The sequence below is a fragment of the Leguminivora glycinivorella genome, chromosome Z, assembly GCF_023078275.1.
Source record: "Leguminivora glycinivorella isolate SPB_JAAS2020 chromosome Z, LegGlyc_1.1, whole genome shotgun sequence".
NCBI classification, from domain to species: domain Eukaryota; kingdom Metazoa; phylum Arthropoda; class Insecta; order Lepidoptera; family Tortricidae; genus Leguminivora; species Leguminivora glycinivorella.
In genome coordinates, this window is record NC_062998.1 from 50904407 (window position 1) to 51033022 (window position 128616).

A 128616-nucleotide genomic window follows, 5' to 3' on the forward strand; every position below is an offset into this window, starting at 1 on the left:
TTGGACACATACGATACATCTTTAATTCTTTATTATACTGTGCTTAGCAGGTGAATTTTGAAAAATCCTTTCTTAGTGCTCCTAAAGGAACCTACGTGCCAAATTTTGAATCTCTAGGACCAGCGGTGTCGGCTGTATGTTATTGATATGTCAGTCAGTCAGTCAGTTTTTACAAGCTTTTTTTTAACTTGCCTTTTTAGTATGTTAGCACATCTCGGACACTGGTGATCAAATATATGACAGAGGCGCGTTCCTAGCGCACAGTCTAAGCTCGTATAGGTGAACGCGTTCTATGTTTGTATGAGTGACATATGACAGGTCGACTGTTCGCGTTTTTAACAGGCGGTAACTGCGAGGTAACCGAGAGGGGGTGGGCGGCACTTTAGCGGGGAGCGGGAGTGGCCATACTGTACGATAGTACTCTTTATTATACTGTGATGTTAGTGTAAGTCAAAACGTAGAAGCTAAATTTGACCCACTTCCCAGTTTCAGATTGACGTTTCAGTTTCACGTGACAATGCAATATTACGGTATCATGCAGCTGATATGATGATGGAGCAGAAAGGCGATCATAGGAACCCTGTTGTGAAACGTATCCTCATCGAGTAAGGGGTTTTAGAAACGTCTCGGAGACCAGTAGATGCCTGTTGAAAGAAGGGTATAGTCGGCGATAAAAGCTTGTGCCAAAAATGAAATTTTTGCAAAACAACTTATTTTTTTAAATATAATTATGATAGTTAAAGATAGTATAGACGGTCAACCGAATATTGGCACTAATAACCTAACCAGAAAATTTAATTTTTGAAAAAACACCCGACCGCGACATAGTAGACCGATTTTCATGAAACATGGCTAAGAACACTGCCGACTAACTCAGCTTTCAGACAAAAAAAACTAAATCTCAATCGGTTCATCCGTTCGGGAGCTACGATGCCACAGACAGACACACGACAGACACAGACAAACAGACAGACAGACAGACAGACAAACAAACAGACAGACACGTCAAACTTATAATACCCCTTCGTTTTTGCGTCGAGGGTTAAAAACAGGCGGATAATTTGAAAAAATTTGAGCTCAGCGGCCATTTGTTCATAAATCGCGTGCCTTCCTAACGCCGTGTCTTGCGTGGGCGACGCTCGCGCGACACTCCGTCGCGCCTCATCGCATCGTCTACTTCCATATCGATAAGGTTTGATTTCGAATGTGTCGCATCGTCGCATAACGACAACATAAAATAATGACATTCAGTTTATTCCGTCAGTTACGCCGTGTCTTGCGTGGGCGACGGTCGCGCGACACGCCGTCGCGTCTCATTGCATCGTCTACTTCCATATCGATAAGGTTTGATTTCGTATGTGTCGCATCGCCGTCGCGCGACCGTCGCCCACGCAAGCCAAGCCTTGACGATCAAATACAATTAACTTTTTTCTAAAAATTTGAATTTTCCATTTTTTGGTGTCAAGATTTGTGTCTTACCTCTTACTTTTCTAAAAACTAGGTTATCGAGTTATTAAAAAAATAAAGATAATTACTGAACACGTGTGTGTCGCCTTTGCCAATTCCTAATGTTATTTGTTTTCCCATATGCCGTCAATCAGTTGACACTAACTTGAATGTTATTCTTAAGTGTCTCTCATACTAATAAAGTCATTTATTATGTGTGAAAATGATGAAAACATTTTTTTTTTTGCGAATTTAGCTAAAACGATATACGGAATATTTATACCTAATATAAATATTATTAAATTTTATTTTCTGGCGAACTGATAAACGGATGTTTGTGCTATTTAAATAAAATAATATTTTTTGCCACACATTAATAGTTATATTAAATAAGGTTTAATTTTAGATTTCCATTAAGGTGTGGTTAAGAAAATGTACTTTCAGAAGTAATTTTATACAAACTAGAAATAAAACAGGTTCCTGATAATGAACGAACGACGTGTCGAATTTAACGGAAAACAAAAAAAACACAGTGTATATCTAATACTCATTTTCGTATCGTCAAGTTTTCCCGATTCGCTACCAATATCAGAAAAAAATGTATAGGCCTGTTATTATGGAATACGTAATTCACAACTCGTGGTTAACCGCCACCGCAGCGTAAGGAAAAATGCCTTTCGTAATGCCTTAGCCATGTATTAGAAATGATTTTAATAGTAGGCACTGTAGGCAGCCACGGCTCCGCGGTATGAGAAGAACAACGTAAGACACCATGCTTTTTTGCATATATAGTAGAGATGCAACGAATAGTTGTTTGGCCGGATACCGGATACCGAATATTCGGCCTAACCATCGGCCGAATATTCGGTATCCGGCCACCGAATATTCGGACAGCAAAATTTTACCTACAATACCTACAATTTAAGCAGGGAGCGGGCGCGTCGTGCAGGTTTTGACTTGTTTCGTAGTGAACTTCGCGCGGAGTCCGTTTTTGTTTAAATGTTTATTTTTTTTTAATAATAAAGGGCTATGATTATAAGTATTATAACCGTAACTGGTTTTTTTACATATAATTTGTTTACTCCAAAATCATTCAATCAAAAATAGCACATCCGGTATCCGGCCGGATAGTACGTCACTATCCGGTATCCGGCCGAATATTAAAATAAAGGCCGAATAGGCCGGATACCGAATAGTAACCGAATATTCGGTGCATCTCTAATATATAGCATAGAGGAATAAGTAAGGGAAGAGTTGTAACTCCATACATCACTATAAGCGAGTTATTTGTATAGGCATAGTTAAGTGACATCTAGCGACAATCACGCGTCAACTAGCGTAAATTATCAGCACTGCTACTTGTCAATAGATGTCGCGACGAACGAAGAGTCTAATGCTCACGGATTTTTAGCTAAATATTATAATAGTATTAATCAATATTCTGTTTTCAATTCCTTCTGCTTGTAATATAAGTTGTAAACTGTTCTAATATTATTTTTTTGGCAGACGAGACACAGTTGCCACTTAGTATCGGCTAGTGGTACTGATAATTCACGCTATTTGACGCGTGATTGTCGCTAGATGTCACTTAACTATGCCTATACAAATAACCTGCATTTACTGATGTATAGAGTTACAACTCCCTTACTTATTCCTCTATGATATATAGGTAGTACACATTAGGTACGTGATAAAAATGACGATTTTTGGACACTAAAATCTAAATAACCGTTTGAGATGTGTTCAACACATTTAGAGCACATATTTATTTCGCAAATCTCAATATATTATGTGCCTATAAATAAAATAAATATAAATATTGGGGACACCTTACACAAATCAACTTAGCCCCAAAATTGAGCAAAGCTTGTACTATGGGTCCTAAGCAACGATACATATACTTAAATAGATAAAATACATACTTATATACAGAAAACATCCATGACTCAAGAACAAATATCTGTGCTCATCACACAAATAAATGCCCTTACCGGGATTCGAACCCAGGACCGCGGCTTAGCAGGCAGGGTCACTACCGACTAAGCCAGACCGGTCGTCAACTCTTTGGCATTCACGTCAAGTCTTTGACATTCTTATGTGAAATATTTTTTGAGTTGTGAAGTCAAATTAAGTGGCTCCAAACTGTGCTGCAAGCCAGTTCTGTTACTTGAACTTGGCTTGACACACTGACCGCGTGTCTAGATAATATTTGTGATATTATTTATAAAAATGCCTGTCGTAATGCCTTTGCCATTTATAGATACAGGCAGCCACGGCTCCGAAGCATGAGAGGAAATAACGTTAGACGCCATACTTTATTACAACGAATACAATTCGTCATCCTCCTAGTGTTATCCTGGCATTTGCCACGGTTCGTGAGAGCCAAGGGTCTGCTTTGACAACTAATCCCAAGTTTTGGCGTATCTAAACACTAGTTTAACGAAGCGACTGCCATTCTGACCTTCCAACCCAAAGGGTAACTAGGCCCTAATTGTTATTAGTCTGGTTTCCTCACGATGTTTTCTTTTACCGAAAAGCGACTGGCAAATATCAAACGACATTCGCGCTTATAAGTTCCGATAAACTCATTGGTACGAGCCGGGGTTCGAACCTGCGACTTCCGGAAAGTCACACGCTCTTACCGTTAGGCCACCAGCGCTTTAGGCTTATAGTGCGTAAGCCTCATACAGGCGATAAATTAAAGTAGACATAATAAAAAATAAATAAAGAGCGCACACCCATCTTAAAGGCCGGCAACGCACCTCCAACACTTTTGGTGTTTTGGGCGTCCATGGGCAGCAGTGATCTCTTACCATCAGGCGACCTGTCTGCTTGTTTGCCTCCTATCCCATTAAAACGAAACGAAAAAGTCATTAATGCGAGCCGGGGTTCGATCTTCGAACCCATGATGCTCGGGTTGAAAGTCGCACGCTCTTACCGCTAAGCGCTTTTGCCATGAATCCAAATATACCGTTATAAATTACTATTTTTTCCCGCGGCTTTGCTCGCGTTAAATTAGATAATTGCGGAATGCTCCATACATATTTCCACCCCCCATTTTAGGGAAGTGTGGGGTTATAAAGAGACAAAAAATAGCCTATAAATAAATAATAAATAAAACAATTTTATTTCGGATAAAAATCCATAGCTGTTAGTAACATGCCTATGTCACTCCCCATCCCTTCAACTGTCTGCACTTAAAAACTCACGTCCAGTCACTCATGGCTCCGTTTTGCCGTGAAAGACGAACAAACAAACAGACACACACACTTTCCCATTTATAATTATTATATATAATATATAATATATAAGTAATAAGTGTAAGTATGGATTATATCACAGATGTCATATATACCATAGATCAAGCAAACGTATCTACTTAGCGTGTCAAATGAACTCAGTGAAATCCACTGAGTTGTCCGTCTTTACTCGCAGCTTGTTTCCAATTTTTGTCAACCAAAACATAAAAAACCGGCCAAGAGCGTGTCGGGCCACGCTCACCGTAGTTTTCCGTATTTTTCTCAAAAACTACTGAACCTATCAAATTCAAAACAATTTTCCTAGAAAGTTTTTATAAAGATCTACTATTGTGATTTTTTTCATATTTTTTGCTTGCACTTTTTTTCCTTTAGAAGCTTATTTCGAAAATATTAATATTATCAAAAAACGATCTTAGTAAACTTTTTAATTTTTTAATGCCTATCCAACAATATATCACACGTTGGGGTTGGAATGAAAAAAAATATCCGCCCCCACTTTACATGTTTTTTTTCCATTTTTTATTTTTGAACTTTGTTGGCGTGAAGTCAGCTTTCTAGTGCTTACGGTTACTGAGATTATCCGCGGACGGAAACGGACGGACACGGACGGACGGACGGACGGACAGACAGACATAAAAAAGGGTTCCTAGTTGACCTCGTTACGTGATATTCAATTGCAACAACACAAAAATTATGAACAATCAAGAGCCTGAGACATATTTAAAATTACAGGCAAGAATCAACTTCAGTACAAAATTTGACACGCTCGGCCCCTATACAAATATATGAATTTGTTTCTTCTATCTAAATTAAGTTCTGTGGATTACATGATAATTATTTTTGAATTGTGGCACAAACTTCCCTTCCCTTCCACTATCTCCATTTAAAAAATCACGTCAATTCATCACTCCGTTTTGCCGTGAAAGACGGACAAACAAACAGACACACACACTTTCCCATTTATAATATAGATATTTGTAAGTAAAGTAAATATGGATATGGATGGGATAATAATGGATGATCGCACATATAACATAATAGTAAAAGTAAAAAACAAAACAGTGAATGACCATGAAATCTATTTTCGTCGGACATTTTTTTCCACTATGCAATACTTGTTTTGCTTTTTAATTATTTAATTGGCTAGAAAGATTTCACAAGTAACCGTGTTTGGGGAAACGTATTGCAATTATAGCTAATTGCTATGTATCAAGATGAGCTGGGTGCACATTTATTATATGTACGTTATGTAATGGGTGGCCATGGTTTTGTGATTTTGCTGGATATTACCATATTTCACAAAATGTTGTAGGTAGAAAAGTGGCTACACACCTCAACATGGAAAAACGGAACCCTTAATAGGATGACTCGTGCGTCTGTCTGTCTGTCTGTCACAGCCAATTTTCTCCAAAACAACTATTTGATTTGATAGGAAAAGTCTACAGGATGGCGGTAAGACCAGCCTTACTCTACGGATCGGAATGTTGGCCGGTGAACGTAGATAACGTGCAAAAACTTCACACGACGACGATGAATATGCTTAGATGGTCGGGAGGAGTCACGTGGCTAGACAGAGTCCGAAACGAGTACGTTCGTTCGTGGCAGCTTTAAGGTGGCCCCAATACCCGAAAAGCTTACAGAAAACCGTCTAAGGTGGTTTGGGCACGTGATGCGGAGGGATGATGAGTATGTCGTCAAAAGAGCTCTCGACCTGCCGGAGAAAAAGAGAGGAGCACCCTACCCCCCTTTTAACCCCCGACGCAAAAACGACGGGGTGTTATAAGTTTGACGTGTCTGTCTGTGTGTGTGTCTGTCTGTCTGTCTGTCTGTCTGTCTGTCTGTTTGTCTGTCTGTCTGTGTGTGTGCTTGTCTGTGGCATCGTAGCTCCCGAACGGATGAACCGATTTGGATTTAGTTTTTTTTTTGTCTAAAAGCTGAGTAAGTCGGGAGTGTTCTTAGCCATGTTTCATGAAAATCGGTCTACTATGTCACGGTCGGGGGTTTTTTCAAAATTTTAATTTTGTGGTTAGGTTAGTTTAATAACTCGATAACCGTATGAGTTAAGACACTAGTTTCTTAGAGAAATTTATTGTATTCGATCTACAGAACCATCCCTTAAAGTTAACGGAATTCAATAAAAACAGGTTGAAGAAGACAGTGTCAAATATGTATAGTTGTATATATTAAGTATGTTTATACATACATACATACATATAATCACGCCTGTATTCCATAAAGGGATAAACAGAGCACATGAACTACTAAGTTTCAGTGCCACTCTTGGCAAAAAGGGGTTGAAAGAAATCCAAATTGTGTAATAGTGTAAGTATGTTTATAATGTAGCGAATTTAGTTTGCATAAATAAACAAATCAATTTTTGTTTGTTAAATACTAGCTTTTGACCGCGGCTTCGCTCGCGTTAGAAAGAGACAAAAAGTAGCCTATGTCACTCTCCATCCCTTCAACTACCTCCACTTAAAAAAATCACGTCAATTCGTCGCTCCGTTTTGCCGTGAAAGACGGACAAATAGACTCATACACTTTCCCATTTATAATATTAGTATGGATTGTGACATATTCGTGTTAGTAATGACTGTAGGTAGGTACTAATTTCTTCAACTCAGTCATACTACTATAGAAAAAACATACATTTATATTATTTATAATAGGTAATTAAAGCTGTTGCGACTTAGGTTTCTTTTTCAAAATTACGTGTTCCAGGTTTTCCCAATTTCCCTATTATACACAATTCCGTATCTGATGAATATTTGTTTCAAGTCCATGTGCGGTGATCGCTTACCATCAAATAACTCGTTTGCTCGTTAGCCACATATCTAGTAAAAAAAGTTTGTCTCCATAAAATTCCACCAAGAGCTGGTCACCCTGCGTACACCTTTAGTGCACGTGAGTCCCATAATGACCATTGCTTATTCCTCTTGTGACAAAAAAGTAAATAATTATTTAAAGTATAGTAGGTACAGTCAACCCATTGGAACCCTAGGCCACTGTAGAACTATGTCATAGTGACGTTATAAATAAGATAGTAAGAAATCTCTTACTGCTTGTCATTTTGACATGGTTGTAAAGTGGCCTAGTGTTCCAATTGGTTGGTACAGTATTTCACGGCTGTAGTGGAAATGTGATGTGGTAGTCCCCAGAACAGAACTCGCAATAAAAAATAAATTGCTTACACCTTTCGTCTGTATTTGAGACGAATCCTGACATAAGTTTTAAAACATTGATAAGGTACAGCGGGGCAAATTTCGACTGGGGGCAACTGTAACTAATCCATTTTTCTGGACATTCTATTTAATAATGCAAACATTGTAAAAGATGGCAAAAATGGACCAGTTACGTTTGCTCCCCCCCCTCCCGCCGTGACGCGTTGACGCGTGATTGTCGCTAGATGTCACTTAACTATGCCTATACACGCATTTACTGATGTCTTACAACTATAACACAGTATAATAACGAGTACTATCGTACAGTATAGCCACTCCCGCTCCCCGCTGAAAGTGCTGCCCACCCCGTCTCGGTTACCTCACAGTTACCGCCTGTCAAAAACGCAAACAGTCGACCTGTCATATTTCACTCATACAAGCATAGTACGCGTTCACTTACACGAGCTTAGATTGTGTGCTAGGAACGCGCTTCTTTCATATATTTGATCGCCAGTGTCCGAGGTCTGTCTATGACGTCTGTCTATGTTCTCAAGAGCCAAGTGGAATAAACCTCTAACTTGCCTTTCACCTCTCTACGCCAACAACCGACAACTCTTCTAAAACAAGTAGTCAATATAATTTACACTTTATTCCCTACGAGTTTAGATACAAGAACTGTTAGAACAATTGTAAAAAACCGTCAGACGCAGACAAATTTAAACGCGACACTTCACAAGCGACAAGTCGTTTAAAAACGACTTTAACACGTGTGAGTTAAGATAAAAGAGTTCTAAGATTGACTGTAATGTTAAGTTGGTGGTTTAAAAGTGAGTTATATCATTCTAAAACTTAACTGTCTGCGAGTACAAAGCGACGGGTTATGTTAACTAATTACAGGACTTGGAATTATTCCACGCGTATAGGCTACTAGACTCGATATCTAATTTAGCACAATAAATGGTTATCTTCTGTAATATTTGACATAAGAAACCAATATTTAATGATTTTTGATATTAAATGTGTACGATGTCTACCACAGAACTTAATTTAGATAGAAGAAACAAATTCATATATTTGTATAGGGGCCGAGCGTGTCAAATTTTGTACTGAAGTTGATTCTTGCCTGTAATTTTAAATATGTCTCAGGCTCTTGATTGTTCATAATTTTTGTGTTGTTGCAATTGAATATCACGTAACGAGGCATTTTTTAGGTTTTGGTTGACTTCAACTTACAAAATTGACGCCCGAAAGCTGCAAGCTGCGAGTAAAGACGGACAACTCAGTAGATTTCACTGAGTTCATTTGACACGCTAAGTAGATACGTTTGCTTGATCTATGGTACATATGACATCTGTGATGTCTACGTATTTTTAATTTAAAAATGTAAGTTTTTTTTTTTGGTCACCGAAAACGCTGTCGGCCGTGTAGTGACGTCATAGAACTCATGTCAAGTCTTGCCTAGTTAGGCTTCATACTTATAAGTAGTGTCAGAAAGTGTTGTTTTGGCACTGAATGACTTCATTCACAGAAAATCTATAGATGACATGGCTGAGGTTGTCTTTGCCTGATTACGTAAAAGTATTCCTTAAAAATATTTTTCTCAAAAATGCAATGAAATATTGTCTTTACGTTCCTTAAAATGGGCTGGGAAGTATCGCTTTTTGGGCGCAACAACTCGAGAGGACTGTAAAGGGATTTCATATTATTTTTCAGGCCTAGGCCTGCAAAGTAACTTTTTTTTTATAAAATATTGTCCTTTAGAGCATTTTTTTTTTATTTCATTGTATGTTTAAGAAAAGCACTATACATGCCTCGGCGTGAAAACGGATTCCCGGCCTCGTATCCCTATCCTATATAATGTACTATTTTGCGGTTTATGTCATAATAAAATATAGTAATTTTTTTTTCGGTTAATTGGACAGTAAGTAATAATATAAGACAAATATTAAAAACTGTCCGAGAGCGTGTCGGGCCACGCTCAGTGTAGGGTTCCGTAGTTTTCCGTATTTTTCTCAAAAACTACTGAACCTATCAAGTTCAAAACAATTTTCCTAGAAAGTCTTTATAAAGTTTTACTTTTGTGATTTTTTTCATATTTTTTAAACATATGGTTCAAAAGTTAGAGGGGGGGGGGGGACGCACTTTTTTTCCTTTAGGAGCGATTATTTCCGAAAATATTGATATTATCAAAAAACGATCTTAGTAAACCCTTATTCATTTTTGAATACCTATCCAACAATATATCACACATTGGGATTGGAATGAAAAAAAAAATCAGCTCCACTTTACATGTAGGGGGGATACCCTAATAAAACATTTTTTTTAATTTTTTATTTTTGCACTTTGTTGGCGTGATTGATATACATATTGGTACCAAATTTCAGCTTTCTAGTGCTTACGGTTACTGAGATTATCCGCGGACGGACGGACGGACGGACGGACGGACGGACGGACGGACAGACAGACATGGCGAAACTATAAGGGTTCCTAGTTGACTACGGAACCCTAAAAAAGGGTCAAGACGTAGCCTATTGGACTTGGAATTATTCCATGCGAATTGTCAATGAAGGATTTGAAATCTGTTTTCCGATACGCAAACAGCAAAGCGATGTACGCTGAGCGGCTACCTAGTAGGTGTAGTACTTAGTTAATCTCTTGTTGTTGATTTCATGTATAGTCGGGCCATTTTTAACCGCCTTCCAAATCTCAAAGGAAGGGGTTCTCATTTTTCTCAGAACCCAGTTTTGATGATGGGATCCTGGAGACATCGAGGGAACTCCTCAATCTGAAAGGCATACATATGGTGATTTTTGTGTTTTTAAAGGAACAGCATGCATTTACGTACGGAACAGTGACATTTGGTGCAGTGGAACTCCTGATGATAGTCAGAATGGAACTCCTCAAATCTGAACGGCACACTTATAGTGACTTTGGTATTTTAAGAAGAACAACATGCACTTACGGCCAGAACAGTGACATTTGGTGCAGTGGAACTGCTGATGATGGTCAGAACGGAACTCCTCAAATCTGAACGGCACACTTATAGTGACTTTGGTATTTTTATAAGAACAGCATGCACTTACGTCCAGAACAGTGACATTTGGTGCAGTGGAACTGCTGATGAAGAGTAAGCCGCCCCTGGTTAGAGTTCCGTTCTGATAATCATTCTCATCTGTAAGTACTTCAGAATCATCCAAATTTCAAAATTTGTTCAGAAATGACGGAGATGTCGAATAACAAACATTAAAAAATATACAGACGAATAGATAACATAATCCAACATTTGAAAGTATTTATCACCAGAACCCCAAAGGAAGGCGGTTTTTTTTTCTTAAAAATTATTTCCATAGTTGTCCACCCCACTTTTTTTGTAACATGGGTAGTTTTAAAGTCATACTGTAAGTGAGTTCGCGATTTTCTATGGTAAAAGCTTAAGATTCCACTTTTTTGAACCACTCGCTACACTCGCGGTTCAATATTGGTATGGCTGGTGGAAAATTTATCATTTGCATACTACTACCACATCTCGGACACTGGCGACCAAATATATGAAAGAGGCGCGTTCCTAGCACACATTCTAAGCTCGTGTAGGTGAACACGTACTATGCTCTGAGTGAGATATGACTGGTCGCCTATTCGCGTTTTTGACAGGCGGTAACTGTGAGGTAACCGAGTGAGGTTGGCGCACTTTCAGCGTGGAGCGGGAGTGGCCATACTGTACGATAGTACTATTTATGCTACTACCAATAAAACGTTGAGATAGGTCGAATGATCGATAAAACTTTTGATTGGTTAAAGTTATGCATGTAAAACTTGCGCGGTATTAATTAACAGGAAATATACATACTGGCTTCACCTTTAACACTCTGATGTAAGTTATTTTTGGAATAAATATTTATTATCAGAGTTTTATCAAACTTACCTTGTTAAGTGCGAGACGATTCGAAGATGAATGAGATAGGGAAGTGGATAACACCACCTCCCGCTGAATCTTCATACATACATACGATACATACAATCACGCCTGTATCCCATAAAGGGGTAGGCAGAGCACATGAACTACTCAAGTTTCAGTGCCACTCTTGGCAAAAAGGGGTTGAAATCAAACGAAATTGTGACATTGCAGTGACAGGTTGCCAGCCTCTCGCCTACGCCACAATTTAACCCATATCCCACAGTCGACTTCTACGACACCCACGGGAAGAAAGGGGGTGGTGAAATTCTTAACCCGTCACCACACGGGCAGAATCTTCATATGATATGGCAATACCGTGTGACGTTGAGCTTTATTACACTCCGTACTTCTAGGTGTTTAAAGGAAGCGCTGATACCCTAGCGGTAAGTATGTGCGACTTTGGTTCCAGAGGTCGCGGGTTCAAATCCCGGCTCGCACCAATTAGTTTTTCCGAATTTATGTGCGAAATATCGTTTGATATTTACCAGTCGCTTTTCGGTGAAGGAAAACATCGTGAGGAAACCGGGCTAATTCCAATAAGGTAGATAGCTTACCCTTCGGCTTGGAAGGTCAGATGGCAGTCGCTTTCGTAAAAACTAGTGCCTACGCCAAATCTTGGGATTAATTGTCAAAGCGGACCACAGGCTCCCATGAGCCGTGGCAAATGCCGGGATAACGCAAGGAGGATGAGTAGTTATTTAGTTATCCACAGTTTGTTGTAGTAGTTCGTTGACCACAGAATAAAAATGGATCGCATGCATAAAAGAGCCTCTACGTGTTGATCTTGATGCAAGCCGGATGTATCGGAGGTCTCGCTATGCAACAATGGTATCGGTCTATCTTAGCTCTCGATTCTTGACGCTGGGAGTCGATTCTGTTTTTTAAATCGAATTGATTCGATTGGAGAATCGTGTTTTCTCTTTCACATTTCTGCCTGCTGTAGTCTTAAGTTTTAATCCTGGTAAAGGCATTTTATTAGTGTGATGAACACAGTTATTTGTTCCTGAGATGGATGTATTTATCTATATAAATATGTTTAAAATCTATACGAGTTACGAATTGTTTCGTAAAATAATACTTGTGGTTTAAGTTTAATGCTGCTCATTCTGCACCAGGCATGTAATTCAAAATTGTTTTTCAAAATTTTAATTTTTAGATATCTATGTTCGAGTCTCATCGTAGTTTTATACCTTGTACCTACACAACTTAAACATACTATTTTTTTTTGTTCCAACTCGCCCCATAATACGGCAAAGAATTCATTGCTCAGACTGCACCAGCTAAGATATCTTATCTCTATGGTCCGAAGGCTGGTATACATTTACGACTTCCTTCTATTGTCTGTGAACGTTCGTTCACACCGAGGGAATGTGGCGAGTAATTTGACCTAGCTATATTATAATTATGATTCAACAATGTTGGTTAATATACAATAATATACATCAATAACCTAACCACAATTTTTTTTTTTTTTAAAACCCCCGATAAAATTTTGAAAAAAACTACGACTGCGACATACTGGACCGATTTTCATGAAACATGGCTAAGAACCTGTTTGAGTTGCAGGCGTCCATAGGTTACGGTGACCGCTTTACATCAGGCGGGCCGTATACTCCACGACTAACTCAGCTTTCAAACAAAAAAAACTAAATCTAAATCGGTTCATCCATTCGGGAGCTACGATGCCACAGACAGACACACACAAACAGACAGATAGACAAACAGACAGACACGACAAACGTATAATAATCGTTTTTTGCGTCGGGGGTTAAAAATTGACGACCGGTCTGGCCTAGCGCGTAGTGACCTTGCCTGCTGAGCCGCGGTCCTGGGTTCGAATCCTGGGTCCTGGTAAGGGCATTAATTTGCGTGATAGCACAGATATATGTTCCTGGGTCACGGATGTTTTCTAAATATGTATATAAATATTTGTATATTATATAATATATATCGTTGTCGGGTACTCAGTCAACAACACAAGCCTTTTTGAGCTTACCGTGGGACTTTGTCAATCTGTGTAAGAATGTCCTGTAATGTTTATTTATTATTCACTAGCTTTTGCCCGCGGCTTATTGCGCATCTCATTCCAACCCCCCCCCCCCACTTCCGTAAAATAGGGGGTGGACGTGTGGACGTTTGTATGGAGTGTTCCGCAACTTTCGAATTTAACGCGAGCGAAGCCGCGGGCAAAAGCTAGTAAACGATATATCTAAATACATATAATAAGATTTATTCGTGGTAAACATTACAAATAGGTATTACAATACATTTACACATTTTTTCTACTCCCGTGTTGTTATTCGTCATTTACCGTGTCGTGCATAGATCGTTACAATCCTACATAAAAGATGCCCGCCCCCGGCCGGCGCCCCGCGCACCCACACATACGATATAGCTCTTACAGCATTGTTAGGATGCCTTTAAGGGATACAGCGGGCCGCGGGACGCCGGCCGGGGGCGGGCGGCGGCGCGGGGGAGTGCGAGCGACAGGGTGAGTGCAGAAACATTGCAGAGGACAAGTCAAAATACTTATAGGAAACAGTGCGAATTTCACGAAAGTTATTCTAGAAAACTATTCAAAAGTAAGTGCATGGTCGTAGAAAAAGTATTGTATGCAACGGTGTTTAACTGAGTCAAAAAATACTCGTGGCGTCTTAATAACAATTTTCGGCTTCGCCTCAAATTGTTACCCACGCCACTCGTCTTTTTTGACCTCCTTTAAACGCCTGTTGCATAAAATACTATAATTCAATTCACAATTTATAATACTAACTCATTTTAATATACAAAATTACACAATAATACAAAATACAATTAACAATAATTAATACTTAAGAGCTAAGAAACACAATATCCAAAAACTAAACCATATACATCTCCCTATTACTCTATTATATCTGAATTGATTCCGGCTTTTCGAATTCAAGCGCTCAATTTCATCTCTGTTATTGCTGTGGGAAATAACCAAATGTTTTATTTTGAAATACCTGACAAGCTTTTGAAGCTTTTGAAATTGTTAACCTAGTTTTACCTTTTTAACTTGTTGGTTTTCGGATTACAATAATTTAAATTCAATATTGGACACATGTTTCATTTCAAAAATATCATCGACTATTGATAGCTCACCGCTGGGCGAGTAGCTATAAACATCGCCATGTCTCTTTTATTTACACGGGAAGATTATGTTTTGTTTGTTTTTATAGCCGATAGCTCATAGTTTACTAGCTCGCGGTGGGACCAGTGCCTAAACGGATTTAATACATGCCATGCCTACAAATACTCTTGTAATTATGACAGAATTCGGAAATTTCTCTAACCATGATTCAGTGTTGAAATTGTATCTAAGTGCAAAGAAAACAAAAAAAATACAAACTTAAACATGCGGTCCATGGAAAGGACCTTGCGGGGAAAGTGCGTGATAATTGCACAATGTGCTAAGCGTAAATGATATTTTGTTAAAAAATCGCAAGTCATGATGATGAGTGATATAAAAAATCGCATAGAGTATCGAATACCTACACATGTTTCATCAATTCAATTATATCGGGATTAATTCAACTGTGCAGTTTTGGGGCTGGTATATTGATTTTTTTATTTGGTTAGCGTAGTTTCAAAGAGTAGAGTTTTAAATTATTTGATCATTTAGATTATAACAATAACTTTGGCTGACAAAAACCTACTTAAGTCGCCGTCAATGGAACTTCCAAATAATGTAAACAAACCGCCATTTTGAAATTGTCTCTGAATGATGAATTTCTTAGTGATGCGAAAATACTCTGTCAAATAATGTCCAAATGTCAAGTAAGCGCTCTCCACACTCGCGCGATATTCGATACGCAGAAAGTGTCCACACTCGTGTTCGCGGCATCGGCATGCGTACATGCCAATAAAAGCCATTAACGAGTAAAATAATATTGAAACCGTCAGTACCGACATTTTTTTATTCTTTTACCTACCTAAACAATGATAGTTGGTACAAAGAGTATTGAATCACTACGTGGTTGGTATAGAGCGTTAGTTGGGTAGTGTGTAGCTGGCTTTACAATATCGGCAACTTTAGTCCCAGCCCTATCCATCATAGACAATTGTAGAACTTAAAAGAAACAAAAACGTCATTTTGATTCGTCATAATAACCTAACTTTTAAACCATTTCAAGTTTTTATTGAAATCTCTAGATTAACTTATTAATATAAGGTTTTGCATGTTACGATAATAGCAGCGTTTTACCTTACAATAAAACGCATATTAAGCGAAGTACCTTATTTGAAGCCTATTTTATTATATTTGAGACGCTTAAATTTTTATGACCTGATATTTTCCGTGCATATCCCAGTATTATTACTATGCAGGCTATGGCGTGTAACAGTGATTGCTTTCAAAATTTTGATAGTCTCGCAAGAAGCTAAGATGCAATTCATTAACGATTAAGTAGATAAAACCTAGGACACGTTTAAAACCTTGTTGTATCAACTTGTAAAGGTTCTAGTGTCATATTGGATTCCCTATTGGGGTCCGGTCTATTATGTTATTTTCTTCATTCTTAATTAAAGAGTGCCTACTATTGATGCATCGTTCTAAGTGTAACGTCTCAAATATAATAAAATAGGCTTCAAATAACGGTAGGAAGCTTAATAGGATCGTTTCAGTAATGTATGGTTTCAGTGGTGTTTGATGAGGTAGCGTGAAAATTCAAGGAGAAACAGTAACAAAACAATGTGATGCCGTTTGTTTACATTGTTTAGAAGTTCCATTGACGGCGACTTTACTACTTATTTCCAGTTATATATTTTCGAGTAAGAGGGTAGGTACGTAGCCGAATGGCATAAACGCTCACGAAACGAAACGCTCGTAGATATTTATCTCTATCGCTCTTGCGTATTGGCGCGACAGAGAGGCTACCTTTCGCGGCGTTTCGTTTTCGTTTTGCGTCGGAGAAATGCCATTCGGCTACGGCACCAGAGATTTTCATAAAAATTGCTTCTAAAACTCGGCAATTAAGGTATCCTGTTTACGAGAAATTGGGAACATATTCTTTATTCAAATAGGCTTACAATAAGCACTTTTAAATCGTCAATAATGTACAATTATCATCTTATTCTAAACAATTTATTGATGCAATGAACAATAATTTAAATTGTTTTAAAACTACATTGAATTAATAAAATTATGGTTGTTCGGCGACTGAGAAAAGTTTACAAGTTGTGCCTTCTAGGCGGATTCTTGGTTGTCCAGTGTTAAATAACCAGGCGACCTTCAAATCAAGGGTGAACAGGGGGGTTACCATGACGTACTAAAGACGTTCAGTTTAGGTTGAGGGAAAGGGACACAGCTATAGCAGTTACATAGCTCCGTCCCTCTCTCTCAACCTAAACTGAACAGGCTTTAGCACGTCATGGTAACCCCCCTGGCATCTTCTGGGCGAGCGGCGAGCTCACTCCATCGTAGGCCACGTCTTTGCCTTTGGCTAGTCTGTGTCAAGAGTAAGCCCATTTTTTTTTTAAGTACAAGTATGCCTCTGTAGGTAACCTATTCTGTACACTCTTTACTAGTACCCACGAGTTGCTATTTACAATAACGTGTGTGAACGAATGTATCTGTCCAATCACCCATCGTGTTGCATTTTTAGGGTTCCGTAGTCAACTAGGAACCCTTATAGTTTCGCCATGTCTGTCTGTCCGTCCGTCCGTCCGTCCGTCCGTCCGTCCGTCCGTCCGTCCGTCCGTCCGCGGATAATCTCAGTAACCGTTAGCACTAGAAAGCTGAAATTTGGTACCAATATGTATATCAATCACGCCAACAAAGTGCAAAAATAAAAAATGGGAAAAAATGTTTTATTAGGGTACCCCGCCTACATGCAAAGTGGGGGCTGATATTTTCTTTTCATTCCAACCCCAACGTGTAATATATTGTTGGATAGGTATTTAAAAATGAATAAGGGTTTACTAAAATCATTTTTTGATAATGTTAATAGTTTCGGAAATAATCGCTCTTAAAGGAAAAAAAAAAAAAACTTTTGAACCATATGTGCGTCCCCCATGCAATGAAATATTGTCTTTACGTTCCTTAAAATGGGCTGGGAACTTTTGAACCATATGTTTAAAAAATATGAAAAAATCATCAAAGTAGAACTTTGTAAAGACTTTCTAGGAAAATTGTTTTGAACTTGATAGGTTCAGTAGTTTTTGAGAAAAATACGAAAAACTACGGAACCCTACACTGAGCGTGGCCCGACACGCTCTTGGCCGGTTTTTTTTGATGCTGTTGATGTTACTTTAATATATGCTAATGTTGAGTTCAAGGTTATATTCTTGGAACAATGTTATTATTCGTGTCGATGTCAATGCAACCTTTCGCGGGGCAAGTTCACGATGGCCGCGGACAGTCGCCGCGAGATAGACTTGTCCTTATGTCATTAATACAATTAGACAAAGATGTCATTTCTCGCGGCGACATACTCCCGCGGCCATCCTGTGCTAGGCCTACTGCCCACAGGCGTTTTTGTTTCTTCTAATATTTTTAACCCCCGACGCAAAAATGACCGGGTGTTATAAGTTGTACGTGCCTGTGGGCCATTTTTGCCAAAGTTGTCCCCCCACTTTTTTTTTGGATTTGAAAATTTTTATGTGGTTTCTACTCAGAATCGCGAGCTCTTTCAATCCTGGGTGGCTAGCCGAATGGCACAATCGCTCACGAAATGCTCACGAAACGAAGCGCTAGTAGATATCTATCTCTATCGCGCTTGCGTATTGGCGCGACAGAGCCAGCGGCGTATCGCTTTCGTTTGGCGTCGGAGAAATGCCATTCGGCTACGGGGCCTGATAAGAAAAAAAAGTGTCTTTTATACAGTTTTTCCTATCAGGATCGAAAGAGCTCGCAATTCTAAGAATCGGGTAAAAATTACCCATGTTACAAAAAAGTGGGGTGGACAACTTTGAAAAAAATGGCCCCTGTCTGTCTATTATGTGAGTGAGACATTATAAGTTTGACGTGTCTGTCTGTCTGTCTGTCCGTCCGTCCACCGCCCGCCCGCCCGTCCGCCCGAGTTAGCCTTCGCCGCGCTATTTGATCGGACGGCTGAATTGATGGAATCTCAATGGTTCGCAATGTAATTTAAATTCGTATACACTCGCATGCTTTCTAAATCAACCCTCAAATATCCTAAAAAAACACGAACAAAATACTAGGTACTGTAAAACATATACTGAACCAAACTCATAAATTAATATATATTTTTCTCAAACATGGTATGAAATATTGATGTTATGTGCCTTATAATTGGCAGCGAAGTATGACGTTGCAGGTGCGGCTAGGACGATTGATAGATAATGCAATTTCATACAAACCTTGCAGGCCAAGGCCGGCAAAGTCCTCTTTTTTAATTTCCAAACACAGATAATTGTGACATAACACCCAGGTATTTAGCCAATAAAAAAAAAAACTATAAGGGGCTTTATAGACGTGCCGACTGCAACTGGTACGGGCCCTAGACAATATTTGATTTTGGGTGCGTTTTCATACAAAAAAAAAAAAATTTCGTTTTTCTTTGAATTTTTTTTTTACTTTTTGTTTTTTTATAAGCGTATACGGGACATCAAAGGGGAACGAAAATTCGATTATTTTTGCGCTACGTCGCACCGTTTAGGAGATACAGCCATCCAAAGTTACTATTTTCAGTAGACTTTATTTATGTCATACCATGTTTGAGAAAAGCACTATACATACCTCGGCGGGAAATGGGGTTGCCGGCCGAAGACATATAGACGGCCGAGCTAAGCGAGGCCGTATATGTCTTCGGCCGTTGTCCCGGCCTCTGTAGTAATGTACTATTATTATCCAAAATCAGATCATTTGTATAGAGAATAAGGTTAGGTTAGGTTAAGAAATGTACACATATGTATTTATGGACTCAACTGTACGAGTACCAAAATTGGTCAGCCCTGCTTGTGGTGTGATTTTTTTAAATAAAGTAAAAATAAACTACAACCTCCCGTGAGACTCAAACATAAGTATTTAAAAATGGGTTACTCACGTGTTAAGTCGATATAACGTTCGACATGTTTCGATCCATTACCATTTCTCGACATGTAAAGGCGGGGTCGGAGATGGATCGAAACATGTCGAACGTTATATTAACTTAACACGTGAGTAACTCGCTTAAAATATTTTTAAAGTAAAAAATAATTTATAATAATTTATTTATTACTTAATTATATTGAAATAATACAACGCTATATCAACTACTGGCGCCAACAAAGAGACAGCTTAATATGTCTCGATACCAGAGACCAGTATTTTTTAAAAACTTCTTTAAAATATTAAATATAGTCATTAACCCCCGACGCAAAAACGACGGGGTGTTATAAGTTTGACGTGTCTGTCTGTCTGTCTGTTTGTCTATTTGTCTGTGTGTGTGTCTGTGGCATCGTAGCTCCCGAACGGATGAACCGATTTAGATTTAGTTTTTTTTTTGTCTGAAAGCTGAGTTAGTCGGGAGTGTTCTTAGCCATGTTTCATGAAAATCGGCCCACTATGTCGCGGTCGGGGGTTTTTTCAAAATATTCATTTTGTTTTTTCTATGTAAATAGATAGTGAGCGCTATACTATTTTTCACCTTAGATGCGTTCGGTGACACTTCCAGAAATTCTGAATTACGCATACTATGTTCGCTAAATATTCTTGCGAAGTAAATTATGTTTTCGCGTAAAATAAAGAAAAATATTAAAAAAACTGGACTTTTTTTATATAATATTATCATTATCAAGGTCTATTAACTAAATTACGTCAAAAATGAGAGAAAATAATATTATTTTTAAATAACGCAATGCATGAAACGGAAAATACTAATAGGGGCGGATGTTCCGTTTCATACATTGTTTATTTAAAAGTAACATTATTATTCTCTCGAATTTGATGGAATCTATTTATTAAGCACTGATCATGCAACAATATATTCAAAAATTATAGTTTTTAAGACGCTACAGGAGCGAAAATGCTAAAATGGAAAGCAGCCCCCTTTCAATTTGGGAATTTTAGTTAAATATACTAGTGTTATTAACTCGATTTATCGAGAAACAATTGTCCATTCAAGGCAACTCAGTTAAAAGATATTGCGAATAAATCTTTAAAATCGAGGTTCCGCTGTTTCTTCCTTCAAAACTTAATCAATCATAACAAAATTTGAGAATCTGATTAACAGTAAAATTATCTGTGTCGGACCGTTTCGTTTTTTGGCTAATTGTTAACAATTTTAAATACAACACCTTTTTTCGCCATAATCAATAAAGTTGTTTTTGGAAATTTTTGATGAGCTCTAGCGTCTTCAAAAATAAGAATATAAAAAAAAATTGTGTTCGACACAAATAAAAAAAAATGTCTGTGTTCAAAAAATCAGCTCTATCTTCAAAAACCAGGGAGGAAATAGTCGAGAGCGTTTGTATGGAGAATTGGCCCCTGTATGGTCTTAATATAATATAATATTTTTTATTATTTTTTGTCAAAGTATAATTAAATTATTTTTCAAAAATATTTTGCTAACATAGTATTTTTTGGTGGTATCATCGAACTCATCTGAGGCGACAGTACTCTTTATTATACTGTGTCTTAGGCATAGAGGAAATAAGTAAGGGAAGAGTTGTAACTCCATACATCAGTAAATGCGAGTTATTTGTAGTGACATCTATCGTCATTCACTCGTCAATCACGCGCCAACTAGCGTAAATTATCAGTACTGCTACTCGACACTAGGTGCCGACAGTGTTGCGTTTGCCAAAAATGTAATATTAAAACAGTTTACACCTTATATTATAAGCTGAAGTAATTGAAAGCAAAGTACTGATTAATACTATTGTAATATTAGCTAAAAATTGTTGAGCAATAGACTTTTTGTTCGTCGTGACGTCTATTGACAAGTAGCAGTACTGATAATTTACGCTAGTTGGCGCGTGATTGACGAGTGAATGACGATAGATGTCACTACAAATAACTCGCATTTACTGATGTATGGAGTTACAACTCTTCCCTTACTTATTTCCTCTATGGTCTTAGGTGAAAAATGGTATAGTTTTACGAAAACAACTATCATCTGACTTGTCAACCCGACTATGCCTATTGGGATTAGGCCGGTTTCCTCACGATGCTTTCCTTCACCGAAAAGCGACAGTCTTTATTTTGAGCACATCTCTTACTCAACCCAAATATTATTATTCATACACGATAATTTACATAAAACATCGATACTTAGTATAATATTTACACAATAGAAGATGTCGAACAACACAATTTGTGGTTTTTCGGTTAAAAATAGGATATAGATTGTAAGTGGGCATTTTCAGAAATTGGGACCCAACATTAGTGACAGTTGTTAACAAAAATTGACTCGATGTCATTTTCGTGACGACAATTAAGAACAAAATTCGTCTAAAAACCAACCTTTTACATGTTCTAAATGTAGATTATTGCTTTAACACAAAAGCAATATTTGAGCAATTCCCGTTAAGTTTGTACATTGTTTTCCGATTGGATAAAAATTGGTAGGCTGATAAGAGTCCATGATGCTGAGCAAGATCCACCAGGTTTCCCAAAATGTCCTAGGTTGATTGTTACCGAAAATGTATAGAAATCTGGTGGTGGAAAGACGTGATCCAAATGTACAAGCTTAACGGGAATTGATATTTTTTATTGAAATTTCATGTTTCTGTTTATTTTGGAATAGTTATGACATAAAATTACAATTGGTATTCATATTCATATTGATATTTATTGATATTGTACATATACATCAGGTACACGTCAGAAACATAAACATTCATTAAACTAAGTAATTCCTATTACTCTAAGAATTAACTTATAAAATTTATAAATGTGTTCTATATAATTTAAATACATTATCGCGCTAAATATTACATTTCAAGGAGTTCATTAATGTCATAGAAGGCATAGACTAACATAGGTATAGACTAACATTTAAAAAAATCTAAATATATCCTTCGATTTAGAAAGCACAAGCCTAATTTAGCAACCACATTCCGATGAGCAATTCTCACAAACAAGTTTCTCAAGATTCGCGGATCTTCGGACGCATCGGACGCGGTGGCGCAACGCGCGAAAATCATTTAAGATCGGCTATCAATCACTAAACTCTTCTTCTTTTTCAACTTAGCGTTTTCCCGACCTAGCGCCAGGGTCCGCTTTCCTGCTCAGCCTTCTCCACTTTGCCCGGTCTTCGGCATCCTGAGGTGAGAGATTGTTCTCTTCCATGTCCGCTGTCACGAAGTCCAGCCAGCGCCTACTAAACTAAAATAAAATATGAATATAAAACCTCCATGACTCAGAAACAAATATCTGTATTCATCAGTCATCACACTAATAACCGAGATTCGAACCCAGGACAGCGGCTTAGCAGGCAGATTCTACCGACGTATTACCGACTAGGCCATACCAGCGTGCGGCGTGCGTAACCGCATGCACAAACAAACGCTCACGAAACGAAACGATCGTAGATCAGCAGTTCTCAAAAAGTTTATACAAAAATTAAGGAAAAAGTTAAATTTGTTTTTTGTTTATTCCTATTAAGGTTCTCTAGTATCTATATTTTCTTATGATTTTATTATGACAGTTATCCTGTATATATCTTACGAAAGTCGATTTATATTACTAAATGTTGGTAACAAAATAGGATCAATTATAATTTTCTGACGTGGCTATGTACAAATTTTTTGAGAACTGCTGAGATATCTATCTCTATCGCTCTTGCGTATTGGCGCGACAGAGCCAGACTAAATCGCGGCGTTTCGTTTCCGTTTCGCGTCGTAGAGTACATGAGTATTTTTTAAAATAAAAGTCCCAAATATCCATATATTTTTTAGACCTTCCATTCTGTTACCGCCATACAAAATGTATGAAAAAATGGTAACGGAATAGGAAAAAAACCTTGGGACACTTTTTTTCTCCTATTAGGATTGAAAGAGCTCGCGATTCTGAGTGAAAGCCTCATAAAAAATTCAACTTTTTTTTTGGGTCATTTGGGTCAACTTTAAAAAAAAGGCCCAGAAATTCTATTCGGCCACGGGGCCAGTCGTCTTTTTTTTTTTCAGACAGGTCGCCTGATGGTAAGCGATCACTGCGGTACTGGGTGTTTTTGTACGGAATCCTACAATAGGCATGGCCTGACACGCTCTTGACTAATTTAACCAATATGAAACTCCAACACTCACTATAATCAAACAAAATTCGGTGGCAAGAACATACAATCAAATATTGATTGCAAACAATACCATATCCAAAGAGAACTCGACATTTTCACCATAAAATTATGGTTGATTTTCGTTGAGGTACGATCCTAGACATGTTTGTCTCTTTCCTTGGCATATATCTTTCTTCATTGTTGATTTAATTCTTTTTTTTTATGAAATATGCAGCAAACGAGCAGACGAGCCGCCTGATGGGAAGCAGTCTTCGCCGCCCATGGACATAAGCAACATCAGAGGGGAGTCACCTATGCGTTGCCGACCTTTAAGAAGCCTAAATTTCGCAGTTTAAGAGTTTGGCTATCAATATAAATATGTGCAGGGGGTCTATATTAATTCGCATAACTGAATACTCCTAATATGAATTGGCATACCGTTTATTACGCATAACGTTTAATACGCATATCATTATTTCGCATAACAGATTTCGTATAATGCTAATGCGCATAATGTAAATTGTTATAACGATGAATTGGTATAAGTATAATAAGCATAACTTTGTTTCGTAGAATGTTTAAATGGCATACAAGAAAATTATATTTTCACCACACTAACGGGTAACGGCTTACTTTTCTGTTCGAAAACAGATGGCAAAATTGCATTTTATCCACAAGAGTGCAAAGTAATTTCATACAAATTTTAACTTGATGTCTAAGCTAGCTGGTAGAATTTTACCTATAAATGATGATTTTGAATCATAAATATTGAAGAAATCGATGGATTTGATTTAGTTTGATGTTTTATAGTCAGTATTTTGTTCGTGTTGGGGTGGTGAAAAATTTTGTGTTTCAAACTCGGTGGCAATGTTTAACGTGCCGTACGAAGGTTAATGTGCCTTGAAACCCTCGCAACGCTCAAGATTACACTTTTTGAACCACTCGCTACGCTTGCGGTTCAATATTGGAATCTTCCGCTTGCTCGGGTATCAGTATTGGCACGTGCAATCTGCGAAAATCTGAACTATAAAATAATATTATTTAAATACTATCCATTTTCAATTTCTTTAGTAACGTACAGCGGGGAAAATCTAGACTAAAAGGCAATTGTAACTAATCCATTTTTTCCATGATTACACTATTTCTCCATTATTCCATTATTACATGTACCCACTGAACACGCCTACTACATAACTGGTAGACACTCTATTTTCTGAAAAACACTTATGAAAAACGAAAAAAACTTAATAAGTAATGTATAAATAAAATAAAGACTCCTTAACTCAAATAATCTTTTTAATTTAAGATTAGCAGTTAAGTTCATAAATGCATGTATGTTTCTTAAAAATAAACAGTTTTTTTAATAATGCAAACATGGAAGAAATTGAGATTTGCCCCGCTGTACCTTACTTACCCCTATTTTTTTCATGCTTAATAAGTGAGACAGTATAAATTAAACACTCAAAATCGAGCGCTCGAAATTGGAAAATCAGCTCCTGATTGATCCAATCGCTTGCTCCATACAGTTAGTAAGTATGGCAATTCATTTTAGGATAATTAAAGTTATACGAAATAATAGTATGCACATTTCAATTATGCAGATTCATTGTTATGCGAAATAAGAATTATGCATTTTTAATATTATGCTTATTCAATGTTAAGAACAATTATGTTATGCCAAATCTGTTATGCGAATTCAAATTATGCGAATTCATGATAGGCGAAATAGAGGGCACCCATGTGCAGGGCACCTAGCCAACGTCATATACACGGTGTAACATGAGAAAACCGAATAATGTTAATAGGGCATTCCCATCATATTAGAAGAGTAAAATGTCATATAAACTTTTCTGGATTTCGCCTACTTTCAGAGTTATAAGCATTAAAAAAATAACAATTACTTATTATTCTTTAGAACAATACGCTATTTTGATGGCGGTGATGCCGTTATCGGACATAATATAACTATCCTCGTTGAAAGATGTCAAAAAATAACTAGTAACTTATTGCAAATAGGTATTTTTTTAAGGGCCAGTTTTAGAAAAAAAAATAGATAGATAGATAGAATATTCTTTATTGGCACACCTCAGCATTTTAAAATAGGGCAGACAACAGGCGGTCCAGTTTTTTGGGTAGCAAATACAACCAAAAAAAAAGGTAAAAAAAATCAAATACATACTTTGAATAAACATACCTAAAAATTTTTTTGGCGAAATTTTCTTGACATTTGATAAAATGTTATATGACCTGCCATAATTATCGCGTGTCTGTATCTGTGTCTTGGAAACTATTAAAAAAAACTTTTCGGATTTTAATTTTCAATTCAATCACCCGTGCACATGTATATCGTACTTCAAAGTAAAAACTATAGAAAACACTATAAAGAATTATCCCTGAAAAACCAACATACTATACAGATCGCGCAAATTAGCAAATTCACCGAGAGATGGGGCTATTAAATACTTATACTACTTCTAGTCAAGTCTTTAAAGTTATGTTAAGAAACATAAGATTCGATATAAGACGACCGGTCTGGCGCAGTCAGTAGTGACCCTGCCTGCTGCGCCGCGGTCCCGGGTTCGAATCCCGGTAAGGGCATTTATTTGTGTGATGAGCACAGGTATTTGTTCCCGAGTCATGGATGTTTTCTATGTATATAAGTATTTATATATTATATATATCGTTGTCTGAAACCCACAACACAAGCCTTCTTGAGCTTACCGTGGGCCTCAGTCAACCTGTGTAAGAATGTCCTATAATATTTATTTATTTATTTATAAGATTATTTTAACTATTGAAAGTTGGTTCGGATACGGAACCTCGGTGGGCAAGTCCGACTCGCACTTGGCCGGTTTTTTTAAAACTTTTTAGTCAAATGTTTCAAACAATGTCGGGCTCATTATTTTGTCAGTGAGTACCCGCCTTAACACATACAAGTCTATAGCTCCAAAGAAAAATATTGACATTTTTGTGTTTGTGTGTCTTTAACACATTAGCGCGTAACGGTTGCAAACAAGCAAACAAGATATTTATGCTTGTTATGACCTTCGGAGCTTAAGTGTGTTTAGAGACTTTACTTGTCAAAGACAAATGTTTATTTATTGAGTTCCAAAAATAATAGATACGCTCACGCTTATACCATACTTCGGACAATAGGCCGGTTTCCTACTAGTCAAATCAGCTTCTTTTTAACCCCCGACGCGTCTTGTCTGTGTGTATGTCTGTGTGTATGTCTGTCTGTCTGTCTGTCTGTCTGTTTGTCTGTCTCTCTGTGTGTGTGTCTGTCTGTGGCATCGTAGCTCTCGAACGGATGAACCGATTTTGACTTAGTTTTTTTTATCTGAAAGCTGAGTTAGTCGGGAGTGTTCTTAGCCATGTTTCATGAAAATCGGTCCACAAGGTCGCGGTCGGGGGTATTTTAAAAATTTTAATTTTGTGGTTAGGTTATTAAGAACTGTCAAAACGATTTGCTAATATGGAATTACTATGAAATACTGAGGAGTGACGTCACGTTCAACTCATTTACTTTATATCTTTCTTTTTGACTTATTAAATATAAATTATGTTCAAATTATGGAGCATCGTCGGAAGGTTGCCAGTTTATCGGTCTTTTACAGGATACATTTCGGAGAGTACGCTGAGAAACTGTACAACCTTGTTCCTCCGTCCCCGTTTCACCATAGGACCACCAGACAATCGGCAATGATGCGGCATCGCTTCACGGTTAATATTCCGAAAATACGCACTAAGCGTTTCGCTTCAACGTTTCTTTTGCGAACCGCCAAAGAGTGGAATGCCCTACCTGAGTCTGTGTTTCCGCATGAGTACAATCCAGGTCTCTTTAAAGCAAGAGTGAATAGGTATCTCTTAGGTAAGCGTGCTCCACCTTAGACCGCATCATCACTTACCATCAGGTGTGATCGTGGTCAAACGTCTACCTATTCAAACTTAAAAAAAAAAAACATAACTAGTATCCATATATGGTGCTTTATTTCGTGCACTGCATAAAATATTTTATTTTAAGTATAGGAAACTAGCCTATGGCGATTAAATTTAAAGTAATATACATATGAAAGAAGCGCGTTCCTACGCACACAGTCTTAAGCTTGTGTAGGTGAACGCGGACCATGCTTGTATGAGTGAGATATGACAGGTCGACTGGTCGCGTTTGTGACAGGTGGTAACTGTGAGGCAACCGAGATGGGGTGGGCGGCACATTCAGCGGGGAACGGGAGTGGCGATACTGTAAAGTATTGCCCGTGGCATATGTTACGCCGTCTTGCGTGGGCGACGGTCGCCGTCGCGTCTGATCGCATCGTCTACTTCTATATCGATAAGGTTTGATTTCGTATGCGTCGCATCGCCGTCGCCCACGCAAGCCACGGCGTTAGTGGTTGCAAAGTAGGCGAAACCCAGAAAAGTTGATATCTTCAAATATATACCCTAACCAAATCGTAAAAAATCTTAACACCGCGATCTACAAATACTATGGGGCCTTGACAGCGACATCTAGCGGGTTTTTTGGTAACTAAACCGGTGTCGCCGCTCGGCGTTGGTCGGTGTAGTATTTGGTGCTGTTGTTTATTAAAAGTACGTCTCAGACGGCCATTAATTTCTAGCTTAGGGAAGAGAGAGAGAGAGAGCGAGCGCGACCCCTAAGAAGGAGATAGCATTAGTTGCGTTCACTAATACTAATAAGGATGCGTTCTCACAGTTTATATAACATTTTAGTCTTGAAATGTGATCGGGAATACGCTGTTAAAATTATTCGGTTACCTCGTACGCTTCACAGTTCGCATGCAACTAGCAATAGTGAGTGAATTTCACAAAATCTGCTGCAAAAAATGCTGTTTCTTCCCGGCTTGTGTTGTACATGTACATAACCTAACAACAAAATTAAAACTTTGAAAAAACCCCCGACCGCGACATAGTAGATCGATTTTCATGAAATATGACTAAGAACACTCCCGACTAACTCAGCTTTCAGACAAAAAAACTAAATCTAAATCGGTTCATCCGTTCGGGAGCTACGATGCCACAGACAGACACACACACAGGACAGACAAAATCTAACTTGTTTTTGAACCAAAGAGCACGTAGGCGCTATTTTAACCGAAAAAACTTGATGAACGAACATGAAAACTGGTTGTTTTTTCTCTCAGTGTAAGTTTGTCTCTGACGCTCTCCGTGACCTATAACCAAAATAACGAACTATTACACTTCGAAGATTGTACTACAAGTTGGGAGCGATCTTTTCAGTGAACGAGCAGACACAACGCTACCGTTTCTTCGTCCTCATAAATACAGAAAACCAAATCGGCTTACACAGTTTCAATTGCAGTTCTTCCTGCATTCAATAGTATCAAACATTATTGTTGGGTAATCGATCTCTGCCCCACTTAATATCGCGTCACGGTGGAAAATACGAGCATTATTTATTTATTTGTTTGCCCATTAGGGATGACGACAACATAAAATAATGGCATTCAGTTTATTCCGTCAGTTAGATCGTCCAAAAAGTTGCGCAACCTGCACCGAAAACTAAACGAAAAGCTTTAATAAAATATCGTATTAAAAAACGTCGTTCGTCACACTTCACTCGTCCCGAGTTTTGCCACTCGCGTGCCGATGTGTCTCGGGACTCGTGAAGTAATTACATTACATACTTCTCGCACTTATAAGGAAACTAGCTTTTGCCCGCGGCTTCACTCGCGTTAGAAAGAGACAAAAGTAGCCTATGTCACTCTCCATCCCTTCAACTATCTCCACTTAAAAAATCACGTCGATTCGTCGCTCCGTTTTGCCGTAAAAGACGGACAAACAAACAGACACACACACTTTCCCATTTATAACATAACGAGCTATTTTAACCCTTTAACGCGCAAATTTTTTTCCTTTTTTTTTCTGGTTTCAAGGACATAAATGAGTTCTTAGGGGTAATATGAACCACTAACTATGAAAAAAATATTTTGTATATTATGTTTTAGAAAACATAATATATTATGCTAAGAATACTTGACATTGCCCAACTTTCAGCAAATAACTGTTGATAACCAATGTTCAGTATCCTTGACATTGCGAAAGGATTAGAGAGTTCTTGCTTTCCTAGTCAAATCAGCTTCTTTTTAAGATCTGTCAAAACGAATCTAAACGACTGACTTATTATGGAATTTATATGAAATCGAATTGAGTGTCGTCACGGTCAACTCAGTTACTTTATATATTTCTACCTGACTTATTAAATAGAAATTGGATTTAAAAATAACTTCTGTCCATGTTTTTCTTATAATTATCTCATGCTTTATTTCGTGCATGATATATAACATATTTTATTTTAACTACAGTCAAGTTCCCTATTTGAACCCTAAGTGTTTGTTTTTCCTATTTCACAACCAACCAATCGCAGGTTTTGGCGTAGACACTATAGTTTCATGAAAGCGGATGCCTGTGCTTCCACCCAAGAGGGTAAACTAGGGCTAGTTGGGATTAGTCCGGTTTCCTGAAGATGTCTTTCTTGAAAGTCTTGGAACTACCGTTTGCCTTTCTGACAAATGCAATTGGTTAGGCTTAGCCCTGTGTTTTTAGAAGCTTTATTGCTAGTTGTAATATCGGTAAAGCCTAGCGGTAAGAGAATTTATTTCAATCTGGAAGTCGCGGAGACACAATCATTTGATATTAGCTGGTCGCTTTACGTTGAAGAAAAAACATTTTAAGGAAACCGAATTAATCCCAATAAAGTCTAGTCTGGTTTTGTAAAAGCTAGTGCTTATACCAATTATTGAGATTAGCTGATGCCATAAACCACGATAGTTCAAGGATGATTATGACTGTTAGTTATAATCTAAATTTATTCAGGGGCATGGTCTTTTCAGTAGCAGTAAAATTTCAGATACGCCAGCACGTACAAATACAAAAACTTTAAAAACCTCATTTCTTTGTTTAATTTTTGGGAAACATCTGATGTCTGCCTCGTATTCTGTCATTGAAAATGAGTGTCAGAAAAATCGCTTTGAGTGTTTATGTTCTTGGTCTTTGTCGGCAGAAAGTGTTCGTAGTGATAGAAAAATTGATAATTTAAACACTGGCAATGAGATTTAATCAGGGTATATAGTTCTCAAATTACAGGGTTAAAGTCGTTTTTTTTTCATCTGAGAAAACGAGAAGGTGCTTGGCTTCATCACCTGAACTACCTATTTAAATTTAGTCCCTTAAGGACATATGGTATAGTATCTTGGTTCCGATCTCGCAATTGAAATGTCAGATTGATTTGTATGCTCTTCTTCATTATCGCTACCAGATTAGGGGGTGTCCTCTCCCGGAGGGGGTGAACTCCAGAAGTTCATCAATTCAACCCATTTTATTTTGCTCTCAGGTCAAAAACCAGACAAAAACACATGCATCATTCAAAAAACACCCACGCACAATGTCAATATATAAAACACATTACAAATATATAGATTACTAGCTTTTGCCCGCGGCTTCGCTCGAGTTAGAAAGAGACAAAAAGTAGCCTATGTCACTCTCCATCCCTTCTATTATCTCCACTTAAAAAATCACGTCAATTCGTCGCTCCGTTTTGCCGTGAAAGGCGGACAAACAAACAGACACACACACTTTCCCATTTATAATATTAGTATAGATTAGTATGGATATCGAAGCAAACATAAAAATGTATATAGAGGTATGGTATGATGCGTCTTCACTCATGGTAACTTTATCTTCGCAATGTTAAAATTACTTAACAGCCTAACAATAATCTACTTTGTTCATAGCGGCGCAATGCTAACTATACTTAACATGCGTACCAATATAGTACATTTCTAAGAATCTCGCAAAGCTAAGCATACTTAACACATATTTGTAGCTCAGTCTTGTGTTCATTAGGCGTCTATATTGTTAGAAATATATAATAACACAAAGAAAATATACTTAAGAACACATTGTAATGATGTGTAAATAAATATCTTTATTATAAATATTTGTTTGGAAATTTATAATTTTCTAGTGTCCCAAGGATGATTGCTGTCATTTCGTGATCCTGACAATTACTTTCAAAATGTTTGCGCCTGGCAATTATTTCACTTGTCGAAGATACCTTAAGGTTTACACTATTATTTTATTCATTAAAATACTGAATTAAAGTGAAATTACGTTACAATATTTTTTTGAATCTCATGGTAAGTATACTTGACACTGCGAATTAGAGGGTTAATTGACAACAAAAACCATGTACGCCTGAATTGACAAAAATGATTTAAAACAAAAAGTGACCATTTCGAGATATACGCCTGTAGAGGGTACAAAATATATAAACTTTTATGTAATTTTTTTCTGTATTTTTTGACTAAAAAAATCGTTGAAAGATTTAAAACAGTTATTAGGGGGGGGGACATACTTTTTACGAAGAGCTGACGTCACATAGCTGATTCAGAGCTGCCATATACCCCATAACCAAAAAAAATTTTCATCCGTTACATGTATGGGATGTCACTTCATACAACACATATTCCCATCAAATTTGTAGTACTTATAGTTTCCGAGTGACAGACGGACAGACGGACAGACGGACAGACGGACAGACGGACATGACGAAACTATAAGGGTTCCGTTTTTGCCATTTTGGCTACGGAACCCTAAAAACCGGTTGGGATGTCACTTGAGTTTGACTGTGACACAAACTTATTGACTGACTGACTGTTAAAACTTTTTTTTTAGGAATGACTTGATCGTATTCTTAGGTGTATGGAACAAAACAACACAATGTGACGTCATTTAGTTGATTCTTGGCGTTTTTAACTTACGCTCTTTCTGCTCGAAGTAGTAATAGTAGTTTCTCATCCTCCTTGCTTTATCCCGGCATTTGCCTCGGCTTATGGGAGCCTGGGGTCCGCTTTGACAACTAATCCCAAAATTTGGCATAGGCACTAGTTTTACGAAAGCGACTGCCATCTGACCTTCCAGCCCGAAGGGTAACTAGACCTTATTGAAATTAGTCCGGTTTCCTCACGATGTTTTCCTTCACCGAAAAGCGACTGGCAAATATCAAATGACATTTCGCATATGAGTTCCGAAAAACTCATTGGTGGGAGCCGGGGTTTGAACCCGCGACCTCCGGAACGAAAGTCGCACGCACTTACCGCACGACTACCAGCGCTTTATTATTCCTCTATGAATTGTACGAGACAAGGTCAGTCGTGATTTCAGCCTCGTTTCTAAGCTTTAGACTTGGATTAGGACTATTTGGTTACTAAACTCTGTCTAGACTTTATGTAAAAGGCTTCGACAGGATTATTTAATATTCTATTGCCTCGCGCTGCAATGCGATAACATACAATCACGCCTGTTTCCCAGAGGGGTAGGCAGAGATCACGGATTTCCATTTACTACGATCCTGACAAACCACTTTCGCTTCACACTCATAACGTTTCATAAACACGCTCGTAATGGATGGATAGATGAGAGGAGATTTTAACGAAGAAAGTATATGAAAAAAGAGTGGAAGGGTCAGTTTGAAGTGGAAGACCTAGGCGAACTTTTCTTGATAAAATCGGTCAGAAGTAGTCTACAATACGATTAAATACAATAAAAATAACAATTGTGCTCTGCTGTCGCATTTTGTCGGATACTTTATTATAGGTCATACAGGCCAGTGTGCGTAGCCGGTATGCACAAACGCTCACGATAATATCTGTTTCGTAGCTATCTTTCTCTGTCGCTCTTGCGTATTGGCGCGACAGAGCCAGACCGCATTTTTGCCGGCGTCTGGCGTCGACGATTGCCATTCGGCTATACGCCGGCAGATCCGGTAAACTAAAATAATACGTCTTTTTGCCAAGAGTGGCAGTGAAACTTAGTATTCATGCTCTGCCTACCCCTTTATGGGATACAGGCGTGATTTATGTAATTAATCATATGGCTTTGTGATTTCTTAAAATATACCTTACTAGCTTTTGCCCACGGCTTCGCTCGCGTTAGAAAGAGACAAAAAGTAGCCTATGTCACTCTCCATCCCTTCAACTATCTCCTCTTAAAAAATAACTTTAATTCGTTGCTCCGTTTTGGCGTGAAAGCCGGATCAACGAACAGACACAACACTTTCCCATTTATAATATTAAGTATGGATCTATTATTTTAATCATTTATCAAAAATATAACGACCTTCGTTATCTACTACTTGGCTCCATCATTCTGGTAAAGAATGAATAGCATCGGCGAAGAAGTTCTTAGGTTTAGATTCAAAAAACTCAGCTATGTACTGTCGTAGATGGGCTTGATCATCGAACTTTTTTTCATTCAAGGCATTGCTTAGCGATCTGAACAATGCGTAATCCGTAGGTGCCAAGTCTGGAGAGTACGGTGGATGAGGTATCACTTTCCAACCTAGCTCCAATAGCTTTAGCAGAGTCACTTTTGCAATGTGTGGGCGAGCATTGTCGTGTAAGAAGAAAACTTTAGCATGCTGTGGACTATTCTGACAGATTTTTTGGTTTAAATTTTCAAGCTGATTACAGTATACTGATGCGGTAACAGTCATTCCACTTGGAAGGAGTTCCCAGTGAATAATACCATGAATATTCCACCAAACGGACAGCATAACTTTTTTCGGGTGAGGCTCTGTTTTTGGTGCCTCTATTCCTTTTTCGTTTGGAGCTAGCCACTGACGTTTGCGTGTGTGATTTATATATAAGACCCATTTTTCATCTCCAGTGATAAGATGGTCCAACCAGTTGAATGTGCGGCGAAAAGACAGAAGTTGTATGCAGATATCGGCACGGCGGTTTAGTTGATCTCTATCAAGTTCGTGCGGTATCCAAACACTGTATTTGTAGTTTTTTCCCAACTCGTGTAAATGTGTTTCTATGGTGACATGAGAGCAGCCTAACTCGGTAGCAAGAGTACGACTCGTTAGCCTCGGATCTCCTTCAATTAAGGTTTTTAATTTGGCTACATCAATCTTCACCGGTCGACCAGACTTAGGTTGATCTGATAATGAAAAGTCGCCACTACGAAACCGCTGGAACCATCATTTCGCCGTGGCCTCTGAATGCGGCGGCTGAATGGCCAGACTGAAATTCATATACACCGTGTCCAATAAGTCCGAATACTCACATTTTACCTCAGTTCTAAAGATATAGGGATCACAGGCCATCAAATTCTTATTTAAACTAAAGAGTATATTCCTCTTAATAAAATACAAGCACAAAGTACATGAAATTTCCGAAGTGTCTAAGAAAAACAAAGAGGTAAAGTGCCAACAAAATACTTGCTCGGCACGCAGGTGACGAGTTATTTTTTATAAGGAGAATCTGTATGTGATAAAACAGACGCCACGTGTCCAAAATAAACTATTATGGGTACCGAGGATAGATAACATTCCGGGCAACTAGAAAAATGTGCCTAGGTTCTAGAGCTCACCATCGGCCCAGGTGTGGGATGCAGTATGTAAGCGAGGTAAACTACCTTCAGTACTTACAGATAAAAGCGTTAAAATCAACGTTTTTTTTTCTTTAAAACCAAGGTTTTGGAGAAAAAAATGCCTTAACCCTTAATTTGGCAGAGACTCTGGTGACATAAATTTTCCGATTTTACTTAATATATTGAATAACAGGTGTTTTTAAAGCGTCCGAAAAATATTTAAAAAAATCTAGATTTATTAGTTTTGGAAAAAAAATATGTCCGCCACAGCGGACTCTGCCAAATATTGGGATAAATTAATATGTCCGCTGAGGCGGACACTGCCAAACATACGGTCATTTAAAATAAACAAGTATTTCTTAACATATATTTATTTTAAAAATTAACAAATATAATAATTTTGTATGAAAATTAAAGTAATCAAACTGACACATATTTATAGTCAAATATCATTATTTTAACTTTTTTCTGACTTTTTGGCCAGGTTGCACAGGCCGTGATCACGACAGACTGATGTGACAGTGATGTCCCAGCAAAATATCGTCGAAGATGTAAACAACACAAAACTACCCGAAATTAATTATAATCAATGTTCGGGGCAGACAAAGAAATTATAAATTTTGATCTACCCGGTTTTCTTTAATGTTTATTGCCCCTCGCGCGACATGTAACATTCACAATATCCGCGCACTACGTATACCTAAAAGTGCCAAAATTTTAACTGCTTGGTCCAGCACCACACGCTGTTGGATTAAATAAAAAATCTAAGCATAAAAGCAGGCCACCAAAACAAGAAAATCAAAATAATAAACAAAACAATATAATAATTTGTTACAACACGTGTCACCGCAACATTGGCATAGTCCGCCACGGCGGACAAATCGTATTTAGTATATATTTGGCACTGTCCGGTGCGGCGGACAACTTGTTTAGATGATGATTATGAGTATTAGAAATTGAGAAATAAATTGAAAACATAACCACTTGCAACTATTATGTAATATATTTTATTATTTATACAACAGAAATACCCTGTTCTTACAAAAACCAAAAGAAAAACGCATAAATATTTTGCTAAAAACAGTTGACTTCTGATGCGGTGCCATCTTGACGAGTAACTGTCAAACGAGTGTTGACAGTGGTCAAATAGTATTTTTATACAAAGCATGTATCATAAAAGAGTCTCTTGCCATATGTTAAATTAAATAAAATTCTACCTAAAAAGCGAAATATTTTTTTTTATCACCTGTCCGTCCCACCGGACTTTGCCAAATTAAGGGTTAAAGTTAAAAAGGATGCTTGGGAATGAGTATCATGTGTCCCAACAAGACGCACCTCCAGCACATTCGGCAAATGGTATTCTAGCGTAGTTTCAGACTAATTTGGCAGTTTTTTATCCGAAACATGAGTGGCCACCCAGGCCTCCAGGTTTAGGCGTATTAGAGACTATTTTATATGGTCATACATGCTTTGAAGACTAAATTTTTATAAAATCATAAACCGAGATCATTTCAAAAAGGTTATCGAGAGTATTTGGGATGAAATGTGAAGAAAACGGTGCGTGCCGCGTGTGATCCGTTTGAGAAGCGTTTGAGGCTGGTAAACAAGTTAATGCTGGAGTTATTCCAAAACATTTGTTGTGAATGTAGTAAATAAGAGTGCCATTCATAAAATATAATAATAATGTAGTAACTATTTGTTCATTTTGTTTTATTTATATAAGGTAATTCAGGATATTCTAGAGGTAGTAAACGTAACACAGTAGGTGTAATTTCGAAATGCCAATCATTTTAGTGCATCTGTAATTGTGAACGAGGAGGAAATGAGTAATTTAAAGTTGTCTTTCAAAAGGGCTGATTTAATGATTAATTGACTTGGAAAAAAGAGGGATTAAGGTATAATGGTTTTTCCTATCTTTGTAAATACATTAACACAGTTTTCACCTAAGTATTTTTAGTATCCGTGAAACGAAGGTAATTAAATAGTATCTAGTAACACTTATACGTTATTAAGCTGGTCCTGGGATCGAATCCTGGTAAGTCACATTTGTTCTTGAGTCATGGATGTTTTTTATGTATTAGTATACTAAGTATTTATGTTGAAGAACATAGTTGAGCTGAGAACATAACACAAGCCTTCTTAAGCTTACCGCGGGCTCAGTTTATCTATGTAAGAATGCCCTAAAATATTTATTTAAAAAATCATCAGTTCAAGGTCATCGCGTTCTGTCAGCCTCTTAAAGCCACACCCAAAACCAAATTAAGTATATTTTCTGAAGTCGTTACCCTGTCCATACTCGGCTATGTTCTGTAATTATGGTAAGTAAAGTGCAAGAGGCCGGTTTGACTTGACGTGACATTTCACAAGGACAAGGATGAAGGAAATGTTGATGACACGATCTGCTCATTTTGTAATCTCTTCCTACTTGGATTCGACAATTAAAAATTTGGGTTCCATAAGTATAGGCACTGGTCCCACCAGAAGCACACCTCGGACACTGGCGATCAAATATATGAAAGAGGCGCGTTCCTAGCACACAGTCTAAGCTCGTGTAGGTGAACGGGTACTATGCTTGTATGAGTGAAATATGACAGGTCGACTGTTCGCGTTTTTGACAGGTGGTAACTGTGAGGTAACCGAGAGGGGGTGGGCGGCACTTTCAGCGGAGAGCGGGAGTGGCCACTGTACTGTGCCAGAAGCGACTAAGCGATGATCTGCCGACGATATCATGAAACATGGCTAAGAACACTCCCGACTAACTCAGCTTTCAAACAAATAGAAACTAAATCGAAATCGGTTCATCCGTTTGGGAGCTACGATGCCACAGACAGACACACATAAAGACAGACAGACACGGGGGTTAAAAAGAGCCGTGACGATAGCGAGTCGCCGGGCGATGAACTAAAAATCGCTCGCTGTCTCTTTAAGCTGGACTTCCGAGCAAAGCGGCTCCGGCGTCACTAACGCAGCGACACTGACGCGGCGACAGAGCGATAGTACTATGCAGTATAAAGGACCAAAAGTTCATCATCCTAGATTAACTTCATGTCTATATGCCTGGACCTGAATTCTATGGAAAAACAATATCGACTGTCGCCAGAGTCGCGCCGCTCGGAAGCGAACCTGCGTCTGTTACCGCTGCGACACTGAAGCAGCGGCTCTGACGCTGCGGCCATTGCGATAGAGCCGCTTTGCTCGGAAGTCCACCTTTAGCTCGCTGTCGATTCAGAACCGTTCGGCTTAGCAGGCAGGGTGACTATCGGCTAGGCCAGACTGGCCGTCCGTCCTAAAATTAACATGTGAACGCACTATTTTACTAACTATCTAAAACTATTTTTAACCCCCGACGCAAAAACGAAGGGGTGTTATAAGTTTGACGTGTCTGTCTGTGTGTATGTCTGTCTGTCTGTCTGTCTGTCTGTCTGTCTGTCTGTCTGTGTGTGTGTCTGTCTGTGGCATCGTAGCTCTCGAACGGATGAACCGTTTTTGATTTAGTTTTTTTTTGTCTGAAAGCTGAGTTAGTCGGGAGTGTTCTTAGCCATGTTTCATGAAAATCGGTCCACTAGGTCGCGGTCGGGGTTTTATCAAAATTTTAATTTTGTGGTTAGGTTATTTATTAATAATGTTACTAGAATAACAAATTTATGTTCATTTAATTTTAGCTGCCACGTGACAGGCTTAGCCAAGTGTGGGGCCACCAAATTAAAATTTTGAAAAACCCCCGACCGCGACATAGTGGACCGATTTTCATGAAACATGGCTAAGAACACTCCCGACTAACTCAGCTTTCAGACAAGAAATACCAAATCAAAATCGGTTCATCCGTTCGAGAGCTACGATGCCACAGACAGACAGACAGACACGTCAAACTTATAACACCCCGTCGTTTTTGCGTCGGGGGTTAAATAGTGTCCACCGGTTATATATGGTAGGCGTGTTCAGTGGATACATGTAGAACTCAACATCATAGTGTAATAATATAAAAAGTGGATCAGTTACAATTGCCCCCCAGTCAAGATTTGCCCCGCTGTACCTTAAACGATTCTTACTTATTCTTCTTCTTATTCTTATACACACTTGTACACAGTTTTGACGCAAACAGTGCCTTGTGGTACTAGTAGGACCACGGAAAAATAGTATATTACCTTCGTTTCACCACAGAATATAAAATAGTACAAGTACAGAAGGTCCACTGCTTTGATGTTCACGAAATGCCGCCTCTTTAAATACCTACAAAATTCTTACAAAGAAACGAAACGAAACGAGCCGCACGTGCGTCCGGTGATAGGGTTTCAAACCAATGGATTCAAACGAATTAATACTCACATAAAATGTTATACTATTATATTCAAGTCTTGGGTACTTTCTAGGTACTTATATATACTGTATTTATATATTTTTGTTCAAGTTCCAACATCACAAGCCTTATTGAACTTTTCCGTGGGACTTAATCAGTAGTAGATCTGTGTAAGAATGTCCTGTGGTATTTAAGTTTTTCAATATGTCTAGTATTATTAGCTATTCCACACGCGGACATCCCTTAAAAAAACCTCGCGACGTAAAATAACAATAGAAAGTGCGAACGTGCATTCCGTGAGAACGCACGCCACCCCTGAGTAGGCCGCGAACCCGCGGCCGCTAGGATGTACTTGTAGCGCGGCGATAGAATCGCGGAGTGAGCCGCCCCTGGTTTCACGGATATTTACTAAAAATACTTAGGTGGAAACTGTGTTAATGTATTTACAAAGATGGGAAAAACCATTAGAGTCAGCCATTATTAATAATAATAATACAGATACCCATCTCGTTATGTTAACATTATGGGAAAAAAGTATATCAGTTGTAATGGTCTAATCTCAAGGGTGCATTTATTCGTCTTACCATAAAGTATATCTCTGACTACCGAAAACTACTCTCATTAGTAATCCGTATCCATACTAATATTATAAATGGGAAAGTGTGTGTGTCTGTTTGTTTGTCCGTCTTTCACGGCAAAACGAAGCGACGAATTGACGTAAGTTTTTAAGTGGAGATAGCTGAAGTGATGGAGAGTGACATAGGCTACTTTTTGTCTCTTTCTAACGCGAGTTTCTTTGATATTTAAATTACCTATTGTTTAAATGTATCTGATTGTATTATCATATTTTGAAAAGCGTTTAAAATAAAAAGTGAAAAATTATATATAGTTGAAATTGCCCCTCCAAGAGAAGGAAGAGTCAAATTCGATAATTGCGGAATGGGCCATATAAACTTCCACCCCCCGTTTTAGGGAAGTGGGGGGTTAGAGAGAAACAAAAAGTAGCCTATGTCACTCTCCATCCCTTCAACTATCTCCACTTAAAAAATCACGTCAATTCGTCGCTCCGTTTTGCCGTGCATGACGGACAAACAAACTGACTGACACTTTCCCATTTATAATATTAGTATGGATTTATTTATAGTCTTCCGCGCCATCTTCCTCAACTCAACGAAAACTTAACCTTCATTGTTCCCATTTTTGCTTTTTCCTTTTTATCTAACAGTTTAATCGCTAGTTAGTCCGACCCAATTGTCGGCGCGGTTTCTGCCATTGTTCGCTTTCTACGCCCGGTGGCACCGCCACTTTAGGATTAACTACAGTTTAGCGCGAAAGATCAACAGCCGGCCTACCCGAATGACGATCGTAGGTACGTAGCCAAATGCATAAACGCTCACGATCATCCTCCTTGCGTTATCCCGGCATTCGCCGCGGCTCATGGGAGCCTGGGGTCCGCTATGACAACTATCCCAAGATTTGGCATAGGCACTAGTTTTACGAAAGCGACTGCCATCTGAACTTCCAACCCGAAGGGTAACTAGGCCTTTTGGAATTAGTCCGGTTTCCTCACGATGTTTTCCTTCACCGAAAAGCGACTGGCAAATATTAAATGAACACTCACGATAATATCTCGTCACTACTTTTAAAAAATCTCACGCTGTTCCTCAAAGTTAAAACGCAGTAAGTCTATATGATTTCCATACATACTTACTACAATTTTCTTTTCATTGACAGACCAAGATACAAGTTTTTTTAAAAGTAGTGACGATCTGTTTTATGACATCTACAGATGTGGTGCGAAAAGGGTTTCTTTCGTATTTTTCCGGAAACGTTCGTATTTGTCATGCTAGTTCAGTCAATGTCAGTACATCTTGTACTGAGACTGACTGAAATAGCATGACACGTTCGTACGTTTCCGTAACAATGCGAAGGCAAATCTTTTCGCACTACATCTGTATCTCTATCGCTCTTGCGCAAAAGAGCCAGACTGCATTTCTGGGTGGCTAGCCGAATGGCACAATCGCTCACGAAACGCTCACGAAACGAAGCGCTAGTAGATATCTATCTCTATCGCGCTTGCGTATTGGCGCGACAGAGCCAGCGGCGTATCGCTTTCGTTTGGCGTCGGAGAAATGCCATTCGGCTACGGGGCCTGTTGGCGTCTGGCGTCGACGATTGCCATTCGGCAACGCCGGCTCATCGAAATCGGTCTGGCTCTGTCGCGCCATTACGGAAGCGATAGAGATTACTAAACGTTTTTGCATTTGGCCACGGACCATGTAGTTGAAAGCGCTGTTGTTTTAAGGGAGTGGATTGACGGGACGCTGCATGCGATTTGAGGATGTAAAAACCGGCCAAGATCGTGTCGGGCCACGCTCAGTGTAGGGTTCCGTAGTTTTCCGTATTTTTCTCAAAAACTACTGAACCTATCAAGTTCAAAATAATTTTCCTAGAAAGTCCTTATAAAGTTCTACTTTTTTGATTTTTTTCATATTTTTTAAACATATGGTTCAAAAGTTAGAGGGGGGGACGCACTTTTTTTCTCTTTAGGAGCGATAATTTTCGAAAATATTAATATTATCAAAAAACGATCTTAGTAAACCCTTATTCATTTTTAAATACCTATTCAACAAGTATATCACACGTTGGGGTTGGAATGAAAAACCCCCACTTTACATGTAGGGGGGGTACCCTAAAAAAACATTTTTATCCATTTTTTATTTTTGCACTTTATTGGCGTGATTAATATACATATTGGTACCAAATTTCAGCTTTCTAGTGCTAACGGTTACTGAGATTATCCGCGGACGGACGGACGGACAGACAGACATGGCGAAACTATAAGGGTTCCTAGTTGACTACGGAACCCTAAAAATGACAACGCGCTTACCTCAACGAGTCAGCGAGCATCGTCTAACAATTTGGGTCACACAGATTTAGGACACACGTCACCAGAGGTCAGCGAGGGTGAGGTGTTTTCATGTGACGTCAGACATGTCAAATTACGCCGTGGCTTGCATGGGCGACGGTCGCGCGATGGTCGCGCAATGGCGATGCGACGCATACGATATCAAACCTTATCGATATGGAAGTAGACGATGCGATGAGACGCGACGGCGACGGTCGCGCTACCGTCGCCCACGCAAGACACGGCATTAGTAGGAAAATAGCTCACCCCCACCTACCCCTGCACATATCTAGGTATAACCTAACCACAAAATTAAAATTTTGAAAAAACCCCCGACCGCGACATAGTTAGTGGACCGATTTTCATGAAACATGGCTGAGAACACTCCCGAGTAACTCAGCTTTCAAACAAAAAAAAACTAAATCGAAATCGGTTTATCCGTTCGGGAGCTACGATGCCACAGACAGACACACACACAGACAGACAGACAAACAGAGAGACAGACAGACAGAGAGACAGACAGACAGACACGTCAAACTTATAACACCCGCGTCGTTTTTGCGTCGGGGGACATTGAAAAAATAATAGTACCTACTGTATTAACAACACAACTACTCCACACGAGATGGCGCGCATTTCGCCACAAAAACTCAAATAGTGTATTTTCTATTCGTTTTAGCCTTGACCTGTGTCGCCATCTAGTGTTTGCAATAAATATTACTTACATCGACCGAAAGAATTCTGTCTTAACAGTACAACTACTGCACACGAGATGGCGCGCGAAGAAAAACGCATGAAAACTCGAAAATTCGCGTTTTCCGGGACCTAAGGATAAGTTAGACCGATTTTTCACCCCCAAAAACCCCCACATAACAAATTTCTGCGAAATCGTTAGAGCGGTTTCCGAGATCGTCAGTGTAAATAAATATATAAATAAATAAATAAATAAATAAATATACAAGAATCGCTCGTTTAAAAGTATAAGAATCTGGGCGACCGAGCTTCGCTCGGTTCTATTTTAATATATCACGTCTTTAGATAAAAAAAAAACTCTTATAAATACAAAAACAAAAAAAAGACAAAAAACAAAAACTTAATTTCAGACCGGGATTCGAAACCCTGACACCTACGATCTATCTGCGTACATTAGACCGACCTCGTGCGACTGAGCTAAGCGGAATCGATGCGCGCGCGGCGAAATTAAGGACCATATTTTACGTTTACAAATGCGAAAGAAAAACTCATGAAAACTCGAAAATTCGCGTTTTCCGGGATCTAAGGCTACGCTAGATCGATTTTTCACCCCCGAAAACCCCCACAAAACAAATTTCAGCGAAATCGTTAGAGCGGTTTCCAAGATCGTCGGTATATATAAATAAATAAATAAATAAATAAATAAATAAATATACAAGAATTGCTCGTTTAATAGTATAAGATTTGTTTTACAAGGTGGCAAAGTTGTTGTTTAACCGCACGTGCCAATATTGATACCCGAGCAAGCGAAAAATTCCAATATTGACCCGCGAGCGTAGCGAGTGGTTCAAAAAGTGGAATATTGTGCGTTGCAAGAGTTTCAAGGCACGAAGGTTAAACAGACTTTGCCACCGAGTGAAACACAAAATTTTTCGTCACACCAACACGAACAAAATACTGACTATACACCCTGTTTTTATTGAATTCCGTTAATTTTTTTGGCGAATTTAACTAAAAGTGATATACCTACAGGGTGGTTCCTGATAACGAACCTAACGACGTATCGAATTTAACGGAAAACAAAAAAACACGGTGTAGAATATCAAACTAAATCAAATCCATCAAATTAGGTATTCAAGTAAGCCAGATCCGAGTTAAACCATCAATTAAACTAATTACATACATGCATATATCTATAGATGTATTTTAATTGTATCACCTCGAGTACGAGTAAAGCGATAGATGTATTCAGTAACATTTTGCCAGAGTTTAACGTTGAACGTTACAAATTATTTATGCAGATAATATATACATACATACATATAATCACGCCTATATCCCATAAAGGAGTAGGCAGAGGGGTAGAGAGGACATTTACTACTAAGTTTCAGTGCCGCTCTTGGCAAAAAGGGTTTGAAAGAAATCCAAATTGTGACATTGCAGTGACATGTTGCCAGCCTCTCGCCTACGCCACAATTTAACCCATATTCCATAGTCGACTTCTACGGGGGGGTCCACGGGAAGAAAGAGGGGGGATAATATATCTCAACCTGTTACACTTTAATATAAAAATGTTGGCAGTCTACTAAGTAATATACAATACTAATGTACTTGTACTTATGTGAAATATGAAATAGTAGAAATAAAAAACACAAAAATATTCCATACTAATTTGTTATTGTTTATTTTACCAGAGTTTAACCGGCGGTGTCACCGGCCGTTAATCCGAGGAAGCAGTGGACTTCCTGATCTGCGTTCCCATCATTATCGGCAAAGACTACGTCTTATAATGGTATCAGAAGCGACACAATACAATACAAATACTCTTTATATAGCAAACAAAGGCACATCTCGAACACTGGCGATCAAGTAATGGACGCCTGCAGCTCAAGGAGTGTCACATGCGCGTTGCCGACCCATTAGAAACTTGTACACTCCTTTTTTGTTGAACCGCATATTGTAGTTCATAGGAAATATCTCGGCAGGGAGTTTATTCCTTGTCACAGTATAATAAAGAGTACTATCGTAAAATCCTGTAGCACTGTAGTAAAAATGCAATTTTGAGACGCTAACAGGAGCGAAAATGTTAATATGAAAAGGAGCTCCCCTTTTAATTTGGGTATTTTAGTTAAATATATTATACTAGTGTTATTAACTAGATTTATTGACAAAAAAAATGTCCATTCAAAATAACTCCGTTAAAATATTGCGAAAAAATATTTTAAATCGAGGTTCCGCTCTCGACTATTTCTGTCCTTCAAAACTTAATCAATCGTAACGAGAATTGAGAATCTGATTAACAATGAAATTATCTGTGTCGAACCGTTTAGTTTTTTGGCTAATTGTTGCCAATTTTGAATACCACACCGTTTTTTGCGCCATAATCATTTAGGCCGTTTTTGAAAATTTTTGATGGGCTCTAGCGTCTTTAAAAATAATAATATAAAAAAATGAAAGCGGTCCGAAACAGATAAAAATAATATTAATCTGTGTTAAAAAAATCATTGCTCTATATTCAAAAACCAGGGAGGAAATAGTATCGAGCGTTTGTATGGAGAATTGGCCCGTCCTGTATCGTTGGCCCCTAAAAAAAAGTTGGCCCACGACTGCGCAAAGCGTTTGCTTAACCTATGGTTTACCTATACAAAATCTGTGATTACAGCGTCTGTATCGACCCTAGGATTTTGAACTTCTGTTTAGTTATTCTTTGTACCTCACGGATTTGAACTTAGAACTCCAAGCATGTGAACCAACACGCCTTGATCTCATCTCTAAACGTCTTAACTGACAGCAACTATTCATTAAAATGTCAAGTATATTGCAGTAGCCACAGAGTTTATTTTATATTGAGTAACTTAGCAGTTGCGCCTTTTTAGTGTATTTAAATAAGATCGAAAGTGAATTGGTATCTCTAAATTCAACAAAAGAAACTATATTTAGATTAACCTACTATACAAAAAAAGAAAATAGTAATTCCGGTAGCACAGATTATTAATAAGAATAGGCTACTTGCCTCCGAGTCAAATCAGCTTCTTTTTAAGAACTGTCAAAACGAATTTGAACGTGTTGCTAATATGAAATTTATATGAAATTGAATTGAGTGACGTAACGGTCAACTCAGTTACTTTATATATTTCTACCTGACTTATTAAATAGAAATTAGATTTCAAAATTAACTTCTGTCCATGTTTATCTTATAATTATCTGATGTTTTATTTCGTGCATGGTATAAAATATTTTATTTTAACTACTAGCTCGGAAACACGTGTTTTGTCCTAATAATAAGCGGGTAAAAACGCATTTTATCCACTAGTCCTTAACTTGCCCGAAAAAGTCAAATTAACTACGCTTTAAAATTTAAAAGAGTAATCTAATAAAGATGATTTACCACCTTAACTACTGGAAGCATGATAAACGCATTTTTTGGTTGTACGTTTCCGTCGTGAGGGGAAACGACCGCGACACTCGCGACCAATGTATTTTACTTCACGGAAAAAACATCCAAGTTCAGATTCTATCGGACGTCCGTTCGCTCGTGGTTCAACTATAGAACCTCACTTGCTCGTTTTTCAATTCCACATAGTTAAAATACAACTTTGCCCCCTTGTATAACAAATAACTATTATTTTAACTACAGTCAAGTTCCCTATAATAAGTTACTAACGTAACAGATCCTTCACTTGCCCGCAAAACGACAAATACCTACGCTTTATTTAACTAGTACTAATAAGTTCTTAATTGTTGTAGAGTGGCTTAGGGTTCCAATTGGTTGACTGTACAAGAGATGCACACACTAAAGAAGTCAATATCCATAGATTTAGGATTATTAAACTAGATTGTGTAGTTAGGTCAAAAAGTGTGTCCACATGAGAGGTCATTGTTTGGGCTGGTGTCCCTCTCGCACTTACTGACAATGTCAACATTATTCAGTGACGTCATCACTGTCATACATTTGGGGATACCAGTCAATTTTCAAAGTTACTACCTAATCTACTAATACCCATTTGAACGTATTTTTTAATTATACAAATCTTTGATTTATTGGCATCAAAATAATTCATTATTTTCCAATTCTTTGAAATACATCGAAACCCTAGTTTGAATATAAAACTAAAATAATATAAGAAGTTATAAAGTCAGGTAATATATAGATAAAAATACTATGGTAACCTCATTAACACTGGCCACACGTGCGAGAGGGACACCAGCCCAAACAATGCCCTCTCATGTGGACCTTCGCTAGTCTGATACGATCACCTTTCTGTCTCAGTGATAAGGTTCAATTTAGTATGGAAAAAATGTGATTCCGCTGTCCCCTGTAAAGGTCTTTGTCAATATCAAACTCGCGGTAATGTTACTGATAAGTTACATAACCTCTGAAACCACAGATAACAACGACACCGTTATCAATGTTATTTATATACTTTCCGTCAAACATCTCAGTGGTCACAAACAAGTTGTACAAAATGCCGTGCCTTAGGATCTTAACTAATATTCCTAGTAGTAAAATCCCTACGGATTTCGTGAATAAAATCATGCCTGTGCTGGCAAAAGTTGTGAGGAAAGACGTTGAGGTATGTACTGTTTTTACTTCCTTCATAAATAAGTTTATGGCAATGATGTAATCTTTGCTAAGGTACGGCGGGACAAATCTCGACTGGGGGGCAATGGTAACTAATCCATTTTTTCCATTATTACACCATGATTTTGAGTTCTACATGTATCCACCGAACACGCCTACCATATATAATAACCGGCGGACACTCTATTTAATAATGCAAACATTGTAAAACATGGAAAAATGGACCAGTTACATTTTTGCCCCCTAGTTGAGATTTGCCCCGTTGTACCTTACATGTTTTTATTATTGTTGACTGTTACTGTGTTAGTTTTGAACGCCCCCCCCCCTAGTGCAGGTTCCAAGGAGATGTTTCGTTTGCAAAAATAGCGCACCTCATTCTGACTTCTGATATCCATACTAATATATATATATATATATATAAATATTATAAATGGGAAAGTGTGTGTGTCTGTTTGTTTGCCCGTCTTTCACGGCAAAACTGAGCGACGGATTGACTTGATTTTTTAAGTAGAGATAGGTGAAGGGATGGAGAGTGACATAGGCTACTTTTTGTCTCTTTCTAACTCCCTACTTTCCTAAAATGGGGGGTGGAAGTTTTTATGGAGCATTCCGCAATTTTCAAATTTAGTACGAGCGAAATCGCGGGCAAGAAAGCTAGTATATTGTATAGATCCCAGACATCCTATAAACACACAATTACGTTGCGTTGTTTCATCACAGAGTTTCTATACGTACCTATAGCTAATAAGTTCTTCTTCCATCATCAGATCAGCTCCATGTCATCATAATATTTTACTGTCATCCGTTTTCCATATCCAATTATCCATTCATTTACGGAAGGTAAAAACGACTGCTGGCTGTGCCTGTGTGGTGACGGGTTAAGAATTTCACCCCCCCTTTTCTTCCCGTGGGTGTCGTAGAAGGCGACTATGGGATATGGGTTAAATTGTGGCGTAGGCGAGAGGCTGGCAACCTGTCACTGCAATGCCACAGTTTTCGTTTTTTTTTTCAACCCCTTATTTGCCAAGAGTGGCACTGAAGCTTTAGTAGTTTCATGTGCTCTGCCTACCCCTTAATGGGATACAGGCGTGATTGTATGTATGTATGTAAAAACGAATACTTAGGCAATACCCTTAGAAATTAAGTGTTCGTAAATCTTGGAAGAATTTGAATCATTTTTGCGTAGGTTCGAATCCGAACAAGATGAATACTTATTTGAACCGGATGACAATATTATGAAAATATTTTATTATTTACTAGCTTTTGCCCGCGGCTTCGCTCGTGTTAGAAAGAGACAAAAAGTAGCCTATGTCACTCTCCATCCCTTCAACTATCTCCACTTAAAAAATCACGTCAATTCGTCGCTCCGTTTTGCCGTGAAAGACGGACAAACAAACAGACACACACAATTTCCCATTTATAATATTAATATTAGTATATTAGTAATTAGTATAGTATGGATTTAACACTTACATAATGGAAACCAAACTCACTCTATCCCCCAAAAAAAAAAAGAACATTTGTAAGGATAATTTTGAGAACTCAATTTACTTACCTACAATGGCTATTATAGATCTCATTACGTTTTAAATCGACACGAGTTACGAATTTCCTTTTCGCACGACATTTTTTTTTCCATTTCGAAGGTTCGACCTGAAAGAGGAATGAACTTCTTTGTGCACTAGTGCGGGCAAAAAGCACCATCTGTACCATAGAGCTATAAGTAAGGGATGAGTTGTAACTCTATACATCAGTAAATGCGGGTTATTTGTATAGGCATAGTTAAGTGACATCTAGCGACAATCACACGTCAATCACGCGTGGCGTCAACTGGCGTGAATTATCAGTACCACTACTCGATACTAGGTGGCAACTGTGTCTCGTCTGCCAGAAGCAGAAGGAATTGAAAACAGAGTACTGATTAATACTTTTTCCCCTCACTAGCTCGGAAACACGTGTTTTGTCCTTTAATACCAGCGGGTAAAAACGCATTTTATCCACTAGTGAATAAAGTAATTTGACCTTGAATAAAGTCACATTAACTGCTTTAAAATTGATAAAAGTAGGTGAATCTAGTAATAAAGATGATTTACCACCCGTGGAACTACTGGAAGCAGTGATAAACGCATTGTGTGCGTTGTAGTTTCCTCGCTATAGTGAGGGGAAAAGTTTTGTGTTACACTCGGGTGCAAATGTATTTTACTTCTCGTGTTGTAAAAAACTTGCATGTTCAGGATTCTATTCTTGATTATTCTGATAGGATTCTATTCTGATGACTATAGAATCCTTTCACTTGTTCGTTTTTCAATTCCACACTCGGCGTTAAAATACAACTTTGCCCCCTTGTATAACAAATAACTATTGTAATATTAGCTAAAAATTGGTGAGCGGTGAGAGGTGAATTAGACTTTTTGTTCGTCGCGACATCTATTGACAAGTAGCAGTACTGATAATTTACGCTAGTTTTATCATATTCCAGAAATTCTCCTGCGTGATAGTAGGAGATTGTCAACTGTCCTTCGCAGGGGATTCCTCGCAGCCGGGAGCGATATCCACGCTAGAGTCCATAGGGCATGTCGAACCGGAGGACAACCGGATGATCGGACAAGAGCTGTCAACATTCGTGCAGCAGGAACTTGGGATACATCCTAAAAGGTGAGAGGAGCTGTTGGTCCTTTAGAAATATTCAGAATAAGAGTTTTGAATAATTCACGGTTATTTTCATTAGACTTATATTGACCGGGATATAGACCGTGATTACCTTTTTGATTTCGACGCAGTTGCGTGCATAATGATCACAGAAAACTGACGAAGGCGGGTGGATCAAAGTTGCGTAGACTGCGCGCTATCTACCCTTTCGCGCGCGTCGGCGGCGTTCACTTTCATCGTTACCACTGGTCGAAATATCGGGAGCTCTATAAAAATCAAAAAGGTAATCACGGTCTATATCCCGATCAATATAAGTCTAATATTCAGAATCTTTTTTTCAAAGAACGCCATATTCTAACTTCTCATCAGCGACAGCCAGATATCTTTTATAGGAGACTACTCAAAATGTGTATATGTGGAACTTGGAATACATTCTAAAAGCTGACGAAATCCTGTTAGGTCTTTAGAAAATTATGCACCACTTTTTAGGGTTCCGTAGTCAACTAGGAACCCTTATAGTTTCGCCATGTCTGTCTGTCCGTCCGTCCGTCCCGTCCGTCCGTCCGTCCGTCCGCGGATAATCTCAGTAACCGTAAGCACTAGAAAGCTGAAATTTGGTACCAATATGTATATTAATCACGCCAACAAAGTGCAAAAATAAAAAATGGGAAAAAATGTTTTATTAGGGTACCCCCCCTACATGCAAAGTGGGGGCTGATATTTTTTTTCATTCCAACCCCAACGTGTGATATATTGTTGGATAGGTATTTAAAAATGAATAAGGGTTTACTAAAATCATTTTTTGATAATATTAATAGTTTCGGAAATAATCGCTCTTATAGGAAAAAAAAGTGCGTCCCCCCCCTCTAACTTTTGAACCATATGTTTAAAAAATATGAAAAAAATCACCAAAGTAGAACTTTGTAAAGACTTTCTAGGAAAATTGTTTTGAACTTGATAGGTTCAGTAGTTTTTGAGAAAAATACGAAAAACTACGGAACCCTACACTGAGCGTGGCCCGACACGCTCTTGGCCGGTTTTTTTTTAAACATACTGTGTCATCATTATCAGGGACTGTCAGTTATTCTTCATAGAAATTGTATATAAATGCTTGGAAATCTTGAAACATATCCTAAAAGGTGAAAAAACTGTAAGTACCCTCCTTTTTTTGAAGAACGCCTTTTTTAGTCCTTGTAAGCTGCAGGGCCGCCGGTGGTGAATAAAACGCGTAAAATATTTGACTGTACAGTATAATACAATTATGTACACATCACACACAAGGAAAACACAAGAATATATACACAAAAACTGGCTATTTACACAAATATTTACAAAATGTGCGAAATAGAACATTTGTCGCTCATTGACATGACAGAATTCTGAGAAAAAATCTGTAGAAAAACAAAAGACGCGCTGGCAGCGGCATCCGTACCGGCCAGGCTGCCAGCACGCGCGCAGCACGGGGGTTTGTAGTTCCGTCGCCTACAGTACTCATCATAAGCAACTACCAGAAAACTTTCATAAGGGATGCCTCTCAACCGGGAGCGATATTCCACGCTAGAGTCCATAGGGCACGTCGAACCGGAGGACAACCGGATGATCGGACGAGAGGCTGTCAACATTCGTGCAGCAGGAACTTGGGATACATCCTAAGGCCGTTTTCACATTATCCGATCCGATATCGGATGTCGGAAGGATTTCAATAGAAAAAATCCAAGATGGCGCCTGTAATGTATGGGATATCGGTCCGACATCCGATATCGGATCGGATAATGTGAAAACGCACTAAAAGGAGCTGTCGGTCCTTTAGTAACCTTCACAGTATTTCTTTTTTTTTCAAAGAGCGCCATATAATAACTGATCTGATGAGCAGGGACTGCTAGCAGCTAGCAGTCCCTGCTCATCAGATCAGAAGTCTCCTGTGAACGATAGCTGCTATCGTTCACAGGAGACTTCTCAAATTGTGTATATAAGGTCCTAATTTATTAGTTGCAGATATTTTAACACATGATACTTTACATTAAAATAATTAACTTTAAATATAAATTAAGAAATCTTTTCATGTAACTTTTTTGATTTCATTTTCCTAACAAAAAAATTAATTATAATTTCGTCTAAAAAAAAATCATCATGTGCATTATCACATGTCACAATAACACTGTCTGTCATATCAACAATTGTTTGTTGTAAATGTCGTAAAGGTTCGGCGGGAAAACTGCACATGTCATTGAAGTGGCCAGTTACAGTTAAGTGGTACGTTAAAGAGGTACTAGAATCTGTTCAATGAGTTCTCATTTAATAATCACATAAACAGGGTGTTTTTACGTAGCAAATTTGTTTTTCCGTTTTCTCCAAAAAAACATCGTAAAAGCTATAATGTTTCACGGTTTAATATACTCCAGAGACCGAGTACTATCAGCTGTAAAAATATCTGCATCTAATAAATTAGGACCTTATATATAGGTACACCTCGGACACTGGTGATCAAATATATGAAAACCATTTTTTTCAAAGTTGTCCACCCCTCAGAATCGCGAGCTTTTTCAATCCTAATAGGAGAAAAAAGTGACCCAAGGTTTTTTCCCATTCCGTTACCATATTTTCATACATTTTGTATAGCGGTAACGGAATGGAAGGTTTTAAAAATATATGGAAATCTTGGAACATTTTTTTTCTCCTATCAGGATCGAAAGAGCTCGCGATTCTGAGTATGAATCGCGTAAAAAATACCCATGTTACAAAAAACAAAATGGCCAGGATATCGCTCCCAGCTGGGAGGCATCCCTTACTAAAGTTATCTGGCAGTCGCCTGATGATGAGGACTAAATAAGGCGTTCTTTAAAAAATGGAGCATACAGGTTTCTAAAGAGCGAAAAGGGTTCTGACCTTTTAAGTTGTATTACAAGTTCAACCTATAGCACAGTATAATAAAGAGTACTATCGTACAGTATGGCCACTCCCGCTCCCCGCTGAAAGCGCCGCCCACCCCCTCTCGTTTACCTCACAGTTACCGCCTGTCCACAACGCGAACAGTCGACCTGTCAAATCTCACTCATACTTAGCATGGTACGCGTTCACCGACACGAGCTTCGACTGTGTGCGTAGGAACGCGCCTCTTTCATATATTTGATAGCCAATGTCCGAGTTGTGCCAATTGCGGTGGTCCACGTTTGTGTGGAAAAATAATCAAATTCTATGTTTTTCTTTGTTCTAGGTTTTTCATAAGTATCTACGATATCAAAGGCACGAACATAGTAAAAGGAGGCGACACACTTAATTAAGAGAATGTAATGTATATTGTTACCCTTTCAATATTACATTTCAGTTATTAAAAAGGTTTTTTTCTTTTCTACATTAATTTGACGCCTGGCGTTTTCATCATAGCACAGTTGTCTCCGAGGTAGAAAGAAATGAAATTATGTAGTAGAATTAAGGCGTAAAAGTTTGTTATTTTTTAGTCGAAATACCATTAGTTTTATATTATGACTTACCAGCTTAAAAATAAATAACATTATAGTAGGGCCGTATAGCTGTTGGCACCGATGTAGTATAAAATAAAAAATATATTTTATGTCGACCATTTCTTTATCGAACCAGTGTCCTCTGAAATCGTATCACAGCAGTTCTCAAAAAAATTGTACAAAAATTAAGGAAAAAGTTAAATCATTTGTTTATATTCGTATTTTGTTACCGAGATTTATTTGATGAATTGAAGTTTTTAACGTGACAACGTCTAATAACTCGTTACAACGGGCTGCACACACAAAAAAATTGACATAATTGTCCCGTTCCGCAAGCCAATAGGCGAGACGACTAAAAGAAACTAATTAGTCCTTCAGTTAGACACGTATATTTTTTTTCTCGTAAACGAAAAATGACGACGGTACAGTGCGTTGAAGTTTCGCGTGACGTCACGCCTAGGTACAACTTTTACTTAGTAGTGACGTCACAAGCCTCTCCGGAACTTTAATGCTCTGTCTTTGATCTCTCTCTTTGATCTTTGTACTTTTTCATGAATTAAAAAAGCGAAAAATATGTATTCAGTATTTTTGGACGATCTAACTGACGGACTAAACAGAATGCCTTTTTTTACGTAGTCGTCATCCCTATTGTCCCGTTCCGCAAATCTCATTGTTTAATCTATCAATACCTACTACTGTAATGTTTGACGTTGTGACGTCAAACTACCGTCTCGTCTGTAAACCGACTTTACCGACAACCAATTTTTGTAAGTTTTATTTCGTCATTAAGGTTCTCAGCCGGCGTATCATGCTGCCAATTTTATCACTTATCCACGTGGATAAAGCATCCGTCACGCTTTAGCAAGTATGTCAGTGTGAGAGTGACAGATGTCTTATCCACGTGGATAAGTGATAAAATTGGCAGCATGGTACGCCGGCTGGTATCTATATATTCTATAACAATTATCCTGTATATACCTTATGAAAGTCGACTTATATTAACTAAATGTTGGTAACAGAATAGGATCAATTAAAATTTGCCGACGTGGTTTTTAGGAACAAGGGGCCAATTTTTGAGTCTCACGCGTTCGAATTCAGAAAATTGTCACTGAAAATAATAAGCAATTCATCGTTTTCAACCGGTATTTTAGTGACAGTGAGACTCAAAAATCGGCCCCCAGCAGGGCGATTTTTGAATTTCGCATACGGGATTTTGTCACTAAAATACCGGTTGAAAACGGTGACTTGCTTATTATTTTCAGTGACAATTTTCTGAATTCGAACGCGTGAGACTCACAAATCGGCCCACTGCTCATCAGTCGGCGTATTATGCTTTCAATTTTATCACTTATCTGTGCCTACACAGGCGTTAAATAAATAAAAATAAATAATAAAACTACGAATTGACACTGAACACTTTATTGTAGAGCATTTCTAGGACATTTATGAACATTGATATAGTTAAACATGGTAAAGCTTATATAATTATAAGTATAATACGAATTATACTATGTATAATGTATATAATAGTAGTCTGAATATACAATAAATAGTGCGGAAAAGAAACTCATCACATCATATACAATAGGCTACTAGACTCATATCGAATTTGGCACAATAAATGATTGTCTTCTATAGTATTTGACATAAAAAAACACTATTTATAGATTTTGGGTATTAGAAATGTATGATATGACTACGTAAATATTTTTGATTTAAAATGTGTGTAACTATTTATTTATTTTGGCAACCGAAAACGCTGTCAGCGATGTAGTGACGTCATTGAATTCGAACCTTACTGCACGTCAAAACAATCACTGACATATTGAACTTTATGCCTTCATACTTAAAAAGTCAGAAAATGTTGTTTTCGAATAGAATGACCTGATGCATAGATAATCTATAGATTAACATGACTGTGTTGTTTTCGCCTGATTACGTAAAAGTAGACTTAAAATATTATTTTTGCTGTTTTTAAGTCATTATAAAATATGGTAATATTTTATTTCGGTTGATTGGACAGTACTTTATCATATAAGACAGACTTTAAAAAAGGGTCAAGTAGCCTAAGTATAGCAGAGCGGCTCACTCCGCCATTCTATAATTACAAGCTATAAGTACATGCCGGCTGCCGCGAGTTCGCGGCCCATTCAGTGGTGACTACCTTCGCGCAGCTAAATAGAATTCAATGTCTGCTGCTCGCGTGCGGTCCCTTTGTTAATGTAGGTAAGAATTTAGAATGGCGGCATTTTGTGAAAATCAAAGGAGTGAGCCTTCTGTACTTGTACTAAGTATTACAATATATTCTGTGACAATAGCAAAGTTTGGCAGCGATTCAGATTCGAAGCGTATTGTCTTTTGAATGTAGAACACTATCCCATTCGGCTATTTAGGGTTATCAAAAATTATATCTTATATAGAGTGCAATTTTTATAACTGGCAATATTTTCTGGATATGGGCCGGCTATGTAAAAAATAGTAGAAACATCAAATATGTAGGTACTATCGAACTAACTGAATCATTACCCACCAAGCTAATTTTGCCAAACCGTCTAAATGTAAGTACTTAGATCGAAATTCGCTTGAAGATGGGTATTTGGTGGCGAACTTGTTACCATTCTATTAGACACTGACATGTATAAAATTTAGTTCGTATTTGAAACGACGTAAGGGATAAACCTTATAAGTTTGAAAGTTTCAAATGAATTATCTGCCAAGTAGGTCATGATTCAGTCGGTTCGATAGTACATGTATGTACTTACGTATTGTGAATGGCACAAATAAATATGTCTTTTATCTTTAATATTTTACCTTTTACTCACTCAAAGATTACCCCTTTCATTTTGACTCAAGAAATCTCTAACGCTACTCGCGGGACGAGTTAATCGAGCGATTTTTCACTATATTGCATTGCCTTGTGCTTTGTGTCCATAATTTGTGAAAATTTACGAAAATGTCGATTCAAATTAAGGTATTTTTTTTTTATCCTTATTAGTTCAGTGTCCGCTGTATGATGTCCTTAAATATTGCCGGTTATAAACACGCTGTAATAGCGCACTTTATACGCCCTGTTTATGCTTTAAGCGCCGAAAATGGGACACTGACAGTCTGACAGTGTTAAATACTTTATGGTTTCCACAACCGGAACATATCTTTATTTTTATATTTATTTATTATCGTTATTTAATGTAATTGGCAGTTTAATTAGTTCAATTTAACTTGATGAAGTTAATTCTAAACGGCAGTGTTTTAGAGTTATGATATTTGCGATCCGAGTACAATGACTATACACCGTGTTTTTTTTAATTAAGTGAACACGTTTTTATAGTCTCCTTTTTAAAAGAGTCGAATATCGGATACACCAAAAATATACCGGAAAACATTTTTATTATTATTATAATATTATAATTACGGTTAGAATAGTGAAAACGGTCATAATATTTTGAAATTGGCAGTTTAATGAATTTATATAATTTTATTGATCTAATACTCTTAATTATAATCGGCAGTAAGTTCGGTGTTTAGTTTAGGGCCACTCTCACCACCCGCTTAACTCAAGTTTAGTGGGCTGTCAACTGTCAAATTCCATATATAATGGAGGGTTAACCTCGGGTTAACCCTCCATTTTCGGTGGTGCAAGTGACCCTTAATGATGTTTACAATCTAATAGGCTAGTTTCCTACATTTAAAATACGAAATAAAGCATCACATAATTAGTAGAAAACTATGGACAGTAGTTATGTTTAAACATAATTTCTATTTAAAAAGTCAAAGAGAAAGATATAAAGTAAATGAATTGACCGTGACGTCACTCCTCAGTATTTCATAGTAATTCCATATTAGCAAATCGTTTTGACAGTTCTTAAAAAGAAGCAGATTTGACTAGTAGGAAACTAGCCTATTACCATGACTAAAGTAATACGACGGGGTGTTGTAATAAGTTTTACATTGTCTGTCTATCCGTGTCTATCTGTCTATGTCTCTGTCTATGACATCATAACTTGCGATAGGATGAACCGATTTAGATTTAGTTTTTTTTTTTAAAGCTAAATTAGTCGGAAGTGTTCTTAGCCATGTTTGATGAATATCGGTCCAGTTTTTTGTTTTTAGTTTTAATTATGCATAGTGGTTAATTATTAATTCGACACGTTTTTATACAGACTGATATTTTATTCGATTTTATTGAGACAAATACTCACAAATTCTTGCTAACGGTGCAATTCTTGTATATTTATTTTATATTTATACCGGCGATCTCGGAAACCGCTCTAATGATTTCGCTAAAATTTCGATCTTGCTTAGTCTTAGGTCCCAGTAAACGCGGATTTTCGAGTTTTCAAACGCTGAGCAAAGCCATCATATCATGTCATATTTTTTAATTGGCAGTATTTTAATGAGTTTAATTGACCAAATGCTGTTAATTCTAATGGGCAGTGTTGAAATGCTCAACGTAATTTGCAATATAATTACCATGACTGACAGTATGGAAAACGTTCAGTCTTTTTTCTGTACTGCGCTAAAATGTCAAAAACGCAGGTTGAAAATTGCTAAAATATTAGCCGAAGTTGATGGAGCAACATTGTGGAACTATACTCTATCAAACAAGTCTGTCAGTAAATAAGAACAAAGAAAACTATATGCATCCTTTCCTTTAGGCTGCTAGAGAAAAGGATACCTATAGTTTTCTTTGTTCTTATTTACTGACAGACTTGTTTGACAGAGTTTAGTTTTACGTGAACTGAAATAGATACCATACACTAAAGAAGAAGCGATCAAGCGATAGTTTTACGTGATTTATGAAACATGTAGGTATTTCATAAAGTTATTAATACTATTATTATTTAGTTCTAAAGTTTATAAACTGCTGTTCAGTCGATCTCGGACGGTCTAGAACACGTAATGACCACTTTTTTATATATTACCACATTTATATTGTATTATGATCTCTTAAATTCAATTCAAAATTTAAAGTTTAATTATTATTCTAAATTTTAATATATGAACTGTAACTGTTGACGTGTAATGTATCTGTGCATTTACGAAATAAATGAATATGAATATGAATATGAATATATACCGAGGGCCTGAACAACCCGAAAGATTTTAACCACGCATTTTGATATAAAACAAACGAAAAATGTTTTATGATTTTTTTCATTTTTAGAAAAAAAAAATTTCTTAATTTTTTTTTTTACTATTTTTGAATGTATTTTCACATAAAAAGTAAACGTTATTCATAAAACTGACTTTTAACGTTTTTTGTTCTATAAACCTAATTTTTGAAACGTTTCACTTCTCACTTTTTGACATCTATATATCAATGAGGATAGTGAGACTAATTCTCCATAATGGCAACAACGCCTTTCAAAAGGTCTTTTGTACTGAGTTATCGATTTTTTTTGAATTGGTAAGAAGACTGAAACTAGGCGATATCCAGAAAAGTTTATATGACATTATAGTCTCTAAAGTGGTCAAAATCTTTCTGTTTATTCGGACCCACGGTGTATAATATATGTAGGGGTTCGTTAGTCTTCAAATGGCCGAAGGCTAATCTGCACAGAATAATAGGAGTCCCGCAGTAAACGAATAAATATATTCTAGGCATTTTGCGTTCTATACCGTCAGATAGCGGTATAGGTAGCAAAAGTATTACACTAGTCATTTTGCGTAGTATACCTTAATAATGTAGTAGACGTATAAATATTGTAACTAACTATTTTGGTTCAGTGATCCAAAGTGAATCTTGGCCTCCGAAACGAGAGATCGCCTGTCCCACCTGACCCGATCCTGCGCAGCCTCTTGCCAGTCACTGACTTGAAGCCGACGCAGATCCGCCACCACACTGTCCTCCCATCGATACCGAGACGTATAAATAAAATAAAAAAATATCATAGGACATTCTTACACATACACACATTGACTGAGTCCCACGGTAAGCTCAAGAAGGTTTGTGTTGCAGGAACTCTCACAACGATATATATAATACTAGCTGTTGCCCGCGGCTTCGCTCGCGTTAGAAAGAGACAAAAAGTAGCCTATGTCACTCTCCATCACTTCAAATATCTACACTTAAAATATCACGTCAATTTGTCGGTCCGTTTTGCCGTAAAATACGGACAAACAAACAGACACACACACTTTCCCATTTATAATATTAGTATGGATACAAATACTTAAATACCTACATAGAAAACATCCATGACTCAGGAACAAATATCTGTGTTCATCACACAAATAAATGCCTTTACCGGGATTCGAACCCAGAACCGCGGCGTAGCAGGCAGGGTCACTACGCGCTAGGCCAGACCGGTCGTATAATTGTATAAGCATACATATCAGTTGGAAGTTTTCTAAAATGAATTTATTATAGTACAGGTAGGCAATTATGGTCGCCGCGAGATAGATGACACGTCTTGTGTTCTAATTCATTAATGACATAAGGACTTACGGAACTAACTTGTTCCGTCTATTGTCCTTTGAGTCGTCGGCAACCCGAACCCTCCTTAGAACTTGTACATTCCTTTTTGCTGTGTACTTAACACAGCAAAAGGGATGTATTTCTAATAATGAATTTATTATAGCAGGTAGGTTACGGTGACCGCTTACCTCAGGCGGGCCGTCGCGACGTATAAACGATAAAATATCGGACCGTCCCTATTGCACTATATGTAAGTGCGATAGGGACGGTCTGATGTTTTATCATTTATCGCGCGACCATGATTCCTATCTGCTGAATTATCAACAGCACGGGAAGCATGGTCGCGCGATAGACGATAAAATAGCAGGCCGTCCCTATCGCACTATTTGTAAGTGCGATAGGGACGGCCTGATATTTTATCGTCTATCGCGCGACCATGCTTCCCGTGCTGCACGGGTAGCATGGTCGCGCGATAGACGATAAAATATCAGGCCGTCCCTATCGCACTATTATTAAGTGTGATAGAGACGGCCAGATGTTTTATCATTTATCGCGCGACCATAATTGCCTGCCAGGAAGCTATACAAAACCTGTAGTTTTGTAGATGCGATTTTTGAATGAATGAATAAGGATTAATTAGATAATCCATACTAATATTATAAATGGGAAAGTGTGTGTGTCTGTTTGTTTGTCCGTCTTTCACGGCAAAACGGAGCGACGAATTGACGTGATTTTTTAAGTGGAGATAGTTGAAGGGATGGAGAGTGACATCGGCTACTTTTTGTCTCTTTCCAACTCGAGCGAAGCCGCGAGCAAAAGCTAGTAGATAATATAATAGATACTGATGTACCTATCTAAAACAGTGAATAATTTTATTTGTTAATTAATTTATATAATTATGTAAATATTTAATGATTTTTTTAAACTTGATTAAATTTAAGACATATGTAGATAGTTTCTAATTGACCAGTTCTGAAGCTATTTATACAGCGTGTAAATTTAATGCAGGCATAAATAGGCCTAACAGACCTAATTTAATAAAATACCTAGCCTAATAAGAACACAATTAAATTAGAGGAATCATCATCATCATCATCCTCTTTGCGTTATCCCGGTATTTGCTACGGCTCATGGGAGCTTGGGGTCCTCTTTGACAACTAATCCCAAGATTTGGCGTAGGCACTAGTTTTTACGAAAGCGACTGCCATCTGACCTTCCAACCCGAAGGGTAACTAGACCTTATTGGAATTAGTCCGGTTTTCTCACGATGTTTTCTTTAATTAAATAAGAGGAATAATTTGTAAAAATTATCATCATCAGTAAAGGTTAGATGTATATTGTATACTTATATATACCTAATTATAAATTGACATTTGAGGTAAAAATAAGATACATATTCAAAAAATATGGATAAAAAAACACATATTTACGCATCTATTACATTCAAATATTTTAAATGCAACTATAATAATATAATTCAGAATATGTTTAGGTATATTATGCATACCTACGTTATAAACACCCATATATTTATGTAGAATAGAATAGTATAGAAATATTTTTATTCGTAAGCACTTAACAACGACGATAACAATATACTTACACAAAAATTACCGACACACAAACAAATAATCATACATCCACACAAAAGGCTAAGAGAGAAAAGTGCCACGAAATGGTCTCATCTCAGCATGTTGCTGGCGACTTCCAGCGCTGGTCTTTCGATGAGGCCATTCGGTGAAAACAATTATGAAAAGTAACAATTTAAGAATACAATAATAATAAAAAAATAGCAAAAAAGAAAGTACTTATACAAAAGACAACAAAGATTTATAACAGACATTACATTATTACACAGTATTTATCGGGCAAACGGGACTCAGACTCGTCACAGCTCGTCATGTGTACACAAGGTTTGGTTACTAAACAAACGAATCCAAGCTTTATGGTGGCGAAAGAACCGAGACAAAAATTTAGGAACCGGTGCTCCCGGTTCTTTTCATAATATCGGATTTATTCATTTTTTAAATTGTATCTGCATTTGGATTTGTGCGATGGCAGTTTTAATTTAATCTAAGATAAACATGATATTTACTATCGCAAATAGTGCAATTTGCAGCACTACACTGCTACAATTATACTACTGAACTTAATCCTGTAATATAACTATATTACTTAACTAGAGACGTATTATAATTATATCCCTAGACTAAGTTTAATCCAGTGATATAATTATATAACTGAACTAGTAACGTATTATAATTATATTCCTAGTAAGATGGTAAGGAATCGCTTTCGTTTAGCTATGTTACGGCATATAATTATATCCCTAGGGTTATAACTATACCTCCGCCGCACCGCCGCACTCCTGCCTACAATCATTTCACTAAACTGAATCATGTCATATAACTATATGACTAAACTAGTTTAGTATTATAGTTATATATATATTATTATTCAGTTTTTAATGAAATTTCACAGATACAAGTCCATTTTTTTAATACTAATTACTTTCTAAAATAAGCTCATTATACCAGTTTATACATATAACGATCAACACGTCAATGTATTATTTTTTTCATTTTTAATATTTTTTTCGTAATAGTAAATAGATTTTAAAAGTAAGACTATTGACTATAGCTTTTAACACTTTGCTACTTGATTGACTTAACCTTAAAATAAGTTGTGGCTAGAGAGCGGATCTCAGGTAGCGATTTTTAATATGGATATGACTAGTGCCTTTTTTAAATACATGTCATGTGGTTTATTTTATAATAAGGTCTTACAATCTATTATTACCTATTACATCACACACCGCAAAGTTCGCTGAATAATTCGATTAAATTAATATTATTTTTGCAACAGCTACAGAAAAACTAAAGAAAAGTATTTTATTCTAAATAAAGGAGTTTGTGTAAAGGAAGCGAATTATTTTCATTTTTCTATTTTTTGAGTCGTAATAGATGTGTGCAATTCTCAAACGAAATAATAAAGAAAAGGAACTAAACTATTAAAAAAATTAACAAACATTTTTTTTTATTTATTATCATCATAATCTTTGCCCAATATTCACAAAAGAACCAAAAAGGGTTTTATTTTTATGTTCCGATAGGTACTTACATTTTTTTGTGTAAAAAGAAAATATGCAAGTCATATCCATATTAATATTTAAATCGCTACTCGAAATCCGGTCTCTAGTTGTGGCTAACCTGAGTATGTTCTCACATATTAACCAACTTCTCAGTCCAAAGATAATCTGTCCTTTGCTTTGACCTACACACCTATAGGGTCCTATTGATCAACCCAAGAATGGTCTCACTTATTCACCATATTTTTAGGCCAAAGATAATTTACACTTTGCTGTGACACAGGTACTCACCTATAGGGTAGGGACTTATTGATCGGCCCAAGTATGTTCTCACTTAATGACCATCTTTTAGACCAAAGATACTTTATCTACACTTCAATTCACTACAAGGACTTAGTGATCGACCCAAGTACATGCTCACTTATTCACTATCTTTTCAGTCCAAAGATAATGTACAGTTTTTTTAATGGACTTGAGATGTTGCCCAAATCTACACTTTGTTTTAACTTGCACACCTACAGGGCCTTACTGATCGGCCCAAGTGTGTTCGCGCTCATTCACCATACTTTTAGTCTTTTTGTCTTTTATTTGACAGACCCTAGTACGTTCTCACGTATCCACTATCTTTTCAATCCATAGATAATCCACACTTTGCTTTGACTTACTCACCTACAGGTTCTTATTGAACGACCCAAGTATGTTTTCACTTATTCACCATCTTTTTAGTCCAAAGGTAATCCACACTTTACTTTGACCTTCAGGTTATTATTATTCGGCCGAAGTTATCACTTATGGTTCTTGTCAGTCCAAATATAATCCACACTTTGCTTGAACTTCCACATCTACAGTGTCTTATTGATCAACCCAAGTATGTTCTCACTAATTCAGCGTAGTTTTAGTACAAAAATACTTTATCTATACTTCACTTGGACCTACAGGATCCTATTGACCAACCAAAGTACGTTTTCACTTATTTGCCATCTTTTCAATCCAAAGAACACACTTCACTTTACTTTGACCTTCAGACCTTCAGGGTATTATTGATCAACCCAAGTACGTTCTCACTTATACACCAATGTTTCTTGCACATTCTACTTCACTCATTCCTCTTTGGTCTTCTCAATCTCTTTTGCCCTCGACTTCCATTGCTCCAGGTTAGCCGAGACCATGTCCACCATAGGTTTGGTGTTTGGGAACAGAGCTGCCAGTATCGTGTAACACGGCAGACATATTTGGCTTAAGAAGCCCACCTGAAACACAAACGGCACTTGAAATGTGTTCAAAGCATTTGATGATGAGCTGACAAAAAAATACGGGCCATTGTTAAATGTGACGTTATCTGGGTCAAGGGACCTTATTGTCGATGGCGCTTACGTCCCGCGGCGTCGTATTTGTACACGAACATCGTCCATAACGCCGTAAGCGCCATCGACAATGTCTCTTTACCCAGATAACGTCACAAAATTCTCTTTTGGTCTTGTCTTGACCTCTTTTATTATAAACATTAGCATAGGTACTTCTAAGAATGTGGTCATTTCAAAATAATAAAGCGAATTATTATTTGAAATGGTGACATCAGTGACTTTGCTCCCTTGTCAAACAAACTATTTTAATACACTTTTCAGTACAGACGGTGTTTTTTTTACGCATTAGTGCGAGAAGTTGTTCATTATATGTCAGGTCGAAGCTTCGGATGGCCATCTGTACTGAAAAACGTCGTACGATATACGTGAGAAAACTCCCTTTTTTACGCACTTGTATCGTAATGTACTATATCATTGGCCCACCCTGTATTGAAATCGTTCTAAAAAAAACTTTATTTTGTACTGCCGTCGTCGTTTCATTTTTAATTTTTATATTGCTTGTATTTCTTGTACACTGTACAGGGAATGGAAGCCACGAGAGGATAATAATTCCCACACAAACAAGTTTATTTAAGACGATACGGGAGTGAAAATGCTAAAATGGAAAGGAGTCTCCCTTTCAATTTGGGAATTTCAGTCAAATATACTAGTGTTATTAACTAGATTCATCGAAAAAAAATGTCCATTTAAGAACAACTCAGTTAAAAGATATTGCGAAAAAATCTTTAAAATCGAAGTACCTACCGCTCTCGACCGTTTCCTCCTTCAAAACTTATTTAAACGGAACGTAGAATCTGAATAACAATGAAATAATATGTGTCGGACCGTTTAGATTTTTTGACTAATTGTTACCGATCATGAGTCACACCTTTTTGAGCCATATTAAAAAGGCCGTTTTTAGAATTTTTTGATTGGCTCTAGCGTCTTTTAAAATAAAAATAGCAAAAAAACCAAAACGGTCCGACACAGATAAAAATAATAATAATCTGTCTTGAAAAAATCATTGCTCTATCTTCAAAAACCAGGGAGGAAATAGTCGAGAGATGGAGAATTGACCAGTATCGTATCGTCTTAAGAAATCCGCTGCAGTCGAATAAACAGAACATGCACACAGTCATAGGTCTTTTCATCGCCAGATAAAAGAAAAAGTCAGAAGAAGTACTACCAAGACACCAAATGGCAGAGATAGGTAAGTCTTTCCAGTAATGGAAAAGTGTCAAAAGCTACACTGTATTGACACTATTGACAGTAAAGTTGACACATATAATGGAGACCATACTGTAAGTTCATCATTTCAGGTTGTTGGTAAGGATGATGGACAACGATATTATAGCAGAAGATAGTTTAGTTTAGTATACATTATATATTCTAACACAACCAGACAGTCAATAGAAAACGATTCTTATTCGCATTTCTACGTTTAGTTAATGTGCAACCTTTTCTACTGACAAACTGGGAGTGCTAGAGTACCTATACAAGGTGCCCATGAGGAAACGGAATAATTTTAATAGTGTATTCCCGATCCCATTTTACGACTAAAATGCCATTTTCTGGATTTCGCCTAGTTTCAGTGTGAAATGAAAAAAAAATCTTGTTGTTACTCAGTACAATAGGCTTTTTTAACGGTGTTAATGCCATTATAGAGAATAGGCTACTTGACCCTTTTTTAAATTTGTCTCATATTATTGCTTACTGTCCAATTATCACACTGTCAATTATATATTTTATTATGACATAATTCGCAAACAATATTTTTAAAGAATACTTTTACGTAATCAGGCAAAAATAACATCAGCCATGTCATCTATAGATTTTCTGTGAATGAAGTCATTCAGTGCGAAAACAACACTTTCCGACACTTTAAGTACAAGGCATAAAGGTGTCAGTGATTGATTTGACATGAATTCTATGACGTCACTACACGACCGACAGCGTTTTCGGTAGCCAAAATTTTAAAAAAATACTCACATTTTTGGATTAAAAATACGTAGTCATCGTACACATTTAATACCCAAAATCATTAAATATTGGTTTCTTATGTCAAATATTACAGAAGACAATCATTTATTGTGTCAAATTAGATATGAGTCTAGTAGCCTATAGCGTCACTATCCTCATTGATAGATGTTAAAAAGTGAGAAGTAAAATCTTTCAAAAATGATGATTTTTAGAAAAAAAACTTTCAAACTCATTGTTAGTGCCAGTTTTATGAATACCATTTACTTTTTATGTAAAATACATTCATAAATATTAAAAAAAAACTTTTTTTGGCGCTATTTCTTCCTCAACTGTGTATAATTTGTTTTCTTTCTTTTGGCCCCAGGAATGCGTGGTTTAATTATTTTCCTTTCCTAATGGGCACCTTGCATAACACAAATAATACAATTCATAACATCAGCAGTATCAGCACACATTCATGCAGCCAAGATTCAATCAGTCTGTCTTACTAACCGATTTACGATAAGCCTATAAAATGTTTCAGTGTCCCTGAGTAATCTGGGGTGCTATCCTTATTTTCGTAATAGGGGGGCCATCTCCAAGAGGGCCCGGGCATATCTGTTGGTTGATTACTGGTTTAAAAATCCTCGTAGTTCAGAAAGTCAGGAAAAATGCCAAAGAATGATTTGACGAAAAAATTTACAAATGAACGGGGACAACAAAAAGAGAGGAGAAAACCCAAAGATGATATAAGACGAAATGAAGTGACTGATGAGATGATCGCTGAAAATCAGCATGGAAGAAAAAGTCATGCGGCTCCGGTTGCAAATGGTTAAATAACTGAACAAGTTAAAGAATTTGATAGAAAGCACAAAATTAATCCAACGAGGAACCAAACAGAAATGATAATATAGATTCTACATTAGAAGAACCAAAATACAACAAATATAAAAATGAACGGATGTAATATTGAAGAACAAATGTTTCTATTGCTAGAACAGCATGCAAGCATTATTTCTATATGCCCGTATTTTACTTTTTCTGGGATACAAAATTACTTGGTAAAGTAATTAAACGTAAAACGCGTATAATAGACATGAGTAAAAAAAATGTTTCTTTATGTGGAGAATAGGGGCAAACTATGCTTACCGTAATTTGGGGTGAGTAAGGGTTTGCGGGAGAATTTGGTCTCGACCCCAAAATTTATTAATTCAACTGATTAATGTTCGGACTCAAGAAGCAGCTTCAATAAAGTTATTTTTAGATACAAGCCTTCTTCCTCTACAAATATAAAGTAATTAGGAAAATAATAAACGTACACAAATGAAAATGTATGCCAAAGTTTATGTCCAAAATCAGATATTTTTAAATTGTGTGAAATCTAACTAAGTATATTGTTTATTATCTTCTGGAATACCAGTACAGTGTTTATGCATTAGCGAAAATCATAAGATATATTTTCATATTTATAATAGTTTTCACAAAGGAAACGATGCAACAGGATTTAGGGATTATGGGGTGAGTTGCGTTGGGCGTGGCCTGAGGTTGAGGTTAGGGAGAGTTGGGTCAGAAACGAGTACAGTTGGATCACAAATGGGGTGACTTGGTCCTACGATGAGGGTGTTACATACATATTTGGTTGTACTTGGTGTGCCGGTTGGGAAAATACTGATGATTTTGGAATTCAAAATTTGTCAAAATGATGTCTTTGCAAAGGTTTTCAGGGGAGCTGCAGCCAAAACGTATGACCAATTTGGAACTTAAAATGGTGGCCTGAAATTTGACGCATCTCGGCTAGAAGGCAGAAAAAATATTTTATCGACATTTGAAAGTCATTTTTGGCCCAACTCGCCCCAAATTACGGTAGTTCAGGTACAAAAATTTGTAGGTAATTTAAAGTTTAAGTCATTGGGCCGACTTGCCTTCTATTTCACCACCCGGCAGTGGCGATAAGCCATCGCGGACATGTGGGAAGTTTTTCCGGTGGATCCTAGCTGATGGTTGCGCCAAATCCAGAACCAGAAAAATAATATAGAAGTGTGTTAAACTGAGCAAAGATATGGAAAAACTGTTATCTGATAATGTACTAAAGTCAATGACATCATAAACTACACCAGTAAAGTCTTAATTCGTTGTAAAGCTCGCGAAATTATAAATTTTTGTTGCGATTGTTCTGAGTGAAAATCTTCCAACTTTTCATCAAAGAGGAACTGTACCTTTCAGTACGTTTGCGGTGAAATAAGATTGAATTGTAAAAATGATAACGATGAGAAAGTGTTTGATTGGATCCGAATAGATCCAATAGGCGAGACGACTAAAAAAAACGAATTAGTCCGTCAGTTAGATTATCAAAGTATTTTCTCTTTTTTCTCGTAAACTAAAAATGACGACGGTACAGTGCGTTGAAGTTTCGCGTGACATCACACCTAGGTACAATTTTTACTTAGAAGTGACGTCACAAGCCCCCAATTCCGGAACTTTGATTCTCTATATCTTTTTTTTTTTCAATTTATTTTTAAAGGATAAATTGAAAAAAAAAAGATATAGAGAATCAAAGTTCTCTATATCTTTGTATTTTTTCATTAATTAGAAAAAGCGAAAAATATGTGTTCAGTATTTTTGGACGATCTAACTGACGGACTAAACAGAATGCCATTTTTTTCATGTAGTCGTCATTTCTATTCGCTAACGCGCTATTCTCGCGGTGAGTATACAAGTAGCGGCACGTAAGATTAGCGCTGACCGTTATTGCGCGGAAGTCAAAAACAGGTCTTTCAGGGGATTACAGGGGGCGAAGGGCATGCGTCCCCATGCGCAGCTATCCCCTCCACATTTCACTCCGCGCTAAACTTACGTGCCGCCAAGTACCTACCTCTCAATAGGCTAGTTTCCAACTAGTCAAATCAGCTTCTTTTTAAGAACTGTCAAAACGGTTTGCTAATATGGAATTACTATGAAATACTGAGGAGTGACGTCACGGTCAATTCATTTACTTTATATCTTTCTCTTTGACTTAATAAATATAAATTGTGTTTAAACATAACTACTGTCCACATTTTTCTTCTACTTAGGTGGTGCTTTATTTCGTGCACTGCATAAAATATTTTATTTCAAGTATAGGAAACTAGCCTATTGTGAAAAAAACTGTAGCGTAAACTCCAGGGGCGTAGCATTCGCCTAAATAGTTAAGCTAGGAACACACTACGCGGACGTCTGTCGTAAATCGACCGCGGACGGGAATCTGGACAATGGAAATACACATAACCGTGCAAACTATCGGTCGACGGACGCGGACGTGGCCTTGAGCGCACGGACGTCCGATCGAAATCTGGCTCTCTGGATGTTTTGTTCCGTGCACACTGATAGGTCGCGGTCGCGGTCGTTTTACGACGGACGTCCGCGTAGTATGTTCCTAGCTTTAGGCTGGTTTTAGTATCACGCGGACCGTCCGCGCGGAGCGATCCACGCGACAAATTTGTATGAAGTTGATGCTGTCCGCGCGGATCCGTCCGCGCCACTCTAAAACGCTCCTTGAAGTTGAATAAGTGGAACCTGGGTAAGTGGAAAACCTCTTTAAGTGGACCCAAGTTCTCGGTCCCAGTCCCTCAGGACCGAATTACCTCTATAAGAGGAATTTTGGGACCTCTATAAGCGGAATCCATTTTTTCGTAAATTTCTTATTTTTACCTCTGCAACTGGAAGCAGTCGTCTCCGAAACCTCTATGAGTGGAAAAGCTTGGCGTTATAAAATTTGTATTTTTAATAAACCACCACAAGGAGGGTGGTTTATTTCGTTAACATTATGGTTTGTGTTTAAACTATATATTTTGTATGAGATTACACATCGTTCAGTTTAGTTTTATCTGCGGTGCGGTACCGCGCTGTTGGATAAGCAATGCCTAAGCACACAATCAAGTATTTATCTCTTCGGGATAAATTAAAAAAAAACGGATTTTTTCATTAAAGTACAATCGGTATATTGATTTATTTAACCATACTGGTTTCTCTTGCATAAATAAATATTAGGAGTGATTTTGTGTATAAGTTACTTCAAAACAAAGGAAAAATATTGTTTTGTATAACAGTATTGTAGGTTATTTACAGTATTGCTTTTTGAAGTCAGGATCACAAACCTATTTTTTGTTTATTTATATCTACATGCATATTAAATAAAAGATACATATTCATTTGACCTCTATAAGCGACATTACTAGCACCGACAACCTCTATAAGCGAGAGCCTCTGTAAGTGAGAAAACGTTTTATTTGAACCTGGTTAAGTGGAAAACTGGATAAATGGAAAACCTGGATAAGCGAAACTAAACAGCCGGTCCCTTGCGATTCCACTTATCCAGTTTCCACTGTATTAGTCCAGTGCGGATCGCTAATCGCGGTCGGTCCGCGTGACACTAAAACCAGCCTTATTTCTGCGTTTATTGATAAACTTAGAAAGGGACAGAAGCAGCTTCGTTTGAAGTGAAGTTAGGCACAAAATATTGTAAACTTCTTTCACGAAGCTGATGGCACTGAGCACAAAATTGGTTAACTCTTTTCATACGATCTACAAAGTATCTTGGAACTGGGCCTCTAGTCAGCACAGTAGTTGACGCTCCGTGGCTACCTATGTTATAGCACTATCCCTCTCTATCTCACTGGGTCTCCATTCGCATAAGAGAGATAGCATTAGGACTTCAGTCGTCAGTAGATTTGGTGGGTGCAAATAGAATGAAGTCCTACCTGGCACGCTGGTAACTGGTCTTGACGTCGACGGTCCATCATGGCGATTGGGGAGCGCCCTGCCTGCCGCTCCAGGTCGCCCTGGCAATTAAATAAATAAATATTATTATCATCATCAATCATCATCATATCAGCCCTTTATCGCCCACTGCAGAGCAGCCTCTCTTCTAGTACGCCACTTCTTGTGGGGCTTGTGGTGTGGTTACTTAGACAACGATATACTATATAAATACTTACCTATACCAAGAAGGATTTAATACGGGACTGACAAAGCCCATACAAAAAAGCGTACCCCTGAAATGTATGGGCATTTTGGCTTAAAACTAAATGGCGCTGTTTGCAGCCTGGAAGTGGCGAAAATCATATTTCACCAAATATTTTTGCGTGTTTTTTTTATAAGAACAAATTACATATTTTTTTACAATACACATAAAAAATAATTTTAGGCATCATCAGTGTAGTTATGATAGTATTTAATAGGTGGCGCTAAAAAATCGAGGTACGATTCTTAGTATGAAGTATGTAAATCCTATACATATAAATAATCCTTGGTTATATACAGAAAACATCCATGACTCAGGAACATTATCTGTGTTTATCACACAATTAAATGCCCTTACCGGGATTCGAAACCAGGACTTTTCTTCTAATTTTTTTATTTTATTTTAGCGTCAGAAATGCGTGACTAAAAAAATCGGTTTTCTCGTGATATACAGTGTATAATACTAGTACATACCTGGAGGTAGAACTCTGCGAATATGATTTCCACCGTTTTTAGCTGGGCGTGGAATGGCTTCGCTGAGGCGCTCAGGTCCGCACCGGTCATGCAAAAATTCAGGCCTAATGCCCTGGAAAAGTACAGGTTACAGGTCAATAAATAAAAATATTATAGGACATAAGAGTTTTGAAAGATTTACGGTTATTTTCATTACACTTATATTGACTGGGATATAGACTGTGATTACACTGAGAGAAATTTGCACTGTGAATTTAACAAGTTCGACTTGTTGCGGGTTCCGTTCTTGTTGCGTTCTTATCCATTTGAAACAAAAGTATTTTAGTAAACGGAATAAATCACAATATTGATGATACAAGTCGAAATTGTTCAAACAACAAGGTCAAACTTGTTAAAAGATATTTGATTGAATCAGACAAACATAATATGTTTAAAACAATATGTGTCATGTTGCTTTTCTAAAATCGACTTGTTGATTCAAATATATTGTTAATTCAAATGACGAATAACTTGTAGAATGTAATAGTTACACTTAACAAAATCTAACTTGTTGTTGAACCAAAGAGCACGTAGGCCCTATTTTAACCAAAAAACTTGTTGAACGAACATGAAAACTGGATGTTTTTTCTCTCAGTGTAGGATTACCAAAAACAAACAAAAATAAAAAAGGTAATCACGCGGTCTATATCTTAAAAATTAAGTGTAAGGCCGTCCAACGCTCGGTCGGAGGGACGGGCGAGCGTGCGTCCAGCCTAGTGATGTGCAAGTTGCGGAAACTTCAAAAAAAATTAAATTTATTGAAAAATTCACGAAACTTTCACGAAAAATAAAATAAATTTAAATTTATGAAATGGAAAGTTTCCTTCCATACAATTGTCCATACAAAGTATGGAAAGTTTCCGAAGTCTCCCTATGTGAAAATTTCAGAATTATGGAAACTTTCCGTCGGCACATCAGTAGTCCAGCCTATGCAGCGTCGACTCAGGACATTTGTACGAGCTTCAATTGTTTGACATGCACGCCGCACGCATTTGACAAATTATTTATATTGTAACTTTTAATATTATAACTAATTACAAGTAGCGGCAGGGGCACGTAAGTAAAGCGCTGACCGTTATTGCGCAGTAGTCTAAAACAGGGGGGTTACCATGAAGTGCTAAAGCCATTCACTTTAGGTTGAGAGAAAGGGACGAAGCTACAGCAGTTCCATAGCTCTGTCCCTCTCTCTCAACCTAAACTGAACGGCTTTAGCACTTCATGGTAGCCCCCCTGGTCTCTCAGGGGGTTACAGGGGGCGAATGATATGCTTCCCCATGCGCATCTATCCCCTCCATATTTCACTCAGCGCTAAACTTACGTGCCGCCACTTGTAACTGTCTGACATGATTAATGTGTAGGTAAGTACTAGGTATTATTCATTATATTGTGAAAATATATATTTATATGTGCATATTTACTTTATTTACTGTGTTAGGTGCATTTGGTGCGTCTGCAGTGTGTGGGACCTAGAGAAAAAAAACACATAAGTCAACAATCACAAATATATAAGGTATACATACTTATATACTAAAGATAATATACAGTTGCTCAAAAAGTGTCCGTTAATATTTTATTTAATTAACTACCTATACAGGGTGATTTGAAAAGGTCACAATGCAAAGTTTGGATGACCAAACTTTGCATTGTGACCAATGCTGAAATCGCGAAAAAAAATATCTGCTGTTTCACAGAAATGAGCGGCGTCATCATGACAGTCGAAATGAATGAAACAGCCATTTTTTTGACGAATCGACCTTGACAACTTCTCATACATGTACAAAATGTTCCTCTTTTCTCTCTACCCTCCATAATTAAATACTAAAGAAATATCTTTCTGACTTTGACAAACGTATGCCTGTGAAATGGTTTCCAATTAATTAAAATTATGCATTAAATACGAGTATATTTTAAATTAATTGAAACATTTCAAAGCCCGTTCAGCATATTCAGAGAAAGGCGATTAGCTTGATTGCGAGTTTATATGCTTTCATTATATTAAATTGCGACGTCCCAACATAGTAGTATAATGATGTTTTCCCCTCACTAGCTCGGAAACACGTGTTTTGTCCTTTAATACCAGCGGGTAAAAACGCATTTTATCCACTAGTGGGTAAAGTAATTTGACCTTGAATAAAGTCAAATTAACTGCTTTAAAATTGATAAAAGTAGGTGAATCTAGTAATAAAGATGATTTACCACCTGTGGAACTCACTGGAAGCAGTGATAAACGTATTTTTCTCAAACATGCAATGAAATATTGTCTTTACGTTCCTTAAAATGGGCTGGGAAGTATCGCTTTTTGGGCGCAACAACTCGAGAGGACTGTAAAGGGATTTCATATTATTTTTCAGGCCTAGGCCTGCAAAGTAACTTTTTTTTATAAAATATTGTCCTTTAGAGCATTTTTTTTATTTCATTGTACGCTTGAGAAAAGCACTATACATGCCTCGACGTGAAAACGGATTTCCGGCCAAGTGGGTATATACGGCCGAGCGAGCGTGCGAGCGAGGCCGGATAGGGATACGAGGCCGGGAATCCGTTTTCCCGGCCTCTGATGTAATGTACTATTGTGCGTTGTAGTTTCCTCGCTATAGTGAGGGGAAAAGTTTTGTGTTACACACGGGTGCAAATGTATTTCTCTTCTCGTGTGTTAAAAAACTCGCAAGTACAGGATTCTATTCTCGAACCACTGGCTTCGCTCGTGGTTCAACTATAGAATTCTTTCACTTGCTCGTTTTTCAATTCCACACTCGGCGTTAAAATACAGCTTTGCCCCCTCGTATAACAAATAACTATTATTATAATATTCTTCCGTTTCTATTATATAGAGTTCGTTTTTTTTTTATGTATTGCATAATATAATAAAACATTAGGGACAAAATTATCTTACAATAAAACTAACTATTAAATCTAAAATTAAACTTAAAATAAAATAAAATAATAATAAAATTAAATTAAACTAAATAAAACTAAAATTAAACTAAAGTAAATCTAAAAATGGCCCCTGTGGCATAGTACCGAAGACGCTGGCAGCATTTCCTCGCTGGATGGTCAAGCTAATACGCTGAGCGAGGAAGCTGCCAGCTCTTCGGTCGCCGGTGGCGTCTCTTAGTCTCTTCGATAAGTTCTTGAAGAGACTCAGAGCGCCAGGGCCCCACGGACCAAGGGTCTCGACGCCGAATGGAATAAAAATATATTCGGCGCCGAGACCGCTGTATTTTCCTGCCTTTATTTTCTCGGCCGCCTCTGTTTGTTTTACATATTAACTGCGGTATTTCCGGACCGATACAACCTTCAAACCTTCAAGAAGAGCGTACACCCATCTTAAAGGCCGGCAACGCACCTTTAACACTGATTTCTTTGTCTCTGTTTGTTCTGTTTTCTATACATAGGTATAAATTAAGTGTAGTTTTTAGTTGTAAAACGACTTTTAATACCTTTATAATTTACTTATTTTTTAATTTAAGTACTTAAATATAATTACTATTCACAATTGTTAATATTTCTGGGTAATGTTCAATAATTAATTTGTATTTGAAAAATGTGCTTTTTCCGTTGAGTAGTCCTTAAAAAACAGGGTAAGGTACAGCGGGGCAAATCTCGACTGCTGGGCAATTATTGTAACTAATCCATTTTTTCCATTATTACAATATGATGTTGAGTTCTACATGTATCCTCTGAAAACGCCTACCATACATAACCGTTGGACACTACATGGAAAAAATGGATTACCTACTAGGCTGTACCTTACCTAAAAATCGGTGTCATTGTAAAAATCGATAATTTTCACAAAACTGGAAGGACTTTTTACACATTCAATTAACAATGACTTAATTATTTAATCGATTACCTACTAAATTATTATAGTTATTTGTTATACAAGAGGGCAAAGTTGTATTTTAACGCCGAGTGTGGAATTTAAAAACGAGCAAGTGAAAGGATTCGATAGTTGAACCACGAGCGAAGCGAGTGGTTCGAGAATAGAATCCTGAACTTGCGAGTTGTTTAACACACGAGAAGTAAAATACATTTGCACCCGAGTGTAACACAAAACTTTTCTCCTCACTATAGCGAGGAAACTAAAACGCAAAAAATGTGTTTATCACTGCTTCCAGTAGTTCCACAGGTGGTAAATTATCTTTATTACTAGATTCACCTACTTTTAGCAATTTTAAAGCAGTTAATTTGACTTTATTCAAGGTCAAATTACTTTACCCACTAGTGGATAAAATGCGTTTTTACCCGCTGGTATTAAAGGACAAAACACGTGTTTCCGAGCTAATGAGGGGAAAAATATTTTTAACCCCCGACGCAAAAACGACGGGGTGTTATAAGTTTGATGTGTCTGTATGTGTGTGTATGTCTGTCTGTTTGTATGTCTGTCTGTTTGTCTGTCTGTCTGTGTGTGTGTGTCTGTCTGTGATGGCATCGTAGCTCCCGAACGGATGCACCGATTTCGATTTAGTTTTTTTGTTTGAAAGCTGAGTTAGTCGGGAGTGTTCTTAGCCATGTTTTATGAGAATCGGTCCACTATGTCGCAGTGGGGCGTTTTTTCAAAATTTTAATTTTGTGGTTAGGTTTTTATAAGCAACAACAACATCAACATCTTTAAGTTATCGCAATGCACCTTAGTAAATATAAGCAAATTTTGTTCAAAGCCTGGGGCTAGTAAGCTAGCCTTTGGCTAGTCTGTGGCCAAGAGTAAGCCCATTTATATTTTTTCTACCCACTCCCGTACTATTTATTCGTCATTTTACAGATCTTTAAAAACCTACATAAGTCTATTCCTCAAAACCAGCCCCCGTCAGCTTTCTGCGCATGCGCACAGTAACGAAAAAATTGAAACCGCATTGTTTGGCTCTGTAACCATGGCAACGCATTGTTATAACTTTACTGCGCGCATGATGCGCGGGAAGCCAGCGGGGGGGGGATGGCTTTAGCTGGCTTGAGCGCTGGAAGTGCAAACCTTTGCGTCAAAATACAGGAAACAGTGTGAATTTTACGAAAGTTATTCTAGAAAACTTTATAAAACTAAGTGCATGATCGTAGAAAAAGTATTGTATGCAACGGTGTTTAACTGAGTCAAAAGATACTCGTGGCGTCTTTATTAACAATTATCGGCTTCGCCTCAGATTGTTACCCACGCCACTCGTCTTTTTTGACCTCCTTTAAACGCCGGTTGTATAAAATACTATAAAAAACAGTAGATAAACAAGTTAAGGCCACTTAAGAGTACATTAATTCTGTATAAAAGTAATAGGTAACCAATATGTGTAGTGACTCTTTACCTAATCCATACTAATATTATAAATGGGAAAGTGTGTGTGTCTGTTTGTTTGTCCGTTCTTCACGGCAAAACGGAACGACGAATTGTCGTGATTTTTAAGTGGAGATAGTTGAAGGGATGGAGAGTGACATAGGCTACTTTTTGTCTCTTTCTAACGCGAGCGAAGCTGCGGGCAAAAGCTAGTAAGTTATAAGTCGTCAAAGTAAGAAACCAAAGATTGTTTTTGAGTGACTCGTATGACGTATGTTTTGAATGTTCTGGTTGTGCACTGTGTATAATAGTATTTTATACAATCGTGATATAATACAAAGCTTTTCAGTCGAGTACCATGTTTAGACCACGAAGCTTGCTGAGTGGCCTAATAGTACGGTACGAGAGTGAAAAGCTTAATTGTATCACTATTGTATACAAAACTTTTTCTATGAGTCATCATCTTCATCATCAATGGACGAAGAATATCATCATTCAAGTTAAAATGAATGTTAATGGCGTCATTCACCGTTGTATCAATTGTTTGTAATAAACGTCTCTGATTGGTCGATAACGCGACAGATAAAAAAAACGTGTTTCAGATGCAGAACAATTTGCCAGGTATCGCAAATTAGTAAAGAACTTGTATGAAGTTCTATTTTTGAAATTATTACAGTTAACTAAAAGTGAACTATAATGAAATATTATAGTTGACTATCAAAGACTATCTAACACTGAAAAGCCAGCACTTACAGTTTAGTCTGTGGTGTCCTAATTGACAGATTAAAGTCGACGAGTAGAAAAAATATATTATATAACCACTTTAAATTACATGACAATTGAGCATAATAATACATATAAATAAATATAATAGAATAAAATAGGTATGTGCCAAATGTACTATTTTGTTTTATATTGCAGAAGCGCCTTCGAGCAATACTACATTTTTGCTATTAATAATTTAAAGGATAATTTAAAATAAATTAATAGTTTAAAAAACACTATAAAACACGCTTTTATAAATGCACGTAAAAGCCAAAAATAAATTATGGATCGTTCAAGTTGTCTCTATTTGTGAGCTGAAGTTTAAAAACTATGTGCTTTTAATTATAATATTTGATTGTAAAAGCGTGGGGCGCTGGAACAGGAAAGACTTTTTGTATAACCACAGAATATATAAGTATAACTTGCTGATAAATCAAATTATGCTATGTTACGGGAAGGAGGTTACACAGATTGACGCGCTAACTGGAGTTGCAGCATGACTAGTAGGTTCTACATTAAACAGTCAAATCAATTAAAAGTCAGTATTCAAAGTAGGTACCAGTTTGTCGAACTCAGACAAAATATGCGCTAGTAGCGAGGAGAGTCGACAGTCACCGACACTTAGAACGCCGCTTTTTTCCGCTAATCAAAGTACAAAAGGGGAAAGTGTCTACAGTGCCAGGATGCAGAATTCTTGTTCGTGGACGAGATATCTTTGGTTCTCTTTGGTAACCCTTAGGCGGCATATGTAAACGTTATGTTCTTATGCAACTTCATTCGCCAGGAAGTTCGAATTAGTATTTGTTTACAAGAAAGTCTTTCCTGTTCCAGCGCCCCACGCTTTTACAATCAAATATTATAATTAAAAGCACATAGTTTTTAAACTTCAGCTCACAAATAGAGACAACTTGAACGATCCATAATTTATTTTTGGCTTTTACGTGCATTTATAAAAGCGTGTTTTATAGTGTTTTTTAAACTATTAATTTATTTTATACTTTTTAGTCATTAATAATGAAATAAATACCTTTTAACATTTATACATAAAATTATTTCAAGTAGGCGGATTTTACATGCTTAACGTGTACTTATTGCTAATTGCTACTTAATAATAACTAGCGGCTACCTTCTTATTACGGTATTATCATAAAAATGTTTATACCTAGTAAGTTATACGTAAAAGATAGACAATATAGACATGTGCCATCGCGGACTTTTTGAAGACATTAGAGAGACATACTTTCGCCATACATTGTTTTGAAGCTCTCAGCTAGTGGGATTTTGTTTGACTCGATTAGAAAATATTGTCACATTTCAACTAATTCAAACAAAATTTAAGTATTTCTTTTTTGCCGAGCCCCCTTTATTTGCACTTAAGGGTCACAGGAAAACCATTACCCAACTTATTTTAAATACAACGTTGATCTTTCTTTTATGCGGGGGGCTTTGCCCCCCGAGCCCCCCTTTGTTTGCTCTGAAAGGTCACAAGAAAACGCTAACCCAACTTATTTTAAATACTACGTTAATCTTTCTTTTATGAGGGGGCTTCGCCCCCCGAGCCCCCCTTTTCGTTACTCTTAAGGGTAACAAGAAAACCCTAACCCAACTTATTTTAAATACAACGTTTATCTTTCTTTTATGCGGGGGGCTTCGCCCCCCGAGCCCCCCTTTGTTTGCTCTTAAAGGTCACAAGAAAACACTAACCCAACTTATCTTAAATACTACGTTGATCTTTCTTTCATACGGGGGGCTTCGCCTCCCGAGCCCCCCTTTGTTTGCTCTTAAAGGTCACAAGAAAACGCTAACCCACCTTATCTTAAATACTACGTTGATCTTTCTTTCATGCGGGGGGCTTCGCCCCCCGAGACCCCTTTTCTTTACTCTTAAGGATCACAAGAAAACCCTAAACCAACTTATTTTAAATACAACGTAGATCTTTCTTTCATGCGGGGGGCTTGGCCCCCCGAGCCCCCCTTTGTTTGCTCTTAAATGTCACAAGAAAACGCTAACCCAACTTATCTTAAATACTACGTTGATCTTTCTTTCATGCGGGGGCTTCGCCCCCCGAGCCCCCATTTGTTTGCTCTTAAATGTCACAAGAAAACGCTAACCCAACTTATCTTAAATACTACGTTGATCTTTCTTTCATGCGGGGGCTTCGCCCCCGAGCCCCCTTTGTTTGCTCTTAAGGATCACAAGAAAACCCTAAACCAACTTATTTTAAATACAACGTTGATCTTTCTTTCATGCGGGGGGCTTCGCCCCCGAGCCCCCCTTTGTTTGCTCTTAAATGTCACAAGAAAACGCTAACCCAACTTATCTTAAATACTACGTTGATCTTTCTTTCATGCGGGGGGCTTCGCCCCCCGAGCCCCCCTTTGTTTGCTTTTAAAGGTCACAAGAAAACGCTAACCCAACTTATTATAAATACTACGTTGATCTTTCTTTCATGCGGGGGGCTTCGCCCTCCGAGCCCCCATTTGTTTGCTCTTAAAGGTCACAAGAAAACGCTAACCCAACTTATTCTAAATACTACGTTGATCTTTCTTTCATGCGGGGGCCTTTTCTTTACTCTTAAGGATCACAAGAAAACCTTAACCCAACTTATTTTAAATACAACGTTGATCTTTCTTTTATGCGGGGGGCTTCGCCCCCCGAGCCCCCCTTTGTTTGCTCTGGAAGGTCACAAGAAAACGCTAACCCAACTTATTTTAAATACTACGTTAATCTTTCTTTTATGCGGGGGCTTCGCCCCCGAGCCCCCTTTGTTTACTCTTAAAGGTCACAAGAAAACGCTAACCCAACTTATCTTAAATACTACGTTGATCTTTCTTTCATGCGGGGGCTTCGCCCCCGAGCCCCCCTTTTCTTTACTCTTAAGGATCACAAGAAAACCCTAAACCAACTTATTTTAAATACAACGTTGATCTTTCTTTTATGCGGGGGGCTTCGCCCCCCGAGCCCCCCTTTGTTTGCTCTGGAAGGTCACAAGAAAACGCTAACCCAACTTATTTTAAATACTACGTTAATCTTTCTTTTATGAGGGGGGCTTCGCCCCCCGAGCCCCCCTTTTCGTTACTCTTAAGGGTAACAAGAAAACCCTAACCCAACTTATTTTAAATACAACGTTTATCTTTCTTTTATGCGGGGCTTCGCCCCCCGAGCCCCCTTTGTTTGCTCTTAAAGGTCACAAGAAAACACTAACCCAACTTATCTTAAATACTACGTTGATCTTTCTTTCATACGGGGGGCTTCGCCTCCCGAGCCCCCCTTTGTTTGCTCTTAAAGGTCACAAGAAAACCCTAACCCAACTTATTTTAAATACTACGTTGATCTTTCTTTCATGCGGGGGCTTCGCCCCCCGAGCCCCCCTTTTCGTTACTCTTAAGGGTCACAAGAAAACCCTAAACCAACTTATTTAAAATACAACGTTGATCTTTCTTTCATGCGGGGGGCTTCGCCCCCCGAGCCCCCCTTTGTTTGCTCTTAAAGGTCACAAGAAAACGCTAACCCAACTTATTTAAAATACAACGTTGATCTTTCTTTCATGCGGGGGGCTTCCCCCCCGAGCCCCCCTTTGTTTACTTTTAAAGGTCACAAGAAAACGCTAACCCAACTTATTTTAAATACTACGTTAATCTTTCTTTTATGCGGGGGGCTTCGCCCCCCGAGCCCCCCCTTTGTTTACTCTTAAAGGTCACAAGAAAACGCTAACCCAACTTATCTTAAATACTACGTTGATCTTTCTTTCATGCGGGGGGCTTCGCCCTCCGAGCCCCCCTTTTCTTTACTCTTAAGGATCACAAGAAAACCTTAACCCAACCTATTTTAAATACAACGTTGATCTTTCTTTTATGCGGGGGGCTTCGCCCCCCGAGCCCCCCTTTGTTTGCTCTGAAAGGTCACAAGAAAACGCTAACCCAACTTATTTTAAATACTACGTTAATCTTTCTTTTATACGGGGGGCGAAGCCCCCCGAGCCCCCCTTTGTTTACTCTTAAAGGTCACAAGAAAACGCTAACCCACCTTATCTTAAATACTACGTTGATCTTTCTTTCATGCGGGGGGCTTCGCCCCCCGAGACCCCTTTTCTTTACTCTTAAGGATCACAAGAAAACCCTAAACCAACTTATTTTAAATACAACGTAGATCTTTCTTTCATGCGGGGCTTGGCCCCCGAGCCCCCCTTTGTTTGCTCTTAAATGTCACAAGAAAACGCTAACCCAACTTATCTTAAATACTACGTTGATCTTTCTTTCATGCGGGGGCTTCGCCCCCGAGCCCCCATTTGTTTGCTCTTAAATGTCACAAGAAAACGCTAACCCAACTTATCTTAAATACTACGTTGATCTTTCTTTCATGCGGGGGCTTCGCCCCCGAGCCCCCTTTGTTTGCTCTTAAGGATCACAAGAAAACCCTAAACCAACTTATTTTAAATACAACGTTGATCTTTCTTTCATGCGGGGGCTTCGGCCCCCGAGCCCCCTTTGTTTGCTCTTAAATGTCACAAGAAAACGCTAACCCAACTTATCTTAAATACTACGTTGATCTTTCTTTCATGCGGGGGCTTCGCCCCCGAGCCCCCTTTGTTTGCTTTTAAAGGTCACAAGAAAACGCTAACCCAACTTATTATAAATACTACGTTGATCTTTCTTTCATGCGGGGGCTTCGCCCTCCGAGCCCCCTTTGTTTGCTCTTAAAGGTCACAAGAAAACGCTAACCCAACTTATTCTAAATACTACGTTGATCTTTCTTTCATGCGGGGGCCTTTTCTTTACTCTTAAGGATCACAAGAAAACCTTAACCCAACTTATTTTAAATACAACGTTGATCTTTCTTTTATGCGGGGGCTTCGCCCCCGAGCCCCCTTTGTTTGCTCTGGAAGGTCACAAGAAAACGCTAACCCAACTTATTTTAAATACTACGTTAATCTTTCTTTTATGCGGGGGGCTTCGCCCCCCGAGCCCCCCTTTGTTTACTCTTAAAGGTCACAAGAAAACGCTAACCCAACTTATCTTAAATACTACGTTGATCTTTCTTTCATGCGGGGGCTTCGCCCCCGAGCCCCCTTTTCTTTACTCTTAAGGATCACAAGAAAACCCTAAACCAACTTATTTTAAATACAACGTTGATCTTTCTTTTATGCGGGGGCTTCGCCCCCGAGCCCCCCTTTGTTTGCTCTGGAAGGTCACAAGAAAACGCTAACCCAACTTATTTTAAATACTACGTTAATCTTTCTTTTATGCGGGGGCTTCGCCCCCGAGCCCCCTTTGTTTACTCTTAAAGGTCACAAGAAAACGCTAACCCAACTTATCTTAAATACTACGTTGATCTTTCTTTCATGCGGGGGCTTCGCCCCCGAGCCCCCCTTTTCTTTACTCTTAAGGATCACAAGAAAACCCTAAACCAACTTATTTTAAATACAACGTTGATCTTTCTTTCATGCGGGGGCTTCGCCCCCGAGCCCCCCTTTGTTTGCTCTTAAATGTCACAAGAAAACGCTAACCCAACTTATCTTAAATACTACGTTGATCTTTCTTTCATGCGGGGGCTTCGCCCCCGAGCCCCCTTTGTTTGCTCTTAAAGGTCACAAGAAAACGCTAACCCAACTTATTCTAAATACTACGTTGATCTTTCTTTCATGCAGCTTCGCCCCCCTAGCCCCCCTTTTCTTTACTCTTAAGGATCACAAGAAAACCTTAACCAAACTTATTTTAAATACAACGTTGATCTTTCTTTTATGCGGGGGCTTCGCCCCCGAGCCCCCTTTGTTTGCTCTGAAAGGTCACAAGAAAACGCTAACCCAACTTATTTTAAATACTACGTTGATCTTTCTTTCATGCTTCCCCCTCGAGCCCCCCCCCCCCCCCCCTTTTTTTCTGTTCTTATCTTCCGGCACCATCATCAGGCCTTGAAACCTAATCGTAGTCATAGTTCATTACAAGACTTTTCTAAGAAGCCCAAAAACAGCTATGATACGATGTTCCATCATGTAGTTCCAGTTCATATCTTCCGGCTCCATCATCAGACCTTGAATTCTAATCGTAGTCAAAGTTCATTACAAGACTTTTCTAAGAAGCCCAAAAACAGCTATGATACGATGTTCTATCATGTAGTTCCAGTTCATATCTTCCGGCTCCATCATCAGACCTTGAAACCTAATCGTAGTCAAAGTTCATTACAAGACTTTTCTAAGAAGCCCAAAAACAGCTATGATACGATGTTCCATCATGTAGTTCCAGCTCATATCTTCCGGCTCCATCATCAGACCTTGAAACCTAATTGTAGTCAAAGTTCATTACAAGACTTTAATAAGAAGCCCAAAAACAGCTATGATACGATGTTCCATGATGTAGTTCCAGTTCATATCTTCCGGCTCCATCATCAGACCTTGAAACCTAATCGTAGTCAAAGTTCATTACAAGACTTTTCTAAGAAACCCAAAAACAGCTATGATACGATGTTCCATCATGTAGTTCCAGTTCATATCTTTCGGCTTCATCATCAGACCTTGAAACCTAATTGTAGTCAAAGTTCATTACAAGACTTTTCTAAGAAACCCAAAAACGGCTATGATACGAGGTTCCATCATGTAGTTCCAGTTCATATCTTCCGACTCCATCATCAGATCAGCTCAACAGTACCATATTATTGTATTGTCATCGGAACTACATATAGCTGCCAATTTTCATTACGCTACGACTCCTGGAAGATGGTTAAATTAGCCTCCGCAGATTCCATTACATACATAGTTACATACACGACGACCTAATAAAAGCGTGTTAAAAATCTCACTTTTGACAAGACGAACCTGCGACCCATAAAGAATAGACATACTTAATATCTCTATTATTCATGCTGCGACTTTTTTGTATTCTAGTGTTCCAAAGAGACACATTCAAGTCCTGATGGAAGTGTGATTTTTTTCAATATTTGCCTTTAATTTAAAAATATGTGCCAAATAGGATAATTAATAAAAATTTAATAAATATTTTATACGAGTTTTATACAACTGTGAGTTATTCTGTAGCCAATGTGTATTCTACAGCTTGACAGAAAAGAGTAGAGATTAAAAAGTGGCTACATCGTCGTGCCATCCCATTCTTACCCAGTGTGAGAAAACGAGACTAGACTATGATGCTGCCACTTTTTAATTTCCCCTCTTGTTTGCCAGGCTGTAATTGTTAAGAAAAAATAGTTTTAAACTCACAAAAATATGCCTAAAAAATATTTACCTCCCAATTCGCATGGCAGCAGAATAGAATCACATAATTTTACCGTACCTATGACTTTCGTCGGCCCAGTCAAACTGGGGTGTGTCCAAGACAAGTTTATTCATCTTCTTTAGATTAGGAAAGAACGCAGCGAGATCTGTGGCCAGAATGCATTGGCGAATCGAGTCCAGAATCTCTTTGTATTCCCCGCTCGACATTTGATAGAAAATATTGTGGCAATCCTGGGGAAATATGAAAAATATTTTAGAAGTGACTAATTCAATAGACTAAGAATATTTAAACTTTGTAAACTAAAATTTTGTAATTTATTGTAAAAACAGCAATTGGCTAGAATAAAACTAGTAATGCTATCAAAAAATGTAATGAAATTAATTTGTGAGCTTAATGCTAAAGATAATAATAAATCTAATAACCATGACCTATAAAACGTGTGCAAAAAGATTTAAAAATAAAATGATGACTATTGTTTTAACTTATTGCAAAAATTTACGGGACTGTTAATAGTATTAATTTGGAAATTCATAATATGTTTTGTGACGTGTTGTGTGATGATAAAAATAATATAACTGAAGTCAAAACGCAACAAAAACCTCTCAAGGACGCTCCGAGCTTTCGACCCTACGCGGAGCTCGGCTTTCGCAATGTAGTTACAATGGAGGTTATAGGGAAGTTGGAGCTTAAACACGACCCAATAGTAAATAAAAGAAATGAAACAGATAAAATGAAACAAATGAAATATAACAAATGAAATGAAACAAATGAAATTAAACAAATGAGATGAAACAACTGAAACGAAACAAATAAAATGAAAACAAACCTGTTGGAGTATGGTAACCGTCATGTTGAAATGATGATGTTCTAGAGTAGATGTCGTGTATATGGCGGCTAAGGGTGATGCGATCTCGTTCATGAACTTGTTCGTGTATCCCCTGTGATCCAAATCGTGGCATAGGCTAGCCACAAATAATGCTAACCTCTGAAAAAATATTGCTTTACACAAAAAAATTGTGCGTGGAGAAAAGAAGTGAAACTTCGTAATGTGGAAATAAAAATAGGAATATTTCAAAATTCGAATTTGCAACACTGAGCGTTAAAGGTTTAACCATAGAAGTAGGATGAAGCGTAAGCGAAATGATAGGTCTGTGGGTTTAACGCTGTCAGTTGGAACTCGCATTAGAAGTTTCACTTCACAAATTTAAATAATGCTTTGATTGGTTCATGGTTGTTTTTATGTGTTCGTTATTTCATTAGACTTAAGTATTTCATTTTTATTCGTGTTTTATTTCATTAGACTTGTATTGACCGGGATATTACCTTTTTGATTTTGATTTTCATGATCACGGAAATCAAAAAGGTAATCACGGTCTATATCCCGGTCAATACATATAAGTCAAATCTAAATAATGTAGCGCACAACCTTAAAACCAAAAAATATTTGAGAGACGTTAGATTTTATTTCATTACTTACGTTGTTATAATTAAATTTGTTTTCCGTATCATGTTTTAACATGACGTACATTGAGTTAGCAACCGCCCAACCGTGATCGAAATTGTGGTAAGGCACTTTTCTGTAATTCTTCTTCACTGTCAATACAAATCTGGTCAAAACTGTCACGTCAAATTTCGTTATATCGAACAAATCTTCAAACATATTTAGTACTCCTTTGCATTTCTCAATTTCGTTTACATCAAAAGGATTTAAAGCAAAATCATTGTAATTGATGATTGTTTTTTTCTTTCTTTCTTTAAGTACATTTTTAACGTCTTCTTCAGAGCAGGTATTATGATAGCCAAGCACTTCTAGTGCTACTTTGTACTTCTGTTCTTTCCTTTTTATTTTATCATAAAGCTTTGCGTGATGTAGGGCTAGTCCAAAGAATGTAGAAAACACTTGGAATGCTGACTCGTCATCGGCTCCAAAGACCTTTTTGTCTCTCTTGTTAACCATTTGGACGACCGCTAGAATTTTGCCACTCACTTTGATTGGCATACATAGGATGCTGACTGTGCGATAGCCTGTCGCTTCATCGACTGCCCTGTACATTAACGAGGTATTTTTGATTAAGTTTAATTATGAAATGTAATAAATTTAATGATTAATAGATATTGTAATAATATATGTCGACATTCCTAGATTATGCATTACAACTTAAATACCACTATTTTTTAGAATTATAAGGCGGTGATTAGTTCACTAAAATATTATTATGACTGAATGACTCTCCTAATGTAAAAAAATGCTACTGTAATTTTAAATTATATTTGAGCAATTGAAGTCAAAACAAATGCAACTTTTTAGTAATTTTTGATAACAATTTAATCAAACTGAAATTGTTAAAGGACCTCGGGCCTTAACGATATCACTTGTTGATGTATCACTTACTTATTAAATCTTTCATCCGAATACGCATCAGGTATATTCATAGTTTCACCAGATGTCGCCACATGCCCAGCGATTCCTTTGCCGATCGGCATTCTTATCTCTTTCTTCGAGAGATCACTGTCTTGATCAGATTCATATCGAAGGTCAAAGACCGTGGAAACTAGCTCCATGTTTCTATGGTCCACGAGGAAAAGAGACGCCCTGTCCGCACTGACGAGCCGCTGGGCTACTTCTAGAATCTTCTTGATCAGTTGGTCTAGAGACAACATCTCTTCGAATACTGCCCTGGGATATGGGAATATATTTTCAATCAGTGTGTAAACCTCATACGGGCGGAACATTGAAGCAGAATTTTGTGTTTTTAAGTTATTCTTAATTTTCAACCCATAAGTCATTTAAAAAATGGTGGCCTAGTGGTAAGAGCGTGCGACTTTCGATCCGGAGGTAGCGGGTTCTAACCCCGGCTCGTACCAATAAGTTTTTAGGAACTTATGTGCGAAATATCATTTGATATTTGCCAGTCGCTTTTCGGTGAAGGAAAACATCGTGAGAAAACCGGACTAATTCCAATAAGGCCTAGTTACCCTTCGGGTTAGAAGGTCAGATGGCAGTCGCATTCGTAAAACTAGTGCCTACGCCAAATCTTGGTGATGATGAAGTCATTTAAAGAATATCGCAGCAGCAATGTACTGGAAACATGGTTGCGATGGTAGTTAATGACAATAATGACACATACGCGATATGAGCTTTTAAAAATAACTGTCAATAAGCGTTTAACGCAAGTGTGTTTGCATTAAATTGCGGTCCGAATTATAGCGTATCGATAATATTTTAAATTCAATTTAATGTAAATGTTGCCTAATTCCGCCCGAATTAGATTTACACACTGTATTATAATATATTTCTTTCAAAGGTTCAATTAAATGATTGCTTTCACTGCAATAGCTTTCACTCTGTGCAAATAATCATATTAAATTTGAATATGAAACTAGCGTGCATAATAGTTCCACAACCGTGCCGTTTTGTCTCTGGTTTGCGATAATTTATCAAATGTATGAAATAACTAAGTGCTGTAGTGAGGAGGCACACTGACATTTTATCCCACCAGGCGGCGCCTGTGCAAGTGTCTAGGCATGTCACTGTCATTCATATGTGAGAGAGAGAAAAATATCATCTTCTCGCTTTCGCGTATGAAATTCTTTATCTGTGCAATGGACTAACGAGGTGCGCCATCTGTCAATCTTTGAGTGTGCCTGCTCATTAGATGAAAATGTGTAGGTACGTCTATTTTATACATCGAAGTAAAGTGTGTAAAAAGTGTTTATTTTGCGTTGTGCTCCCTTCCTGTTTTTTGTCACTTTACTAAAGAAAAATATCAAAATAAAACTACTTTGCTATTAGGAGTTTTGAATGATTCACGGTTATTTTCATTAGACTTATATTGACCGGGATATAGACCGAATAGATTTGAACAAACGTAGTGACACTGTGAGTGTAGTGTGTTTGGACAGACCATCGAGTGTGAATGCGACCAGTGGTAACGCTGAAAGTGAACGCAGCCGACGCGCGCGAAGGAGGGTAGATCGCGCGCTGTCTACGCAACTTTGACATCCACCCGCCTTCGTCAGTTTTCCGTGATCATGATGCATGCAACTGCGTCTATATCCCGGTCAATATAAGTCTACTTGGCTATTGAATATGCTAATGCAAGAAGTAAGTATTATGTTATGAGGCAATGAGTACTTAAATCTGATTCTAGTTTTCATAAACTAACAGAAAATACTTAAATTCTAATTACTTACTCTAGCGCTTCTCATTGTTTCTACTCCATGCAATGAAATTACCAACGTAAGTAATACTAAGTATTTTATAAGTCTAATATAAAATAATAATAGCTCGATCGATGCTTTTTTTAGGCGAAAAACACCAAAATGAAGTACGCGAAGCCCATTTTTAAATAAATACATGTGTTTTAACAAATGATATATATTATGTATGATGTGTACATTGTTTTGTAAAAGCAAAAACTGCTATAATGTAATATACTGTCGATGGTTTAAACAATTTTGTTGTTTTTTCTTAAATTTCAAAAGCTTTATTTTAAAAAATATTTTAATCGGGCTACTCACGTATTAAGTCGATATAACGCTCGACATGTTTCACTCCATTTCCGAGGAGCTTTTTCAAGAGTAACGACCCCGCTTCTACACCTCAAGACCCGCTTAAAATATTTTTGAATACTTATGTCTCACGGGAGTGTTTTTGTTTTTAAAATAAATAAGTTGGCCTTTATATGGGTCGGGTACAGTCGAGTTCATAAATATGTGTACATTTCTTCACCTTAACCACGTATAATAAAGAGTACTATCGTACAGTATGGCCACTCCCGCTCCCCTCTGAAAGTGCCGCCCACCTCCTCTCGGTTACCTGACTGTTACTGCCTGCAAAAACGCGAACAATCGACCCGTCATATCTTACTCATACGAGCATGGTACGCGTTCACCTACACGAGCTTAGAATGTGTGCTAGGAACGCGCCTCTTTCATATATTTGATCGCCAGTGTCGGAGATGTGCCTTAACTCTATGCAATAAGGTGAAAAAATGTACACATATTTATGAACTTGACTGTACATTTAACCCGCGCGCGATTATAAGCTGTTTTGCTTTTCCGTCGAACAGGAAATTGAACTATTCCTCAGTTTTATGACATTCACAATTTATAAAAATAAAATTGAGGTTCAGTAGATGAGGCTTGTATGTTGCTCTTATTGTCAATTAAAGGGGTGCTTTGAAACTAAATGAAAATGCATATAGCTTTCCTTGTGCTCCTATATTTTTATTAACACAATAACCTTTAAAATATAGTAAATACATATTTGATCAACAGGACAGGGACAAAATAGGTATCTCATAGGAAAGCGTGCTCCACCTTAGACCGCATCTTACCATCAGGTGTGATCGTGGTCAAACGTCTACCTATTTTTAGAAAAAAAAAAGATTCACTTAAGAATTGATTCGATGTTTCTATGATATGATGAAGTGTGTACATAAAGCAGTGAATATAAGCATTAGGTATATTTTTTATAAAACAAACTAAATGTAAGTATGAATCCTGAGTGGATGCTCGGAGCGGAGCGATCAGCGGGGCGGCCTCGCCCGCGTGCACGCTTTGCAGCGTCGACTCAGTACACTTGTATGAGCTTCAATAGGCCACTAGACTCATATCTAATTTGGCACAATAAATGATTGTCTTCTGTAATATTTGACATAAGAAACCTATATTTAATGATTTTGGGTATTAAATGTGTACGATGACTACGTTTAATTCAAAAATGTAAATATTTTTTTTGGCCACCGAAAACGCTGTTGGCCGTGTAGTGACGTCATAGAATTCATGTCAAATCAATCACTGATGTAATGATCTTTATGCCTAAGTGTTGTTATCGCACTGAATGACTTCATTCACAGAAAATCTATAGATGATATGGCTGATGTTGTTTTTTGCCTGATTACGTAAAAGTATTCTTTAAAAATATTTTTTGCGGTTTAGAAGTCATAATAAAATATAGTGAAATTTTTTTTCGGTTAATTGGACAGTAGGTAAAAATACAAGACAAACTTTAAAAAAGGGTCAAGTAGCCTATTGTTTGAGATGCACACCGCTGCACGCCCAACATGAGCATGCGCTCAGGCCTTATTCTACTTACTGAGCCACCTGAATCAAAAATTCAGACATTTTCGACTTCTGCAACAAAAGATGGTACCGACTCTGATACGGCAAGCTCAGAGCGACGAAGTCTGGCAGACTCTGAATCAGAACTCTCTCGTGGACAGTGTACACTTTTTTGTTCCAGATTTCTGCGACTATGCCACCGAATTCGTATTTGAATGGTACGAAGGCGACGTGATGGTTTCTCTAAAAAAAATCCTAGTCATTACTTTTATTAATCTTTTCACCAGAAATATTTAAAACCTGAGTGCAACTACTATTATTTTTAATCCAAAAATACATAAATAATCTGAATAAGCCTCAAAAACAATCACTCTGTCACCTAGTGGCCATAATAAAAATAAAATTTTAGCCTAAACTGACGCCACGCCAAACAAATTTAGGTAAAAATCTGCTTTCGATCAAAACCGGACATTCGGTTTCGGAAAAATAAATTGTCTTCTAAGCCCTGACGTCAAATAATGAGTATTTTCAAGAGGGCGCTATCATTTTCATGTATTGTGGTGACAGTTCAGTATAGTATGAAGAAAGTATTTGTAATGAAACTCCGCAACTTGGCGCGTAGTCATAATATTTCTGATCAGACTATATCCATACTAATATTATAAATGGGAACGTCTGTTTGTTTCTCCGTCTTTCATGGCAAAACTGAGCGACAAATTGATATGATTTTTTCAGTAGAGATAGTTGAAGAGATGGAGAGTGACATAGGCTACTTTTTGTATCTTTCTAACGCGAGCGAAGCCGCGGGCAAAAGATAGTACTTACATAAAGATGATAAATAACATGCTTAGGCAAACTAGACAGTTTTGGCGTGTCCAATCGACTGAGGAACCACGGTGTTCCATCTAGTATCACTCGCCTTGCAATTCGAACATGTCGCTCGGAAGTACGCTCCTGTAATAATCCGGTGAATGAGGGTCGGTACCTATTCCTATGATACTAAGGAGATGTCTTTCTGACAGAAGACTTTAAAATCTACCAATCATGTTATACCTCTAGTGTGTGCATTTTTTTGCGTAAAAAAAATAAAAATTTGTTGCGGTAAATATTATAAACTAGGCAATCAAAAAAAAACTAAAAATCTAAGTCTAAAGAGGGCCCCTGAGTCATAGTGCCCAAGATGCTGGCAGCATTAAATCATGTTAAATCGACATTTGATTTATATGTACGTATACAACAAGTATACTTAAACAAGATACTGGTGTCTCAGTGTCACCGCCTGGTGAAAAAACGATTCAGAAAACCGTTATTGCAAAATTAATTATTAAGGCCCGATACTTTCACGCTCGACTCTAACTCACTTAAGGACGACTAAGCTTATTCTTAATACATGCTCGGAGCCGTATAAATTTGTTGCAATATTAATTTTGTATTATTAACTTATCACTAAATTGAAATAAAAAAGTAAGTGATAATTAATGATTTATATGAATAATTTCCATATTTTTAGCTTTTGTGTGGAATATGTTTAAACTAATGCATTTGAGACTTCATTTCAAGCTAAGATGACTTACAAGGCCGTTTTGAGTGACATTGTAAACATCATGTCGGAGATCTAAGTATATCTCAATGATGGCATGAGGGAAGACCTTTGTTACCAATTCCTCTATAATAGAGACGATGTTTTTCTTCTTTTCGTCAAGATTAGGCTGGAACAAAAGCCATATGTTAATCTTTAGCCTTTATGCAGCTTTCACGAAGTTGGTATTTTTAAATATATCTGTTGTATGATTTATATACCTAACTCATGAAATTGAAATGTGAATAATAAAAATTGTCATTTTTTTATCAGAAATAAAAATTAGTTAAAAAAAAATTACCCAAATTCTTTGAGACCTTTGCTTAATTATTTGACTACAGTTCAGATGAATTCTATTCAACCAAATAAGTATGATTTGAACAGTCAAGTATAGAAATGTGGGTCTACAGCCTGTACACATCTTATTCAAAAATATGGCCTTAGTCCGGTGTACTAAAAGGTAGCACGTGCCATATTTATGAGACGATTTTATCGATACCTTTTTTTGCACTTGACTGCACCAGTTTTAATATAGCAATCAAAGATCTTGAGTTGCCAAGATACTAGCTCTAAAGAAAGCATTCAGAAAGCGATCCAGAAATGAGATGCGTATAATAGGTGACGCCTAAAAAAAATAATTAGTCCGTCAGTTAGATTATCAAAGAATTTCAGACACGTATTTTTTCTTTTTTCTCGTAAATTAAAAATGACTACGGTACAGTGCGTTGAAGTTTCGCGTGACTTTGATGCTCTATATCTTTGTATTTTTTCATTAATTAGAAAAAGCGAAAAATATGTATTCAGTATTTTTGGACGATCTAACTGACGGACTAAACAGAATGCCATTTTTACCGGTTTCATGAAATATGTCTGCCTCGGCGAAACACAACGTATACATGGCGCGCATGCTCTTCTCTCCGGGGTCTTTTTTCCGTCCTGTATAAAAATGTCAATTTTATAAGTATATTCTTGAAGCGTATGATCTAAGAACACACATGAAGTTGCTAGTTATAATTACCACAACTGATAATATACCAGTTCATTTCAGTAAACTGACTAGAAAAGATTTTATAAACATTTATATCAACATAATTTAGTTACAGTATATTTTATTTTAAATTATACAGTGTCGTGGTAATTATTTATACATCAGAAGGTACATTGCTCAACGCATTTGTAAATATCAATATTTAAAAATGCAGCATTTTTTGAAGGAAAAAAAAGTTATATGAAAAAACAGTGGGTAAATAATATTTAAACATAAAACCCTAAATGCATATGCACAACAATAAATCATAACTTATCAGAGGCAATTTGATTTTTACAAAACCTTTCCTATATTTTATAAGGTGCATTAGGGTAATTCCGAATGACAGAAATGCTATAGTAATTCCGAAAGGGGAATCTTGATATGATGGAAATAATAGTGATTTTTATGCGACTTTCGAAATTAGACGACTTTCGGAATTACCCTAATGCACCTTACAAAATAAACTAATACGGGTAAGTAGTTACATGCTAAGTTAGCTAATATAAATCTAAGCTATGGATCCTCATATCCCGTCTGATATTATAAAGTTACTTATAAAGATAACTTAATTAAAATAAATATTATATATTTTCAACACAGCACTTAAAAAAATTTAAAAAATTTAATTTAAAAAACTTAAAAAACATCGTAAGGAAACCGAACTAATTCCAATAAGGTCTAGTTTGCCCTTGAAGTTGGAAGGTCAGATGGCAATCGCTTTCGTAAAAACTAGTGCCTACTCCAAATCTTGGGATTAGTTGTCAAAGCGGACCCTAAGCTCCCATGAGCCGTGGCGGGATAGCGCAAGGAGGATAATGATGACAGCACATCAGATACACACAAGATAGATAGATAGTAATACAGTAATCAATTTTACCCCACCCATCAAAATGAGGATCTCTTGTAAGTTGTAAGCAGCTAAACCTAATGACAATCTGACTAAAAATAAACATACGTTAAAAATAATGATTGATATAATAGTTAAGATACCAGAATTTCATGCACAAGTAATATGCTCTTATAAACATTGCCATGCTCATACAGAGATCTTACAATCAAAATAGTAAAACAAAGGAATATATAAATAAACCACCATACCGTGATTTTAATTGTCAGCTTCTCTTTAAGGTTTCAAAACTTCATTAGAATACACTTCCCGAACTTAATGATGACGTTAGTACGGAATCAATGAATGTATCCTGCGTGTTTTTTTTTATATATATATATATATCACATATTGCCAAGATTCATTATTCGAAATTGTATTCGTAAATCCATTAAAATTCCATGAAAAAATTTGCACTAGCATTTTATTCTTACAAATTTAAAAATTTTAATTAATTTAAACTTAAACCTCGTACAACTTCTCGATACACCGTGTTTTTTTTGTTTTCCGTTAAATTCAACACGTCGTTAGGTTCATTATCGGAAACCACCCTGTATATCACTTTTAGTTAAATTCGCAAAAAAAATCATTATTTTCATACAAAATGAATTTATTAGTGTGAGAGACCCTTAAGAATAATATTTAAGTTAGTGTCAAGTGATTGACGGCACATGTCAAAACAAATAACATTAGAAATTGGTAAAGGATGTGACACACGTGTTTAGCTGAGCAATTATATCTTTATTTTTTTAATAACTCGATAACCGCAAGAGTTAGGACGCTTTCTTAGAGAAATTATTTGTATTTGATATAATGAATCTTCCCTTAAAGTTAACGGAATTCAATAAAAACAGGGTGTATATCTAACAAGTACGCTATTTAATGTAAAATTAAAAATATATTTTGATAAATTTTATTTACATGTATTGCTAATATGAGACCAATCCTTAAAGCCGACTCCTTAGGAAATTGATAGCACAGATTTAGACAGTGTTATTAATCTTTTTACAATATTTAACATTTTCGCAACCAAGAACCCGCCTGGTGAACTTTGCTGGGATGCCAGAGAACCCGCTGGGCGGGTACATACAAATGCACAACTTGTGTTATCAATATCACAGCACATTAATCTTTACAAATAATATTACACTTCTTTTTTTAATAATATTTATAATTAGTATCCGTATACAAGCCATTTCGAATAAATACTGTTAAATATTATAACGTCAAAAAACTATTTCCATAGATATCATACTCTTAATACTAAGGTGCATTGAAATAACGGGATATTCAGGAGCGGGGTAGTTTCCAAAATATTTTTTTTTCTTTCTAATCATCGGTATATTTTGGATTGGGCCAAAATAGCTAAAACGGAATCCATATAGTTTCGTCATGTCTGTTCGTCTGTATGTCCATTCGTATGTCACAACAATTGGGTACCTAGGTTAAGTTTTTTGAATATAGGCAAATAACATATTTTTCTGATAGAATACGTTACGACGATCACAAAAAGGTGGCTCTGCTATTTTTATTTACTAAAATTATATTTTTTATTTAGTGTTATAATTTACTTAAAAAAAGATAATAAATAAATTATACGAAATAAAAAAACCACCTATTCGTGATCGTCCTCCTTGCGTTATCCCGGCATTTGCTACAGCTCATGGGAGCCTGGGGTCCGCTTTGACAACTAACCCCAAGATTTGGCGAAGGTACCTACTAGTTTTACGAAAGCAACTGCCATCTGGCCTTCCAACCCGAAGGGTAAACTAGACCTTATTGGAATTAGTCCGGTTTCCTCACGATATTTTCCTTCACCGAAAAGCGACTGGCAAATATCAAATGACATTTCGCACATAAATTCCGAAAAACCAATTGGTACGAGCCGGGGTTCGAACCCGCGACCTCCGGAACGAAAGTCGCACGTACTTACCGCTAGGCTACCAGCGCTTTTGATCGTTATAACGTATTCTATCAGAAAATATATAATTTGCCTATCTTCAAAAAACTTTACCTACCCTATTCCACTCGAAAAATAAAAGTTATGTTTTAATCAGATTTGTATTTTGTAAGCGTAAGTAGTCGTTTAGAAGCAAAATTGCTACGCAATTATCGCTCTCAAAGCCGAATCAAATTGAACTGTGTGATCAAAAAATATCTAAAATAAAATTATCTTTGAACAAACATCCATCCATCGTAGGCCATGTCTTCGCCTAAGCTAGTCTGTGGCCATGAAGTAAGCCCATTTAAAATTAAAAAAAAAACCATACGTTTTGTCAAAGTCATAGTCGGATAAAAATCTAGCATTTACAATTAAATGTAAAATCTACCATAACCGTTTAGGGGTGAGTACTGAGTACCGCGTATTCTAAAAAAACTAATGGCAATTCTTTCTAACATCATGCAGTTATTAATCAGTTAGACTATGTAGCAAAATGTCACATATTTTGTAGGTCAAGTAAATAAATGTATTAAAAAAAATCAAATTTTACAAAAATTACTTATATTCGATCTACCTCCTTTCCATTACAATGAAGAATGTTGAAAAATTGGTGGCTCACTTTATGTTACTACTCCCGATACCGATCTATCAATATATCGGTCAAAAGTGACGCTTTTGTTGAAAAACAATCACTTTAGACTAGAAAGATTAGTTTTCAAGCATTGTCCGAAACAAGCCTAAAATACCTCATCACTTGGTCATTTTGCTACATAATCATTTTACGTGTCGTTTTCGATGCTCACCGGCAGGACACGTCGAGGCTTCCTCTTTTCATTCGATGATTCGTCTCGGAGAGGCTCGTTCGTAGGCCCATTTGTAGAACAGCGGTTTTCATAAGGTTTAGTTAAGTTACGATCATTTCGGTGCTCAGAATTGTGACCATTCATTGACGCGACATGGCGAGAGTCAGGATTTAGACCGTTCGGGTATCTTCTTGTTTGATGTAAACCGCTCGTCGACTGTACTTCAGGGAAACTATTCGAAAGAGCTGAGCTGTAGCTGTCGGTTAAGCTATTTGACTCATTCCGATGGCCAGGCGGCATCAGCCCATTTGAGTGACTTCCTATCCGAAGTTCTTCGTTGTCGTTCGGCCTCGGTGACGTCATTGTCATTGTATTAGTGGTTTCTGGCTTAGCTATCCTATATTCCACAACTTTAATTTCTCTAGTTGCCATATGTGACGGGTACAGTTTGGAAAGTATCTGTTTGTCGTTTAGTACGACGTAACTATGTCGTTTTTTTTGCTTAGTGACTGACATTAACACCACCGACGGCACGTGTTCCTCTGAAGACGAGCATGGGGGCTCATGCTTCGGCGAATAGCCGGAGCATAATTCAAACTGCGGGAGAACAAAGTTAAGTTAAGCTGGAATATGTGCTCCTAAAGTACAAATGCCTGTACTTGAAAAAAAATGGTGTAATAGTGTTGTTTTTCCCGCTGTGCTTTAAAATTTGAAAGCTTCAAAATGATAGTCAAATAAGCGCAATCACTCCTTAGGGCACTTGATATAACTTACCTGCATTATCCATAAAGGTTTCAGAAATTTACTCATATACAATACAGTAAAACTTGGTTTAGTGAGACCTTGATGGGTGATAAAGCTCTATATTTGGGATTCAAGTTGCGGTTTTGTTAATTATGCGCTGATTTACTTTTTTTGTGAGAAAAATATACCTCTATAATTTGTATTTACCTATACCTCTGTTACTGACAAAAAGTGTATTACCTCTCTTACTAAGACAACATTTAAAAGGTTAATTTTTTTTATTGATTTTAGAAGAGAGGATAGGAGTTTGTAGAAAGAAAAATATTAGGAATTTACAACTATGTATATATTTTTATCCATTGCCTATATGGTACATTGTTGTACAAATTGCTAGATTTTGTTACCCTCTTTAACTCTTTCCTCTCATTTACTTAAATGTTAACTGGAAGAAATTCTCTATGGGATAAGTTCACCTTTGTACTTCGCATCTCAATGTATGTTATTTTTAATGTGTTTTTGGGCAATTTTTTTTTCAAAGTTGTTTTGGATTTGGAAATTTTTATGTGATTTCTACTCAGAATCGCGAGCTTTTCAAATCCTAACAGGAGAAAAAAAGTGTCCCAAGGTTTTTTTTCCCATTCCGTTACCATTTTTTCATACATTTTGTATGGCGGTAACGGAATGGAAGATCTGAAAAATGTATGGAAATCTTGGAACATTTTTTTCTCCTATCAGGATCGAAAGACCTCGCGATTCTGAGTATGAATCGCGTAAAAAATACCCATGTTACAAAAAATGTGGGGTGGAAAACTTTGAAAAAATGGCCCTTTTGTACAATAAAAAGTTACTACTGCTACTACTACTACTACTACTACTACTACTACTACTCCTACTATCACTTACCGTATTGCTGCTGGCGCAACTAGTAATGACATACGAATCTGCGCTGACCGGACTGGTTCCGTCAACCCTCCGCTTGATGTGGAGCCAGTTCTCAAGGTCCGTGGCTGGGATCTCTTCTGTGATGTAGTTGGCCAGGAAGTCAGGATTTGCGTCCAGGAACATACGGATGGACATCTCATCCGGTTCTGAAACAAGATCGAATATTGTAGGAACATAGTCAAAGCGGACCCCAGGCTCCCATGAGCCGTGGCAAATGCCGGGATAACGCAAGGATGATGATGATGATAGAGAGCCCGCTCATACACTGAGAGAAATTTGCATTGTGAATTTAACAAGTTCGACTTGTTGCGGTTTATCCGTTTGAATCAGCCAAACGTATGTTTAAAACAATATGTGTCAGGTTGTTTTTATAAAATCGACTTGTTGATTCAAATATATTGCAGATTCAAATGACAAGTAGCTTGTTGTTTGAACCAAAGAGCACGTAGGCGCTATTTTAATCAAAAAACTTGTTGAACAAACATGAAAACTGGTTGTATTTTCTCTCAGTGTAATAGCCTCCTTTACACAGTCGCTCTATCGCGCGTTCCCGGAGCGTGACCTGTGCGCGCAATTGCGTGTTGTTAGTTTTAAAGGTTCACGTTCTTTCGCGCGTGATTGCGCGTCGAAGTTTTTAAGAACGGAAAGAGCGTGCGCGTAAAGGCATACCGTGGGCGATAGATCGCGTTATTATTATTTATAGTTATTAATAGCAACGATTTGTAAAGAGCAATTATTCAATCACTAATTCTTTAGTCCACGAGCGTATGTCCGCCATGTTGCGCGCGCGAATGAACGTACGTGTAAAGACAACCTCAACGACGCGATTGCGCGCCCGCTCCAGCGCACGCAATCGCGCGTTCTTTCCCTTCCCCTCCCGTCGGCTTTATACGCGCATTCTTTCACACGCGATTGCTGTATCGCGCGCGATAGAGCCTCTGTGTAAAGGCGGCTATTGGGCGTGCAGCGGGGTGGGGCGTGCGGCGTGCATGTCAAACAATTGACGCTCATACAAGTGTCCTGAGTCGACGCTGCTCGCCTCACTGAACGAGCGTCCACTCAGGTCACACTGGAGCAGCTAACAAACGACCGCACCATACAACGACCTTGGATTTTTTTGACGTTAGTGAGAGTGAGAAAAAAATAATTTCTTCAGCATCACTAAAACCATGACAATTTCGTCAAAGTCAAATTCGCTAATTAGATGTATTTTATGTTTTTCCTACCCTTTCGATCTAGGACAAAAAAAAAATATCCCAAAATTTTCTATTTAGGCATAGAATATAATATATAATAAGGTGTACTCGGTTAATTCCCCCTGCCCCTGGCATGTATTTGTAGCGTGGCGATAGAATCACAGACTGAGCCGCCCCTGATTTAGGTAACAGCTTGTATAAACTGTAGAAACTGTTTGAAAAATGGTAACGAAATGGAAAAAGTTCTTCTCGATAAAATGTCCTTTTTAAACCATGACGCAAAAACGACGGGGTGTTATAAGTTTGACGTGTCTGTCTGTCTGTCTGTGTATGTGTCTTTCTGTGGCATCGTAGCTCCCCATCGGATGAACCGATTTAGATTTAGTTTTTTTTTTGTCTGAAAGCTGAGTTAGTCGGGAGTGTTCTTAGGCATGTTGCATGAAAATCGGTCTACTATGTCGCGGTCGGGGGTTTTCCAAAATTTTAATTTTGTGGTTAGGTTGTCAGTTTACACGCGTCGTACGAAAATGTTTAAAATTGGAACGCGTGTGTTCCAACACCCGCCGCGCTATGTACTGGCAGCAGGAGGGTGGTTCGTGTTCGTGGCGTGGGTGACGGGGCGGGGCGAGCCACAGGCTGCCCGACGGTTACGTAAAAGCACAAGTCTGACCCAAGGAGCAAGGAGCCAAGGGAAATCTTACTAGAATAATATAGGCTACTTGACCCTTTTTTAATATTTATCTTATATTATTAATTACTGTCCAATTAAACGAAAAAAAAATACTACCATATTTTATTACGACTTGAAAACCGCATAAAACATTTTTAAAGTATACTTTCACTTAATTAGGTTGTCTATGCATGACGTAAATCGAATAGAACACAAAATTTTGAGGCATAAAGTTCTTATGTCAGTTATTGACTCGACATGAAGTTAAGTTAGGTTCTATAACGTCACTACACGCCTGACAGCGTTTTCGGTGGCCAAAGTAAAAAAAAATATTACACGCATTTTTAATCGAAAATTCGTAGCCGTCATACACTTTTAATACCCAAAATCTATAAACATTGGTTTCTTATGTCAAATACTACAGGAAACAATCATTTCTTGTACCAAATTCGTTAAGAGTCTAGTAGCCTATTGTTTTCGGTTACCGCTATAGTTACTCATGAAATAAAACTATGGAAACGGATTAAATTAATTAGGTACAATTCATCCCGTTTCGAACACTTTACAGCATTCGTGGTCAACGGGTGACTCCCAAACGTCGGGATGAATTGTAAATACGCGATTTAATCCGTTTCCATGTATATTTACATAGGTTTATTTCTTACTAGAATTTTTATTCTGCCATTTTTTTTTGTTTGCTGTCCGTAAGAGCGTTTTGGCTACTACTTTGAAACAATATCGTATCTCAATCTGCTCCTCAAAGTTAAAACGCAGTAAGTCTATATGCATTGCATACATACTTATTACATTTTTATTTTCATTGACAGAAGAAGATACAAGTTTTTTTTAAAGTAGTGACGATTTGTACTAATTGTGACTTATTTCACAATAGTGACAATTGACGCTCGATGGTGACACTTCGCTGTTCATTTCCTGTCCAACAAGGAAATATTGACGCTGTGTATGTTAGTTATCAACCCAGAAATAGGCACAGAATTGTCAGTGTCAAGTTTCAATGTAACTGTGGTGAAACAGCCCACTGTGGCCTAGCGGTAAGATCGGGCGACTTTCAGTACGAAGGTCGCGGGTCCGAACCCCGGCTCGTAACAATAACTTTTTCGGAACTTATGTGTGAAATTAGACTTATATTGACCGGGATATAGACCGTGATTACGTTTTTGATTTTTGTCGAGCTCCTGATATAAGCTAAGGACAATTTTCCTCTGGAAAAACCTGGTGTGTACAAAGTTGAGTGCAGTTGTGGCAGTTCTTACATAGGGCAGACCAAGCGCACTATTGCCTGCAGAATTAAAGAACACATTGCTGCAGTCAAAAAGAACGATACTCGCAAGTCTGCTATTGCTCAACATCTCATTGAGTCGGGTGCAAATCATTGGATCGAGTTGCATAGTCCTAAGGTAATTTCGACGGAACGCCACTACATACCGAGATTGGTAAGAGAAGCCATTGAGATTCACAAATATAAAAATTTCAATCGTGAGGATGGCTTCAAACTATCTAATGTATGGAATCCAGTGATTTGTTTGTGTAAAACCGGCCAAGAGCGTGTCGGGCCACGCTCAGTGTAGGGTTCCGTAGTTTTCTCAAAAACTACTGAACTTATCAAGTTCAAAACAATTTTCCTAGAAAGTAGATATAAAGTTCTACTTTTGTGATTTTTTTTATATTTTTTAAACATACGGTTCAAAAGTTAGAGGGGGGGGGACGCACTTTTTTTTCCTTTAGGAGCGATTATTTCCGAAAATACTAATATTATCAAAAAACCATCTTAGTAAACCCTTATTCATTTTTAAATACCTATCCAACAATATATCACACGTTGGGGTTGGAATGAAAAAAAATATCAACCCCCACTTTACATGTAGGGGGGGTACCCTAATAAAACATTTTTTTTCAGTTTTTATTTTTGCACTTTGTCGGCGTGATTGAAATACATATTGGTACCAAATTTCAGCTTTCTAGTGCTAACGGTTTCTGAGATTATCCGCGGACGGACGGACGAACGGACGGACGGACGGACGGACGGACGGACGGACGGACGGACAGACAGACATGGCGAAACTATAAGGGTTCCTAGTTGACTACGGAACCCTAAAAAACCGGTGAAGTCAGAATTGAACAAACGTAGTGACACTGTGAGTGTAGTGTGTTTGGACAGTTCATCGAGTGTGAATGCGACAAGTGGTAACGCTGAAAGTGAACGCAGCCGACGCGCGCGAAGGAGGGTAGATCGCGCGCTGTCTATGCAACTTTAACATCCACCCGCCTTCGTCAGTTTTCCGTGATCATGATGCATGCAACTGCGTCGAAATATCGGGATCTCGACAAAAATCAAAAAGGTAATCACGGTCTATATCCCGGTCAATATAAGTCAAATGAAAGTAATCGTGAATCATTCAAAACTCTTATTATGTGTGAAATGTCATTTGACATTTGTCTCTTTTCGTTAAAGGGCATATCGGGACTATCATGAGGAAACTGGACTAATCCCAATAAGGCCTAGTTACCCTCCGTGTCAAAGCGGACCCCATGAGCCATGGAAAACGCCCGGATACGAGTAACAGTAATTTGGGTGCCAAGGTGGGTGTTCATCATACAAGCACTGAGAGAAACTTGTATTGTGAATTTAACAAGTTCGACTTGTTGCTGGTTTATCCGTTTGAAACAAAAGTATTTTAGTACACGGAATAAATCACAATATTGATGTTACAAGTCGAATTTGTACGAACAACAAGATCAAACTTGTTAAAAGGTATTTGATTGAATCAGCTAAACATTTCTTTAAAACAATATGTTTAAAACAGTATGTGTGTCATGATGCTTTTATAAAATCGACTTGTTGATTCAAATATATTGTTGATTCAAATCAAGTAACTTGTAGAATGTACTAATTACACTTAACAAAATCTAACTTGTTGTTTGAACCAAAGAGCACATCGTAGGCGCTATTTTAACCAAAAAACTTGTTGAACGAACATGAAAACTGGTTAATTTTTCTCTCGGTGAGATAATGGTTTTAGATATTAACAATCGGTTTCTACAGAGTAGTGCGCCATTTTTTGTCCGCCAAATGTGTGAAGTGTGGATCTCATTTTTGGGCAAAAATCCTTACGATGATCTTCATCATCATCATATCAGCCTTTTATCGCCCACTGCTGAGCATATGCCTCTCTTGTAGTACGCCACTTCTCCCGGTCCTGGGCTAGTCTCATCCAGTTGTGACCCGCAATTTTCCGGATGTCGTCCACCCAACGAGCTAACGGATGCCAAGCGCTCCTTACATCTGTGAGCGGCCACCATTCTGTTAACATTTTAGTCCATCTGCCATCACTCTGCCTAGAAACATGTCCCGCCTAACTACATTTTAATTTGGTAATAACGATGATCTTGAGCTTATTGAAGCCAAGTGTTTCCATAGCTATTTTCAGAATATCATCTGCACATCTTCGTTTTAGGCGGCGTCTTGGTCATGTCTCATCTCATGTACGATATATTTTTTAATAGCCTTTGAGTCCCACTGCTGAGCAAAGACCTCCCCTGTTTTCCGCCACTCGTCACAGCTTTGTGCATAATCCCGCCAGTCGCCACAAAATTAGTGTAGGTTTTTTTTCCATCTCATTATTGGCCTACCACGATCTCGGGTAATTGGTGGTGCCCATTTTGGCCCATCTCTCCGGATGCATCCGACAGATCTGTCCTGCCCAATCCCACTTGAGCTTGGCTGCCTTCACACCCACATCCATCACGATCGATATATCAGCAAAAAAAATCTCTTCTCTATAAACTTGCAAAAATATCACTAAAAAATCGAACAGCGTCCTCAGACACAATAAAGAAAAACGCAAGCTCTTTAAGCTATTCAAAAATCCAGTAAAGCTCGATGTAGATATCAACGAGCGGCCGCCTGGAGAGCTTTTACTTTGTAAAAATATTTCAATTTTAACTTGTGCTCACGCATTAGAAAACTCTTTAATTTACATGAACTTTCGAATGGGTAAACCGTTCATATAGGGTAACCCGTTTGTACGGTTACCCATCAGTAATAACCTGTAGCAAAGGGGCTGCCGCTTACAGGACCTCTTAAGAATTCTACAGTTTTATGAGCTCTGCCTACCCCTTTTGGAAGTGCAGGTGTGAGTTTAAGTGTGTATATACACATTTTTTTGTAATGTTCTAAGTATATTCTCCCAATAAACTTTTATACATTGTCAGCATTGTCTCCTTTCAATAAATAAATCAATAACCCTGTATCAAGTCCGTAAACGTAAATCAATTTGACCAAATGAAAGGGTTACCTTAGTTACCTGCAAACCAGCACCCAGAAATAGTTTTTGAAACAAAACTTTGAAATTAACCCGGGGTTTTTAAATTGTTTTATATATGTCCATTGTTTCATTAAAGCTGTATTTGTTGCCTTGTGTAGTGATGTATTTATCCTTAGGTCCCGGAACGATAGGGGTAACCTCATCCCAAACTAACATGTTAGGGTAAGCAGTTCCGGTTTCTGCTTGTATTTGTATTCATTTATTTTAAATTTTAAAAATTAAAATAAAATTAATACAAATACAAGCAGAAACCGGTAACCCATCAAACCTATCAAATAGGATAGCTGGGGACAGGTGAGAGTATTTAAAATAATTTTTAAGAAAAAAAAACCGCCTTCCTTTGGGGTTCTGGTGATAAATACTTTCAAATGTTGGATTATGTTATCAATTCGTCTGTATATTTTTTAATGTTTGTTATTCGATATCTCCGTCATTTCTGAACCAATTTTGAAATCTGGATGATTCTGAAGTACTTACAGATGAGAATGATTATCAGAACGGAACTCTAACCAGGGGCGGCTCACTCTTCATCAGCAGTTCCACTGCACCAAATGTCACTGTTCTGGACGTAAGTGCATGCTGTTCTTATAAAAATACCAAAGTCACTATAAGTGTGCCGTTCAGATTTGAGGAGTTCCGTTCTGACCATCATCAGCAATTCCACTGCACCAAATATCACTGTTCTGGACGTAAGTGCATGCTGTTCTTATAAAAATACCAAAGTCACTATAAGTGTGCCGTTCAGATTTGAGGAGTTCCATGCTGACCATCATCAGGAGTTCCACTGCACCAAATGTCACTGTTCCGTACGTAAATGCATGCTGTTCCTTTAAAAACACAAAAATCACCATATGTATGCCTTTCAGATTTGAGGAGTTCCCTCGATTTCTCCAGGATCCCATCATCAGAACTGGGTTCTGAGAAAAATGGGACCAATCTGTATGCATATACATTCAATCAAAAAAAAATTTTCAAAATCGGTCCAGTAACGACGGAGATATCGAGGAACAAACATTAAAAAAAAAAAAAAAAAAAAAACAGACGACTTGATAACCCCTTCCTTTGAGATTTGGAAGGCGGTTAAAAAGGAATATTCCCTTATTATAACCGAGGTTGACATTATCGATTTTTCTAGAGTTCAGTCTTTAGGAAAATGATGAAAATAACTGTGAATTAAAAAAACAATACGTACCTCTTTGAACCTTAGAAAGAGAAGGCACGAATAGTTGATGTGTAATATGTACTACTTTTATAAAACTCCGATAATCGCGCAAGATGAATTTAATAACTGTAAAATAATTGAAATTTAATTATACAATCATAAAAGAAGACATCATAAAAATCTTAATAAGTAGGTACCTACCTTAATATTGATTAAACTAACAAAAAAAATGAACTAATAAATTAAACTATCTGTAAAATAAAACCCTAAATAAAATAATTTCACTAATTAGTAATTTATCATCGCTTTTTATTTATTATTTTTAGGATTAATGTTTACTTCACAATCTATTAAATATTCTATCAGTATTAATAAGTTCCTGTAATAAAATATAAATAAATTAACCCGTGAAACTATCTAGTTCTTTGTTTTTCAGAAATCAATACGGTGATGACGTATTGACTTCCGAAAAAGAAAGGCCTAGTTTCAGCGCCCCCTCTCCTTTCCCCTTCGCCCTCATTCCTCCCTCAGTCATTCAGGTCATCAGAGTTTCAATTTAAGTCATCAGGCAGACCTGGGCTAAACTGCCCCTGGGCTGGGCCCGTTGGTCTTTAATTGTATTGTGACATATTTATCATTTTATAGTAAAATTAAGTAATTTAGCATTTTAATAATAATATTACACAAATCTATTGAACTAAACTATTGAGCTATTGAAGTGAACTTAAAGAGTGCAGTACCTAGTTCACAGTATATGAAAGATACAATATATCATTTCTTTTTGGTAACCCCATTTTGCGCTTATCTATTCTTAGTGTTAGGGCTGAGTGGACGCTGCGAGCGAGCGCGCTTCCGTACACTGAGAGAAAATACAAATACAGTTTTCATGTTCGTTCAACAAGTTTTTTGGTTAAAATAGCGCCTACGTGCTCTTTGGTTCAAACAACAAGCTACTTGTCATTTGAATCGGCAATATATTTGAATCAACAAGTCGATTTTATAAAAACAACCTGACACATATTGTTTTAAACATACGTTTGGCTGATTCAAACGGATAAACCGCAACAAGTCGAACTTGTTAAATTCACAATGCAAATTTCTCTCAGTGTACCCTATGTAGCGTCGACTCAAGACATTTTTATGAGCTTCAATTTGTTTGACATGCACGCCGCACGCCCCGCCCCGCTGCCGCCTAATATGAGCGTGCACAACCTTAAACAGCTTTACACAGCGAGCGTTATACGCATGTGCGCACGGGGTCTCGAACGCCCGCGCCTGTCCTACCCGCACCCGAGCACGCCCGACTTACGTCCGAACCCCGCCCGAAGCACGCCCGAACACCGCTCGAACCGTGCTCACGACCCTCATATTAAAAGTGTGTAATTGAAGAGGCGCGCCGCAGGTCAGCGAAAACCCGCGCATGCGTATGTGATCCTTTATGGTCTTACTTACTCCAATTTCCCAATTTTTTCCGCTATTTATCTGTTTAATCATCCGCTATGTCAGGGAAGGATGATTATAGATATTAGAGTATAGTTCAAAATTGAAATTTGTACTAGTCAAAAAGTTCGCCAGGTCTTCTAGAACGTCATCAAAATCTAGGTCACTGGGACACAGGAGGGAGAGGGGATGCTTGCGAGGAGCTATGTCTATGTTTTTCCTACTACAGGTATCACAAAGGGGGAAAATAGAAATACCCAGCGTTGAAAAAAAAATCTTTGACTTACAAGTACCTACTAAAGGCATAAATAAACTTTGACATTGGCAAAGTCATAATTATACGAATAAAAAAAAAACTTACCCGGAGCCTTTGCAAACTCTGACTCGGTGTCACCTGCAGAGAAACACGCCTTGAAGAACTCCATTTTTTTCGTACTTTAAAGTTCTTACTGATAAAAAAGTCTTTTGATCACTTTTTTTTATATCTTTGTTAGTCACTTTTAGTATTTTAATTATTAAAACTTAGTTTTAAAAGTTTGTAACATTTGTAAAAATTGCCACAAAATTATTATAACACACTTTTTAGAGTCAAAATAGTTGGTAAATCGCACTTTCGCACTTTATTCGAAATGCTTATATTAAATCACTCGTCAAAGTCTATTAAATGTTTTCTTTGTTTTGTTCACTTCACTTTATCGAACCTTTTCAAAGTTTATTTTAAACATAGATAATTTTTCATGTCGTCTAAAAAGTTTTGTGCACGTAAACGTTCAATAAATAACACCTGTTGCGTACTTGACTGACGCGCGCCAACGCCAAATACTTTTCAAACTGTTCACAGAAACCTTTTCATTTTTTCACTGCAATTGTCCATTTCTTCAAAAATTTCACTCTCTTCCATGCTTGACGAATATGATGTAGAAACAGCATATTTTAAATTATATACAATGTACAGAATCACAATAAATACAATGGAAACTAATAACATGTTAAAACTTCTTCGCCTATGTATACCCATTTTGAAGAGACTAAAAGTTTTTCAAAAGTTCTTTTTAATCTAAAACACTTCTAATTTTCAACACTAAAAATAATTTTACACTAATATTTTAAACTATTAAAGCGTAAATTAGATATTAGACTCAATTCACAAGAAAGATACTTTTTCAAAAGTTTTCAAACTACACTTTTATTTGTAATTAATCACCAAACTGTACTTTAAACACTTATTGCAACGCTAAAATTTATTATCACTAATATTTTAATCACCTATTTTCAAAACACGAAAACTTTTTCAAAAGTATTCAAAGTCCAGTTTTATCTCATTTAAAACACTCACATGTACTCGTAATCACTCACTTTTTTTAATTGCACTTAGATTTACAGCCATCGCGATGTATAATAAGTTTCCCGATACCAAGCTGCGTGCTTTCCACGCCGGATATCGAATGCAATTGAGGCTCGGGACCTAATGCACAGGCTTGCACCGGGCGGGCGTTATAGGGCGCGTAGAGAGACGCGGGGGCGGCAGGAAACTAGGCTATAGGAACACTGGCCGCAGCTCCGTTTTGGCTGTAACCTGGCTGGCAATTATGGTCGCGCGATAAATGATAATATAGCAAGCCATCCCTATCGCACTATTTGCAAGTGCGATAGGGACGGCCCGATGTTTTATCATCTATCGCGCGACCATAAATTGTCCTACTGGTCAGTTTTACGCACTACAACCAAAACGCACAAAAGCTTACGTTATCGTAGCCATCTATCTCTATTCCTCTGAATATTGGCGCGAGCTAGTCAGATTGCGTTTTGATCGGCGTCTTGCGTCAACGATTGACATTTCGACTAGGCCTGTGGTCAGAGCCTCTACCATTTTTGATGTCCTAGTTTTGAAATCACGGAAAATGTATGGAGAAAATGAATAACATTCTTGGTATATAACGTATTTAAAAAAAACATGGCAGCCACCATACAGGTTAAGACTAAGAGAATAGAAAAAAAAGTATATAATTTTTGGTTCAGTCAGTAACCGTTTGGAAGCGCGTCTGACATTATCTAGTCATCCATTGCCATTTCCACGCAATCGAGTAACTTACGGGAAACTTGTGGTAGTTCCCTTTGTCATCGAGGACACAGGTGATGTCCTATTTACAGGTCATGTATATAGCCTATGTATTTCAGAGCTCTATCGATTTTATCCGGGCATCCGAGTATATTATAGGTAACAGGGGTAGCTCGATATTCGAGACCTAAATACGATGTTGGGAAAACAAGAGATTTTTTTAAAAGAGCGCTGTCTACAAGACATTAGGTAAATTAGGTTACTAGATTCATATCGAATTGGGCACAATAAATGATTGTCTTCTGTAGTATTTGACATAAAACAACAATATTTATAGATTTTGGGTATTAAAAGTGTATAATGACTGACATATTTTCGATTAAAAATGTGTGTAATCTTTTATTTAATTTGGCCACCGAAAACGTGCACTTCTTAATAGGCTAGTTTCATATACTTAAAATAAAATATTTTATACAGTGCATGAAATTAAGCATCACATAATTATTAGAAGAAAAATATGGACTGTAGTTATGTTTAAACATAATTTCTATTTTATAAGTCAAAGAGAAAAATATAAAGTAAATGAATTGACCGTGACGTTACTCCTCAGTATTTCATAGTAATTCCATATTAGAAAATCGTTATGACAGTTCTTAAAAAGAAGCTGATTTGACTAAAGTAAAATCCATAATCCTACGGACCAAATTGACAAGTAAGTGTGAACGAATGTTGCCACAGTTTGGCCAGTGTCGTTCTTATCTATAATCAAATTATTATTACATCGTAGATTTAAGGTGCACTCAGACGGGACAATGAAATTGGCAATTTGATCGGCTAATCAATATACCAACTTTTTCTGTGATTTCGACAGATCAAAAGGTCTGTAGACCGCTAATTAGAGATATTTTTTTTATTTCGAAGCAGCAATAATATTATTCGAAAATTATATAGATATTTATGATATACTTGCCATAGCGTGACAGATAATTTATTATCGTCGGACATGGTATTTTACCTACAGGCTCGGAAACCTTTTTATGTTTTAAAACTAGTGGGTAAAAATGCATGGTATCCATCCACTACCTCGAAGTTACATAGAACAACCAAAATGTGTACCTCTTATTTGAAACTCATATACTTATTCTTGATTTAAACTTGTCTGTTGTATGTACTTTACAACTTGTCGATATATTGTTATCGACATATACCCTTCCCTATTTTAATTTTGCTGTTCCTGGTATCATTTTACCTGTCAGTCATTTGTCAATTTAGTCCGTAGAATTATGAATTTTACTTTAGTAGGAAATTAGCCTATTGTCATTACTCACATCGCTCATACCTATGATCTGTCATTGCCCTCACTTGTCAAGTGTCAGTGCTGTACATTGCTGGCAAAAAAATGTTGGTTAAAAATCTTATAAAGTCAAAATTTTCATTTCTGATTTAAATCAGAAATGAAAATTAAGGGCATGATTAAGTTTAAAAAACTATGTAAGATTACGTTTCCTTAAAAAAGCCCACTTGTTGGTAACATATTGTATTTTACTTGTTATGTAAGCAGTGATTTTCTCATGAAAATTTCGTATAATTTACGGAAATTGAGAATGATCCGCAACTTGTTCTTTGGCTGTGGTACTTTATATCGTCTGGCGCTTTCGATACTATTGATGCAGTGCTATGCGACGTGGGCCTAAGGAACCTTTTACCATAGAACGTCACAGGTAACGTACGTACCTTTTTGTAGTGGTGAACATTTGTTCGGGTTTTGTAGGCGCCGTGAAGCTGAAATTATACATTATTTATATTAGGTTTATTAAGCTTTATTTTATTTTAAGTGTTAATAATTGGTGTTTGAAGACCGGTCTGGCGCAGTCGGTAGTGACCCTGCCTGCTGCGCCGCGGTCCCGGGTTCGAATCCCGGTAAGGGCAGTTATTTGTGTGATGAGCACAGATATTTGTTCCTGAGTCATGGATGTTTTCTATGTATATAAGTATTTATATATTATATATATCGTTGTCTGAGTACCCACAACACAAGCCTTCTTGAGCTTACCGTGGGCCTCAGTCAATCTGTGTAAGAATGTCCTATAATATATTTATTTATTTATTTATTTTTATTTATTTATTTAATAATGTCTATACATAGGCATATATATATATATATGAAAAAAGATATATACCTGTATACCTACAGAGTGATTAAACTCTGTTATGGGACCAAATCTGAACTTTGCTTGTTTCGTATATTTCGACTGACGCGAAGCCGCTCACGCTATGCCACAGCCAAATTTTCACTATGCCAAGTTTGGCTATAGTACCTACTGTGTACGTATAATAGCGAATTTGGTAACGATACAGGAGCGAAAATGCTAAAATGGAAAGTGCTCCTTTCAATTTAGGAATTTTAGTTACTTAAATACATTAGTGTTATTAACTAGATTTATCGAAAAAAAATTGTCCATTAAGAACAACTTAGTTAAAAGATATTGCGAAAAAATCTTTAAAATCGAGATTCCGCTCTCGACTGTTTCCTCCTTCAGAACTTAATCAATCGGAACGAAATTTGAAAATCTGAATAACAATAAAAATGGTCTGTGTCGGACCGTTTAGTTTTTTTGGCTAATTGTTACCAATCATGAGTATCACACCTTTTTTTGCGCCATAATGAAAAAGGCCGTTTTTGGAAATAGTCGAGAGCGTTTGTATGGAGAATTGACCCCTCCTGTATCGTCTTAACCCTTAATTTGGCAGAGACTCTGGTGACATAAATTTTCCGATTTTACTTAATATATTGAATAACAGGTATTTTTAAAGCGTCCGAAAAATATTTAAAAAAATCTAGATTTATTAGTTTTGGAAAAAAAATATGTCCGCCACAGCGGACTCTGCCAAATATTGGGATAAATTAATATGTCCGCTGAGGCGGACACTGCCAAACATACGGTCATTTAAAATAAACAAGTATTTCTTAACATATATTTATTTTAAAAATTAACAAATATAATAATTTTGTATGAAAATCAAACTGACACATATTTATAGTCAAATATCATTATTTTAACTTTTTTCCGACTTTTTGGCCAGGTTGCACAGGCCGTGATCACGACAGACTGATGTGACAGTGATGTCCCAGCAAAATGTCGTCGAAGATGTAAACAACACAAAACTACCCGAAATTATTTATATCAATGTTCGGGGCAGACAAAGAAATTATAAATTTTGATCTACCCGGTTTTCTTTAATGTTTATTGCCCCTCGCGCGACATGTAACATTCACAATATCCGCGCACTACGTATACCTAAAAGTGCCAAAATTTTAACTGCTTGGTCCAGCACCACACGCTGTTGGATTAAATAAAAAATCTAAGCATAAAAGCAGGCCACCAAAACAAGAAAATCAAAATAATAAACAAAACAATATAATAATTTGTTACAACACGTGTCACCGCAACATTGGCATAGTCCGCCACGGCGGACAAATCGTATTTAGTATATATTTGGCACTGTCCGGTGTGGCGGACAACTTGTTTAGATGATGATTATGAGTATTAGAAATTGAGAAATAAATTGAAAACATAACCACTTGCAACTATTATGTAATATATTTTATTATTTATACAACAGAAATACCCTGTTCTTACAAAAACCAAAAGAAAAACGCATAAATATTTTGCTAAAAACAGTTGACTTCTGATGCGGTGCCATCTTGACGAGTAACTGTCAAACGAGTGTTGACAGTGGTCATATAGTATTTTTATACAAAGCATGTATCATAAAAGAGTCTCTTTCCATATGTTAAATTAAATAAAATTCTACCTAAAAAGCGAAATATTTTTTTTTATCACCTGTCCGTCCCACCGGACTTTGCCAAATTAAGGGTTAATAATTTCTCCTCCGTTTGGTCTCAGAACGTTTGGTCTAGTGATTCTAAGCAACTGCCACTGTCACCTAAAGGATTTTATTTAAAATTATAAATGGGCTTACTCTTGTCCATAGGCTAGCCAAAGGCAAAGACGTGGCCTACGATGGAGTGAGCTCGCCCAGAAGATGCCTGTTCATCCTTGATTTGAAGGTTACCGAGTTATATGAGCTCGGAAATATAGCCGCCGACAAGGAATTACAGTCCTTAGCAGTGCGCCTTGTGTCAAGTTACAAGCTAATTTCGTCCTGATAAACGACAATTTGGTACCTTTTACTGGAGAACGTCACAAATAATAATACTCAACCGATTATTTGTTTAGAATAGGCAATTTATTGGTTATTCCAAGAAAATACAACATTAGAATTAGAATGTTGTTGTATCTGTGGTTGTTGTTTAGAATTATTTAATAATCCTGTATCGAAAAGGATCAAATGTGTACAAAGGGTCAGATCGAACGAAGATTACTTATTTCAATTTTAATAAAAGGCCTATTTTAGTGATATGTTCTGAAGCATTTTTGGACATTGAGCATTGATGATTTCTGATGTAAATATTATTTTGTTGACAGAGTACATTTTAACAGTATTAAAAAAAGTATGTACTGGGGCATTTGCGCAAAAAAAGATTCAAAAACTTTTTTTTTAAATAGGTAAATTTAATGTTTTTCTTACTCAGAATCAAAGGGCTCGTCGGTCGTGATTCAGAATAGGAAAAACATAAAATTTACCTACCTTAGAAAAAATATTTTTGGTGATTGTTCTTGCGAAAATTCCGATTTAAAATAACCATAGTACTGAGGTACGTTTTTTTCTTAGACTTTATCTGTCTATACGGAATTATATAGGTATGTCTTTGGTTATTTTACATACAGAAAAAGGTACCGTGGCCTAGATGGCATTACACCTTTGGGGGACGCTCGGCTAGATGGCGCTAATATTAATATTTGACATTTTAATACATATCAAGCTAACAACATAGGCCAGATTGTCAAACCTGAGATTTAAAAGTTTTAAGCTTCTGTCGAGAGATGGCAGTCTATGCACTGTGATTACATATTTTAGTTTGACAGTAACTCTCTATAATACTTGATCCTTTTTGGCCTCCTCATTGTCACTGTTTATAGGCCACTAGCGACCTCTACTTACTTGAGAGCTGATGGGGTCTCGGGCTATGGCAGTTGCGGTGGTACCAGGACCAAGGGGCTGGCGACGGCGGTGGGGGGCAAAGAGCCTTCGCTGAAATACCGATAAATTCATACTACGCATTTATATTAAGAATTTAGGTCTTCTGTTCACCGGGTCGAGCGAAGTTTGTTTAGGGGAAGGTTGCTATCATTGGACCACTTAACTTCATAGATTTTATGTCAAAAAATAAAACTAGTCTGAGAAGATTTAATTCTTGACGTCTATTTATGAATTACCTTATTCACAATAAAAAAAAAGTATAATAAATTTAGAGAAAAATCGTGAAAAGGTTTTCATAAGCTGTTGCCTTCTTTGGACCAGAGTCGTCTTCATTGGACCACAAAGTCGCCATTAATGGACTTAGGAAATTTAGACTAATGGTCCAATCAAAGAAACTTATGGAAGTCGACAAAAAATATTTTTTATACAAATTTTAAAGTTGATAGAAATCGTATATTTGTTTAAGCGCCTCCTTGTACGGCCTAATCGATTCAACCAATTCGAAATTAATCGTTAGATTTGGCAAACGATACGTCTTAGCCACATCGCAACATACTTCAAAACAAATATGTCAAAAATGTGAACAAATCCGGGACATAGAATGTCGATAAGCCCTCAGCTGTGGGAGTTGAATAGGGCCGACAATGGGAAACTGATAACGCGAACTCAAGAGTATGCCTCGATCACCCTCGGACATCAGTTTGGTTGAAGGCAAGGACTCCGTGCACTCGAAAGTAACGCATATTGATTATAGTATAGTTATTTGTTATACAAGAAGCAAAGTTGTATTTTAACGCCGAGTGTGGAATTGAAAAACGAGCAAGTGAAAGGATTCTGTAGTTGAACCACGAGCGAAGCGAGTGGTTCGAGAATAGAATCCTGAACTTGCGAGTTTTTTGACACACGAGAAGTAAAATACATTTGCACCTGAGTGTAACACAAAACTTTTCCCCTCACTTTAGACAGGAAACTACAACGCAAAAAATGCGTTTATCACTGCTTCCAGTAGTTCTACAGGTCGTAAATCATCTTTATTACTAGATTCAGATACTTTTATAAATTTTAAAGCAGTTAATTTGACTTTATTCAAAGTCAAATTACTTTACCCACTGGTGGATAAAATGAGTTTTTACCCGCTGGTATTAAAGGACAAAACACGTGTTTCCGAGCTAGTGAGGGGAATAGTATTTTAATGTCTCACGGAAAATTAACGTCTATAATTTCAATATACGTAGGACGTTTATATTTACAATATATTTAAAGCAGTTAATTTGACTTTATTCAAGGTCAAATTACTTTACCCACTGGTGGATAAAATGCGTTTTTACCCGCTGGTATTAAAAGACAAAACACGTGTTTCCGAGCTAGTGAGGGGAATAGTATTTTAATGTATCACGGAAAATTAACGTCTATAATTTCAATATACGTAGGACGTTTATATTTACAATATATTTGGAACATTGACTGTACGAGTATTCTGACTGTAGAGTAAATATGTGACTAGGTTCCTCTAAAATGCTAAGGCATCAAAATAAAGTTCCGTAATACTCCCCAACAATAGTCCCAAATATGCACCAAGTTTATCTGTAAATATTTCATTTAGGTGTGCCTTTTATTATATAATTTGTAGGGCTAAAGCTGAGTAATTAAATAATGGATGAAAATACTGGGACTCAACGAAAAGGACCATTGGTAATGCTAATTGTAATAGGTACCTAAATTATTTTTAAAATTGTGGACCATAGCTGCAGTATTAGTTTTATGAATTCACACTTAAAATAGTTATATATACACTTAATACACTAACCTACACGCTCCGTGACTATCGGCGGTAGCCGTGGTGTCAATTTCTGGGTCAGCAGAGGCGACGGTAGAGGGCTGCTTTCCTTAGACCGGAGGGCACGAGGCGAAGGAGATAGGCCAGCCATTACTGCAGATAGAATACTATACAATACAAATTATTTATTCGTAGGTAAACAACGTAAACAAACACTCGTAACAATTTAAGCACAGTCTTTTTTTTTTACATAAATGGGCTTAGTCTTGGACACAGCTAGACTAGCCAAAGCCAAAGGCAAAGACGTGGCCTACGATGGAGCGAGCTTGCCCAGAAGATGCCTGGCCCCGTAGCCGAATGGCATTTCTCCGACGCCAAACGAAAGCTATACGCCGCTGGCTCTGTCGCGCCAATACGCAAGCGCGATAGAGATAGATATCTACTAGCGCTTCGTTTCGTGAGCGTTTCGTGAGCGATTGTGCCATTCGGCTAGCCACCCTGTTCACTCTTGATTTGAATTTGGATATATGAGCTCGGAAATATATTATACATACAAATTATAGTTTACAACGAAATGGGGTCGCCTTCGGCTCAGAAAATCTAATTTTTAAGCTTCTTCTGAGAAACTTTAAGCTCCTTTTAGTAGGTGTGTCCTTATCAGAATTTTATGAGTAAAATTAAATAAAGAAATTCTGAACCTAACTTAAATAAAATTACAGCAGATAACCAGAGGACTGGCCAATATTTTGCTCAACGCGCGCATTAGCATTGCCACCCGTGTAGTAGAGTTTGCATTATCCGACGGATTTTTAATATTCGAATAATTCGGATAATACAATTTTTATTATTCGAATATTCGAATAATTCGGATAATTTATTAAATGGAACAAAATTAATGTTACAGGTGCGTATAAGCGTGGAATTGATAACGGCTGAGATAGATGAGCGCCATAATGCGAAATTTACCTACATTTTTATTTATTTTTTGCGTAAATCAGCAAACTGTAGAAATTAAAACACACCTAGCTCTCTATCTTTAGTTCTATGACTAGAATCTTGCAATCAGATAGTGAGCTGTCGATATAAGACAGTTAGTAGTAGTGATTAGTTAGGTGTTAGGTATAACGAGAAGTTTTTCTGACAACACCTTTACCTTGGAAATGGATGGTAGAGAGAATGGCTTGTGTAGAGTGGAACGTGAGACAACATCATTGGATATGATGATGGTTATAGGCGATACAGCGTTGTCATATTATCCGTTCCGATATCGGATATAGGAAGGATGTCAAAGGCAAAAATCAAAGATGTTGCCTTGAATGATTTCGAGAATGTATAGGAGTCGGTCCTTCGCTCGATCGGATCGGATACTCATCTTATCTTAAATCTGCGGGGCCCTTCCGGATACACTTCGACCCATCGGGATCTTTTGTGCAATTACCCCCTTAGATCTTAAGATCCTTCAGCTATTCAGGAGCTTCTCGACCATCTCCACGTATCGGATGATGAGGCTTATGGGTAGCTCTCTGATGTCCTTTGGTACTAGGTAGCCTGCTCCAAAGTTCTTCATTCTTTGTCTGGCGAGGGCGTGACATTCACACATTAGATGTCTGACAGTCTCTTCCTCTTCGCCGCACATGCGACAATCTGTGTAGTCAGCGTGTCCCATCTTGGCCAACATTCCTTTGATCCCGTAATGGCCTGTGAACACCCCCGTTATAATTTGGAGTTGTCTTTTGCCTAGCTTTCCTAGCTTTTTGCTCCATCCAGATTCTACCCTCCGCATAAAGAGCTTTGAATGCTTCAGACCTACCAGGGCATCCCACTCTTTTTGGTGATTAGCCTTTGTATGGTCCTTCATAGCCGTTTTAATGGTTCCTTGTGACGTTGTCTTCCGACCTGGGGCCCGTTTCTCGAAAGGTACAAGCCTTGTATTACAAGTGTGTTTCCATGACAACCCATACGATTTGACAGTTCGCGCACTTGTAATACAAGGCTTGTACCTTTCGAGAAACGGGCCCCTGGCCTTGGCAAGTTCATCAGCATTTTCATTGCCAATGAAGCCTTCGTGCCCCGGTATCCATACCAGTTGGATCTTGTTTTGCCTTCCAAGCTTGTTAAGAGCGTGGATGCCGTTTAATACCAGTCAAGAGTCACCTCTGGGCGATGTGAAGGCTTTGAGTGCCGCCTGACTGTCGCTGAGTATATAGATATTCTTTCCTTGTACACACAGGTAATTATTGCGTATGTCTCGGCTTAAAAGACAGTGGCATAATTGCCCATGCTGATACTACCACTGTAGTCACTAGTCATTTGCATAAATGCCTACGCCCGTACCAGATGCCATCTAGGACCGGATCGGATACTTAATATAAAAAGTTGAAAACTCTTTTCGTAGGCTCTAAACAAAAGCGTCCTGGTTAGGGTCTTAGAACAGGAATGAGCAACTGAGCATAGGTACCTACTATGTCGCAAAATCGACATAGTACCTAGACACCAATTTTCATGAAACACGACTAAGAAACACTCCCGACTAACTCAGCTGTCAGACAAAAAAAACTAAATCTAAATCGGTTCATCCGTTCGGGAGCTACGATGCCACAGACAGACACACACACAGTCAGACAGACACGTCAATCTTATAACACCCGGGTTAAAAATAATATTTACCTTTCGGATTTCAACACAACCTTCACGTATTTTTACTCAATTCACAATGAACGAGAAACCAGCAGAAGTGCCTTTTATACTAATTGAGTCGACTTCATAAACAATATTGTCTTTTGTAGCTGTTGGTAAAGGTAGTAAAGCGAATATTAATGGAAAGGAGGTTTATTGGACAATATTTGTACAATACAGGGAAGCATTTATGATTACAGCACGCAAGGGTATTCTGCCTTTGAGTAATTAGTTCTGAACATTTTACGACGACAAAAGTTATTTATTTTACAAGAGGCCAAAGTTGTTGTTTAACTGCACGTGCCAAGTAGACTTATATTGACCGGAATAAGGTACAGCGGGGCAAATCCCGACTGGGAGGCAATTGTAACTGATCCATTTTTTCAATGATGATACTATTAAGTTGAGTTCCACATGTATCCACTGAACACGCGTGCCTTATATTTATAACCAGGACACTCTAATTAATAATGCAAACATTGTAAAACATGGAAAAGAATGGATAAGTTGCATTTGTCCCCCAGTCAAAATTGTCCTGATGTACCTTATACAAAAACCGTGATTACCTTTTTGATTTCAGTCGAGCTCCCGATATTTCGACGCAGTTGCACGCAACATGATCACGGAAAACAAACGTTCTATAATATGTCTAAATAAAATAGCCGTGAATCATTAAAAACTCTTATTGCACATGCCAATGCCAATATTGATACCCGAGCGAGCGAAAAATTCCAATATCGAACCGCGAAAGTAGCGAAAGGTTCAGAATATGATATTTTGAGCGTTGTGCGAGAAAAACGTCAAAATAATGTAAAATTTATAGTTTTGAAGTCAGAATTGAACAAACGTAGTGACACTGTGAGTGTAGTGTGTTTGGACAGACCATCGAGTGTGAATGCGACCAGTGGTAACGCTGAAAGTGAACGCAGCCGACGCGCGCGAAGGAGGATAGATCGCGCGCTGTCTATGCAACTTTAACATCCACCCGCCTTCGTCAGTTTTCCGTGATCATGATGCATGCAACTGCGTCGAAATATTGGGAGCTCGACAAAAATCAAAAAGGTAATCACGGTCTATATCCCGGTCAATATAAGTCTAATGAAAATAACCTTGAATCATTAAAAACTCAAGTAGAAATAGTCCTATAATATGTTATATATTTGTAAACTACTCGGAAAGCTCTTTAATTTGATACCACATACGGTATGATTAAGCGCTCGGTTGCGATTTCACTATTTTTCACATGAAAGCCGTCTTAAGGCACGTAGATCAAACAAACTTTGCCACCGAGTGAAACACGACATTTTTCACCACACCAACATGAATGTAAATCAGTTTTTTTCCAAAAATTTCATTTTTGGCAGAAGCTTTTATCATTATCACCGACTGCACCTTTCTTTCAATTTCAACAGTCATCTACTGCTCTCCGAGACGTTTCTAAAAACCCCTCACTCGATTGGGATACGACGTTTCATAACAGAGTTCCTATGACCACCTGTCTGCTCCACCATCAGATCAGCTCCATGATACCATAATATTGCAATGTCACGTGATTTACATATGTGTGCAAACTTTCAGCTCAATCGGAAATGGGGAAGTGGGTCAAATTTGGTTTCAGACACACTAACAAGGCAAGGTGAATAAAAGTATAATAATATATAATAAAACCTAACCACAAAATTAAAATTGACCGATTTTCATGAAACATAGAACACTAAAACGGAGAACACTCCCGACTAACTCAGCTTTCAAACAAAAAAAAACTAAATCTAAATCGGTTCATCCGTTCGGGAGCTACGATGCCACATCAGGCAGACACACACACAGACAGACAGACAGACAGACAGACAGACAGACGTCAAACGTATAGCACCTCGTCGTTTTTGCGATGGGGGTTAAAAAAGGTAAAAAACTCGTATGTGTTATGCCAGTCTGTGCCGTCCAAAGAATTGACAGTCAGCAAGCCTCTATAATCAATGGGATTAATAAAATGCATTTATACTTGTAAATTCCAGTTACTGTGGAAATTCAATAGGATTTTATAGGATCTACGGATGTATTAATTAACAAAGTACTTATTTGATATTTACCTGTATAATTTTGAGTCCCATCTGTCCACTTCTGTGAATATATGGCGTATAGCTTCATTAAATTCGATACGTTTGTTATCAGTATATCGGTATCACGGCGTCTGGCGCAAGTTACCTACTCCTGGCGATTTGACAATTCTGCCCTATGATTCTGTCCAATTGATATCCATACTAACCTCCTGTCACTGCAATGTCACAGTTTCGTTTTCTTTCAACCCTTTATTTGCCAAGAGTAGCACTGAAGCTTTAGTAGTTTCATGTGTTCTGCCTACCCCTTTATGGGATACAGGCGTGATTGTATGTATTGTATGTATGTATCCATACTAATATTAAAAATGGGAAAGTGTGTGTGTCTGTTTATTTGCCCGTCTTTCACGGCAAAACGGAGCGACGGACGTGATTTGTTAAGTGGAGATAGTTGAGGGGATGGAGAGTGACATGGGCTACTTTTTGTCTCTTTCTAACGTGAGCGAAGCCGCGGGCAAAAGCTAGTTTTTTTATAAATGGGTTTACTCATGGCAGACTCTTGGCCACAGACTAGCCAAATGCAAAGACGTGGACTGCGAAGGAGTGAGCTCGCGCAGAAGATGCCTGTTCACTCTTGATTTGAAGGTTGCCGGGTTATATGAGGTGTCTGTCTGTCTGTGTGTGTGTCTGTCTGTGGCATCGTAGCTCCCGAACGGATGAACCGATTTCGATTTAGTTTATTTTGTTTGAAAGCTGAGTTAGTCGGGAGTGTTCTTAGCCATGTTTCATAAAAATCGGTCCACTATGTCGCGGTCGGGGGTTTTTTCAAAATTTTAATTTTGTGGTTAGGTTATTATAAATATAGTGATTCAAGAAAAATATTTATACGTTATCTACTCGTCTAAAGCTGGGGTCGCTAGTCTAGAATAATTATATGTTAGTTTTTAACCTAAAATCGCTGTAAGTTTACAACTTATTTAATCTTCTTTATATTAATTTAGGGGAAACTATCAATATGAAAGCTTAACTTAATAGAGCAGAGATAATGAGAGATTAAATAATATATTATATTTTCTACTCCCGTACTCTTATTCGCACAGTGCCGTGCATAGATCTTTAAAACCCTACATAAAAGGTCACTCCACTCTTTGAGTTGCAGGCGTCCACAGGCGACGGTGACCGCCTTCCATCAGGCGGACCGTAAGCTTGTGTGCCACCGACGTAGTATAATAACCTAACCACAAAATTAAAATTTTGAAAAAACCTCCGACCGCGACCTAGTGGACCGATTTTCATGAAACATGGCTAAGAACACTCCCGACTAACTCAGCTTTCAAACAAAAAAAAAAACGAAATCAAAATCGGTTCAGCCGTTCGAGAGCTACGATGCCACAGACAGACACACACACAGACAGACAGACGGACAAACAGACAGACAGACAGACAGACATGCACACAGACAGACACGTCAAACTTCGTTTTTGCGTCGTCCAAAGCCAGCCCCCGCCGGCTCCCCACTCACCCACACAGCTTTTATAGCCTTAAAAGCATTGTTAGGCTTTGTAACCATGGCAACGCATTGTTATATCGTTACTGCGTGGGTGCGCGGGGAGCCGGCGGGGGCTGGCTTTGGGGAGCTGGCGGGGGTGCTGGTAGTGCAACACAGAGGGGAGGCCTTTGCGTCAAAATCCAGGAAATATCAGTATTATCAATTGTAGTAGTAGAATTAATTGTAATAATTACCAATTGTAATTTCAATTCAATTTTAAATCTTTCGTAAATAACAAAAAATAAAACCGCCTTCAAAAAAAAAGCGTGTTACAAAACACGGAGAAACTAAAAAGCCAAAAATAATAAACCTTCGAATTCAGATTTCTTATCGGATTGCAATAATCTAAACATCCAAATTATAAACAAATCAATTCCGTACTGGGCGGGAAGAAGTTGATAACTCTAAAATGACAACTTTACAGGGCGGCAATTTTAAACTTTGTGATTTTTTCCTAAATCCATTTTTAATTAGATTTTAGGTTTGAAACTAGATTTAAGGATAAAATTATACAATCTATCAGATAATTGTATGTAAATGGGTTAATTTATTACAGATTATGAGATATAGGACTTATCAACATGTGTACCATGGACTTGTTATGTTCTTCCCCATACAAAAACGAAAAAAACGTTAAAAATTAAATTTAACTTTATCGCAAAAATCCATTTTTCTGGCGATCATGAAGACAAAAATTGATTTAAAAATAGTTTTTAGCAAGTTTTCATATTATATGAAGACATATTAAAAACTCGTAGTCATCTTCAAGATATTAGACATATCAACAAATGTACCAACAACTTATCTATATATGAACGGATTTTCATTAGACAAATGATGAAAAAAAATCAAGTTTTGACCCAATTTTATTTACTTTTTCTATATTCTATCTATAAAAATAAAAATCTAATGATGTTCGTTAGTCTAGCTAGAACTCGAGAACGGCTGAATCGATTTGGCTAGGTAGTTGTGGTCTTAAAATATTCGTAGAAGTCCAGGGAAAGTTCATATGGAAAGAAAATAACTATGGAAAAATTTCGAGGAATATTGAAACAAATACAATAATTTTATTATACTTCCATACTAAGGGCCACTTGCACCATTTTATACGGAAATTGACAGATGACAGCTCACTAACCCCGAGTTAAATGTTTAGTGCAAGTGGGTTTTACTGTTACAGAACAAAAGTCGATAAGGCGATAGTTTGATACAAATTATAAGAAAAATAGCCCTTAATACCTGAAATACGGTAGTGACAAGTGACAGTTAAGATTTGCTACTTTAACCTATAAAGGGTCGCATACACGGTACGATTCATCTTTGCTATCCCCCCGTTACAAATTAAGGTGCGACCACAGCGCTGCTTAAAAAACGGTGACGGTACGGAATCGCAGTGACGCATCGTATCCGTACCGTTTTTACCGCATGGTCCACAGACCGCTGATTATAATACGCAGACGGTAGGTACGGAAACGCAGTGACTTTCGTATGGGACACGGTGTGGGGAGCATGCAGTAAAAATGGTACGGATACGATGCGTCACTGTGATTTCGTATACCGTCGCCGTTTTTTAAGTCACGGTGTGGTTGCACCTTTAATCGAAACGACCTACTTGGTACCTACTTGAAATTCTCTAGAAGCCTCTGATTTAGGAGCAATTTTTAACATACTCTGTTTTAGTTCTTTTTCTTTTTATCTTTGGATATAATCGTAGCCGAATGAAAGAATATAACGCAACATACAGTAGAAAAAAAGTTCGTAAATTATAAATCCATTTTTAAAATTGAGTACTTAACTTAAAGTGACTTCATTATTCCGTTTCGTAGGAGTAAATGATCCATCGTAACGTGTATTGCTTCGTGTACGGCTCGAACGTAACGATAAATTGCTTCGTGTATGGCTGGCAATTTCAATGCGATCGATCGCCACGATATTCGTCCAGTCGATCAAAGCGATTAATCGTACCGTGTATGGGGCCTTTAATAGGGACTGCACTGTCATATTTTTTGCAATATGTTAAATTGAATCTTATCACTGAGCCATAAAGTCGTCTGTATCGAAAACGGTCCACGTGAGAGGGCGACGAGATTGGTCTGGTGCCTCACTCGCACAATGTCTATAATGTGCATGTGAGACACCAGCCCAAACTTTGTCCTCTCATGTGGCCGAACCTGGGACCGGAGATATAAAATCTATAGACCTAACAAACTTTTTGGCCAATATTCTCTGTCCGGTTCGCCAAAAAATAATTTGACATTTTTTTTTTGTAATTTTATGGCCTGGTATCTAGAGACCTTTAAGCCAAGTCTTTATTTTTGATAGTGACTGTCACTAATAAAGTTACCATTATGTTACCATTATTAATAAATTAATTTAGTTTATATTAAAGTAGCTAACAAACCGCCGCGCTAACATCTGTTTATAATACTGACAGTTGATGAATGACAGTAATTAGTTGTGGCAAAAATGTCTCATATAAAAGACCTCGTGATTCGTGCTTTTACGTTCTCTCTAATGCTAAAAAAATGAGGTATAATGGTAATCGCAGGTAATAATCGTTTCAGCTTAAGACGAGAGTGAGCGACATCATTTGCCATTTCTGTCACACCTATGCACTGTGATTTCCAAGTGAGGTGCGTGCGCGCAGGAATAAAAGGTACCTCATCTCTTTGAGACGCCGCCTTAATCTAAACAAACAATACTCATATCTTGTGAAACACGAATCCAAATTTACATTCACAGCATGAATATTTATGTATTGAAGCTTTTACGCTTGTTGAAGAAACTTAAATAAAACAGATTATAACTATGGCAACATTACTTCCATATACTTGTATCTCTATTCCAACAAATTGTATATTTAGACTGTTGTACACAATACAGTAATTATTACTACTACTACTACTACTACTATACTTTTTGTTCAGGTTTTTGTAGAGGATTATTTGGAACTTATTTACAGACCTTTTATCTTTTAGACCTTGTATTATGACTGTGGGTATATGTCTACCAATACATCTGCCACCAACAACATGGTAATGCCAAGGAATGACACTGATTCCGTATTGTTAGGAACGAGAGCTCGTGCGCGCCTAAGAATAAATCAGATGTAGTGGTGTGGTCTCATCTCAACACAAGAAGTCTATATGGCTTGTTGGGAAGCTAACCGATGTCACCAGGGCCATCAGCTACACGTATTAAGATAGTTAAATATTTTGCATACATAATAATATTTTAGGGTCTGCTTGATAAATTATTTATAACTATAGATATTGCACAATTATTGATCAATCCATCATTGATAACTCATTTAATATTATTTGTACATAAGTATTTAATTTGATAACTAGAAATATTCAACTGGCAAAAACATTATTTTGAAGTATTTTTATAACATGTCTACAAAAGAGTATGAAAATAAATAATTTTGTATATGAACAACTAGATAATTTGAAATATTTATTTATGTTCACAGTATTACAATCAGAATATGTGGACATATGCAGTTACTCAATCCTATCAAGTGATGGTACTTAATTTGATATATGGATCTATTCAATAAGTTTCCGTAATATTTTACCGTGCAAATGTTGATAACTTAAAATATGCAATATAAGACATTTGTTTACCTAAAAGATGTTATAAGAGGAACAAGTTTTTCTATTGATCAGTTGAGTAAAATAGCTCGTTGTGATCTTAGCTGCACTTACAGTTAATAAAAAAAGTTTTCTGCATACACCGAAACAAGATATTTATACATTTTAGGCTTTTATTTTCATCTTTTTTTCAGATAAGTATGGTTTATTACACAATTAAAACATTAAGGCGGTTTATTAGATTAATAGTCATGTTCCTATCAGTAGAGGTTTATTTTATTGGTATGATCATGACTGACATGATTTACACTACACTTGTTTATAAGGAATAAGTGATCATCTTGGAAGGTCAATATAAGTACACTTAGTTGGTTTTCAATAGATATTTTGACATAGTATGATTAACATTTGATGTTAATAATTAATTACAATTGAATACAGTTTTACTAAAGAGTTTACACATAGGCTCAGGAGTATGTGTAAATTGATAACTTGATTGCTCCATAATTTTAGTTTGAACCTCATAATGTCCTTCGATGGTCAAATCCTATTACGCATTTGATTTCTATTTTGAGCGCCAATTGACATTTAAATAAATATTCACATTTTAACAGAATAGCATTGAGGGCTACGCTTTGATATCTCAGTTTATCATTTTTTTTATTCTATTCAAACAATTTACTATTTGTACAAGTAGGTTTATACGATTATGCACTGTGATTCGCATTTGAACTTTATTTCATATAAAGACATGTTCAAATGTTAGCGGAGGAGCTTAATAAGTCCATTTTGATATCTTAATTTGTTCTGTTTTGCACGCTTAGCATAATATTTCACTTAACTTGATATGTCGTTATATCATAGCATAACATTTCACTAAACTTGATATGTCGTTATGTCAAAATGCAAGTTAAGAATACAATGATTGTGACAAAAAGCATAAGTAAATATGTCAAATGATGTACTATGTTATAAATTTTAGCGAAGTTTAACAGTAAGACATGTTCATGTATGAACCGAGAAGTGATAAAACAAAAGGCATAATAACTCGATTCGTCAAATAAATGTCGTTCAATTCCGAGATATTCACTTGATTTCAAAACCAATAACTTCAAAATTAATGTATTAAACAGGCTGTCTTTTTTATACATATAAATATAGACCCATTGGAATCGATTGCGCCAATAAAAAAAAAATAACGTAAGTGAAGATGTCAACTTCTTCCCGCCCAGTACGGAATTATTTTTGTAGTCGGTACCAGACCTGTTCGTCGCCTTGCTATTTCCTGTTTGCCCTACCCAACCATACGCAGGCTGGTCCCGACTCCAAAAATAATTGATTTGTTTATAATTTGGATGTTTAGATTATTGCAATCCGATAAGAAATCTGAATTCGAAGGTTTATTATTTTTGGC

The 128616-nt window shown here is 37.4% G+C and overlaps 2 protein-coding genes across 2 annotated transcripts; one reads left to right on the forward strand and one right to left on the reverse strand.

The window, feature by feature from the left end:
• The first annotated feature begins 47736 nt into the window (after positions 1–47736).
• Positions 47737–53883, forward strand: LOC125241549 (macrophage migration inhibitory factor homolog). Its single transcript, XM_048150082.1, has 3 exons — positions 47737–47891; positions 50379–50554; positions 53763–53883. Exons 1-3 carry the CDS (start codon positions 47784–47786, stop codon positions 53827–53829), a joined length of 351 nt encoding a protein of 116 aa, XP_048006039.1. The 5' UTR covers positions 47737–47783; the 3' UTR covers positions 53830–53883.
• Positions 53884–64576: 10693 nt separating this feature from the next.
• Positions 64577–117475, reverse strand: LOC125240513 (probable 3',5'-cyclic phosphodiesterase pde-5). The gene is given in 13 exon segments (XM_048148405.1): positions 64577–64765; positions 71554–71634; positions 72290–72401; positions 85634–85806; positions 86403–86561; positions 87054–87621; positions 87969–88253; positions 91677–91885; positions 93217–93351; positions 99530–99714; positions 112176–112223; positions 115509–115598; positions 117355–117475. Coding segments are annotated over 13 exon segments (2355 nt in total).
• Between the last annotated feature and the right edge of the window lie 11141 nt (positions 117476–128616).

What these genes read in the sequence shown, in the direction of transcription:
- LOC125241549 (XM_048150082.1), top strand. Translation starts at nt 47,784, where the DNA reads ATGCCGTGCCTTAGGATCTTAACTAATATTCCTAGTAGTAAAATCCCT. An exon ending in TTGTGAGGAAAGACGTTGAG is followed by an intron (nt 47,892 to 50,378) that starts GTATGTACTGTT and finishes ATCATATTCCAG; the next exon opens with AAATTCTCCTGCGTGATAGT. An exon ending in CTTGGGATACATCCTAAAAG is followed by an intron (nt 50,555 to 53,762) that starts GTGAGAGGAGCT and finishes TCTTTGTTCTAG; the next exon opens with GTTTTTCATAAGTATCTACG.